At 42.7% G+C, this 144,179-nt stretch overlaps 1 protein-coding gene and 2 long non-coding RNA genes across 4 annotated transcripts in view; all 3 read right to left on the bottom strand.

The window, feature by feature from the left end:
• Nucleotides 1-159, bottom strand: part of LOC116660110 — a 3,362-nt gene extending 3,203 nt beyond the window's left edge. Inside the window, exon 1 of the long non-coding RNA XR_004315495.1 lies at nt 1-159. This exon is cut by the window's left edge and continues 594 nt beyond it. This is a non-coding gene — a long non-coding RNA (uncharacterized LOC116660110).
• A 66,642-nt stretch (nt 160-66,801) lies between these two features.
• PRAG1 (PEAK1 related, kinase-activating pseudokinase 1) lies at nt 66,802-111,791 on the bottom strand. Of its 2 annotated transcripts, none has more exons than XM_032468324.1 (6): nt 111,619-111,791; nt 107,051-107,541; nt 103,434-105,262; nt 83,629-83,786; nt 73,134-73,870; nt 66,802-68,180 (listed from the first exon to the last, which is right to left on the bottom strand). In XM_032468324.1, the coding sequence occupies exons 2-6, from the start codon at nt 107,378-107,380 to the stop codon at nt 67,023-67,025; spliced, it is 4,212 nt and encodes a 1,403-aa protein (XP_032324215.1). In that variant the 5' UTR covers nt 107,381-107,541; nt 111,619-111,791; the 3' UTR covers nt 66,802-67,022. The 2 variants fall into 2 exon arrangements, with proteins under 2 accessions (XP_032324215.1, XP_032324216.1); XM_032468325.1 differs by having other exon boundaries at nt 66,803-68,180; nt 107,051-107,470.
• Nucleotides 111,792-143,067: 31,276 nt separating this feature from the next.
• LOC116659980 overlaps nt 143,068-144,179 on the bottom strand; it is a 5,108-nt gene continuing 3,996 nt past the window's right edge. Inside the window, exon 3 of the long non-coding RNA XR_004315321.1 lies at nt 143,068-143,317. This is a non-coding gene — a long non-coding RNA (uncharacterized LOC116659980). The remainder of the gene's footprint in view (nt 143,318-144,179) is intronic.

Genomic DNA, 144,179 nt, shown 5'->3' with positions numbered 1-144,179 from the left:
TATCCCTATGACCTATTTTGTAGCAGGAAATTGGTAGCTTTTGAGACAGTTACTCATAGATCTTGATATGACTTATCTAGAATAGCAGATAGATGTCAAAATTGGTTATTTCATCTTTCTGAGAGGAACAGCTCAATACATGTATTATGATTTGGCTGAGTATCATTTGGCCAAGGAAATACCAGAACAGCCAGGAAGCTAGTGGAGGGGAAATATCTTCATCTGTAGAGTCAGGCAGACCTGGATTTGGACCTACCAGCTCTACCTCTTATTAGGTGTATGACTGTCGTAGCATCAACTGGTAAAATTAGGATTAAAAAGACTACAGAATAAAAGTAAAGGAGTTTAGCACAGTGCTGCACATGGAGCTTCATACATACTAGTATCTTGTGTGTTTTAGGCACTAGCAGGGTGACTATTAAAGAGCAAGATAAGATCTAAGCAGTAGGCAGTTGTTAAAGTAGAAACTCAGAAACCAGAAGCAAAGCAGAAACCAAATAACAAAAAATTGGAAGACTCAGAAAACTGAGGCTCTGAAACGACGCAAGAATTCTGGTTTAGGAACTCCCTGTGATACCTGTTAAGGGTTGAATTGTGTCCCCTTGCCCCAAATATATGTTGAAGTTCTAACTGCTGGAACCTCAGAACGTGACCTTATCTGGAAATAGGGTCAGTTGTGCATATGTAATTAGTTCTTCGAGGACATCCTGGAGCAGAGTGGGCCCTTAATCCATTGTACCTGGTGTCCTTTTAAGAAGAGTAGAGGACAGACGCGCAGAGACAAGGCCACATACAGACACAAAGACACGGAGAAGACAGCCTTTGATGATAGTGGCAGATTGGAGTGATGTGTCTACAAGCCAAGGAATGCCTGAAGTTGCCAGAAGATGCAAGAAGCACAGAAGAATCCTCCTCTAAGATTTTTGGAGAAGCATGACTTTGGTGACGTCTTGATTTTGGACTTTCAGCCTCCAGAAGTGGGAGAGAATAGATTTCTATTGTTGAAAGCCACCCAGCCTGTGATGCTGTGTTACGGCAGCCTCAGGACATTAGTGTGGCACTCCCTTCAGACTAACAAGGACTGTGATACAGGCCTTGTGGAAGTGGGTCTAAAACGGGTTGAAAACTTTTTTTTCAGATATAATTGCTTCTAGTAACTGTAGCTGGAAAATCTGGAGGTAAAGTTGCCAAAAATGAAGAAAGGAAGGGACTTAGAGACAAATCAACAGATGAGATTCAAAATAATCATGTTTTGGCTCCAGAAACATCAATTCACAGATCCATTCAGACTAGCTAGTAAATACAGGACACACGGACAAGAAAACCCATCCTCCCATCCCAAGTCAACATATCTGAATGATTCTGGCACCTCATACATACACTAGTCACTCAAATACCTCTGGAATGACTGCCTCTCTGGATATGCAAATATGAACAAATGATTTCATGTTACCACTAAATTGGTGTGATTTTCAAAATTAAAAGATCAGTGGGGTCTATGAGGAAGCAAATTTCATGAAGTCAATAAATTATTTCATTCTTAATTTTATAGATTCTTATGCTACATCTGCATCATATTTTTGATAATCTATGAAGGTTAAGAATGTCAAATGATTAGAAGATCTAGATTGCTTTGCTGCTTTAAGTGAGACAATACTATTTTCCCAGTTAGATCTTTGGTCCCAAAAGTATTTATCAGTATCTATCATGTGCCCAGCACTGTTACAGGTATTTGGGATACTTGTACCAACAACTTATAAATTTACAGTTTGGGAGGAAAAACAGATACGCCCACAAATGTGCTAAGTGCATGAGCAACGTTCCAGGATAAGCAGTGCTGGCTGGAGAGTAGATGGAAGCAGTGAAGAAAATGAAGAAAGGAAGCTAAGAGACTTGGAATAGACAAGGGTTGAACAGGTGAAAAAAGAGTGTGGGCAGTGGTCCAGGTAAAGTGATCAACATGGGATCATAGAACCACAGGGAGTTATATAATGTGGCCAGAAGGAAAGTGGGTGAGGGGCGAAGTAGGCCTAGACAAGGTTGAGGTGGTGGGTGGGTATCAAATTACAAAGGCACTAGAAAAAGCTAGGACTTTATCCTACGGAAAGCATCCCTTATCAAATACTCACTTCATCCCGGTTTGTTTCATACATGACAGACCACAATAGGCTACCTCACATTAGACCTACCCAATGATATTCCTGCACTCAAAAGTTTGTAAAAAATATCCATAGCTGGAAAAATATCAAAAATTGTTCGATATCTAAATAGCTTCAATTAGTAGATGAAATCACTCAACCAATCCATTGTTTATTGAGCTTTTACTATGTATAGAACATTTATGTAAATACTAAAAATCTTCCTATTGATTTAAAATACCTGGGTTGTTCATAAATAATTTACACATTTTTAACTTTTAAATTCAAAATAGAACATCCATATAGAAAAGTGGACAAACTGTAAATGTGCAACTTAATGAACTATCACAAGATGAAGATATCTGGGTGAAGAAACAGAACACAACCAGTACCCAGAGGCCCCTCTTGTTCTCACTCCAAGTTACTAACCTCACCTTGACTTCTAAAATCACTGATTAATTCTGCCTGTTTCTGAATTTACATAAATAGAATCACATGATATATTCTTTGTGTGTCTGGCTTATTTCAATCAATCATTATCATTTGTTCATCTTCCTTATTGTATAGTATTCCATTTTATGAATTTACCACAATTTATTTCTTCTACTGTTGCTAGACATGTGGATTATTTCCAGGTTATTTTTGCTATTATGAGTAATGCATTTGTGTGTCTTAATGAAGACACAGACACACTGAGGAGGTTACAAAAGGCCATGAGGCTAAGGGTGGTGGAATCATGCTAAACTACTGGGAAAACCTAGGAATTGGTTGGGCCTGGGTTTTGTACCATTTTGTGTTAAATTAATGGGATACTGTTTTGCAGTGTAACCCAAGGTTTTCTAGTTATCCTGTAGGGGAGGGCAAGTCTTAAGATCCATGTGACTTGTTACCTACACGGGGTCAACCTGTGATTTGGAGATGAATATGCATGAACTATGCAGATTCTGACTGTTTAACCTGATGTCTACAATCTTAACTATGAGTTTAGAATTTAGACATGGGGATCTTCAGACAAATCAGAGTGTCATCGTTTCTTAATTGAGGAAAAAACCAGAATTTTATGATCTGCTCATAAAAATGTGTCAAGAAATACCTATACTCCATTTCTCCATAGGTTCATCTGGTGATTTGTTAAATATACCAAATTTCTAAAAATTTCTGTCTAGATTAATGTTACTCAAATCTGTCTTTCCCTGTGGAGACACATGAGCATCACCTGGTGGCCAGCAAGATCAATGCAGCCTGCAATGCCAAGCTTTTAGAAGTCTCATTCTAGCCTTTCTGTTTTCCTGCCCTGTACTTGGTCCGGAGGGTGGGAGAGGGTGCGGTGGGTGGGAGGAGGAAGGAAAGAAGGGGACTTGCTTGTAACTATCAAGGCTCAGACCTCCTTTCCTGCCTTCCACTGATAACCAGAAAGACTTCCAAATGCAGCAAATATTGCCCAAACCTAGAAAGTGAGAGTTAGGCTGACTGCTCACCACACACTGATTTCGAGGATTGTTTTGGTGGCTTGTTTTTAATGTAATTACAAACATATTACACCTTTTTATAAGAAACTTAAATAATCCAGACATATAATAAGCACCAGACAAAATTTCCTCACCATTCCTCCTTACCATTCCAATTTTCCAACCCCATAAGGGCTCTTTTCACTGTTTGGACATGTTTTTAGACAGAAGAGGCTTGCTGGAGGTTTATTCATACTAAATTAGTAGAAAATTGGGGGGCGGGGCAGGGGGAGCCATGCAGCAGAAGCTCCATCTGCCACATTTCCTCAGTTGTAGAAATGTCTCAATTAAGAAATCAAAAAAGTCCTGCCATGAGCTTTCAGAGGCCCACAATTTTTAACGACTGATGCTAACATATGAATAAACTCCAAATCTCAAACTCTGCACTATTAAATCAATACCATTTGAAGACTAATATGTAGCATATTTTCACCCTTCCACGATCCCTTACTAGTTTATTTCCCATCTGGTTGAGTCTTTCTTGCCTCTAGTATTAAAGTATGAAAAGTCACAGTAAGTCAATTGTCAAATCAGACTTATTAACAGTTCTCTGGTCCTAAAGACATATGCATCTCTGCAAGCTAGTCTAACTGCACAGTTCTCTCGTTTTACTATGTTGATACTTTTGACTAGATCCTGGTTTTAGGCTGAGGAATACAACCAGAGGATACTCCCACAACAATCTGTTACCACATTATGGTTCTTTCTGTCTCTTAAAGATTGGGAGTGTGCGTCACTGTCGTTCCTGCGATCCACTTACATCTTACATTCAAGTCAGTTTTTGCCTCCATGATCTAAGTCACTGCGGCCCAGGAGAGCTCTGACTTTAAGGCCACCTATAAACGTTCTTTCAGGGCGGTTGTCATTTTTGTTTTCATTCATTCAATGAACATCTAGTATGTCCCCCAGATGCTTGGCAACTAAAATGAATAACGCCAACTCCCTGCCTTCAAGGAGCTCGCATTATAATGGGGAAGATGGAGAAACAGGTGATTAAAACCAGGATGAGAGCGATGATCAGCATGCACCTGGGGATCCTGTAAGCTCTAAAGGTGGTGACTTAATCTATAAGAGGGTCAGATGGTGATGCAGTGCTGTCAGGCTCCTGGAGTGGGGACTCTAGACTGTCTTAAAGATGAATGGCATTTAAGTATGGAGATTCGTCAAAAAACTAAAAATAGACTTACTCTATGATCCAGCAATCCCACTCCTGGGTACATATCAAGAGGGAACTCTAATTCAAAAAGGCACATGCACCCCAATGTTCAGAGCAGCACTATATACAATATCCAAGACATGGAAGCAACCTAAATGTCCATTAACAGATGACTGGATAAAAAAGGTATAGTACATATACACAATGGAATACTACTCAGCAATAAAAAATAAAATAATGCCATTTACAGCAACATGGATGGAACTGGAGATTGTCATTCTAAGCGACGTAAACCAGAAAGAGAAAGAAAAATACCATACAAGATCATTTAAATCTGGAATCTTAAAAAAAAGGGGGGGGGCAGAAATGAACTTATTTACAAAACAGACTCACAGATATAGAAAATAAACTCCTGGTTACCAGGGGGAAATGAGATTGGGAAGGGATAAGATGAGATTTCAATATTTGCAGATACTTCTATATATAAAATAGGTAAGTTTCTACTGTATAGCACACGGAACTATATTCAACATCTTGTCGTGACCTGTAATGAAAAAGAATAGGTGTATGTATATGTATGACTGAACTATTATGCTGTACACCAGAAACTGACAAAACATTGTAAACTGACTATACTTCAATTAAAAAAATAAATATTACCCCCTAAAAAGTAATATAAAAGAGATGAACAGCATTTAATCAGGTTAAGAGGACAGGCAGTGAACTCTAGATGGAGGAAGAATGAGCAAAAGCCCAAGATTCTCCACCAGCTACAGTGACTAGGCGGTCAGACAGGTAAGCTTCCTCTCAGGCACGAAAGCCCGTTGCTAGGCTGTGATGGTTCTGCCAGTCTCCTAGGTGACAAGTAACTCAACTATCAACTTCACTGCATCTGTAAGCACATGTTTGACTTATCCCATAAATGCAAAGAAATGCATAAATCCATCTCTACTTCAAACTTCATTATTGGGAAATAAAAGATTGCTTACTGACAAAAGAAACGTTAGGAGCTGACCGTGATGAGAAGAAAAAGAAACAATAGCTGAGCCTTGAACAGCAAGGTTTATCCACATCCTCAGATTCGACCAACCACAGACACCATAGCACTGTAGTGTTACTACTGAAACACATTCATCTAAGTGGACCTGTGTTGTTCAAGCATCAACTGCGGTTGTTAATTTGTCTTCTTTGTTCAATGTCTGGCATAAATATCTTTGATTTTTTGTCACCTAGGACAAACCTAGGTGGTCAGTCATGAAGATTTTACGTCTACTAGCCTAAGAGAACAACTTGTTTACCAACTTCCCATATTGAGTAAAACAGGCAAAACCATATGCTAGGGTGGCAAAAGGACTTTTACGGGTGGTAATATTTAATCCTGATGATTCACCGAGAGGTATTATCAGGTAATTGAAAAGACCCTTTTACAATGAAAGTTCAGCAAAGAGGCCAATGCAGCTTTAGCACAACAAGGCCAGGATTATCATTTTACAAGGAATCTGGTCAGTGTCAGGTTGACAGGAAGTATAGACATTCATTGGGTAGGCTGGGCTGTGTGGTATTTAGGGAAAAAAAGAGCAGATAAGACTTGTGATTCATTAAATGTGAAGGAGTCACAAAGTCTTGGCTCTGAACTCCCAATAAAGAACAGACTTCCTTCTTTTGTGATAATGTGTAGAATGCTAGTTTGATACATTACCACTGTATTTTTACCTATTCTTTCTCTTGTGCTGTGACTTTTCTTCTACTAGAGAGTAGCCCTACTGGAAGTAATGGCTCAGGAAATTATAGGAATAAAGGTCCAACTCTTGGCTTACTAGAAGGACAAGAGTGCATGGCAGGGAACAGACTAGAGTCATACACAAGCAGGTCCCTGAGATGGTACCCAGTGCCCACCCTCCCCTTTCCATCTACAACAATCCTAGAGAAAAGGGCAGAAGAGAATCAAACTGAAATGGTTTCCAACTCCCCATGGTAAAGGAATAAAAATATGAATTAGGTTAATTTATAAAACTTTTAAAAAAGAAAAGTGAGGAAGCATATTCCCAATCGGATATAAAAATATACCATAAAATCCTCACCAAAATATTAGCAAATAGAATCCAATAGCACATAAAAAAGATTATACATCATGACCAAGTGGGGTTCATCCCAGGGACACAAGGGTGGTTCAACATATGCAAATCAATCAACATCACATCAACAAGAGAAAGGACAAAAAACACATGATCATCTCAATAGATGCAGAAAAAGCATTTGATAAAATTCAACCCCAATTTATGATCAAAACTCTCACCAAAGTGGGTATAGAGGGAACATATCTCAACATAATAAAAGCTATATATGACAAACCTACAGCCAGCATAGTACTCAACGGTGAAAAACAAAAGCTTCCCACTAAAACCTGGGACAAGACAAGGATGCCCACTATCACCACTCCTATTCAACATAGTCTTGGAAGTCCTAGCCACAGCAATCAGGCAATGGAGAGAAATAAAAGGGATCCAAATTGGAAAAGAAGAGGTAAAAGTGTCACTATATGCCGATGACATGTTACTACATATAGAAGACCCTAAAAGGTCCACACAAAAACTACTAGAGCTGATCAAAGAATTCAGCAAGGTAGCAGGTTACAAGATTAACATTCAAAAATCAGTTGCATTTCTTTACACTAACAATTAATCAAGAAAAAGAAAGTAAAGAAATAATCCCCTTTGAAATAGCACCCAAAGTAATAAAATACCTAGGAATAAATCTAACCAAGAAGGTGAAAGAATTATACACAGAAAACTATAAACCACTGATGAAGGAAATTAAAGAAAACTTTAAAAAGTGGAAAGATATCCCATGCTCTTGGATTGGAAGAATCAATATTGTTAAAATGGTCACACTGCCCAAGGCAATCTACAGATTTAATGCTAAATCCCTATCAAATTACCCAGGATATATTTCACAGATCTAGAACAAATCATAATAAAATTTATATGGAACCACCAAAGACCTAGAATTGCCAAAGCATTACTGAAGAAAAAGAGAGGCTGGAGGAATAACTCTCCCAGACTTCAGACAATACTATAGAGCTACAGTCATCAAGACAGCATGGTATTGGTACAAAAACAGACATATAGACCAATGGAACAGAATAGAGAGCCCAGAAATGAACCCACAAACTTGTGGTCAACTCATCTTCGACAAAGGAGGCAAGAATATACAATGGAATAAAGACAGTCTCTTCAGCAAATGGTGTTGGGAAAACTGGACAGCAGCATGTAAGTCAATGAAGCTAGAACACTCCCTTACACCATACACAAAAATAAACTCAAAATGGATCAAAGACTTAAACATAAGACAAGATACAATAAACCTCCTAGAAGAAAATATAGGCAAAACATTATCTGACATACATCTCAAAAATGTTCTGCTAGGATAGTCTACCCAAGCAATAGAAATAAAAGCAAGAATAAACAAATGGGACCTAATGAAACTTACAAGCTTCTGCACAGCAAAGGAAACCGTAAGTAAAACAAAAAGACAACCTACGGAATGGGAGAAAATTTAGGCAAATGAAACTGACAAAGGCTTGATCTCCAGAATGTATATGCAGCTCATACGACTCAGTAAGAAAAAAACAACCCAATCCAAAAATGGGCCAAAGACCTAAACAAGCAATTCTCCAAGGAAGACATACAAATGATCAAAAGGCACATGAAAAAATGCTCAATATCACTAATTATCAGAGAAATGCAAATCAAAACTACAATGAGGTATCACCTCACACTAGTCAGAATGGCCATCATTCAAAAATCCACTAATGACAAAAGCTGGAGAGGCTGTGGAGAAAAGGGAACCCTCCTACACTTCTGATGGGAATGCAGTTTGGTGCAGCCACTGTGGAAAACAGTATGGAGATTCCTCAAAAGACTAGGAATAGACTTACCATATGACCCAGGAATCCCGCTCCTGGGCATATATCCAGAAGGAACCCTACTTCAGGATGACACCTGCACCCCAATGTTCATAGCAGCACTATTTACAATAGCCAAGACATGGAAAGAGCCTATATGTCCATCAACAGATGACTGGATAAAGAAGTGGTATATTTATATAATAGAATACTACTCAGCCATAAAAACTGACAACATAACATCATTTGCAGCAACATGGATGTTCCTGGAGAACGTCATTCTAAGTGAAGTAAGCCAGAAGGAGAAAGAAAAATACCATATGAGATCGCTCATATGTGGAATCTAAAAAAAACCATAAATACAAAACAGAAACAGGCTCAAAGACATAGAATACAAACTTGTGGTTGCCAAGGGGGTGGGAAGGGACAGACTGGGATTTCAAAATGTAGAATAGATAAACAAGATTATTCTGTATAGCACAGGGAAATATATACAAGATCTCTGGTAGCTCACAGAGAAAAAATGTGACAATGAATACATATATGTTCATGTATAACTGAAAAATTGTGCTCTACACTGGAATTTGACACAACACTGTAAAATGATTATAACTCAATAGAAAATGTTAAAAAATTAATTAATTTAAAAAACGTGAATTAGATTCATTTATAAAACTTTAAAAAAAGAAAAGGAAGCAAGCATATTCCCAATTGGATATAAAAATGTACCATAAAACTATAATGAATGATAAGAAAAGTGTGGTATTAAACTACAACAATTAGATCAGCGGAATGGACCAGACTACACACATAACACACACACACACACACACTCTCTCTCATTATAAATAGTTATTCTACCTCAATGAGAAAAGGTCAGGCAACTCAATAAACTGTGTTAGTGCCAGTGGATTCCTTTGGGAAAACATAATAAAGTTAGGCTGTTACTGCATCTATATGTAATTTCTGATAAATTGAAGTGCTACATATACTAAAGTAAAGTAAAAAAAAATTGCCAGATAACATAAAAAAGGATATATTTTAACCCTGGGGGTAAGGAAGAAACAAAACTCAGATAATTTTGACTACATAACAAACACTTCCATATAATCAAAGGTATCTTTAACAAAGTTAGAAAACAAAACCAATTAGAATATTGATAATGTATAAGATAGAAGTTTCTGTCCAGAATACATGAAGAGTGCCTATAAATCAGTAAGAAAAAGATGAATAATTCAGCAGAAATGTTAAGAGGATACAAGTAGCCAGTTCACAAAAGAATACAAAAATAGTTAGGAAAACGCAAATTAAGATAATAATGGGATGTTGTCTGAGGAATGGGGAGGCGGCACCCCAAGCTCAGCTGGTGACGGTGCAAACCGGTGTGTCATGAGGAAGGGGCAACCTCTGAATTTGAACTTAAAGATACTCATTCTGTGATCTAGAAATCTTTTCTTGAGGCATATTTCTAAGATTAAATACTCCAACATCTGCATGGAGAAGGATTACAGGGTGTTCATAGCAGCACTATTTGTAATGCCACGGCACAGAAAACATCTGAAAGCTCACCAGGGGAAGAATGGGTAGTTAAATATGCTGTTAGTTCTAGACAGTAGAATGTTATGAAGCATCTAAAAAGAACGAGCTCGGTTTCTGCTGACACGGACACTTCCTGGAATGGGATAACCTGCTGCTTTGTTGAAAGACCCATCAAGTAACCGTCATAATAAACAAATGGGAAGGGTCCCACCAAGGTCCGTCACTGTGGAATCACACAACGCCTGTTTTTTTTTTTTTTTTCTCTTCTCTTTCTGAAAACCCATTGGACCTATTTTCCCCACTTAGATTTGTTCTCAACTTCTAGTTTTCTTTTGTTTCCTATTTTCTATCTGAATAATTCAGCAGAATTGAACATTTTTAAAAATGTTCAACAGTCATGGAATTTCCTGACCTTTAGCCTCCAAAACTCATCACAAATTGTTACCTCAGTTACCATTTTTTTAGATTTCAAAGAATTCTTTTTTTTCTGTTTTTCTTTTTCTTCGTTTAACATTCTCTTCTGATACATTTTCTTCCCATACTTTTAAGTGTAGTTTTTGTCGCATTCCTGCATCTTCTGTTTCCATTCAGCCTTTTCCCCATTTGTTGGTTTTGGTCTTCATTTTTCATGTTGGTCCTTTTTCCTCGAATGAGTGATGACTCTTGGCCATCCATTCATATTTTAGAGAGACTCAAACAAGTAGGGCTGGGTTTGTTAAATGCTGGTGTAAAAAGATTAATGAACAGAAATCTCAATAAAATAGTCTGGAGACTAGAAGAGGGTGCTCTCAGGTCCTGTGACACTAGCAGAGCCCAACAGGCAGAAGATTCCTGTCTTTCCAGGTAAAGACTCAGCAGATGAAAAGCCATGGACCCTTTGTGCACTCTTTCTGCACTCTCCCAACTTCCTCTCCCCACTATAAAAGCGATCTCCTTCTACTGCCGTGTTGTGGGACTCACTTGTCCCTCGCCATGGCTACAGATCCCGAATTGCAGTTTTCTGCTGATCCTGAATAAACCCATCTTTGCTGGAGAAATAGCCGTGTATTTGTTTCAGATCGACATTGCCTTCACAGAAGGTACCTAGCACCCAGCCTTCTCCCCGAGGGACTTCTGTGGCTGCATTTTTCTCCAGGGCTCTTCCATGTCTCCAGGACAAAAGGTGGGCACCAAGGGTGGGAAAGAGGTTGACGACCCACCACTCAGGGTGCGTATTTTTCTCCCCTTCCCCTCTTTATCCTCCTGGTCTACAAAGTCCTAATGTCCTTGAGATCAGCACCTGGGGATCAAATCCTCCTGAGGGTGAACCTCCTGACTCCCATGGGTAGCCCGTGAACACTCTTCACTAGCCTGGTGTCCAGCCCTGGCCTCAAGCCTCCTTCAGAGATCAGACCGCCCCGAAGCTGGGGGCCCCTCAAGTGTGTTCAGAGTGAGTCTGCATACTTGCATCAGTAACCCCTTCACACAGGCCGAGTTTGTACTTTTAAGTCATCACCCTCTGTCCTCTTTCTCTATTCTTAGCGCTTGTTGAGAAATGTTTCCAGGTAAAGGAGATAAATGTATTTGGTCATTTTATTTTGAATTGGAAGCCCCAAAGTAATGTCACCCTAAAAAGTGGTGTTAGTTGTCCAATGAAGAAAATCACTCACTGGGGCTATGTCTGTCTTTACCACTAGATGGTGCTGCCACATCTGAAGATGAACCGGGGCCTGTTGCCTCCACTTCAGAGGGAAGTGGATCCCTGTTCTCAAGGATTTCTCTCTTGGTACAAAACACACCCTCTTATGTAAGCCCACAGTGTTTTTTAATTTTTTTCCCTATTTTATAAAAATATCCTCCATACTAGAAGGGGAATACATTTTACCCATAATCTTTGAAGCCTGAATGATAAATGAATATTTTCACTAGTATTTGCTAGATGTGAAATCTTTGACCAGTTACTTAACTTTTCCAAGACCCAGTTCTCTAATCTATAAAATAATGACAATAATAACTATATCTCATACCGTGTAGGAGCTAAATAATTATATATCTCACAGGGGAATAGGGTGGGTGCACAAAAGTGTGTTAAAAATGACAACACTGTTAGAATAAATATTAGGCTTTTAAAATGACCAAAGGTCAATATAATTTCTGGCATCATTAGTTTAAAAAATGAATTATTTATCCTCACTGTCATTCATTTCTCACTTGAATGGTGAAGAAGTTTTTTGTTTCTTTTTTGAGTAAAGCAATGACATGTTCTTTAAAAATCTGAAAATGTAAAAATAGTCTGTGGTTTGTGATGTGTCCTATCGTCAGCGACCCACTTGAACTATCATCTCTTTGAGGAAATGGACTCAGAAGGTCACTTTAGAAATGCTTCTGGGGGTGTCTGGCTAGCTCATGTGGATTTTCCCTGCAGGGGGAATTGTCTTTGATCCTCAGAGATTGTGTTTTTACTGTGAGACACTGTCCCCAGGCCCAGTTATTCTGTTCTTCTTTGAGTTCCATTAGAAACCACAGTATCCTTACAATAAATTTCTAAGCCTGCTTACCTTCGTTTCATTTGGATTCTGACTCATCATCAAGTGAGTCTTAACTAATACAGCAAGGTGAAGTAATTATTTTAACAGCATCAGAATTTCCCTTAAAGATGGAACTTTCTCTCCCCTTGCCTGAGAAAATTACCTTGAGAAGTGGCTTAGAATTTATGGTGAGATTCCTAAGGCCGAACTTGGCGGGAGAGCTGAATTGCTCCAAAAGGAAGCAGCAGGCCTGTGAGGGTGGAGGGCAGTGTGCGTTTGCTGCAGCTGAGATAAAGTGAGCACGTGCCGGGTGGATACCTGGAGCTCAACCGTTCAACAAAAATGGAGGCTGCTCCAGGGGTGACCCCCGAACACTGTAAAACCAGGCTCCTCTGCCCAAACCTGGTGGGAGCTGGAGGGAGTCAGAGCTCCCACTGCATGGAGAATAGATTTAAACCGGTTTCACTTTGATTTCAAAGGTTCGGCTACTTCTGACATTGGAATTACACTACTAAGACTGATGTTAATAAATGAATTTTCCGGTTTAAAACCATCCGTGGTTACTTTATCATCAGACCTTAATTTCACCTCATTCTTTTTTTTTTCCCCTAAATGTTCCACTCACATTTAAATCCTTCATAATGAATGATCTCAGTTATTCATCTAATGAACCAAGCCAAGTATATTCATTTGCAAGTTTACTGAGACTCATGTAGGCACTGAACTTCAAGGAGACTGTTGCCTAGATTTATAGATCATAAGGTCTTGCTGAAGAGAAAATATTTATGGCAGCATCAAGTAAGTAATTTAAAATTGTGACCAGAGCTATAAAAGAATCAAACAGGATGCAAGATATAAGAACAGGGCTGGGTGAGCTCCTGTAAATACAGTGGCCAAGGAAAGCACTTTTGATCAACAGGAGAAGCAGCCAGAACTGGGAGGAGAGCGGTTTGCTGAGGAGTTGGAAGAACTAAGCCATTTCCAGAAACGTGTCCATTCTGACTAGCAATTGGATCACTGCCTCAGGGATGGTGTAGACCCATTTCTTATCTTTCCTACAGCACGGGGCCAGGCAGGGAGAGCTGACTTCACACAGGATGTGATACCCAGTCTTGGACCACGTGGTGAAGCAGATAAGGCACAGTATACACAGATCCCATGGAGGCTACAAACGCCAATATCCTACGACCTACCTGTGTTCCCCTTTGCTCCCAGACCCAAACGTGAAAACTGACCCCACTGTGTTTAAGCCGCACCTCATGGAAGCATGAAACAGGAGAATCATCACTGCAGGGCAGGCCAGCTACCATGGGCATCCTTGTTTTCCATGAGAAAGGGAGAAATTACTAGGAGACAAAACCAAGCCAGCTAGAAGTGGAAGTTAAAAGGATCCTCTGGCTGTGATGATCACTTACAATGGAAAGGATGCTATTTGCCTTTTATAGTAAGTCCAGGACAGTTGGCTTGTAGAGAAGTCATTAAAATTCTCAAGTTACTAAAAGGAAACCTCATTCTTCACGGGGCAATGTTATCACCACTTCCTCAATGTCTCACTGGAATTTCTATTATCAAATAAGTGGTAGTGGTGAAAAGGCTTTCAGATGAGAGTCAAGAAATACGGGTCTTCTCCAAAGTATGTGATCTTGGGCAAATCTTCGTTTTAGCCGGCCTCATTTTTCCCCATCCATATAATTGAGCTCAGATTAAATGTTTTTTGATATCTCCTCCAGTTCTAAGTTTAATGACACTATGGGACAGCAGAGGGGAGAAGAAAATAGATGGGGAAGGCTGGATTCAGGAGAGCACGGCATGGGTTTTGGTTTTGTCACCTGATAGTTGTTTGACTTTGAGAAAAATTCCTAACCTTCCTAACCTCAGTTTCCTCATCTCTGAAAGGGAATCCTAAAAAAAATGCACAACTCAATTACATCCAGTTAAGATCAAATGAAGCGACAGATGTGAAAGCCTTGTAAACACTAAAGCTCAGCATACATTTGAGTTTTTCTACTATAATTATGATGTTGAAAATAAAAATAAACAGTACCAATCAACACTCACATATTATTTTAAAGGCTGTAAATATGTGGTCTCTTCATCTTCACAATAACTCTGTGGGATAGTGAAGTTATTGTCACCATTTCCCAGAGGGAGACACTGAGGCCAGGATATTAAATGACACACAGCTGACAAACAGGCCACACAATTGGCCGGTGGCAGAAGGCAGTTAAGCTCCAGACCACAGCATGGATCCTGATCAGTTCCAATCCTAGAAAATTGTTGAAGGAACAGCATAAACTTATTGTGACCGCAAATGATGGTTAGTTCTATCCTTAAAGCTTCTTCACTAATATCCTAAATTGAAAAACCTATGTATTTTTGGTAGAAGTATCCCAAATGATTCATGTATCCACAATCCTGCAGCAAAATAGTTTTAAATTTTTCCCTAAAAGTTACGTTAAAAGAAATCAGGATGACCACCAAACAGTACTCCTACTGAAGAGAGATTCCGGAAGGGAAATGTTGCAAGTTTAAACATTTAATTCCAAAAATCTCAAAAAAGCAAAAAACAAATACTAGGCTGTATAAGTTTTGGAATGTATATATCACCTCTGTGCAGCCATCTCAGGTCCCCACCCCTACCCGCAGCAAGGACGTAGGCACTAAGCAAGCCAAGTCCAACTCCATGGCCTCCCGCACAAAGGCTGCACTAACCACGAGCAGGTTTCTGTGGCAGAATTTCAAAAGCAGTAGGCAACAATTTAATTAGTTCTAAGTCAATAAATCTCCATAAACCCTAGCAAGGCAGTAAACCTTAAGCTTCACTGGCAACTATCAGCAAAAAATTATTCATGTAGAACCATGATGCCGGCAGTACCCAACATGGAATATTTATGATTTTCCGAGAATGATTAATGATACAAGAGTGGCATTAAAATGCATCAGAATTAATTCTGCTACAATCCTTGATTTAGAAAGAACTCACATAAAAGGATATAACACACAGGAAAACCCCGATTGATATATGGTCAAAGGAGAGACAATTCAGAGAATAATTTCACAGATACTTTGTGGAGTTTTTCTCAAAGTGACTGCATGAATATTTCATGTAGGAAAATGTTAATTTCGGTGGGAGTGGGTCACACTGTGTTACTCCTGTATATACTATATATAGCTACCCATCGTATAATCCCCTCACCTTACATTAAGCAGCCCTTGGAATCTGACCCCACATCTCATTTATGATGCTAAACACTGCTTTCGGTTAAGAAGTGATTTTTGACTGAGAATTTGTGAGTTTAGATCAAAGAAATCTAATGATATGAACCAGATGAGCTTTGTCCCAGGCTCCCAGCTTCAACCTCTTCAAAGTACACAGCCCCTCCCCCTGACACTAGACACAGTGCAATTCAAATCCAGCAAACGTACCCTAGTTCTTCAGGGCTGACCCTTCAACCACCTATAGAAAGCAGAATACAGAACTTCTCCCTCGTGAGCCATAAAAAGAACTTCAGATTTTCACGGGTGGTAGGTTAGTAAGATGTTATTTTTCCTGCGTTCTCACTGATTACTCTCACTACCTGATCTTTTTAGGGTTCTCACAGCCAATGCTTCTGTCCTTGCTAGCCAGTATGTATTAGGTTTGACCGTGAGTGATAGAAAACTCAAAACGACATTTTCTTCAACAAGACAGAAGTAAGATTCCAAGTAGGTAGTTAAGAGCTGTGTGATGGTTCACAATGAGGCAGACCCCCTCCGTCATGTTGCTCTGCCGGTCCTGACCTCAGCCTTGTGGCCCAGGACAGTAAAAGCCATATTCCAGGCAGCAGGATGGAGGGAAAGATGAGGAAGAGAAAAGGGGTGCAAGCACACACAGCCTTTGGAAGGAGGGTCTTTGTGATGCTTCTAAAACATCCACACTCCCATAAGAAGGTGGCATATATGTCCCCTCCCCTTAAACTTGGGCAGACCCTTAAAGTAGCAGAAGTGATGCTGTGTGATTTCCCGGACAGATGGAAACAGACATGAAAATTCTGCCAGTTTCTCTTGGGGTATTCATCCTGGGAGTCCTCAGCCATCATGTAAGAAGTCTGACTACCATGACGTCTCCACTGGGGGAGGGGTGGACTGGACAGTAGAGACACGGTGACGTCGCGGGGAGGAAAGGACAGAGGAAGTGAGGTAGAGAGAAGCTGGGAAAGACAGTTTTTCATTACTCCGTGCTGTTAAAAGTTCCACTGTTGTGCCATAAAGGGAGAACAAATATCTGGGGACAGTCTCCACTACAGTATGTACGCAACAGTGCAGCAGTTTTTACAAATGTTCAAATTTTCTTGCAGTTTAGGAACACACAAAGTTAGATTCCACAAGACGCATGATTACCAGGCTATACAGATATCTGCACAGATGTGGAACCACCCTTCCACTTACTTTGGGCACAATTTACTCCTGAAAGATTTCTTTTTTGCCCAATTCTTTCCAGGCCTCTTTTCTGGTGAAAAAGAATTTACTTATGAAGGTAATAATATAAACCACATAAAATCTTCAAATGGTATGGAACAAGACAAAACAAAAACATCTTTTTCCTCTACAACCCCAAAAAACTCAGATCTCTTGACCCAGAGAGAACAACTGTTGGTGGTATCTTGTGAATTCTCTCAAAACTCATTCAGTGACCAGACTCAACAAATAAAACCATACTAATAAATACTTCTATTTATAGATGCATACTACAAATACTTCCATAAGCCTTCCAATTTTGCCACATAAAAATGTATTCTGGAGATCTTTCTATGAGAGCAGGTATAATTTAACCTCTTTGTATTGATACACAGAACTTGCATATACTTAAATTGTACAATTTCATAAAATTTGACATACATATATATGAAACTGACATATTCATGAAGCCATCGTCACAATCAAGATAATGAACATGTTTATCACCTACAGATACATTCTCCCATCTGCCCTCCAGCTCCACCCCCCACACCAAGCAACTGCTGATCTGCTTTCGGTCACTAAAGGCTAATTTGCAGTTTCTAGCATTCTATGTATATGAGATCATATGCTCAGTATTCATTTTTGTCTAACTTCTTTCACTCAGCATACTTATTTTGGGACTCATTTATGTTATTGCATATCTCAATCATTCGTTTCAATTTTTGGCTCAGTAATAATCTATTACATGGACACGCCACAATTTGCTTATCTACTCACCAAGTGATGAACATCTGGCTTGTTTCCAGTTTCTTCTCATTACGTGTAAAGATGCAAAGTTCCTTTATGTCCAAATCTCTCTGTGGACATATGCTTCCGTTTCTCCTAAACAAGAAGAAATTAAATGGTTAGGTCATATAGCAGGTATATATTCAAAATTTCAAAGAAACTGTCAAAATGTTTTTCAAATTGACTGTAACATTTTACTTTCCCACCAGTGAATGACAGTCCCAGTTCCTTCATAGTCTCACCTACTCTTGGTATGTTCAGACCTTCAAATTTTAGACATTCTGATAGATGTGCACTGACTCACTGTAGCTTTAACTCGCATTTCCCTGATGCCTTACCGTGCTGAGTTTCACATGCTCATCTGCCCTTCCTGTACCTTCTTTGGTCAGGTGCCCATTCAAATCTTATACCCAATTTTAAACTGGGTTATTTTTCTCACAGTTGTGTTTTTGAGATTCTTTACATAACCTGGATGCTGTGGCTTATCTTTTCATTGTTTTAGTTTTCTTCAAAGAGCAGAAATTACTTTTGATGACGTACAGTTAGTCAATTTATTAGTTGTACATCTAAAAACCTTTGCCTAACCTGAGTTCACAAACATTTTGTTTTTTCTAGCTTTACAGTTTGTTTTACATTTACATCAATCATCCATTTTGAGTTTACATATATGTGTGTATCAATCAAGGTTACTTTTTTCCATACGGATATATACTTTTTCCAGCACCAGTGTTTGAAAAGGCTAACCTTTCTCCTAAATTGCCCCTTCAGCTTGAAAATTTAAAAAAACAAATGACCATGTGTCGGGGGCCTATTTCTGGATCCTATTCTTTTCCATTGTTCTATTTATTGTTATATACAGCACTGTTTTGATTGCTCTAGCTTTAGAGCATGCCTTGAAGTAAAATATTGTTAAGTCATCTAACTTTCTTTTTAAAATAAATTTTTTTTACTATTCTAGATGCTTTGTGTTTCCTTATAAAGCATATAACAAACTTGTAAATTTTTAATCAAAAAAAAACTGCTGGAACTGCACTGAATATACAGATCAATTTTGAGGTAACTGACATCCTACATTATTACTATACATTCAGCACTATCGATCCTAATAGACAATACCGCTGAGTCTCCTAACCCTTGAACACAGTATATATCCATTTGTTTAGAACTTTTGCTTTCAGCAACATTTTGATATTCAGCTTACTGATCTTGCACATCTTCTGAAAGAATTCTAAAGTTGTTTGTATTTTTGTTGCTATTGTAAATAAAATTTTAAAAAATACCAATCTCCAAATGTTTGTTGCTAGTATATAGAGATGTAACTGTTATGTATTGACAGTATATCCCGCAACCTTGTTTAATACACACATCAGTTCTAATCCCTTTTGTGGATTTCATGGGATTTTCAACACAATCATTCCATTATTGAACTGAAAGTTCCACTCCTTCCTTTCAAGTCTGAATGGCTTTTTCTTCTTTTTTTCCTTATTGCACTGGCTAGAATCTCCTACACAATGTTGAATGCAAGTGGTAAAAACATACATTTTTACTTTGTTCCTGTTCATTCAGTACGAGGTTAGACGTGGGTCTTTCACAGATACTCTCTTGATGAAGTGCCTTCTGAGACTGTTGCTAGTCTTTAACCAGAAACGGATGCTGGATTTGTCAGTGCTTTTTCTGCATCTATTGAGATGACATATGGTTTTTTTCCCTTCTTCAGATTTTATATTTGAAGAGGGACCCCAGTCAGGCCTTTGAAGTTCACATGCTTATAATCTAAAGTGAGAGGACCTAGTATTTTATGAATATTTAGTTTTAAAAACTCTTATCGAATACAAATTGCATGTTAACTTTATTTTTGAAGACAAAAAAAAAAAATCAGCAAGGAAGAGTGTTACCGAATACAAGTTTGTGTACCCAACGCATGGTGAAGGCAAAAAAACTACTGGAACATCGGAGTCTGGAGCAGAGAAAGGTTTATTGCTGGGCCCAGCAAAGAGAGTGGCTTATGCCCCAAAAGCCCTGCACTCCCCAAGGGTTTCAGCTGAGCATTTTTAAAGGCCCACTAAGAGAGGGGCACCCCAGGGTCTGTGATCAGCTGTGCACAATTCTGAGTGGTTGATGGTGATCAACCCTTAGACACCAGAAGGTCTGGGGGCCCAGTGCTCAAGATCATCAAGTACTTAATTTCTTTCATTTTGTGGTAGTTTTTTAGCATCTGAAAAACTCAGGAAACCTTCATGAGATACTATTATCTGGGTCCTTCAGAGAGGAGCCACAGCAGAGGGTATGGGGGAGGAGTCTGTCCCAGGGGGTCCCTTAGGGTCTGGCTCAGTTACAGTTCCCCCCTTTTCTTCAATACCCCTCAGTCCTGAGGAGAACAGGTTGGACAAGAAGTGGCAAAGTATTTGGACAGAGAGGTTCATCATAATCTCGGCAGAGGAACTGGGTTTTAATCTCCAAACCTGTTTTATCCTTCCCCAAATCTTTCAGGGAACAGGGTGATGACTGCTCTGGCTACTCCCTGCTGAAATGGGGCAGAGTCCTGCCTCAATTTGGGGAATGGACACCAGGCTGGAAATATTCCTGAGTTCCAAGTCCTAGATCCAAGTCTTATATAATTAAGATCTCATTCCCTGAGGAATTCAAGAGAATGAGCCTGAAAACCAGTCTGGACCTGGCACTTTTGGGGAGATGTGCAACCAGGTAGCCAGTTGTCTACTTTAATCTGAGTAGGCTTTAACTTTTGATGTGGTGCTAATATATACATAACAAGAGCTACTGGCCACTACACATCTCCTTTTTTCTGCTAACATCTGATCTAAGGCACTTTTATAGTCTAAAACTTTAATAGTTATAAGAGAAGACCTTGAGGTCCTAAGGTTGCAGCTGCCATCTGCCAGCAGACACTGCTTTGAGAATGGCTGGTGCTGTCCTGAGCATGACACAGCTCAGAAAATTCAAGTTCTCAATAACACAGGAACGTGCCTGAAATCATGTCCACAATGGCCACCTAGTTTTACCTTGGATGTCTGAACCACAGCTATCCCATTTTGACTTTCAAATGCATTCCCCTCCTCAGTGCCAAAGCAGATGTACAAAAGGCCAAAGAACAGGCCACTTTGGTCAGTAAAGTTTAAGTCAAACCATGTATAAGCCAGGACTTCCCCATACCTCAATATGTGCAGATTTTTTCCATCATTTCCCCTTTCGATGACAAATCTTTTAATAGAAAGCACTGATGATCAAAATATCTGTCCCTGGATGCTGGGGTGGTGGCTCTTACCCCAGGTTCAGAACATGTTCCTCGGTGCTAGTCCTCCTTTGTATTTGCCTAGTTATCCATGTTGTGGGAAAACTAAATCAGATACTGTGAACAGGCTCAGAGGCATGCTAATGGGCCATACATTTTGTTACACAAGCATTGTACAAGTGCTTTTAGCAACAGACTTAAAAGCAAGCAGTATTATACATTATGGTAGTTATACTCTGTGACAACTCCATTAGAGAATTATCTTTCTATCCTCAACATTGGAGGCAATATTGATAGGGAGACAAACATTTGGTAAACAGTTCCAACTAGAAAACATAGGTTAAAACAACAGATTTATACTGGATAACACAGGAACTATATTCAATATCTCATTGTAACTTACAGTGAAAAAGAATGCGACAACGAATATATGTATGTTCATGTATGACTAAAACATGCTGTACACCAGAAACTGACAACACTGTAAACTGACTATATTTCAATTAAATATATATATATAAAGAAAACATAGGTTAAGCCAGTAATATTTCAGACAAAACCAAAAAATTAAAACCATACTCATCAGTTCACTCAATCCCATATAATGAATCCCCCTTACCAACAGTTCCATGAAATCAGTTTCAGACTTTTCAAACATCTTACCTAACTCAGCAGTATGATTTAAAAGAAATCTGTACTTGTTAAAGTCCTTTTTACGAATCTTCTTGAAAATGAAGTAGTTTGGCCAAGCATCAGCTTAACTGTCTATGAATGACCAAAGACCCAAAAAGGCAAAGTAAAAGATCTGATTAGAGTGTTTTTGGCAAGGAAGCTTAATCAAGTTGCTGTGACACACAACAGTCCAAGATAGCAACCAGAATCATGACTGACAGCATTACACCAGGACATATCCAACTTTCAGAAACTCTACATAATTTCTAGGATATCTATGCTAACACTTACTATACCATGTCATCTGAGGAGGCTTATCACTCATCTGATGATGCTTCTTGTGTAATTCAACATACCAACCAACCCAGTTAAATTTTTCTGAGAAGTCTCAGGGGCCTTCTGAAGCATCCCAAAGCCAGGTAAGTCAAAAGAACTTTACTTAGAACTTGATAGAAAGTTTGTCAAAAATATCAAAGTTTCACACAATCTGTCATCAGAAGCATTCTAAGTAGACTTGTTCTCTTAGCAGAGGAACCAAATCCAGTCCTGTACCAGCCCACTTTTAATAACAAAATCCACTTACCTAGTTAATCTAATCTCAGCCCAACCATGAACAGAACTCTCTTTTTAGAACTCCCCTTCCACAAACCTTCCCCAACTTTCTATATTCATATTAGTTTGTCCCTTATTTTTCTCCCCATATAGAAACAACCAGCTATAGGACCAAATCTTTTTTCTTAACAAAATACAATTCCATTCCTCATACATTTATTCCTCAAAATATATCCTACTTTCCTACTGTATACTGAAATGTTTCCTTTATTATTTCTATTAGCCTTACAAGTTTAAATTAGAATTCTTAACTCTTAAAAATCTTAACTTTTAGCAAATATTTCAGCATCTTATTTCGTTTGGGAATGACCTAGCTATTCAACTATTCAATAAACTTTCATCATTTAACCCAATTCAGCACAACTCCAAAATCTCAAGTCACCAAATATCCAGAGAGATCACCTTTAAGTAGACATTCCCAAAACAATCATTTCCAAAGAGTTCACCCAAAAGCTCTTATTTCACCTACACTCTATTTCAGCCGTAAGAATTTCATCATACTAAGCTAGTTGTTTTCTTTCTGCTGACACACTCTGCAACAGAAACATGAATTTACTGACCCTCAGTAAACCTAGGTACGATAAAAGACATGTCTTTATTGATTACACCAACAAGCTTAAGCTTGTTTTAAATCAGATATCAATTCAATATTGAATATTTCCTAGATAACATTAGCTTGAAATTTGTTCTGTCTAGCTTCTTTTATACTTAGAAGTATTTAACTTGTAAGCACTTAAACATTTAAGTCAATTAAATAGAGCTCATTTATTGAAAAAAAAAGTTTTTAAGTAAAGACAATCAGAATCAGAGATCTAAATTTTTTGCCTGAGTTTAAAAAAATTTTTTTTTCTCCTAGAGCACCCAGGTAGATCATTTACATCTCAAAGGAATGCAAATTCCTCCTCTAACTGCTTTTATAAAACCCATCCATCTTGGCTATTTTTAGGGAATTTTTTTCAGTTCCCAAATATCTATTAGACAATTTGATATATTTATATAATATATTATATATTTATATAATATGTATTTTATATATATATAATTTACTCATTCACATGCCTCACTTTGAGCAAAACTAGGGCAGAGAGAACAGGATTTAGACTCAGGTGTGCGCGCGCGCACACACGATAAAGGCCAAATCACAAAAGGCCCACTTTTGATACAGTAGCAGAGCCATGAGGGGCCACTGTTCTCTAGATCTCTGGGAGCACTGAGACAACACAGGGTCATGATAAAAATTATTTTCTTTCATTTATAGGAGCTTAGCTGAAGATCTCCTAGTTTTGCAAAATATACCCTCAGGGGACTAAAAGATGGAACACAGGTCTGGTCATCCATACTTAAATTATTCACGGCTGATGTTATCAAATATCAAGCAAACAACAATTCAAAATGGTCTCTCAGGGCCACAGTTCCCTAGCCCTAAAAGAGATTCCCAACCAACGCCCCATTGGTCCAAAAGGGGAGAACCCCACACAATACCCCAACAGAGATGAAGCTGAGTGAGTGACCAAGGCTAATCAACCAACACTCCGCCACAGGTGAAGCCAATGCAACAGGTCAGGATACCTGGTGTCATCACATGTGAGCCCCATGACTCACCAAGGACATCTCAACCAGCCAGTGCAAGTACCGACACACACACATAGAACAAACATGGCCCCACAAGCATGAGATGTAGCCCTAAAATTCCATTTCACTCCTGGACAGGGGCTTCCAGAGCTGCCTGGCTCCCAGAAAAAAGAACGGACCCAGAACGGCTCCCGTTGAGCCGGGAATGGCTCAGGGAAGGGAAGGGAAGGAGCCCAGGTGGAGCGGGTGGAATTTCTCATCCTGCACCAGCCAAAGTGGCTCACCCCAAAACCACACACACAAAAACACAAGTAAGCAATGGTCGCACAGTCAGGGGAGGTGTCCTCTAAAACTTCCACTTCCACTCCCAGACGGAGGCCTCCTAACAGAGAGGCCCAGCTCTCAGAACAGAACGGACCCAGAGTGGCCACCAAGGAGCCCAGAGCGGCTCCCTTCCTGGCAGGAATGAGCCCAGATGGAGCGGAGAGAATTCCCAGCCTGCACGGGCTGGAGCCACTCACCCCAGGAGACACCAAGTGTGGACACAGCTCTCAATGGTTCTTGGCTCCAACGGCCTCGGGCTGGGGCAGCCGTGCCCGCCGGTCAGGGAGAGTCTCTCCCTGTTCCCTGGGGCTCACTTTGCTCCGGCAGCTGCTGGGACCCAGGGAAGGCGCTGCCCCTGCCGGGGTCAACCTGCCACAGGCACAGACTCCGGGCTGGCTTCACCCAAACTGTTACTGACCGTCGTGTGCCTGACGCACCGTGAGACCAAACCAACCAAAGCTCCAGAGCTTGGAGCAGAGAAAGGTTTACTGCTGGGCGGAGCAAGGAGAACGCGTGGCTCACGCTCAAAAAGCCCCAAACTCCCTGAATGGTTTCAGCTGAGCACTCTTAAAGGCCAGTTGAGGGAGGAGCCCAGGGTCTGTGATCAGCTGTGCACAATTCTCTAGTTGATGGTGATTAATCTTTAGTCGCCAAAAGTTCTGGGGGCTCGGTGCTTATGACCATTAAGTAGTTAATTTTTTCCATTTGGTGGTGGTTTTCAGCATTTGAAAACTCAGGAAACCTGCATGAGATACTATTTATCTGAGTCCTTCAGAGAGGGGCCACAGCAGAGGGTATGGAGAAGGGATCTGTCCCACGAAGGCCCCATAGTGTCCTGCTCGGCTACAAAAGTACAAACCTTCAAAAGAAAAAGCACTTAATGAATCACAGGTAAATATTCATACATATTTTAGGAGCCCTGATCTTACCTTTGGGTTTAAAATGTATTGATATTAAGGTGCTACCAGAAATAGGATTTATTTTGAAAACCACGGATTCAGTGCAATTTAAGGGCACTACTGGGAATACTTTTAGCAAAACTTTCTTTTACAGCTACCAGGCTAGGGACAGGGGTTACAGACATGTCCAAGACAGAGCTCCTTCCCTCAGGGGGCTCACGATGCATGTGGGAACAGACACATAAACTCATAGTTGCCATGAGAAGTGATTAGTGGCACTTACAAAAGACAATACACACCCTGCTCTGGAGCACGTAGGGAGGGCAGGACAATTGGCAAAGCAAAAGATTCCAAAAAACCTCCAAGATAACTGGACCTTTGACCCTTCCCAGAAGGACCCTTCAACAAGGAATCCCCTGGAGGTCATGGCGCCTGCAGCTGCCCTCTTCCATTTTCTTCATCTCTTTACCCATTTATTCTTCACCTACCTTAGCCTCCACAAGTGGCAGAGGAAGGGGAGAAAAACATGTCCATCAGTGGAGCCACTGTACATCACGGGGTACCGCATCTGCTGATGCAGATGGAACGGCCTCAGTAAAAATCGCTTAAGCTAAAAATGTCAAGTCAACTACAGTGACCCCAAAGCAATTCCATGTCCATACCTGTCTCCAGCAAAGACTGAAACCAAGCACAGCGTATGAAACCCACAGCCTCTATTTGTGTGTACTGGTGCCATCCTTCCACAAAGCAGAGCCTCCATAATCAGATGCTGTTTAGAATGAATAGTCAGCTGAGGTCAAACACAATCACTATTCAGCAATTGTGAACGCAAGAGACTACAAAGTAGGGCCACTGATTTATGCTTAATGCCTAAGCATCTGCAATTGAAATGAATAAAACTGAATTTAGATGAATAAAAATGAAATTGATAAGACAATCACTTTTGGAAGGTTTAACCCAACACAAAATGCAATTTGGGGGATAAAGTGGCAAAGATAACAAAACAGCTCTATTGGTTATATTAATAAAGCAAGAAGAGGAACAAGAAAGGAACAGGCAGGTTACAGAGGGACCCAGTGCTGATCTTGTGCCACGAAGTTGCCCTCCCTGGTGAGGAAGCAGGGTAGAGGCCAAGAGCTTCCTGTGCCTTCAGTAGGTAAAGGAGGCACGTGTTCCCTTCAGTGGCTCCAGAGCTAAGCAACTGAGTGAAGAGGCGCAGATTGGGACCAGTTCCAACTGGACGGACCTTCATCACTGCCAGCTGTCCTGGAAGAGGCCATTTCTGGAAAAAGGCCCCTGACTGGGAACTCCTTTGCCAAAACCTACTCCTCTTTCAAGCTCAGGAGGTGTTAATCAGGCGTGCCTACCAGGTCCTAAGTGTTCCGCTTTGCCTTGGGGCAAAGTCGCTGAACTTGAGTTCCTCTCAGCCTACTTTTTGCTTAACTGCGATTTTCTAGATACAGTGCATTCAAGACAAAATACAGAAGGAAGTTGATAATGAGAATATGAATATAACTGCCATGACACTTAGCTTGCTTTAATTTAAATGCACGGATGATCTTTTTCACAAGTACAAGTAATACTTTGAACTTTAAAATAATTTACTAAGAGAATACTATTTTATCAATTGCATATATTGGGGTTTAATTGCTAAAATAGGACTATTTTATTTATAATGTAGGAATCCCCTTTTAACTGCCTGAATCAGTGGCCATTTGTCTTGTCCCTCCTGTGACAAAGCCCATCTCATCTTCAGAAGTTCTAGAACTTTTTTCTTTTTTCCTTAGTTACTTCGCATTTGGGTTTTAGCTGGCCTGCCACTCACTCTGATTTCCATGGAATCTCCTAGAGGCATCTGTTTCGGTTTTGGTTTTGGTCTCACATACCTGTTATTACAGAAGCTCCTCTACTTTTCTAATCTGGCTGGTCAGGCTCTGCAAAAAGAATGACCCAAAACTCAGAGGCTTAAAACAAAAGTAATATGTTGTCTCACCTACTTCTGTGGCTTGACGGGGTGCTTTTCCTGATGGTCTGACCCAGGGTCATTTGTGTGTCTGCGTTCAGTTGACTGATGGGCTGGGGGCATCACCTGGGATGCTCTGGTTCTCCTGCGTGTCATCTTTGACATTGCTAGCTTGGGCTACTTCACAGCACGCTGATCTCAGTGTAGTTGGACTTTCTACATGGCAGCTGGCTTCCAAGAAGGAGAAAGCAGAAGCTGCCAGTCTCTTAAGTCCTGGGCTCACAAATCCTGGAATATCATTTCTGTTGCACTCAGATAAGGACAGAAGTTAAAGCAAGTTAACAGACCAGATTTAAGGGGAGAGGAAATAGATTTCACTTTTTAGTGGGAGAAGCAGCACGTGCAAGCACTGAAGGAGGGAACTGTTGGCCATATTTGCATACAACCAACCATATCCTGAAAATCAGTTAATAAGGCATTTTCCCTCCAATATGTTCTAATGGCTATGAGTGGTTATGATTATGGTCCACCAATGTGTTTTCGTCCAATAGGAGAGTGGCTTGTTCTTCTAAAACCTTGAAAATAAGATAGTCTTTTCTTTCTTGCTGATGTAGGGGAGGCAAAACTTTACTTCTGCCCTTCTGAGTTCTCCAGCTGGACCTGAGAATTAAATACATGTAAGATAGCTAAACAGGAGAAAAGCATCACATTTTACTTTTACTTGTACACAGAAGTATCCACCAGAAAATGAAAACTCCAAGTGGCAGAACATAAATGCTTTTATTCTAAGTTGAACAAAGAGAGGTGATTGTGGAAAAGTAACTAAAATAAATGAAAAGGCTAGAAGGAGATGAGAATTCTTTAACAAAGTCTGCCTGCACAGAATTCTCCAGGCCTTGACTCTGGGTCTCGGGGGATGAGAATGTTTCTTTCCTCCTGATGGAGAGAGTACATTTTTCCCATGGCCGTTTTAGCTCCTGCATTCAGCCAGAAAAGGTCAGGGCACCTTTCTTGCAACTGCTGCTCCTAAAGTGTCATTAGCTCCAAATAATCCATATGCCAAAGTGGCACATCTAGGGAGGGTATATTCTGCCACTTTTCACTAGTCTATTGGCCCCTATTTCTAAATCGGATCCGTCTCAACTATAAGGAAAATCTGCTGGGCAAGTAGCCCCCTTCCAGGATGACTGTCACATGTGTTGTGGGGGGTTATCTAGCAATCAGTTTGTTTATGCAGGTTGGTCCCTCAACTGAGTCTCCCTGCAGAAATTCTCCGCTGCTCCATCTGCACTGAACATGGCATCCCTGCCTTTGGCGTCATGCAGATCTGAAGAGGCCTGCCATCCACGGCTGGTCACTAAGCCAATGGCATCTTCCTACTTTTACTGTGCCGGAACTTCTGAATACCTCCCAGCCTTTTTCTTGAACTGGCCAAATCCATTTTTTTTTCCAATTCGATAATTATTCTTTCTAATCTTTTGTGAAATATTATTGATTGATTAGAGCACCTCTTTTTTCACATTGCTTTTGTAGAACTGAATGGTTCCTACGAGCCAATGAGGAATGTCTTCTGCGTGTATAATGTATAATTTTCTTACAATTTTTCTATTATTTCTACTGTTGTTTCCATTGTAATGTGTACTGCTTCAAACTAGCACTTTTAACAACTTGACTGTTTTTGCATTTATTGGAGATAATGGAAAAAAGGATGCTCATAAAATTAATACTAAATACATACTAGACTCATGGCTAACGCCATGGGCAAAACTATATTCAAATAAAAATGATGGTGCATAATTATTAAAGCCATCTGTTGGTAGCAGGCAGTTAATAGGTTTTTGCTCTGGAAAATAGTTTTGCTCCTCTTTGTGACAGCTTGTAAGTTACAAGTTTGTAAGTATAAAAGTCTCTATGTAAAACTATAAAGCTGTGGAGGATAGTCAGCTAGAGTATGATTCACTGTTTTGTAAGTACTAGTTGTCTGCATTTAGAGTGCTTAAGTAGTCATGCTTACAGTGAATTTTTAAAGTAATTGTGTTTTTGTAAAAATAGCACTTTATGAGTTGAATGAGACTTGAAACTTTAGTTAACATAGTTAAACCATCCCAGTGAGATGATAATCTGTTCTTTCCTTTTTCTTTTTTTTTTTTTTTTTTTTTTGAGAAAGAAGATTCCACATCATTTACAGCAAACAGTGTCTGGATTGACTTTCAATGTAAAGATATTTTTTCTAATTGTTATCAACCTCTTTGGATGCTACAGTGTAAGCTCATTCTCTCTCCTTATTTTGTGAATAACTAGGTCTGTATTCACTCTAAAAGATCCTCTCCTTGGCACTGCATACGTTGGGTTTAACAATTACCATTCTGAGCTTATATCCCTTGGGGCTCCCACTGGGTCTAGAACATATTTCCATCACACCAGTTAGTTGTGTTAGTGAATGTGTTCGTTGTGTGTCTATTTCCTTTTTCACTCGGAAAGTCCATTGAGATCCACCATTTTTAATCCCTGCAGCACCTACCTCAGTGTGCTAATAAGAGCTTAATATTCACTGAAGACAGGTCCCTGACTATTCCTCAGAGATTTCTATTCCACAGCTGATTCCTGTTTTCTGACTCTCTTTTAGGCCCTCTCTAAGCTCTCCAACAGCTCTTTAGAGTGGAGTAGGTCAAATTGTTTATTTTGATGTTAATTGCTACTTCTAATTTGATCAGTGTTGCTTCATAAATGAGGATTACTAGTGGCTGCTCCTTTGAAGAATACTTCCACTGACACTGCATGCTTTACACACTGTGTATAAATAACATCTTGTCTGGTTTGCCCAAGAAGCTTATGAGGTAGCCAAGTGTGGAGGACAGCATGTCAGATGCTCTCTCTGCCACCTTCTAGGGTGTGGCTCCAATTCCTTGTCATTAGATGAGAAGTTTGGATTGGATGATCTCTAAGCTTTCTCCCAAGTCTAAAGGTCTCCGATTCTACTGAGGTTTTATACTGAAGAGCTGGGACTTGAATCTCTCCCTTCAGACTCCTGGTCCAAGGATCATTCCACTGTGACAATTAGTTTCCCCTTTTTATAGAAGGAAAGTCCTTTTATAGAGCTTACAATTAGAAGCAAATTAGCTTTGAAAGTGTGGTTCTAAAGGCATTTCCCACTAGAAATTTTCCACTTTTTTCTTTGATGTTTGATAGCCATGCTTGCTTATAGCAAATTTTTTTCCTGCCATATGTGTCTCTCCTTTTTGCAATTCTCTGCTTTTCCTCTTATTTAATTTAATTATGTTTCTGTTATTTTTCTGATTCACTGTTTCCCTTCAGTTAAAGGCTTGTGAATATTTTTTGCAAACTTCATCCATATTGCACTGTTTCATCCTCCAAGTCATTAGTGGAAATGTAATACTTAAGATAACTGAATACGTGAAATAAAGCTTCCTGAAATACTTTCCTCATGTTATTCCCCTATGAAAAAGCCTACATTTCATCTTCCCCACAACACCTCGTCATGTTTGAACACAGCTCCCACTAGTGAAGAGGATAAGACTGCATTCAGGAGTTGCCAGTTGTTCAGAAATCTAGGGAAGAGAGTGAGACATAAAATTATGAAGGTACCTAGACAAGAGTTTTACAAAGGGACTGGCATCCAAAGTGAAGTGATGCAACTGAAGTGATGCAACTGAAGTGATGCACGAGGCTATCTGGGAGGTGGTGGTTCTGAGGGTGGAGAATTCTAGGCAGAAATCTTGGCAGGAGATGTACATTTTGGAGTCGTGAACATAAGGGCGGTAACTGATGCTGTCTTACCGGATGGCTGTGTAAGGAGAGAAAAATAAGGACTCAGGACAGAACCCTGAACAACTCTGGCTTTTACATCATGGGCCAGGTAGGAGAAGCCCCCAACAGAAACTTAGGTAGGAGAGACGTTCCAAATAGGAGAACATAAGAGGATAACTATATTTAACATTCCTTCCTTCATTCATTTACCCAACAGAAACAGATAAAGCACTATTTTAGGCCCTGGGAATTCAACAAGGATCAGAAAAACATGCTTGCTTTCCTCAAGTTTGAATTCTAGAGCGGAGACAAACATTAAACATCCAATTGCCTGTTTACTTAATCACTTTTTGGCTGTGCCCTTCTGAAGAGGCAGAGAGCTTAGATGAGAGAACATGGCAGGGCAACTGGACACCGTCTACATGATTCATCAAAGTCTTTTTGAACAAGTGAAGTCTGATCTGACCACTGAAGGACAGGGACAGGGAGAGGGAGGTCACTTCAGGGAGACAAAACCGTGTATAGGCAGGAGAATTAAGCATTCAAAAGATGAATAAGGCCAGTAGGGTTGAAGGGTGGAAAGTCAGTGGGGAAGGACTGAAGAAAAGCCTGGAGAATTAGGTAGAACATGCCGGCTGAAGGTTGTTCTCTTTATCTGAGGGACAATGGAATGTCTTCAAGCTGGAGAGTAACATGATCATATTCTGACTGTAAAGGTCGGTGTGATCATGGAGTTTCTTCCCCAGACTCCATGACACCTAGCTCAGTACTGAGTGTTGTGCTGACAGAGGCCCACGGGTGATAAAGGTGCTAAGCTGTCCGTGGGCACACAGCGTCCTTATACCTTCCCATTGCTTCTACAACCTTGAGGTTCCCTAAGCTATTTTCTTTCTTCTTCTTCAGCCAATATTGGCTGAAGGAGTCTCCATTTGCAGCAATAACCTTAGTAACACCCCATCCACTCTTTGTCATAATAAACTCATTTCTTTCTATTCATCTTCCACATAGAATTAGAGTACAATCAACAATCAGTTTCTTTCCTTAATTCAACAGTTATTGAGCACCTACTAGGTTCCATGCATTGCACTTGGTTTTAGAAGGAGCTAAAATCATTCATTCACTCACACACACACACACACACACACCCCACTTCAATATAAAGTGATAATTGTATTTTACCAAAAGTTTGTATGCAGTGCCTATTTTTGGGCCAAATGACAGTTAAGTTTTCAAACGAGTTCAGAACATCTTGTATAACTTCATGGGCCTCACGAAAGAACTAGCTCAAATCCTTTCTGCCTGTGTATGTGTGTGTGTGTGTGTGTGTGTGTGTGTGTCTGCTTGTCTGTCTGTCTTGCTGCTGAAGAGGCTGTCCAATGCTTCTTCTTTTCTACATATGGAATCTCCAGGAATCTCTCACAATTTTGAAATAGATGAGGTTTCTGTTTGCTTTCCCTCCATTTCCTTTCTGCACTCTGTCCTAACGGCACGCTCTCACGAGACCCCCGGGCACCCAGCCCCCTCCTGCAGCCCCACCTCGGAACCCACTGCCCTGCTTGCACCCGGTACTTTGCTCACGACTGTCCCATTCCCCACAGGTGTCCTGCCAGTTCTGACAGATGCTTTGTCACCTGGTATGAAAACCAAGTAAATGACTGGGGCGGAGGTGGGCTCAGAGGAAAGACAGCACAGAAGGGTAAGGAATTTATAGTCTGCAGGCGAGAAAGACATTAAACAATTATCTAATTATATTTGGGGTGAGTACAAGAGGTTGAGAACGTGATGAGAGCATATAATTCCGTGATCAACCGAGCCTGGGATGTAGGAGGAAGCCCTCCCTGAGACGATGGCACTGAAGGTGACTCATGAGGGATGAATAAGAGTCTTTATGTAACACAGAGAGAGTCCTATGAATGCCTCTTCCGTTCTCGCATGAATCCCTGGTTCTCCTTGTCCTGGGCCTTCAAAAGCACCATCCTCACCAGGCCGATCCCACATATACTGTCTAGATACGGGGTCAGCCACCCTGGACTGGGAGACCCAGGAGACTCAAAGCCCTCTGCGTCCATGTCCTGGCCTGCCACCTTCTGGGCAAGAGTCAGATTTGAAAAAACAATTTTTTTTAAACCATTTGACCCCCTTCACCAGTTTCTCCCACCTTCCACCCCTGCTTCTGGCAACTACCAATCTGTTCTCTGTTCTATTAAGAGTCAGATGAATTACGTCAGCCAGGAGCTGTGAACTGTGTGTGGTAAGGAAACAGGCCCAGGAGCTGGGCCATGCTGGGTTCAAATCCTAATGCTGCCTTAGCAGCTGTGTAACTTCAGAGGCACTGCCTAACCTCTCTAGCCTCTGTCGCCTCACCTGTAGAATAGGAAGGGAAAAAAAATGCCTGCCTTGTATGTTGTATCAGTTAGGATGATCTGACTGCAGCAAGCAAAAATCTCTGTTTAAACTGGCTTAAACAACACAGAGATTCATTATCTTATAGAAGCAGCAGTGTGCTCCCAGGTGCCTTTCTATGGTTGCATTTCTCTGTGATTCTCCTGTCCCACCCTCCACCTGTGCGGGCTTCAACCACAGGCAAGTAGCAAGATTTCAGGAGTTAAAGTTCAACAGGGAATAGAAAAGGAAAAAAAAAACCTCCTTCTCAAAGATCTCTCTTAGGAGCAAGGATACACAACCCAGGACTTTGGGCACAATCCCCAAACAAGTCTTGTTGGCCAAATGTGCATCCCTGGAGCAGAAACTGGAGAAGGAACGGGGGGACCCTCAGACAAATCAGGGCCACCGAGTGCTGAGCATGAGGTGACTTCTCCTGGGGTGCATGGCTGGGGTGGGGGTAGATAACTGGACAGACTTATTAAGGCTCTGGAAAAGAAAAAAAGGGTCCTGGATGCTGCGAAGAGCATGGGAAAGATTCAGTGAGAATCACATGTAAAGCACTTATTACTGTGCTGTGCTTAACTTATACAAATAATTCATCAATATTAACTTGGTGGAAGGGCAATGGAGGAAGCTTCTGCAGTTCTACAGAGACCAAAATAACCAGGGCATTCAACTCAACTCAGGGACATTTGCTATAAAAGTCCACTCCCCCAAGAATATCTCATTCTAGAACAGCCCTGGCTGATGACAAGTACCTGGGGTGGACGGCAGGAGGAGCTGTGTCACCTGAAAGACTTCTAGAAAATCCCATGGTGTGCTGAGGGTCAAAATAAGTCACAGACAGCTTTTCATCCTTAAAAGAGGACATCTCAATGGAAGATGCCTGGGTCTCCTTCAGAATCTTTTAGACCCAACGCGTCAGAAACCAGAGGTCCACGTGGGCCCTTCAAGCTGTCAGAAGCCATCATCCCTCTGATTTCCTGTCTTCAGCTTCTGCAAACATCCCCACCATGCTCCACAGATCCCTGCTACCCCCTGCCCAGTTCCAGCAATTGACCTTTGATCCCAGTAAGAGGTCCAGTAACTTGTCAATGGGAACTTCCTTCCACCTTAGAAATGCAAGCTCCAGACTTCTCCAGAGCCTTCTACTAGGCAAACGTAGGGAGACGCTGCAGGAGAAAGCCAGGTGCAGGTGTTAGTGTTAGATGTGAACAGTTTGAGTGCTTCTCAGTGCAGTCAACCTGACTTCAAAGGTTGCCTCACTGGGTCCTGCTTGATCTCTCATTCAGCTGTTCTCTTTTGTTTTTCTAACCCATTTGGCACTGTACCTAAGTTCCCACTCATTACTTGGCTCCTGTGGTTGCCGACCCAGTTTATAATGTTGGTTTTGGCTCCAATTTGCATTCCTTCAGGAACTTGACTTCCAGTGTTTACCTGTCTGTGACTGTACCACAACTTCCAGTGACAGAGAAGCCTCATTTCTCTGCCCCATCCCAACCCACGGACCGAGTGGGGCCCTTTGCCAGCCCCGCATGACCCAGGAAGGCAACTGAAGAAGATTCTGATGGAAAATCACACCTTCTTTCCTTCTAGCCCACGGACACCACTACTCCTTCAGGGTTCTGAAGAGGCAGGAGGAAAGTGATCTGATAGAACTGATTCCATTTCATGTGCAAATTAATAATACCTACTTAAACTCCTAAGCTGGTATGTTAAATGTATTTCTGGTTTTTAGAAGTAAATAAATGTAACAATACAAAGTGAAATATCCAAAATTTGGGGTACAAAGGGTCTCAAGCTGGTGTTAGCTGCTCCTTCCCGGGGGTTGAATCATGTCAAAAAAAACCCCCAAAAACCTAAGAACAAACCTTACCAAGGAGGTGAAAGACTTACATGCAGAGAACTATAAAACACTGATAAACGAAATTAAAGGTGATTTAAAGAAATAGAAAGATATCCCATGCCGTTAGATTGAAAGAATTCATATTGTTAAAATGGCCATATACCCAAACCAATCTACAGATTTAATGTGATCCCTATCAAATTACCCAGGCCATTTTTCACAAAACCAGAACAAATAATTCTAAAATTTATATGGAACCACAAAGGACCCAGAATTACCAAAGGAAAAAGGAAAAAGAACAAAGCTGGAGGCATAACCCTCTCAGACTTCAGACAATACTACAGAGCTACTGTAATTAAAACAGCGTGATACTGCCACCAAGACAGACACATGGCTCAATGGAACAGAATAGAGATCCCAGAAATATACCTACATACAGAAATATAAAGATCCCATATACCTAGTCAACTAATCTTCAACATAGGAGGCAAGAATATACAATGGAGAAAAGACAGCCTCTTTAGCAAGTGGTGCTGGGAAAGCTGGACAGACACATGTAAATCAATGAAGTTAGAACACTCCCTCACATCATACACAAAAACAAACTCAAAATGGCTTAAAGACTCAAACATAAGACAGGACATCATAAATCTTCTAGCAGAGAACATAGGCAAAACATTCTCTGACATAAATTGTAGCAATGTTTTCTTAGGTCAGTCTTCCAAGGCAAAAGAAATAAAAGCAAAAATAAACAAATGGGACTTAATCAAACTTATAAGCTTTTGCCCAGCAAAGAAAATGAAAAGACAACCTACAGACTGGGAGAAAATATTTGCAAATGATACAACCGACAAGGACTTAATTTCAAAATCATACAAACAGCTCGTACAACTTAGTAACAGAAAAACAACCCAATCCAAAAATTGGCAGAAGACCTCACTAGACATCTCTCCAAAGAAGATATCCAGATGGCCAACAGACTCATGAAAAGATGCTCAACATCACTAATTATTAGAGAAACGCAGATCAAAATTACAATGAGCTATGTCACCTCACATCATTTAGAATGGTCATCATTAAAAAGTCTACAAATAACAAATGTTGGACAAAGTGTGGAGAAAAAGGAACCCCTACTACACTGAATGTAAATTGGTGCAGCCACTATGGAAAACAGAATGGAGATTTCTTTAAAAAAAAAAAAACAAAACCTAAAAATAGAGTTAACATATAATCCAGCAATCCCACTCCTGGGCATACATCTGGAGGAAATTCTAAATTGAAAAGATACATGCACCCCAGTGTTCATAGCAGCACTATTTACAATAGCCAAGACATGGAAGCAACCTAAATGTCCACTGACAAATGACTGGGTAAAGAAGTTGTGGCATATATATGCAATGGAATATTACTCAGCCATAAAAAAGAATTAAAAATGCCATTTGCAGCAACATGGGTAGACCCTGAAAGTATCATAGTAAGTGAAGTCAGTCAGAGAAAGACAAATATCATTTGATATCACTTATATGTGGCATCTAAAATATGATACAAATGAACTTATTTACAAAACAAAAACAGACTCACAAACTAGAAAACCAGTTGTGGTTATTAAAGGAAAAAGGGGGGATGGATGAATTAGGAGTTGGGATTAGCAGATACTCACTACTATATATAAAACAGATAAACAACAAGGATCTACTGTATAGCACAGGGAACTATATTTAATATCTTGTAATAACCTAAAATGGAAAAGAATATTAAAAAGAATATATGGGTATAACTGAGTCACTTTGTTGTACATCAGAAGCTAACACACCACTGTAAATTGTGTATACTTCAATAAAAATAAATCAATTAATTTAAAAAAAAAAGAAAATTTCCATGAGCCAATGAACCATTTTCCAATAATAGCTCAGGACTAGTGATTTGTACATGAGGCCAGAGGTTTATGTCAATATCAGGTTGATATTAATATAAATTTGCAAGTTTGTTTTAATTAGATGAGCTTCTAGTGTGAGAACAGGCAGGGTTTGGTGCAGGATGTTTATCTTCCTTCCTAGAGTGATATTAATTTTGTTATCTCAAAAAAAAAAAGGATATTTTCTGGAACATTTATCTAATTACCATGGCAAAGCCAGGAAATGTCTCTATTGACATTCAAAATAAGAAATACACTTGTAGTTAAAAAATAGAAAAAACAGTTTCCAAAATTGAATACCTTTCAAATGTTTACAGATTCTTTGTTTAATTTGAACCACTGACATTAGCCAAACAGCATAGCACTTTTCATTTTCTGTTTGAGAAGCACAGACAGAAAGGAGCCAAAAGACTGAGAAAATGAAAACTACTATAAAACTGCCCTCATTTTTCCTAATTAAAGAGTAGGTTAGTGTGATTCAGAAATGAGCCTGAATCAGTGAGCACTACATAAGAAATGTAATTTATGGCAGCCCTGACAGGAATAGGAGAATCAAATTAAAAGCCTTTGAGATTTTTTTTAATTTTAATAAAATAAAGATTAATGATTTGTAGCTCATTGGTTTCTTTGTTTCTTTTTTAAATGCATTTGCTGTAGCACTTAATAGACTAAACACATCCCTTCTTTAATTATCACTGGCAATGTGGTCTGTCTGGAGTGACACAAAATTCCAGATTAATACAGCCCAAATCTATCTTGCCTTTGCCTTTATAATGTCAGTTAGAAATAGATCAGTTGCTCGCTTTTTTGGGGGGGGGTATGTTTTTTAACATTCCCAGAAAAAGAAATTATAGCTGTATGACAAAATGTACATTTCTACTAATAGCCACCAGGGGTCTACTCACCACTGCAAGTACTCCAGGCCTTGCTACTGAGATGTGGCCACAGACAAGCAGGGTGACCATCCCCACTGGTAAGAAATACAGACTCTCCAGCCCTCCCCCAGACCTTCTGAATGAGCACCTGCATCATAACCTCCCCAGGTGATTCATACATGCAGTGAAGTTTGACAACTATTCTAGGTTGCTGGAAGAAAACATTTTACATTCAATATAAGATCAGAATTAAGAGATTTGAAAGCTCAGGGGTTCTTGCCATCTGTTTCCAAGCTCAATCTCCTGTCTTCCAATTTGTTGGTTTTCCATAAAAGCATTACAGCCCCCCCCATTTTTTTTTCTTAAAAACAGTTGCCCTAAGGTGTTCCTTCTACAACACATTCTAATCCCACAAATTATCAAAGTCACGAATACTTCTTATCTAATCTGTGATTTATAGATTTTGAGAGCTAAAAAAGCCCTTCAATATGTTCTAACACTGGTCTAAATATTCTCATTTTACAGAAGAAGTTCCTGGCCAGGGGATTTTCAGAATGTGGTGATCTAAATGATGCCCTACCCCTCCACTCTCAAATCCAAGGGACTCGCCTTTCAAGAGCCAGGACCTCCAGCGGGTGTAAATGAGGGCTTGGGCTCTCCCTCCAGACTGCTTCCCTCCCCCATTCTTTGCAAAAAAAAGTGGTGCTGAGCTGAGTGAGCTTGGTCAAGAAGTGCATGCAGATCCCCGGGGTCTAAGGAGTTCACTCTGTCCTGCTTGAGTGTGCCAAGATTCCCCAAAGGGACAGAAAGGTTTGGACAAGCCCTCCCTGCCCAAGTGCTGGGAGAGCCCAGGATGATGTGAGATCAGGGACGCTTCCTCTAGATACCTTGGAGGGAGACAGTCAGCTTCTATCCTGGGACCCCAGGGAAGAGATCCAGAGGAATTGTGGATCTAAAGGTGTCCAGAAGCCCAAGAGGACACATGGAAACAATAATAAGATCATATACCCAATGGAACAGACACGCTGCAGACAAATGGGTTCCTAAAAAAAAATTAAAAAGAGCACTTAAGATCAAAACTACAGAACTAATAAAATAAAAAGACTTTGTAGAACTTAAAAAAAAAAAAAAAAAACCTCTTACCAATTCAGTGGCTGAATTAAGAGGGTGGATAGCAGCTAACAAGGAAGATACTCCCGGCCTAGAAGGTCGGGAACCATGAGCATCACACATCATAGAGCAAAACATGCAAAGAGATGGAAATTCCAAGGGAAAAGGAGAGAGATCTGAAAAATGGATGCAGGATATCATTTGAATAATACACATTTTAAAAGAAAAAGGAACAAATGAAGTAAAAGAAAGAACCTTAAATAACTTAGGAGAAAAATTTCCTAAGCCAAATAAAGACCTGAGCTTCAGAGTAAAAATGCTCAGAATTCTTGGCTGTGGATTGAGGAGACACACACACACTAGGGCGTGTACTGGTAAAACAAGTTTCCAGGATTTTCCTTTTTGACTATCACTGAACTTCTTATCTGCAACACAGGAAGCTAGAGGCCAGTGGATTTGTATCTTTAGGCCATTGAAAGAAAGTCTTGAGAATCCTAGATGGGGCATTTCAGTTGTTTATCAGTTAAGGTGAAAGAAAGATATTGCAGAACATGCACTAATTCAGAGAATAAATCGCTGAGTACCCCATCTTAGGTAAGTAATTGAGAAAAGGACCTTTCCAAACGTTGTATCCAACTATCAATCATCCATCTATACTTACACCTATGTTTATATAAATAAACATCTGGCATTTGTAGGCAAGTTATACTTAAAGGAGGTTTATCTGAATATTCTGTCTGCCGTATTACTAGAAATGGAACTGGGTGTGTGCGTGTGTGTGCTTGTTGGCTTGCTCGAGGAAATCTAACTCTTCACAGGGCCTTACCTTGCTGCATAAATGATTTCAGTATCTCAACTGGGCTGCCTCAACCTCTGAGCCCCTCTTTTTCCTTATCCTGATGCCCTGAAAGCATTCGTAGGCAGGTTTTTGCTTTGACTGGATTTTTGTCATGTCTGGTAGCAAGAATTCAGAGGCCATTTTCCAGGGGCAATGTAACATGAGAATCACATGCTTCAGTGGATTTCTGGGGTACCGAATAATTATTATGCTAACTAATGAATGACTGCCAAATACAGAAATAAAAGGACAAAAAGAAGAGGTAGGTACATGTCAGTAACCAGAAAAAAAAAAGAAAAGAAAAGAAATTTCTAGGTCTTGTGGGACACTGGGATACTGATCATTGATGACTAATTTGTGACTGGTATTATTACATAACTTCAAAATTACACTCAATGTAAGGACATTTGACATAAACTTGAAACAGTGGAAAATACCTCCTGTCTAGATTAAGGAAGCATCTTTCACCCTCTACAGACTCATACTCAATGGCAACTCAAGTGTAATATCTATAGTTTCTCTAATAAAGTAATTGAGTTACACTGACAGCTTCACTCTTTCTTCTTCATTTCTTATTTCATTTGTTCAACTGTCTGTTCTCAGTGTTGTCATGTTCACAGCCACTTCGTCTGAAGCCACCTGAGTCCTCTTTTTATCCGAAGTGAAATCTACCTAAAAATATATAATTCTATGTGTACAGGTCTGTCTTCATTTCAAGCAATAGTTGTTATTCTCCCCACTTTCTTGAACATGTCATAACGTGCTGGTCTCTGGAAGACGTTTCTCCCAAAGACACACACTGACCTTTCTCCAAGTGTTGTTCAGTATTGCTCTGCAGATTCATTTGTGTTGTGCATTCATCGGATACCTTCTATAATTAAGATTCAAATTTAGGAAATTAAGGAAAGAATTTCCAGGAATTAAATTGCCTCAAATCAAATGAAGAAATTATTGACGGTAGGTTTTGTTTCTTAACTGATGTATTGGATGCATGGCAGGGTCATTCCCTGAAACATTAAAAATGTGTTTCTCTTTTCTGTTTCACCCTGGTGTTCACAGTGGCTGGAATGCCAATTTTGCCTCGGGCACTCTGGGCGGAGCAGAGAACAGAAGCTATCAGAGGACAACATTGCGGCCTCTCCTTCACACAAGTTGCAGCTCACCTGGGACAACGTGTTTTGTGTCCAGGGAAGAAAGAAAGAGACGCTTTCTGTTGTCATTATTGCTGTTTTTCCCTTCCCTCCCTTCTTCCCACACTTCCTTCCCTGGCCTTCTGTTGTGAGATCATTCCAAGTGCACTGGGGACCCACACCACAGTCCGTGGCAGAAATCTGTGTGGTGTAACTAGACTCTGGGGCTTCGTGGCAAAGGAGGAAGGCGGTCTGCTTGGGCTGAGTGAGGAGCAGCTCACCTCTAGGGACCAGAGGTTGGAGAACTATGTGAGGGGGCAGTCGGGAGGCGATGAGCAGCACACGTGGATCCATCTCCCATCTGAGTACCATTCAGGCCTCCTGGGCTCTTTGTGTCTCAGAGTAGGGCAGGTGGGGGACAGGTATAATGGTAGAAATGGAACTTTCTGCTGGTCCCCTCAGAATGGGAATTCCAAATCAGAATTAAGCTGAAGTAAGAAAACAGTTATATTTCTTATACATATGGATGAAGGTTTGCAAACGTACATCTTCCACAAACATCTATCACAGAGCAGCAGCACCGCACTGGCTCCACTGCCATGAAGAAGTTCTGGTTCTTGAGACTAAGATACCTGCAGACTATGTTGATTCTACCCACCTTGGGAAAATGTATGTGAAAATCTGTGTAAAGTATAAACTGCTGGAAGTAATTATAACTAAGTTGAGTATGTCAGGCATTGCTTAAAGGACTTGGAGTGAGAATCCCTATGAAGCAGTACTCGAAAGATTACTTTAGAGAGCTACAAAAATGAATTTTAATACAAAACATCATAATAAATCTTTAGAATAATGTTATGATTGCTATAACAATGTACCCTGAATCTCAAATTTGGCCATTTCCCTGCACTTAATTTTCTTCATTTGTTTGAGTTTGGCTGAACTATGAAATCGCCTTTTTTTTGTTGGACAAAAATTGTCGATTATCAATGATTTCATGTAGTTTGTTTACTGAGATAAATGAGAGGACTTTCTGGTTTCTGGTTAGATACGTGAAGAGCTTGAAAGTCATCACAACAAGAAAAAAGCTGAACAAAGTGAAGATTCACAACTCTAAGATGCACCAGAGAACTGAGGTCACAGATTCAGGAAACTGGAAAGACAGGTGGAGACAGACAGTCACAGTTTTCTGGGAACAGAGGCTGCAGGCAGTTTCGGCGCAAACACTTGAAGGGGTAATTAACAAGTTGCTGGAGGCTCAGTGTGGGTGTCTAGAGGGTAAGAAACTCCTTAGGGAGACCCCCACACTTTCATGGATCTTAATTCCAGGAGCTCTGCCAGGTTTTCCTGTGAAATTGAAGAAAAACTCCCTTGTGTTTCTGGCAAACAAGCATTTTGAAATCTACCCAGAGTATTCTGTTCTCTTTAACAAGGACTGTCCTCAGGGGAATCTATTTCACCAAAGCCTCAACGACCAGGGGGAAGAGAAGTACCCAACTCCAGCCCCTTCTAGTCCTCAAATGGGAATGGTAAATACCCAAGGCAGGCTCAGTAAAAGACAGAGACCGAGTTATAGGACCATCAATGCCCCTCCCCAACATCCACATCTTTCCACCCCATGACAGGGCTCCTTATCAGGAGGATGCAGCTTATGAAGTGCCAGCCTCAAGGGCCTATTCAAGGAGTCTTTAGGGAAACCCCAAAACAAAAACGGGGACACAGGAGGAAATTTTAGCCTTAGACATCACAGCTATAGTGAACAGTAAACCTGGCCTAACTCCTAAGCCAGATAAACAGAAAACCGCACCCACAGCCTCTGGACTTCAGTCTCCTTTTAAGAGAAAAAGAAAGGCAGGGAGAGTCAGGAAGCACTCAGGGAATCTTAGAGGTGAGGGTGGGGACGCACTGAGTGCATCATTCCCACAGCGTTTATATACAATTCACCCCCAGGCTCCAGCAGCAGTCCTGCACAACACTGCGGAAGAGCCGCAGAGAAGCATGACCCATCTTGAAGGATTTATGGGAGCTCTAGACTCACAGGTTACCAGTGCCAAAAGGATTCCTCTAGAGCTGGTCCAACCCTGATTTCCCAGATGAGAAACTGAGTTCCAGAAAGGATGAGCACTGCCCTGTATAGTATAAATAATGGGAAAGTCACAACTGGAACCTGGCTTTCCTCCCTGAAGAAACAGATAAAAAATCAGCAAACACACTGAACAGACAGGACTCTTGGGATGTTATCTTAGAGATGAGTGTATTTTTTTTATCTCCCACTGTTCCAGTATATTTGCTCCACGGTGGAAGTTCTTTCCTTACCTCTGAAGCAAAAATACATCTACTTTCAATCAGCAGGTTGTCAGTGTAGTAATTTACAGTGTCCAGACCTACATAATGAGCAAAAATTCAATCTGACTCAGAGGAAACACCTCACACGAAATATCTATATTACTTTTCGAGGTTCCTGAAAGAGTTTGGTTTTTCTCCCCTTCTTCTCTGTTATTGTTGGTGGGGAAGGTTGGCACCAGTGGGCAGAATTACACTTCAAGACAGTCCAGCTATATTCAGGCTGTATTCCAGGTTGTTGGATAAATCCAAGTATTGCCACCTGATTTCAGTGCCCAGGTATGTCTTACAATCACAGGTCACCCTGACATAGGGTAACCGTGTGGCCCAATTAGCCAGAGCAGTCTCATTTCTGTTATTGCCTCTTGTCCCAGCATAACACCCTCTTTCCTCTGAAACATGTCCTGGTTTGTGTGATACACTGTATGGTCACTTTGAGTGACAGCTTTTAACTTTATTGCAGTGCTTCTCACTGCTTGTACTGCTGAAGATTAAAGTATGTTTTACACTACAAAGTAACAGAAGTCATTAATTATTTCAATTGACAAAGCAATCTGGGACCTAAAGAAAAAACAATGGTTCAGAGAGTCAGTCACCCATCTGCCCCTCACAGTTCCGGAAATAAGGAGTAATTTAGTTCGCTTCTGTTGCACTGGAAGCCACAACTGGGATTCTACCTGACAGTAGCCCAAGTGTCATTCTGGTTCCCCAGCCTGGCTGGATGTTAACATCGCTAATCCAGAGCATGTGTTCTGCTCACCTGCACACAGGCAGTTCCCTCCATGAAAACCTCCTCCAATCCAGCATACTTCTGGGACTTGCCATATAACCAGACTGTCCACATCAGAATCCCCAAGACATCTGCCAAATTCTTCCTTTCCTCTTCAGTCTCTCCCTTTTCCATGTCTGCTGCCTACAAAGGTACTTGAAGGAGCCATATTTTTGCTACAGCTGATTGAATCACAAATAAGACCCAGCGTCATGCAAAGGTGACCTTGCTCAATGAGCCCCAAGTTGCCCGACCTCAAGGGGTCACTGCAGAACCGGCTCCGTGGAGAGCTCGGGAAAACGCAGCCCACACAGTTGGTCCCGAGGTCCCAAGGTGGCATGCAGACCGAACCATTTCATTTTCTGGTCCTTAATCCTTATTTCCATTGGGGTTTCAACCAAGCCAGACAGGAAACTCTGTGTGGTCCTACGCCCTGTTTCCTCTTTCTACCTCCTCTTATTCAAAAGGAAGCCCCAATCACATCACTTGGGGCACACAGATACTAGGTAAGAGACGTGCAGACTTCTGTAGAAGTATCCTAAATCCAGTCCCATCCTATCATCTAAGGACTTTCTAATAAGTAAAACTGTTTGAAAGTAGAATGATATGTCTGGGTAGGCCACGATTTGCCCAGAATACTGGCAATATCCAAGGAGTAACTGGATCTGGGTCTTTCCTGGGCTTTTGTAGGAGTCCCTTCACTGGGTGAGAATTTAGATGTCAAGGCCACCAGGACACCTGCAACTCTGAGTCTGCTATTTGAAAATTAAGTTACTTTCTGTCCATCGACACACTTAGAGATGTGAAAAGACTTTTTTTCAATCATGTTACATTGAAAAAGAGAGTGGACAAAAGATGTACTTTCTAAGCAAATCTACCCTTTGGCTAACCTTTGGATTATCCTTCTCCCCTTTACCTAGTATTTTGGTTTTGAGACAAGACATTCATTTTGGATTCCTTAAACTCTTGGCTTATCTACTTAGACCTCAATGTCAAACCCTTTCATACCTACACTTTGTAACAGAGCAGAGGCTGTCTACAGCCGTCTGAGTGATGAATGGACCCAGCCCCCGCGCTGTGGTGTGTGTGGCAAGGTGCCTGGTGTGCAATCACTCAACGCCCCACCTTCCCCTTCAAGGAGATAGGGCTGGTAGATCTGTTAGCACTTCCTGGCTTCCCTTCCTGTACTATTCATCAGGGCTGGATAATTGACAGGATGTATACCAAGTTATGAGTAATATGCTTTCCCCAAGAGCACCTAATCTTTTATTTGGTTGCTGTTGCCCTATCATTAACATTTCTTACCAGGGCAAGAGGTCTCCCTAGAGGAAGAGCTGACTCATTTGTGAGAAAATAGAGTTGCAACAAAGGTTATTACTTTAATTCCATTTGCAGAAAATTTAGGAATTTGGGGAAGCAAAAAAAACCAAAGACAATCTAAATATTTTTGAATGCTTAGTTACACTCTCACATTTAAAAATACAATGCTACATAAGCTACGCATGTGCAAGCCATATGTGATATCTACATCCATTCCCTCCTGTTAATGAAGGGGTGTATACAACCTCCATACTCTCTCTCCAACCAATAATTTGATATGCACCCAAGCATTACGAACATGGAAATAATTAATTTTACGAAATGTAACTATCAATCCCCATCATTTAAATGTGCGTATGTGTACATATATTTGCATTTACCCTGCAAAAGCAATACAGTCAAACATTAAAGAAAACACTTCCCTTCACATGCAGCTAAACTGGGAGAGTGATTTTCCCTCTCTGCTGGTGCACCTTTCCAGCTGAGCCAGGTCTAGCCAACTGGCCTGCTATTGCCTGATGCTCCTCTGCCTTCCTGAACCTTCCCTGTTTCGGGCCCTGTTTCTAAACCTTCTTCAGTTTGTAACTCCACAGGGATACATTTTGGAATTCTGCAGTTCTTTGTATAGTTTTATGATTTCTTGGGAGAAAAGCTGCTCTAAAGAGACAGAAAGAAGAAGCCATACCCTGTAACTCACAAGGCCTGTTAGGTAGAAACAAAATGATTAACTGAGACCACGCTTGCCTCTGAGAGTACTAGAGAAACAATAGGAATGGAAACAACTTGCTAACTGCCCTTTCAACTGAGTAGGAGGCAGGCCCACTGAGGGACTAGAATAACCCATGGTGAACTCTGGATGTCACAGGCTGAAAATCCACCCCATGAAACACATGGAACACCCCCACCCCCAAAATTGCACATGCGACCCATGAAGAGGCATGAAGGAGTCACAGTCACGCCTGTGCAGAGAACTCTTGAAACTTACACTTTCCACTGGTCATTTCTGAGCCCCCTCCCCACCTTGGCCTCTACCTCCATGATAAATACCCTACTCAGAAGCCGACAGGGGAGACAGATCTGAGCCTTGCCTCCATCTCCTTGCTTGGCTGCCTTGCAGTAAAGCCTTCTCTCTCTGAAAAAGACCACTGCCTGGGTACCTGGTCTTTCCTTTGTGCAAGGGACAACGAGCCCACTTGCTCCTGCACAGACACAGAGAGATACTCCCCTTCATTCCCTGTATCTTTATCACCATAAATCTTTCTCCTTCCCTGTCTCTCTCCCCGTTGTCTCTTTAAAATGTTTAAAGCAATTTTATTATTTAACTTTAAAAATAATTTACTAAATGCATGAGAAAAATACCTACTATGGTTCACTACTTATGCAAAAAATATTTAATCATTAGCCAATTGGTGGGACTGAGGCAGAAGATTATTCTGTATTTTTTTTCTCCTCTGCCCTACTAATTTCTATCACCATTTGGGTACAACCCAGGGTACTGCAAAGAGCACTAGAATCGGTCTTAGAAGACCAACTTTTGAATTCCTGTTGTGCTCTTACTAGGTCTGACTTCCTCATTTCATCTGTGCTATGCAAATTTAAGATACATGCAAACATACACACACGTACATAGATATACACACAGAGTTTCATGTGGATCATGTTGTCACTACCACCTTTGTTCTCTTTTTTTCAGTATTAATTGAAAAAGACTTGCCTTGCCAAACTTTTACACAACAGAAGTTGATTTTTTTTTAGGGTACAGTAATACTATTTTTTAATTTGGCTTTGAAATAAACAATCATTAGGAAACAGAGGTGTATGATATGGATAAAGATGTGCTGTTTGCAGGGGATGCCAGAGTACGCTAACTCTGTTGTGTGAAGAGATCATCTCTAAATCCCTTGAGTGACTGTTTAGCTAAAGTTTAGAGTCTCTTAATCTTACATTTGATGCTAAACCAAATGGGCCCTTAGGGAAGAATTAAGAACAAGCCAGACAGTATAAAACTCTTATTTTGTTAAAGTTGAATAGTATTTGCTGCATTAGGTATAACCAGAGTGATTACTCCGAGGGTTAGTTAATACACTATGTGCACGTGTACCCTTTAAAATAAAGTGACCCAGGGATACAGGTGGACTAAAGAGGTTAAAGAGGTTAAATACTTTTATCTTATTTGCCATTCAGAAACCAGAATGCCATTCAGATTAATAGATGTCATGCCCCTGAGACCAAAGTGAATCAAAATCTGCAGTGGGGTGGGGGTGGGAGTGAGGAGCAAATCTTGACCTAAATGCCACAGACTTTCTTTTTGGATTCCTGAGTCTTGGATTTTGTCCACAGAAACACTAATATTATCCAAAGAATAGAAATAGATCTATACTTCAATTAAATAAAACAAAACATGAAGAATCTGGAAAACAAAAAACAAACAAAAAAAGAAATAGAAAAGATTCACCAGTAATTGGCAAAACTTGAAGATAAAAAAAATGAACATAAATTTCTAAGAAACCAATTTTTTTTACAGTACCCCTCCTTTGGGTTGATATGTTCTTTCATCTCAAAAAAATTATTATTCATGAGCATGTTTTTTTCAGTGAAAACACATTTTGCCTAAATTCTAAGTTAAAGCCACTCAAATGCTTATCCATAAGGCTAGTTGATTTTTTTTTTTAATTAGGATTTCCACGTTCAATAATCACTTCCATTTATTGCTCTTGTCAGTTCCCCCCCCCCCCCAGGGATTCTTTGGGGTTTTGTTCTTATATTTATTTGTGAATAGGATTATTTCTTTTTCCCAGTTCTTCTGTTTGGACATAGCTCTGCTGGATGCTTAAGTAACTGCCAGGTTCCCTCATCGCTTCTGGACACCACAGCAGGTTTTGTTTGATACCAGGGTTCTGATCAGGACCTACTGTCTCTCTAGGGTACCACGCGGTGTGCGCTGAGTGCTGGGCCCCACCCAGCTGAGCACTGCCAGGCTGCTGGCACCTCTGCTCCCCACTGTTCACTTTTACCCCCGACACCCAAAGTTGGATGTGTAGTAGACCTGCTGTATCTACAAATTCTGCATCAAGTCAAAAATATCTATTTTTTAAATTCCAGAAATTTCCAAATAGCAAAGCTTGCATTTGACTCATACCTCAGGGCAACTATTTACACAGCATTTACACTGTATCAGGAATTAGGTAATAGAGGTGGTTTAAAGTATCCAGGAGGATATGTGCAGTTATATGCAAATACTACATCACTTTATATAAGGGACTTGAACATCCATGGATTTTGGTATCCGAGGGGCATTATGGAACCAGTCCCCCAGGAGTACTGAGGATATTGAGGATGAACTGTACTTCAGGCTTAAGCCGGCCTGACACTTGGTACAATGCATATATAATGGTGTAATGGTATAATCTCTTCCCTGGTGAGAACAGAAGGAGAATGAGGGGAGAATTTTCCCAAACCCTTTAAAGTAAACTTATTCATTCTGAACTGGTGTTATAATATATGCAGACTGTTAACTCTTATCCACTGCACAGAGCCATTCTTTACTTCTTCACTCTCTTTACTTTTCCGTGCTTCAGTTTACCCATTTGTAAAGTGGGGACAACAACAGTGTTCAAACTCATAGGGTTTCCATGAGGCTTTAATGAGTTAATAAATGTTTCATGCTTAGAAAAGGGCTTACAGAGTGACTGCTATTTAAGGGCTGTCTGTGATTACTTTCCTAGCTTATTTTAATTCATTCTGTCATATCCCGTATTTCATTAGCTGAGTGGTTTTCACAGGTGACCTAAGTTTGTTTTTCCCTTTCTCCTTTTTTTATTTTAGTCTCCCTACTTCCTACGTGAGGATTTTCCTTTGAAACATCCTTCCTGCTTTTGTGTGGTGCTTTTGCTAGGGTTCCTGATAGGGGTGATTTCTCATTCATTCAGTCAAATCAAGGACAAGCTGTTGGTGACACAAGGATTGGTGACAAGTGAGGCAGGACTCAGGTGAGAGGGATGAACGAATAAATTATCCTGGGGGGGAGGGAGGGGGAGAGGAAGGTGTCTCACGCTTCCCAGAACCTCCTCCCAATTCAGGGACTGTGTGAGCCTTTCGTTCCTGATTGGGAGCCAGGAAATGAAGTCCCAGCCCTGCCCCTACTCACCCTGAAACCCTGCCACTTCAGCCACCTCTGGGCACCCTCAGCTGCAGCCACTTTCTAAAGGCAACTCAAATCCCAGGCCTTTGTGCGTCCATTCCTTCTTCCTGGAATGAGCACCACTTCTCTCTTTGGGAAAACCACCCTCAGCCTCTCAAAACCCTGCTCAAAGTCCTAAATAGCCTCTGAGATGTCTTCCCCCCACCATCGCCCTGACAGAGGCCTCCACTCGTCCTTCCTGTCGCCACCAGCACAGAACTTATGGGGTCTCTTTGATGAGCAGGGCCTACTTCTCTAATTCGAGTGCAAGCCCAAGGAAGGCTGGGCCGACGCTGCATCCCCAGGCGGACTAAAGGGTCTGGAACCCAATAACGAAACCAAACCCAAGGTGATGACATGACAGCCTGAATGTCAGAATTGGAAGGAGAGGAGAAAAGTTGGTAAGAGAGAGATCGTCCATGTGTAAAGAGTGAAGGGCTGTTGGAAACAAAACTCCCTCTGAGTCCAGGAGAGTAAGACATCACCACCTTGTAGGAAGAAAGGGAGAACAGTAGGGATGAGAAGTCGTCAGGCAGAACTCGATGCCCTCCCTCCTGTGAATGAGGCACTGGGTCGGGCCGTACCCTGAGCACCTCAATCTATCCGGCTGGTTCAGCGGGGGCGGCTCCACCTCACCCCTGTGGACATGGCTGAGGTCAAGTTCATGGCTCCCCATTCACCCCTTTCTGACTATGCAACTGGCCAGTTCCAGGAGGGTGAGGGATGCTGAGAATGGAGAAGGGACCAAGTATGTGAAGTGCTGTGAGCGTGAAGGGTCAGGGAAGCAGCTGTCCTCCCCACAGGCCAGGGGCACCCTCCCCATCTGTGGGCTCCAACCTTCATGCGCTACCTGCTGACAGCAGCAGCTAAAGCCCTTCAGAACCCGGGCCCCCAGCTCAGGGCTCCAAGTCGCCTACCTGCCCCAGCTCCAGGACTTGGGCCCCCCAGCCTCACCCTGGCCTGAGGCCTCAAGCCTCAGTCAGGCCTGTGGCACCTCTGTGGAAACCACTCTCTTTTAAGTCACAGGCCGTGTTCCACAATTAAGCCCTGTCGTCCCTGTCTCCCAGCTGCCAGATCCCATCTTTGGAAGCGCTGAGCCCATGGATACCATTTCCGAGTCAGCAAATTAATTGTCCTAAGTTCTAAATCCATTCTGCTGAGATACTGGGGCCCTGCAAGGGTTTGAGGGGAGAGACTTCTGTAAAGTGGTACAAGAGCAGACCCTCATTTCTCAGCCCAGGGAGTAAGCATCTCTGATGGCCTCCTGGGTGCCGAGGACAAGGCACAGCTCTGCCTGGTCCTCACCAGAACAAACTCTTCCTTCCTTGTGGAGGTGGCTGGTGGAAGCATGTGGTTTCCTACCACTCACTCACTCCCAAGGAGCTCAGAAGAGCAAACCCATTCAAGCAGCAATTGAATGTTCGATTTGTTCCAAGAAGAGAATGTGTGGGACTTGGTCGATGAGACCTGTGCTAAGTCCCCTCCCTGAGCCCTGGGTGAAGCAAAGGGACCTGGAGCGGGTGGAGGGCCCACCCCACTTGCCTCCTTTTCTTTGCCCTCAGGGTGCAGTTTTGCTCAAATCTAAGTCTCGAAGTCGGGATGTTGGCCTACCCTCTGACTCACCTCATCTCTCTGACTGGGAGGGTGTCACCGGAAGCATTCCATCGAGCTGACCTCACAGTCAGCCCTGCCCTCACACCGTTGCCAGGGCACCCAGGGTGCTGGTTTCTGAGCCCTTACTGTGAGGAGGCCACCTTCCTGGGAACTGGGCAGTTTCTGCCTTCCCGGAGGCCTCTGCCCTTCCACCCAGAGGGAGACTTTGTGGTGGACAGCAGGGCAGACCTTTTCTCAGAACCTCCATGGACCAGGAAGGGAGATCACCTGAGCAATGCCTTGGGGGTCTGCTCCACAGTAGGGATCATCTGTGGAACAAGAAGGCATCTTCTCGGTCACAGCATCGTGTGGAGCAGAGAGGCTGCAAAGGGACCCTTCCCTTCAGCTGGGCCGAGAAGAACACCAGGAAGACAGAGGGTGGTCGTGAAGAAGGGGTGGGTCTGGGGGTGCTTCTCCATTTTCGGGAGAATGGAAAATTTCAGTTCAGCCATGGAGCCCTCAGAGGGTCAATGGAAAAGGTCAAATTGGCCCAAAGGACATGAGACCTCCTGATTCAGATGAAATTTTAAAAGAAAGCTGAAGATTTAGGCCTTCCCTGGGGCTCTGAGCCCTTGTGTGACCAAATTTGTGGTCACTTTGATGTTCTCTAGCTTCCTTTTTTTTTTTTTTAATTTATTTTTTATGCTGTTTTTTTGGGGGGGAGTAATTAGGTTTTTAAATTTATTTTTATTTATTTACTCTTTTAATGGAGGTACTGGGGATTGAACACAGGACCTCATGTATGCTAAGCACATACTCTGCCACTGAGCTATATCCTCCCCCCAGCTTCCTTCTTTTTTAAAGTGGAGTTAATGGTATCTCCTGCCACTGCCCTTTAAAAGGACACAGAAGGAACATAAGCCCTTAGACAGTGGAGCATTATATTTAAAAAAATCACTGGAGTTCAGTTATCCCAAAGCAGGACTTGGAATGACTGGGAAAGACCAGGTATGGAGACCAGGTGGAGAAATTCTTTCCTGGGTTTTAGCTGCTGGGTTAGGGTTTCCTGTCAGAGCTCTGCCTGAGAAGGTGGGCAGACTTAGAAAGGAAATGAATCCTGTCTCTTGAGGGGAGCTGACCATCTAGACAGGGTGAGTGAGCGAGCCGGGAAATTCCTGTGGGAAGGGGAACTCTTAGGGCTGTATTTTAACAAGAGGAAATGTCTCCCCCCATGGAAGGTGGAAACTAAGGGAAAGCCAAAGAGGGTGAGAGAGAAAGATAATGTGAGAAGAGGAAAGAAGAACAAACCAATGTCTAGTGTAGAGGGACTCAGCATCAGGAGAAAATTGATGTTAAAATTCAGAAGACTCTCTCCTATAGCAAGCCAGTCATCTGGAGAAAGCCTTACCCTTTTGGAGAAATGCTTCAGCTAAACACAAAGACTGGGCAGATATTCCAAAGAAACGGTGGTGAAAGAGAAAAGGACAGAGGCTCTCCTTCAGTGATTGTAATTGCTAACAGTGGCTGTAGAGGATGTTAATCATTCACGTATTTTAATAACTTTCATTGTAAGTTAAAAGAGTGGTTGCATCCGGTCATTAACAGCTTATCATGGACCATCTCCTGTGCCCCTAGACAAGGCTCTCAGAGCTCCTACAAAGCACAGAAAAGGCCACTCAGATGTCCCCCCAGGACCACGGACCACACGAGGATTCCGGCCAAAACAAAGAAGCAGATTCTAACTCCAATTCTCATCAGTGTCCCTCTGATTAGAGTCCTGTGAGCCAGGAAGACATGTCCTTTGTACAGTCTTCAGCTGGGTCTGGCTTATATTTAACAATGAGTCATGTCCAGTGAGTCAGCTGTCCAAGGAGGCAAACCTCAACCTACTGACAGACTACCTAAACGAAGACTCGTGGGTAAACCTTGCCAGGAAAAATAAATCCCTGAATTCCCAGGCTAAACGTCCAGGTTTGGTGCTTGGACTGCATGAACCATACAGTTCCCAACATCAGTGAAAAGGCGGAAACCTTCGCTGCTAAAGAGACAGAAGCAGTCGTCCTATGTTTATTTAAGGGGAAAGAGCCTCTGGAGAACCACAGAACTGGAAGAGATGTTACAGATTCTCTTCTAATGTAACGTTTGGGCTAAATTTTCCCCCTAAAGATTTTAGATGGACCAATTATTTTAAAAATGAACATATTTATAAGTGATTACTAACAGTGAGGTGGCACTTGACAGACAGAAAACGAAAAGCTGTAATTTTCATCTGTCTTTAAGGGACTACAAGTAAGTCCTACACTTGGGCAGAAAACCAGCTCAAGGTCTGGAAATCAGCCCGGGATGCTCCTAACAGTACCTTCCCATTCTTTCCAGGGTCTGCGTTTCCTGGCTTGTCTCACCTTCTCCCTCTACCTGTGTGGTGGAGTTCTTACCTCTGGGGAGACCTCGGAAGAGCAGGGGCCACAGTGGAGGAAAACACTAATATCAAGAAGCTTCCAAAGACCCTTCTCCACATATTCTGCCCCAGTTCCTTTCCATAGAGGAATTCTGAAGGAAATGAAGCAGGATTCTAAGATGTGAAGGCCAATAAGATGGTATCTTTGTTAAGAGGATAAATGAAAGAAGAATTTTATGAAAAACAATTTGCAACATGAAACAAGAGATTTAAAGGGTTCACATCACTTCAGTGATTTCTCCCAAGGGAATCACCCTCAGACGTGCCTTCCCCTGACCCAACACACAAAAAACATGTAAAATTAAAAAGACTGGCCAGGCCAAGTCGTGTGGAGGAACTGAGAGTCCCACACAGGCCAGGTGAGTATGTATGACAGTATGACTGCTCTGGAAAACTATTGGGCGGGTTCTAATAAGTTAAACTAACATCTACCCTATGACTCAGTCATTCCGCTCCAGGTATTTACCCAAGAGAAAAGAAAGTGTGTGTCCATATGAACACTTGTACATGAGTGTTCTTAGCAGCAGTTTCATAAAACTAGAAACAACTCAAATATCCATCAAAAAGTGATGAATACCACATGGTAAATCCATACGGTGGAAATCTGCTCAACAAGAAAAAGGTAAACTCCTGGTATACATGACAGCATAGATTCCTCTCAAAGTGATTAACGCTGAATGGAAAAGGTACACATGCTATGATTCCATTTACATATAATTCTAGAAAAATGTAAATTAACGTATGGTGGGAAAAAGCGTGTGAATGGCTACCTGAGGGTCGGATGAAGGTGGGGCGAGTGGGGTGAGGCAGAAGGGAGGGGTACAGTGGGCCACAAGGAAACCTTTGGGAGTGATGAGTATGTTCATTATTTTGACGGTGGTGTGATTTCATGGGTGCATTCCTACAGCGAAACTTACCCAACTGCAGCTTAAATATGGGCACCTCATTATATATCTATCAGTTGTGCCTCAAAACAGCTGTTAAAAAACAAAATGTGCTTCTCATCCGTACCTATCCTGCATTCTTCTTACTATCCTTCAAAATTCACCTCCAATATCACTTCCTCTGTGATCTTTCCTGACTCCTCCCCTCCTCCACATCATAAGACAAAATTAGTTCTCTTCCTCTGGACTCTCCTGTACCTTAGCTCATGTCTCTGGAACAGTTCGTGTTTATGTTGATAGTTCATATTTATGCCACTCTAATAATGTATTTGGTGCCCTTTCTCCTTAGCTCTACTGGGAATCATCCCTGTTAACAGTCTTGTCAACATTACTAAGATGCTTGGAAATGTTTATGATAAAAACAACATCCTAACATGACAGGCCCAGTACCATGAGCTCTTAAGTGAAAAGTATTACAGAAATCTAATAAATAAATCATAAAGAAATGCATAAAGCTTTTGTTCAACTACAGACAAGCAACTCATCACAACATTAATCCATAATGCTTGACAAAAACATAAGGAACCAAGCAGCTGATTAGCCTAAATAAAATAGGAAAGCTGAGAAGAGTGAGCTCGTCTTGGACCTGGCATTTGAGTAATTATCCTTAAAAATGTCTCCCCTTCATTGCCCTATACAATGAAAACCCTGGTTAGAAATGAAAGTTATGAAACACTTTTTTTTTTAGTTGAGTCCAGTCTAAAAGCTAGACAAACTGCATCAGGCTCCCAGGTACTATCCAGGACTGGAGAAAGAAAATTAATCCATGTAAATCTTAGATCACAATCTTCCTTTAGTAAACTAAATCTTTTGGTTGATCTTGGAAAAACTAGTTCACCTACTCTCTTTCAATTATACCATTTACCAGTCTAATGCACTAAAAGTCAAAAGATAGAACTGGATAACTTTACTCCTCCACAGGCAAGACAACCTCTTGGCCTTCAGTTTCCTCCTCTTTTACAGATGGATCACATGAAAATACTTTAAAAACATAAAGTATGACCCAGCAATTCAAATCCCAGGTATAGACCCCAAAGAGATGAAAACCCATGTCCATACAAACACTTGTACACTAATGTTCACAGAAGCCTTATTCATGGCAGCCAAAGAGTGGAAAAAAGCCAGTGTCCATCAGCTGATAAACGGACAAATAAAATGTACTACATCCACTCCACACCATGGAATATTATTCAGCAATAAAAATAAATGAAGTACTGATACACACTATGACACGGATGAACCTTGAAAAATATGCCGTGTGAAAGAAGACAGTCAAAAAAGCAACTATACTGCATGGCTCCATTGATACAGAATGTCCAGAAGAGGCAAAACTATAAAGACAGAAAGTAGATTCAGAGTTGCCTGGGAGGCACGAGGGCTTGAGAAGTGATGGTTTACATGAGGGTTTCTTTATGGAATAATAAAAATGTTCTAAGATTGTGACGGTGAATGCAAAATTCTGAAGTTACTAAAAGCTACTGAACACTATAAATGAGCAAACTGATACGTGCATTATACCTCAAGTTTTTTTTAAAAGTAAAGCATTTGTATGATAATTGAGTATTTTGCTTGAAGACTGGGGATCTAGAGAGATACAAGGAATACAGCAGCACTTCCCAAACTATGTGCAAACAAATCACATGGGGATCTTGTTAAAATGCAGCTTCTGACTCAATAGGCCCTGGGTGGAGCCCGAGATTCTGCGTTTCCAGCAAGTTCCCAGGGGTGCAGAATGCTGCTGACTCATGGATCATATTTTGAAGGATGTAAAAGAAGAGGATAAAGTCATTCTCCTTGAAGAATTTAAACAAGAATTGGTGAGACAAGACATCCAGAAAACAGATTTAAAAAGGTATATTTGAAAGAGGTGTGTGAGCACGCAAACTTTAAGTGCTGTTATTCAAGTTTGTGAGGATTATTCAAGTTTCAGCACTTAGAAAATGACCATAACTTTTTTCAAGCCCTGACTCAGTGCTGACTTATTTTGGCCATCATTGCCTGACTATCCCTGTCTTAAACCCACAATCCTTTCTTCACCTCTATCAGTCTCACAGGTAAAAGTCACAGGGCCTGGTCATGTCTTTGATCTCTAGTTTTTTCCCACATGGCTACTCTGTTCCTTACAAGGATGCTGGACAGGTGGTTCACAAAAGAGTGAGGGTCTCACCTAGGTGCAAAAGTGACTTAGGGAAACTCTCTGAGAGTATTACAGATCTTAGAAGCTGAACAGTGCTACACATTTCTAGTAATCAAAAAAACAGTGACTTGAGGATGTTAGGGCTCAGGGCATCCAACAGTGATCACAGTACAGCTCAGTGATTGACAGAGAAAGCATGACTTCTCACTCCAGGATTGTGGCATGTCACATGTTTCATTGACTTTTGTTTTTAATGCAGACACATTTCCTGAGGAGGTCTTATGGATGCAAAAATGAGTTAAACAGGAAGATGTACATATTTCTATCGCTCATGTGTTCTTTAACAAAAAATCGAATTTTAGCATCCCTCAAGATCCCAGATTTTACCAAGAACTGGATGTTATCAACTCAGACAGAAGCTTGAAAGAGGTTTTATGATCTTCATGGCCCACCTGGCAGCCTCTGCCCACTTTGAAGATTTTCAGTACTTGTCAGGGCCCTCGTATTGTCTTAACTTCCTCTGACCTTTCTGGATGACAAGAGCTGGGGGGGAGGCGTGGCACCCACAAAAATGCACCCTGCTACAGCCAGAAAGGGTCCACTGCAGGCAGCCCCTGGCTCCGGATGCAGAGAATAGTCATTCTCAGCCAAAGCAAACACTTCCCCATCTGGGAAGCCCACTGAGTGACAAGCAGCTTTTGATGCAGACATCACTTCCCCAGAGAGCTATTTGTTTGGAGGCTCTGGAGGAGAGAGGAAAGAAGCTTGTCCGCCAAGATGCCATGCTATCATATTTTTGCTTCCTGCAACATGATCCTCATGAGTTTGGGTAGCAGTGGTTACCTTGGCACTTTAAAAGGAAAGTTGCCTCTGAAACCAGATTCTTCCTGGCAGAGCCCTGACATGCTTTTATGAAGGCTGATGAAATAATCTGCTGAGGCTTGAGCTTACTTTCACAGACCTCTCCAACAGAAACCAGGCAGAGATCAGAACTCCACCGACCGTAGCTGTGAGGGACGCAGGGATAGGTTCGTGAGGTCTGTGGATCCCTTATCCCAGAAAGACTGAGAAATTATTTTGGAAAACTGAATTCCTACTGTCAGAACATCACACTGAGAAGCAGCTCAAAAGGAAGGCACCATGGGGCCATTGCCAGGCAACAGAAGTGTGTCTTAAAGCTGATCTGAATTTGGGGAAACCCAGAGAACAGAGCACTACATAATGGAAATTTTTGCTCAACAGTATTCCTTAAAAATCACTGATAAACATTACAATGACTTGTAAACTTACGTACACTTATGAATTCAGGTGGTTCTTGTCAAATTTCATCCTACGTTTTACCTAAGCACTGAAGAAAAAGTGCACCTCCTGTCTAGGAAGTCACATGAAATTCTCTATTCCAAGTAACTCAATGAATGCACAGCGTGGAGTTCTGCTGAGACAACAGGGCGCCCAGCCTTTCAGCCCTGAGCCCCGAAAGGCTGAGCCCCACTGCAGGTGTCCAGTACTGGGGGGTACTGGGACAGCCTCACTACAAACCTCATGAGTGCCACCAAGCTGGCGTCTTAATGACACTCGGACTCAGTCTAAAGGTGAAAAATCTCCCACTAAAGAGTGAAAAATAAGCAGCTTGAGGAGTTTGAAAACTCCTGCTCCCTTTCTGTGCAGGGAGCCTCATTTTGGGGCAGGAAATGGTATTTGGTGTTTTAGAGCAGTCTGGCCAAGAAACCACACCGCTCTGTCCGGCTGTCCTGCCTGGGGCTGGACACTAGGCTGACAAGCCTGAGGGGAGGGAGACACCACAGGAAAGTGACTGTGGAGTCACAGTAGTGTCAAGTTGAGTTTGCTGCCTGGGACATGCCCCACATGCCCATCACAGGCCCCTCGAGGCCTCAGCGCAGGGGAGGCGGCAGCTTGGCAGAGCACTGATCAGGGCTGAGCAGATGGTCCAAGAGAGAATGCTCTCCCTCTGGGTACCAAGGGGGATACTGTCACTCTGGGAGTGCACGTAAGGTAATTCAATTGAAATGATGTCAATAAAACTTGGGTGCATCTGTTACTACCCACCTCATTCCCACACATCTCAGAGGGTCAGATGGTGTTTGCATGACATGCTTGAGAAATTGTAAAATGTTCCTTTAAATTTAACTTTTGACATTTGTGATGGAGCTCACTGTAGTCACTACTGCAGCGGAAAAACAAAGGACAGCTTAGGTGTAAAAGACAGAGGCTTTGGGGGTCCCTGCGTGAAGGCCAGTGCATCATTCCTCAGAAATGTGGAGAATGTTGGGTCTGACCACAGATGACATGGTTCCAGGCTGGGTCCTGTCACTCACCAGTCATTAGGACTCTCCAGCAAGTCACTCAGTTTCTCTGAGGCTCCCTGTCACGCTCTGTGCTTGGGGATGCTGTGTCACCTTAGAGGGCTGCTGTGAGATAAGGCATGTGGAAGTGCTTGGCTAACTGGAAGGCCCTGGGTGATGTGTGAGCCACCATTTTTCCTGAGCAGTGGTCACAGCCATCAACTGTAAACCACACATCTTCATAAATACCAGCAAAGCATTTATTAAGCACCCACTGTATACAAGATAAGGGGTTAGGGAATGGGGAAATGAAGTTGTCTCAGATGTGGTCAATGCCTGCAAGGGGCTCATGGTCAACTTAGAGAGGAACATACTACATCACCACTCTTGTTATAATGAGATACAAAACAAAGCCTACCTCTCCAAGCAGTGAGTCAGGAGGATGGGGTCGAGAGTGACCCAGAGTGAGGGAGTGCAGGGCTGAAACGGATGCTGCCTTACCTGGGCGAGGTGAAGCTTGAGCTGAATGTTGAAGGACAGCCAGGATGTCCATGGGTCCCCAGGAAACATTCAATCACACAGCAATGCTTAGCGGAGACTGGAAGGCATGCAGTATACATGCCAGTCCTGGTTTACACTTCACCTATCAGTTCACCTTTCCAGACCTCGATTTTCTCTTAAAATGTAGATTTTCTGTCTTGATTCCTAAATATATCAGAGAAGTATTGTAAGGAGGTAAAACGATATTTAGAATACCAAGACTCTAAGTTGTTTAGAAAAGTCAGGTAAACAAAGAGACTATTATTATGTCATTCATAGTTTTCCAATATTTTCATTTGACGCCAAACTAGAAATCTGTGTTTATGCAACCCAGGGAGCCCGGGAATGAAAGGTTGCTGGTGTGAAGGCATTCCTTTCTCGGTGCTCAGACCACAGGGGTGTGTGAGCAAAAGCCTGATAAAGAACTGGATTACATGGCTGGTTTCTGCTCACTACATGTCGTGGTGTCCGCTTACAGACACACAGACACCACACAGAGCCCAGCGGTAGCCACTGCCAGGGCTTGTGGCGTGCTCTTAACAACATCACTCTAGAAATATCAAGTCTCTCTCCTACGTCCCTTCCTTCCCTTCATGGTCATGTTAGAGGTACCACAGAGGAGAAATTCCAGACCTTCCAGGGCTTGTTCCCTGGAAGGTGATAATCCCAACTCTCCAGCAAACTGCTCCTGGAGAGCAGCTCCCAGAGGCCTACGTGCACCATGGTGAAAGCCCCTTCGTAGGTACCCTGGTGAGCTGGATGCTGCTCAGAAATAGTTATCCTCCCCCAAAGGGCAGCAAACCCCAGGGCACAATGCCCTTGGTTTTCTTCATTCCAGTGCTTTCTCCAATGGGCTGTTGCCTTTTCAGAGCTGAAACAAAGGGGGTTGCCCGGCGATAAACCAGGGCCCAGCAGCTGGCTCGGGGCCCGTCTGCAGGATGAGGGTTGCAATCAAATGTGTGATTCATAGCTGGGAGGAGGCTGCCAGCTCCAGCTGCAGGGGCAGAGGCAGCACTGGCTAGAAGGCTCTCCCTGGTGTGCCCTTGTGTGCCTTCTGTGTTGGAAATACAGCTCCCCCTGCCCCTCCACTTCTCTCCATCCCACCTTCCTTGTCTCCACGTGGAACCGTTCCACAGGGCAGAACAGCCAGTGAGCCCCTTCACTCTGTCCAGACCCAATCAGGTACTTGAAAGAGCACATGACTCACACTGAACTCAGCCAAGACCAACAGCTCAGGCTCCTTTTGTTGAAGAGTTAAGTCTAAGCTCCATAAACAATTTCAATGAGTGGAGTTCTTGCTGCTTACATGGCAGTGTCTACAGCCAGGGAAAGAAATGACCACACTGGAGCCACAGAAAAGCCAAGCGGCAGAGTAGCACAATCTTTTTCTTCCTTGAACGCTCTTTCTGGACAATCATCCTGAAAGTATTTTCCTCTGAGACCCAGCCATCATCAGCAGGTCGGGTTTGCTGTCAGGGATCAATGCCAAGCTTATCAAAGAAGTGCTGGGTTCCAAGTGCGAGAACCAGCAGTGCCACTCCAGGAGTGAGGGCCAAGGATGAATTTCATCACTGAACTTAGAGGTCTGCTGCCAATGCTGACTGCGGTTTGGGGTACACCTCAGGATTTCTATCTGGGAGGAAAAACAGTCCATCTCTCTCCATGGAAATTACATGGGTTGTCTAAGAACCAAGGAGCAGTTGCAGTAAGGTGTCAATTCACACTCTGGTGAATGATGCTCTTCGAGCTGCACAAATGATGCTTTTAACGCCTGAGTAGAGGGCGATGAAATCCCTGAATTCTCTGAATCCAGTGAGGGATCAAGTTGTTCCTCACTTTAAGAAAGCTTCTGCTGACACCCTGCTAAAAGAGAAAAGCAAAGTGCTCTTGCATCCCTGATCTACTAACTTTTGTGTGAGACAGAAGAAATATATATGCATCTGCTCTTTGGTGCACACGGAACACAGGAAAAAGAAAGAAGGAATTAGGGCATGGGTGAGTACAAGGGACGGGTGAGAGCAGGGTGGGAAGGATGGAAGGATGGTGACAGGGGATGAGGCGTAGTGATACTTTGCTGAGTATATCTTTTAGAATAGTTTGGGCTTTTAGTGCCATGTTATGGTTTATATACTCAAAATCAGTAAGACTGAGGGGTAGTGAGAGGCGAGCTCCGTTACTCCTTTAGGAAAACTGAAAATTAATTCCATCATCATGGTGATGGGAATGGTCAGTAAAGAAAGGACATAGATAAAATGTACATTTCTTAAAGCCTTTCTGACTTTTTAAGTAATCTATGAACTCAGAAATTGAAATCTACCCAATCTAGAGCTCTACATCTTCCATTATCACTGGAGCTCTTTGAGAACAGAATAGATGTAAAGGTGTATATATGATCCCAGCAAAGGTCTGACAAGAGTGATGCTGTAGACTGAATATTTGCGTCTCCCGCAAATCCATACATTGAAACTCAATTCCCAGTGTGATGGTATTAGGTGATGGAGCCTTTGAGAATTGATAAGGTCATGAGGGTAGGGCCCTTGTGAATGGGAACAGTGGTCTTATAAGGGACACCACAGCAAGCTCCCTTGCCCCTTCTGCAATGTGAAAACACACAGTGAAAATATGGCATCTATAAACCAGGAAATGGGCTCTCATCAGAACTGAATCTGCTGGCACCTTGTCTTGGACTTCCCAGCTTCCATAACTGTGAGAAATAAAATCTTGTTGTCATAAGCCACTCAGTGTATGGTATTTTGTTACAGCAGCCCAACTGGACTAAGACACAAGAATATCCTTTTGGGGGTTGTGGGAAGTCCTCAGGGCTGGATCCAGGCAAGTGGTAAAGGTGGTTTGCCTCTGAATCTTGCTTTCTCATTTCCTGCCTTCTCTTCTACCCTCAGAAAAAGAGTCCGGTTCCCATGCTCAGTTCCCTCAGTCTGTCTCTATGCCTGGTGATCCCTGATAAAGCACTAAGTCAGGAGTCTGAAGAATGACCTTTAGGTCCTAATATCATACACGAACTTTTTGATAGCTAAGGACATTTGGTGTTCAGGTCAGTGTTTTTGCAGGAAATAGCTGTTACTGCTTCTGGTAAAGGATCTGGGAAGATTTGAATCCAGTATTTAGATTTATGTGATAAACATATATGTTCAAGTCCCATTGGGATTTTCCAATAAGCTGGCTTGTTGGCATGCAGAAAAATCCTGAGTACACTTGACTTTGCTTCCCCTACTCCAGAAAGTTGGGAAGGATGTAATCAAGTCTCCAGAGGAAAGATGCAGATCAGAGAAGACCTGAATATCCAGGATCCAGTAAAGATCCAAATCGATCATGGAAGTTCTGGTCATCCAACCCCAGTTCCCCCCAATCAATGACATCATATCTCTTTGGGTTAATTTAGACTCCTTTCCTGAAGACCTCCTTTCCAGGACACAGATCCTCCAAAGGCATCTGTTGCCTGGAGTAGGTTTCCTTGACTATCCTTTAACAGCATTAATTAGCACTGGAAGAGGAGGAAAGAGTAACTTGTCAAGACATTAGCAATCATCCATAGAACTTGCCCCAAATGTTTTGTCTTTCATTTTTAGTAATGACAGCAGCTGGTTTAAATTTTAGTTTGCAATAAATCAATTCCATTTACTTCAGCCTCTATTAAATACGCCACGCAGATTTTACCTTATAAACCTACTATTCTAATAAGCCTATCCTTAGATCTTCAAAGATTTATAGACATTCATCAGAGCACGAAAGGGCTGCTTCCTTTATTGGTTGTATACTTAAAGAACACATTTTAGAGAAGTCATTAAAGTAACATGTGCCTTCCCTCTTCAGAATCTTCATAATTGTTTTGTGCACATGTGTACATCACAAAAGAGCTTTCTCCAGCCCCTAGCTTCTGAAAACCAGGACGTGACACGCAGAGCGGTAACTACAGTTCCCCAGAGCCCTGTCTTTTTAGATCTGAGCCATGTATTATGATAAACAAATAATCCCTGAAGTGCTTATCTTGCTTCTGGCAAAGATATAATAATTTCGATGATTGCTTCGAAACGCCTACAGGAAAGAATTTAGGAGAAGAAAAAGATTCCACAACTTGGCATGAAAAAGGAAAAGGCCCGTTAACAGCCAAAATTACAATGTGGAAAGGATGTGGGGGCGACTTGACTCAGAGTTGGAGGGGGAAAAACCTGGAGATGTAAATACCAGTAGCTGGGTCTAAAGCCAAGAAACATAGGAGATGAACTCACAGACAACAGGATTATTAAACAGCCAGATGTTACGAGACTGTCATCATACAAAGGTCCCCACTTACTCTGAACCTCAGTCTCGTGGAACATACTCTTGTTTTTGGACTTAATCTGTTTGGTGCTTGAGCTCTGTATGAGGCAGAGCCATGTATCCTTGGTATATTTTGAGGTAACAAAAAACCAGTGATCATGAGCCCCTGAATTCTGTGTGACTGAAGCTATTTGCCAAACTGAATATCTCTAGCCACGTGACTTACCATTCAGGGAAAGAGCTGATTCAGGGAGTTGAGTAGGTGGTGAATGCCCTGTATAACCACCTTGAAGAAACTAGGCCTGAACGCTTCTCACCGGAATTTCACCTACGGTGGATATAAGAAATTGCCCTATCTAGAAAAATGCCTTTTTATTTTTATGTGCTACTGGGAACATTATTTGATGCCTCTAAAACAGGAAATCCTTGACAAAGTCCCTTCAAAACCAAGCACTGGGAAAAGCTTTGTTCCTCCCATAAACTATTTCCTAAAATTACACAAAGAATTCTACAGTTGTTTTCCACTTTTCTAAGTTGGTGGACAGACAGCTCAGAAGTAAGTTTTCTGATTACCACCTTTCTTCTCATTTAGAACTTATTGCTAGAGTTCCTTCTCTTTCCACCTTTACTTTTGGGTTCATTTTAAAACCTTTCCACCATCTCAAGTTATTTTTTTCCTGAAGTGGGTGGCCTATAAAAAAAGGTGCAATTAATTCAGAGGTTTAAAATGTGCCTCTTGAGACATGTATTTCCAAGTACCGCTGCCTTCCCCTGAAAGAATATGTTTCCTCCCTTGCCATTGTTTATTTATTTGAAGTAAGAAAGGACAAGAAAGCAAAAGACAGTAAATCAAGGGCGGAGGAGGGTTTGCCTGGAAACTTTCCAGGAAGAAACTGATAAAATAATATCCCCTGAAAGAGATGAGTCCTATGGAGAATTACGATTCCCATGTCCAAAACTCTTTCTCTTGTACATAATTGGAAGTTTGTTTTAGCCAGTTCAAGCAACAAATGAAATGACAAATATGCTCTGTAGCCGTATGTTTCCCTGAGGATGCCTGGAAATGTGGGTTTGTTCTCCTGGAGTCCCCCACTGGAAGGCGGAGCTTGCAAAAGGAGTGAAATGAATATGCAGAAGGGGACTTGAGAGATTTCCCCATCCTGGCTGCTAGCCACATTCCTAGGTTTCTACAACATCCATTAAGATCTTTGCATTTGTTTTATAACTGCCCATAGTTGCTAACAGGTTTGAGAAATTAATTAGTTCTGAAGTCGGAAGATTGCCCTTTAGGTAGAAATACAAGGGTCTTGAGCTGTTTCCCTTCAAATGAGTAATGAGTGACTTTTTATGTGTCAAACTTTGAGGAGGAAAGACCTGGGGCTTCCTAATTTTCTTTGTTCATTTTTAAAGGCATGGTAACAAATAGTGACTACAGTTAGTAGTAGGTGCCAACAAGTCTATTAACTGAGTGAGCTTTTAAAAATGGAAACCCAAAGGAGCTCAGAAGAGCAGCGACTAGTATTCTAAAAGTGGGAACACCTGAGCTCTATACTTGCCTTTGCCTTTTCTTAGAACAGTAGTAGCAGTGGGCTGTTTTCCACCTGGCACCCCATCCTTTCCTCCCGACCCTGCACAGGGAGGCCGACTGCATCATCAAGGACCCCTTGCTGTATGACATCCCATTGGTTTTGGCCTAGAGATGACAGGCAGGAAACAGCTTGAGTTAATAGGTAATCCTCCCCAACACAGCCCTTGCTTTTGCCTCATCCTCCTTTGTTTTTCTCTTAACCCTGTCCATACCTCTATAAGTCGTCCCGTTAAGGTCTTGTTATTTGAACCACCTGGAGTGGCTTCTGTTTTCAGCCAGGCCTCTGATACCAACGATAACCAGCTTTGGCTGTTTGGAAATGGATTTTGAGCAGTTAGGATTGAATTCTGAAACTCTAGGATCACACCAGCTGTGTCTAGGTTCTTCCTAAGAGACTGTTAGGTGAAGAGAGAGAAACAGGGAAGATTACTTGGTCCTGACAGGCTTGGGGCCTTGCGGCCTGTTGCTCTATCCTATAAGAAGTGGAAGATCAAGGATACTTCAAGTGGTCTTGAAGCCAGTGCTTCAGAGGCTTATAAACACTTTTATCCACCAAAGATATTAACGCACTTGGAGATTAAAAAAAAAAAAAAAAAAAAGCTCTGCTCACTACTCAACCAAAAAGTTTAATTAAAAATGGAGGCTTTAAAAAAAAAAGGCATTTGACAAGAGGGTAAAGAGATTCCATAGTTAGGCCAGAGTCCAGGCTCCGTTCTGCTGGCCACATTATCCTAGGGACCTTGCAATGAGCTAGAGATATACAGAACTGCAGGGAAAAACAAGATTTGGTCACCAGCAAAGCCCATTAACAATTCCCGAGAAATAAAAACATAATAAAGTCTAACCTTTTTTCACCATTGTGCTGCTTGGTCTGGCTTCGCTCGCTCACGGGGTGCCTTGTGCTGAGGCCTTGCGCTGGACCCTTGAGAGCAGAGCTCCTGGTGGGAGACAGCTTCTCCTGAAACTGCAGCTCACCGGTCGCGCAGAAGCGCGGCGCCCGGCACTGCGATCTGGAGCCTTCAAGCTGGAGCCTGCGCACGCGCGGCCAAGCTTCAGCCACCCCTCGCGAGAACACTACCCCTCGCGAGAACACTGCCCCTTCCCCACTGCTGAGAACCTTAAAGCAGCCGCTTAAAGGGCCTTTGAGGGAGAGCGTGGGCTCTACAGAGCAAGCTCGCTTCCCGTTATTTGATTATTTGATCAAAAAATAACTTTCCTTGGCTTCTGAACAAGGGGAAAAAAAGATGAGGCCAGACCAGAGTGGGCAATGACATTGTCAGCATTTTGTATTCATATATTTTATATATATATATATATTACATCCAAGTACGACAGTCATTTGTACCATTTCCCAGGGAGATACAGATGTTTACAAGACAAGGCAGGGCACAAGGGTCAGGAAGAGGGTCAGGCATGGAGGTGGGCGGGGGCTGCCTCACAGAAGCTGCAGGAGCTTCAGGGATTGTAAAAGGGCTCCGGGCTCCGCTGATGCCAGATACTGGCAGCAAAGCCAGTCCTCCAGCTCCACCCCTCGCCGGCGGTCCACCGCCTTCTCCGCGAACTTCATCATCATCAGGGCCCGCTTCATGTCAATCCAATTGTTCAGTGTGGTGCACAGCACCTCCTGCGAGGTGCCTGGCTGCTCCACCAGCTCCCGCCGGGGCCCCCACAGCAGGCACTGCAGCACGCGCTTGGCCTCTCCGATGCGGATGCGCTTGATGGGGTCGGCCTCCAGCAGCAGATGAGCGAGCTGCTGCAGGCCGGGCGAGTAGAGGGACAGGGCGGGCAGGGGGGGCAAGTCTTCCTGCCGATAGTCCTGTTCCCGAAGCTGGGCCCGTACCTCGAATGGGTTGGGCTGGTGGAGCAGCTCATAGATGAGGATGCCCGTTTGGAACTCATCAAACTTGCGGTACTGGGAGGCAGACACGATCTCGGGGGCCAGCCGGGCCTGGCTCTTTTTCTGCTGCAGGTTGGTGGTGCCTCCAGGCTTCTGCTTGGCCTTCAGGAAGTTGCTGATGATGAGTCGGGGCAAGTGCTTCTCACTGGGCCCTCCCTGACAGGCGGGGGCAGCTGGAGGGGTGGGAGAGGGGCCAGAAGAGGGAGTAGCAGCAGGGGCAGGGGATGTGGTGGTGAGAGGGGCGCTGGAGGCGGCAGAGGAGACAGGAGGGGTGGGATGAGCAGGGGAGGCCTGGGGGGTGCAATGCACCAGCAGCAGGTTCTCCAGGCACAGGTCTCGGTGGATGATCCCGTGCTCCTTCAGATGCTCCAACCCATTGCAGAGCTGCAGGAGGAGGAAGCACACGCGGCGCTCGTACACCTCAGGCTCAGACTGATGGCTGGTGGCTGAGCCCCGCACAAAGTCCAAGGCGGTCTGGTGGGGCACCTCTCGGGTGATGACCACCACGCAGTCCTGCTCCTGGGCAGGGGGATGTGAGGGCAGGGCAGACAGAGGGTCCTTGGGTGCATCGGGAGAGCTGAGCATGCTGGAGGGCACCGAAGCTACAAAGTGGCCGCAGTCCTGCTGGATGTTGAAGTGCACAGGCACCGAAGGGCTGCAGTATGAGGCTGTTTTGGGCTCAGGGGTTTTGCAGATCTGTAGGGAAAAGGAGAAGTCAGGTCAAGAGCCATCACTGGCAAATGGTGTTAGGACATTTAGATATCCACATGCAAAAAGGTGAACTCAAACCCCAACCTCGCACTGTACACACAAATCAACTCAAAATGGATCACAGAGACTTAGGTGTGAGAGTCAAAACATACACATTTTCTGAAGAAAACATAGGAAAGAATCTTTGAGACCTTGGGTTGGGCAAAAATTTCTCAGATACCACACCAAAAGCATGGGCCATAAAACAAAAAAAGGATAAACTTGACTTTATTGAAATTCAAAATTTGTGTGCTTCATAAGATACTAACAAAATGGAAAGACAAGAAATAGAGTGTGAGGAAATATTTGCAAAATACATTATCTGATAAAATGATTCCTATCCACAATTTACCTAAAATTCCTGCAATGCAGTAATAAGATAAATTACCCAGTCAAAAAGTAGGCATAAGATATTTATAGGCATTTCACCAAAGAAATATGTAAATGGTCATGAGCACACGAGATGTTCAATATCATGAGTCATGAGGGAAATGAAAATCAAAACCACAAGATACCAGCTGACACCCACCAGAATGGCTATAATAAAATGTCAGTGTCTATTAGGCTATGGAGAAATGGGAACTCTCATATTTTGCTGGTGGAATGTAAAATGGTATCATCACTTTGGAACACAGTTTGGCAATTTCTTAAAAAGTTAAACCTAAAATTATCATTCAACCCAGCAAGAGTGAGTTCCCTGCAGAACAGTGTGCAGTGTGGCCCATTGGAACTGGGAGGAAGATACCCTTCTGCACAGTGTGTGGGGCAACAGATTCTCAGGAAGCCAGGTAAGCACTTACACATGCAGTCAGCCTCACAGGGGAATCAGCAGCTACCTGACAGCAGGTGTGTCTAACCGCTGGGATGCTCCCTTCTTAGGGAACTTTAGAGCTGACCCAGGTCCTAAACCTCTAGGACTTGGCCAAATTCTCTTAGGATGCCCGAGTTTCTAGAGCCAGGGAAATATGCCCTGCCTACTGGCTGGCATGACCAGCTGATTTTAGTGAGCCGCTAAGTGGAAGCCACACACTTTTCCTCTAAGAGTGAGTCATAGCAGCTGAAGAAGAAAAAAAAAGAAAACCAGAAAGCTCTCCAGGGAATAGGAAATCCAAAGGGCCCAAAGGCTCCCTCTGAACTGAAGGTGGGAATAAACACGTGAATGATCTCAAACTCTTCTGGGGAATTCCCATAGTCTCTTTCTTGACTCTTCTATATCTTCCACTTGCACTACTGACAGCGCCAGCTGCCTGAGGATGCTGAGCAATGTGAATCTGCATCTGATGGCCACACAACTTGAGTCTTGAGCTAGACATAATGGCCTGTTAGGCCTCGATTTCCCTCTAATTACTGAAAGGGACTGACGGTGGTCCGTGGGCACCCCCTCTCAAAAGATGATGCAACCCCAGCCGTGCTTTATAGAAAGGTAAGGATCAGTGTGTAATCCTGAGAAGAAAGGCATCTCGCCTTCACCTATATAATATCATCCCGCAAACAACCTCAAAATAACCCTTCGGGCTGCTGCGTGGCTGCATTCAAATGCTTAGAGCAGTGTTTACAAAGTGCCACAATGCTTACAGGTGATGTTTTTAGAAGTTCTATTGCAAGCACCTTTTCAAAGAGATTTATTTACACTGCAGCTTTACAAACCTTCTCAGCCTGAAACCTGGCATAAAAGAGTTCAGCCTCTGAGGAAACTTTTTAAAAGATAATTGGTGGGCTGGGAGGGTTGCACATTAATTTAGTGACCGCTCTACTAGAGAAGTAGAACAGAAATAAAAGGGAAGTACATTTTCTCCCGGACCTTGCTTTCTATGACACTAACAAAAACGATTTCAGGATACACATGTAAAGAGTATTGCTAGAGGCTCTTTCTTATCTTAGTCCATCCAGCTGTATTCGGTTTTTAAATGACAGTCTTTTGGAACACTAGGAAATTTGGAGGGGTCCTCAAAAATGGTCTTGCATGTGAATACTGACCACTGTGTGTGGACCTGTCTGATGTGCCATCCCATAGAAACTGACATTGTCACTCGCCTCCAGTGAAGACGTCTCACCCTCCTGATCTCTTCCGCCATACCTACTCAAAAATTTTTGTGTTGTAAATCTCACTGAACAACCTCATGAGATACATGTTACTACAGAGGAGGAAACTGAGGCTTCAAGACATTAAATTATTTGCCCAAGATTATACAACTGAGAAGTGTTCTGGAGGTGAAAAGTATGGGCTTTGGAGTGAAAGGGCCTGACTTTAAACATGAACTAGCAAACATTGGCAAGTTACCATTAATTCATTATTTGCGGTGGTTATGTTCTATTAAGTAGCCACTAACACTAAATGCGTGAAGACTGAACCATTGCTCCTGGAGAAATACCGTGTGAAGTACTTACAAGCCTCTGGTCACAAGATGCTCACCAACTGGACAATATATTACTTTGTTTTATGTGTGTTTCTGTTTAAAGACGCATTATTCACGGATATTGTTGATTCACTAACAATGACTCACGGCCAAGAGTGTTCTAACTCAAGCCTAAACAAAGCTTATCTAACACCCTCTCAAAGGTGCTTCACAGCCTTCCTGACTTTAGGAATACGAGACAGGACGTCAGCGTGGACATTTTAAACCGTGAAATCACCAACAAAAAGCACAAAAATGTGAAGATGAGGCACTAAATAGACACAAAAAGGACACTGGCTTACAGCATGAGAGCTGACACAAGGCAGAAGGCCCCCTTGTTCTACCTCAGCTGGGGGTTTGTATGTTGGGTGACTCAGACCCCCCAACTCTGTGCAAGTCCAGGAGTGAACACAAAAGCACCCTAGTAATGATGTGGGGTTATTAATAAATTTCAGCATCGAATTCACAAATTCAGAATCCATGATTACTGAGGATCAGCTGTATTTATAATCAAAGTCTGTTTTCTCCTCTGTATATTAGAGGCAGTGTTGCTCCTCACAGGGTCTTTGGGAGCATTAAAGGACACAATGCCTGGCCCCATTGAGCACTTGGTGGGAAAGGTTGCTATGGTGACTACCCTTCCTGATCTGTCTGTAGCCAGGCTGTAGTGCCCAGCAATCCAGAGCGGACTGGCAGGTGACTACACAAACCTAGAGGATGCATCTGCAGGGGTCGGGGGTTGGGGGGCCTGGGCCCAGCAAACACTCCTCCCTCTGAGTTCCAGACAGTTTGCACAGAGATGTAAAGGAAGGAACAGAGTAAAGGATGCATTTCAGAATCAGTGAGCTGGTCCTCCAGCAAGACCTGCAGCTTCCTCACTGCCCCAAACCAGAGACAGAGCGCATGTGAAGCAGGGAAGCCCTGAAACAACCCCCCCACCCCCGCAGGATCATTCTACAGTGTTAAATTGGGGGTGGGGGTGGGGAATAAGGAGACTTCTCTTCCATCCCATCTCCTCTAACCCGCCTCAAGTTCATTTTCAGGGGGTTCTGTGCTGGGGTTTTGGGTCAGGACCTTCATACAAACCTTTGGTTCAGCTCAAATTTCAAACGTTTCGCAGAGCCAAGTCTCACTTTAAACCTTGGTGCCATGGCCTGATTCGTGGTTGAAAATCTGGGCTAAGTCACATCTGTTAAATAAAAAAGGCCCAGCTGGCTTAACATAGGTGCCTAATTACCGAGCTGGAGTTCTGGCTGACTGAGGCATGAAACAGCTTCGAAAACACGCACAGCAATGGATTTTTTTTCCACTCCATACTCGTGGAGTAGGGCTACATGAGCTGGCTTCTTGCCTCGCTGCTCCAGGGCGCTGAGCCCACAAACGGAGGGACTGCGTCAGCCAGAGCAGGTGTGAGCCTGCTTTTGTTAAAGGGGACCCGCACCCAAGCCTCCTGCTTCCCAGGCACGGATGAAATGACTCAGCGACAGACAGGCCGCACGGGAAGGTGCCCCACTCCCCCTCCTGCGGATTCAGCAGATTCAGACAACTGTATTCCGTCTAGAACCATCACTAATGAAGTGGAACAGCTGCTCGTGCAGAAGGATGCTCCACGCCCAGCCTCCCCATCAGGAGGACAGGCACATTTGCAAATTGATATTATTGTTCCCTAGACTCTGAATACTTGAAGCTCTTCTCCAAATATTCTTCTCACACATTACAGAGATAGTCCCTGAGATGCCAAGGTTCCAGCAAAATCAAACAGGAGACCCCTGGGACTCTTTTCTTTATAGCACCAAGGTCTATCCACTGGTTTCCTTTTTCTTAACTGACAGGACGGTAACACAGGCTTTGGAGACAAGATAAAGCAGAGTTCAAGTCCATCTCAGGCACCAGCTGGCTGTGGGCAGATTACTTAATCATTCTGAGCCTCAGATTCCTCACCTGTAAAACCTACCTACCCTGTGAGGACTCAAGGTCATGCAGCTGATACACCCATTCAAGAGTCGAGTTGTATAGTAACTGCTCAATCAATGCTATTACCTTATTGTTCAAGGTGATGCCTGGGTCTAACTCTCCTTCCAACTCTGTTTTAAGAATAGTATCTTAATTCTCTATTTCTCTTATTAGATTATAAGCTCCATAGCAACCACATGTTCACCTCTAGATACTCAGATCTATACAAAATACCCAGCTCATAGTAGGTACTCAGGAGAAACCTGCTGAATAAACGAATGACTTCTCTGTTACATTAAAAGGCCATTGTCTTCTTAATCCAACTCAATCACATGGGTTCATTCCTGAAAGCACAGAATGATCTTCTATTTATAGTACGAATCACACTGTACCATGTCCTGGGTCAGGTAGGGAGTGAAATCACTGAGCATCCTAGGAAACTAGCCTCCTTCTGGAACTGGCAGAGGGGAAATGGCTTCTCAAGCCACATTAATGCCCCAGCCAGGACCGGCTGGTCACGCTGTGGAATGGAAGTGGGGGTGGTACCTACTTTCACAGCGTAGGTGCTGCCGGGGTCCTCGGAGCAGGTGGCACAGTAATAAATGGCGTCCCCCGAGTCACAGCAGGGCTTGTTACAGGTCAGCTTGAAAAGGGACCAGTTATTCTCGCTGAAGTGCAGCTCCTTTTTCTGGCCGCCCATGAAGAGGTCCTCACACTTGGCCACAAGGCGGACCAGGGACTGGGCATAGAGCCCTCCCAGCTTGGCGTAGGTGCCCTCCTTGCTGCTGATGCTGCCTAGGAGGCTGTGCAGCTGGAGCTGGGTGCTGCCCGTGGAGGCCTGGCTGGACACACTCAGCTGGGATGATGAGGCAGAGGAGACCCCTTTGCCCTGGAGGCTTTTGCTGCCAGCCAGCCCTGGTGCCAGGCCCCAGTGGCCATTGCCTTTGAAAGTTTTCTCCAGAGGCTCAGAAGTGGAGATGTGATGGTGGCGGTTGCCGGGGCCCGAGGAGTGGCTGAAGTGGGACTCTTCGTGGACACAGACGTTAGTTTCCGAGTGGCTGAGGTTCAGCTTGGGACTTGCTGTTCCTGGCTGGGGGGAACCTTGGGTCCAGAAGAAGCCATCTGGCGAAGAGGCTGCCCGGCTCACTAACTTCTTCTGGGGGAGAGGTGGGGGCTGCAGGGGGCCGCTGGGGGACACATCCTCTGTAGAGCCCGAAGGGAATGGAACAGGGGCAAAGAGCTTCTTCCCGCTGTTGGTGGGCGAGTGAGTCGGCTCAGACGACGGGCCTGAAGAAGAGAAACAGAAACCATCAGGCTAGAGGCCCATGCTGCTCAGTTCCAGGGTCCTGTGGACTTTTACTTTTTTTTTTTTTTGTCAAAGCAATTTATTTTATTTTGTTTTTATCTATTTCTTGAATAGACAATATATCCATAATGAATAAAATTAAAAATGCAAAAAATGTATACAGTGCCAATGAAGTCTCCCTCCTACTCTGTCCCTGAGCACCCAGTCCCTCTTATCAGAGGAAACCCCTGCTGGCAATTTCTCATGCATCCTTCTGGAGAGCTGCCGAACAAGCAACACAGATTTCCACAACGGAAAGCAAACAGTGCCCACTGTTGGGAATATTCCTTTTCTTCACTTGCCACCATGGCTTGCAGACATTCCACTTCAAATGATGTACAGATTGATCTAATCCTTTTTAACAGCTATCCCATAATATATGCTCATAGGCACGTTATCATAATTTATTTAACAAGCTCCCTCTGGATGGACACTTAGGTTGCTTATACTATGTTGCAAACAGTGCTGTAATAACAACAACAAACTTGAACGTGTGTGGCTTGGTTGGGTGTTTTTCAAAAAGTCAGGTTTACAGAAGGTACAATTTCATTACAGTAAAATTCCCCTCTTTTAGTGAGTTTTGACAAACACCCTGGAGGTGTGGGGGGCAGGGCAGACCCACAGACATAGAAAACAGAGGAACATGATTTTATAAAAGAAGAAACAGATCTCAGGGGAAAGGGCATCCTTCCCAGGCCCCACAGTCCCAGGACTGGTGTACGTGGATACTGATGTGATTCTGGGAAAGTGCCATCACCACTTCAGGTCTCCGCAGAGCACAAAGATGTTCAGAAAAGTCACAGACAGTGAGACATAGAGCCGGTCCAGACAGTGCAAAGACTGGACTTTACTCGTTGTATCAACATATGAGATGGAGAGTTCACAATGAAACAAGATTTCAGGTAAAAAATAGGTAAGAAAAGGTAAATGAAATTGGAGACAGGAAAGGGCCAACTGAAATAATATTCATTTCCTTCATTCTAAGAACTGACTCAAAGATGCACCTACTATTTTAATAACAGCTTTTAGGAGGATTAAAAAAAATTAGCTGTACCTGTAGATTGTAAAATACATCCTATTATCCTGAAGGTTAAAATGTGAAAGAAACTCGGGTCTCAGATTCAAGGAAATAGGCAGTTGTGCACCTCATCCGGTTGACTGGGTGTCACCTAAGGGCAGGGCAAACAAGCACAGAGGCCCAGGAGCAAGTGGAGAAGGGCCCTAAAGGAAGTGAACCGTCTGTTAGCTTTGCATCACTTCACTCAGAGGCACGTGGCCTTTGTAGGGCTGCTTCTGAATAGGTAATAACCTTCTATGCCTGAGTCCCTCTCTGCTTTCTCCTGTCCCCTGAGCCAAAGAGGGGACACGATGGGCTGGCACCAAGCCTCTCACATCAACTTGGGGTCTCCGTACTTGGGACGCTCCACGGGCAGGAGAAAGTGAGGTGGATGACCACATGCTCAGGCACTGACATCCGTGCCCAGCCCTACTGATTGGGGGCAGCATCAACGAATGACAGGAGGAGCCTCCCGCCCAGTACCAGCCCCAGTGCAAAGCCCCCAAGAGGACGGAGTTGGTACACACAGTTCATTGAATATAGGATCTGGGTGCAAAGAGATGCCTGGTGCCACAGAGCAGGGCCATGGGGCCACCATCTCAGCAGACCCCGAAGGAGGCCCGATGTTTCTCCTGGTCCTGGTCTCCAGGAGGCGATCACTCTGGCTTCCCAGTGGTTTATCAAGATCATAACAAGTTTTCCTTCCCAACTACCCACACTGCTAGTGACAGGCGGACTGCCCGCCAGCAGGGCTGAATGAGTGATTTCTATCCTTTCCAGGAGGCCCAGGTTAATTATAAGCCAAGCAGCGGTGGCACAGTCGGGACCAGTCAGCTTTACACGCCTGTGTCTCTCCCCTCGATTGTAGGAATGGAGACATGAAAGAAACAGCCAGCGGAGGAGGGGAGATCTGGACTGCAGCTGAACTCAGCAGGCTCTGAAACCCTGGAGTCCATGGGTGCCCCCAGCCCAAGCTCCCCAGGGCTCAGTTAGCAATGTGGACAGATGAAGCCTAGGGCAGCTGGGACAGTTCCTCTCCCATTCCCTCTAGCAGCAGAGGCTGAGAGAGGACGAGGAGGATCACCCCCTAGCTCTGAGGCTAGCAAAGAGAGAAGAGAGACCCCTTGTGTATGGGGCCCTCGAAGAACACAGCCTCAGCCACCAAACACCCAGGTGAGGAGCAAGAGGGCAGTGGGATGGAAACATGTCAAGTTCCTGGACTTTCTGCATTCTGGACCGCAGAAGCCCACCACCATCGTGGTGTCAGATTCTTTATTTGTTATCAACACACAGAAGATAAGGATGGGGGAGGGAGGGAGTGTGATCAGAATCCTGGCCAAGGCTTTCATCGGCGCCTCCAGCGACAGGGACAGCCTATGGTCAGGACTCCTGGTCCCCCCACCAACCGGCCAGGGGGGTTTGTGACAAATCAGTGTCTTGGCTGGCCCCCTCTTTAAGCCTCGTGCTTATTCCCACCCCTTGACTGGCTGGCCTTCCTGCACGGCTCTCTTTGACACTTCTGACGTGACCCTTTCCGCTCCTACTCTGATCTGAGGGTGTACAGCGGGATGAAACCTGAACATAAGCTGTCAGTCTTACCTGGCAGAGTTTCCTCAAGTGGAAACTGATTGGTCTGCAGCCCCACGCAGGCCCCTTCCAGCACTAATAGTCTATCATTTCAGCCTCTCTCTCCATTGTCTCCTTATGTGCATGTGGTCTCAAAGCTGCCCCTGAAATAAAATACCTCTAGGCTGATGGTTATCTTGCTGCCACCATTCCTTTATCTCTAGTTCCCACAAGCTGCCGCTGGAAAACTTTTCAATCTATAAGGAGCAGGAATCCTTACAAAAAAAAAAAAATAATCAGTAACACTTCTTATTCCCTGGATTACCAAAGGGAGCCAAGAGGTTCTGCTTTAGCACAAAAAAACTACTTTTTGTGTTCAGGCAGTTGGAAGGAAGTGATTTTCTCCCTTGCCCTGTGTGTGTTCTAGTCCTTTCTTGTGGGAACTGTGTGAGTCAGTGGCTTTGATGAGCTCTGTATCCCATAACCACTTAGGTAAGTCAGGCCAGGAGCACTGCGTATTAGAAGGAAGGGTGGTTTCAAGGACAAGCGTGTGGGCAGGTCCATTTTTCTTTATTTCTTAGATGCTGTGTGTTTGTCACTCAATGGTCACTGCCTAAAGCACATAGTAATCAGAGGATGGCAGTAAGGACACTCCCAGCCACGCACTTCCCCAGCAGGTATAAAGGACTTTAGTTACACAGACATCATCCTGAAAGTGAGGCTCACTTGAAATGTGCACTGTCCCATGTAACTGGACATTACAAATGCATATTGTGATTTTTGCATTTCAAAAAGTTGCCTAGTTTGGTAACAGGCACACCACCTTCTGACCTGAGGCATTCTTAAATCCACAGCTGGTGAGACGACCATAATTCACTCTGATCACCCACAGGCACCCCAAGACTGCATAGCATCTCAGCTGTTAATGGTCTTAGGGCTACTCAAAAATAGGTGTCTACATGTGGCCCTTCTCAATGAAACTGATTTCTCCAGCAAGAGATAAGCAGTAGCTGTCTTCTGTGGGATCAGAGAACACCCCTGAAGCCCGTACTGGTTGCATCATTTTCCTGACTCTTGTGTGGGGCACCTCCTTACCAGCAGCTAGATTCTTACTGTTTGCAGCAGCTGCTACCTTCTGCATTTAGAAGAGCCAGAAAGAGGAGGGAACAAATATGTCTTGACACCTAAAATACTTTCAAATTTCACAGGCAAACCACTGGTTCAGAAAAACACGCCTAAAAAAATCCTGAAAAACTCTGGCCAACAGCCCAAATTCTCAAGGCTCAGATCCAATGGCACATGGAATATATCAAATATATTCTGGTTTTATGCTGGTGTTAGATCACCCTGTTTCCAAATTCTGGGTTACAATTAAAGGTATAAAAAGGGTGAGAATGGAAAACACTTTTCTGGGAAGTCTGCCTACATCATAGTTACAGCATTGGTAGGTTTTTAAATGACATAGCGTACTAACTGGGCCAGAGAGCTACGAAATCCATTTCCTAAATTTTCCTTTCAATTTCCAATTCTGCACATAGATCCCGCAGCTGGCAATGGAGTAGAACATCTCTGCATCTCTTTGGTGTCTGTACTTCGGAGAAGAGAAAATGTTTCTAAAGGGAAACTACTCATCACAAATGGTGCACTGGGTGGGGGATCTTAAAACAACCAAGGGGAAGGGATCCTAGTTTGGTGCCATTATATTTAGAAAGCACAGAAAGAGGAATCAGGATTTCAGCAGTCAGGAAAAAGGGCTATGCAGATCTGCAGGCCAAAAGTTCAAACCTAGCAATGTGAGGTTTTCTTTATTATAGAGTCCTTTCTTCTGGCTGGGCTTTAATAGGTACTTTCATTGTTCCTTACAGCCAAAATGAGAGCTGGGCTTCAGCAGGAAGTGGTCAGTTCAGTTTTGAACTGTATAAAAGAGCCATGTGGCTCCCTCAGTGCCTGGCTCTGCCTTCTAACAGCAGTTGGTGTGGAGCAAGTGTGGAGACAAAGGGCAAGGTCCCAGTTAAGAGTCCCTCAGCTCCAAACTTCAGTTTTGGTGTCTGACTGTTCTCCAACTTAAAGCAAGGGAAAGCAAATGGAAGTTTCTTTTGTTCGAAACAGTTAGTGTTCTATGGATTGTTTTCTAAAATGAGGACAAGTGATTGTCTGGCTGGAAATGGCTGTATAGATTCATCCACTCATTCACTCAGTATTTCCTGAGCATCCACTAAATGCAAAGTATAGGGAACAAAGCAGATGGAGAAAACCTCGCTCACACCCCGTGGCCTGGTTCTACCCCTTCATGTTAAAGGTCAGAAGACTAAAGCCGTCTGTGGAGGCACCTTGCTAGCGTCACACAGGAAGTGGCAGTCTTTCAGGTTTCGGCCAAACCCCACTTCCCACCTCCAGGAGACGTGAAGGGTGGGGATGGAGGGGATGTTCTAGCCTCAGAGAGTAATTTTTTCCTCCAAAGGAAAACTGCGCAGCTTCTTCTTAGGTCCCACAAGCAAAACAGGTTTAACTCTAGATGTTTAAAAAGAAAAGAAACAGGAAAGCAGCAAAGCATTCCTTCAAAAGGAACTCTTGCTTTTTCAAGAAGGTAAACGTGGTCTGCAAATGGAAGTGTACTATTAACATTTTACAACTGAATGGAAAATGTGGCATTTCTAAGGAGTCTCTCAGGACCACTTAATCATCCCAAGAAACAGCGATCAAGATGGGAAGGTGATTTACATGCAAAAAAGGAGAAGCACTGTCTCAGTCTGGAAAACAGGCTCATGGAAAATATTCTCTATCGACAGTCCACGTGTGACTCCAGAATCATGATCTTTTCCCTGTTATAACACAATCATGAAGGGGATTCTTCCAAGTTAACAGTAAAATTAAGTTAGTTCAAAGTACTTTCACATGCTATTGATGGAAGTATAAATTGACATTTTTAGAGGTCAATTTGGTAACCTCTACTTAAAATGCATATACATTTTGACATACTGATTCCAATTCTAAGAATTTATCTTACATATATATTCACCAAATTATTTTGATGTATGTCACAGGATCTTACTGAAGACTTGTAATGAAAGTAACCTAAATGTGCATTGACAAGAGAGAGATTTAACCAAATTTTCACACAATGAAAAAATATGCAGCATTAAAAAAAAATGAAGTAGATCTAGAGGTTCTGATTTGAAAGACTTCAAGATATAGTAAATACAAAAACGTGTAGAATTGGAGTTTTTGATATTTAAAATATGGGAAAAAATTTCTGGAATGATATAGAAAAAAAAAATGTTCCAAGTGGGGATGGGAGCTTATATGAGGATATCTGAAGACTCTGACTCTTCATATCTTTCTCCATTGTTTGGATTTTTGTCATTGACTTTATCAAAGTAATAATATATACTTTAAATTCAGTTTAAAGGGAATAGTTTAAACTAAGATGAAGCTTCATTAGTGATACTGTAAGGGCTTGGACCACAGACAATCTGAAAAACGAGTATTTCTTCCTTTGGGATAAATCCTCCATCCTTCAGTAATAGACCTTCCAGAACAGAAGCACCAGCACTTGGCTTATATTCAACAAGTATCTATCAAACCGATGACTGAATGAATGTCTAGGTTTTAAGTATTTTCTTGGCATTATTATTGAGAAACACAAGCTGACTACTGTCAGGATATTTAATTAACTTTCTGTGTCTCTTGTTTGCCAGCTACAGAAACCAGAAAGCCAACACTGCCTTGGTACCTATCTTCATAGGAGTTTATAATTATATTGACTACTTAGTGAATATAGTTATTTAGACCTCTTATCTATCACTTGTGCCCACATTTTCAGCTCAACACAGCACTCATCTCCTGTACTGCAGGAACCTGGCCTCCATGATGGAACTGAATTTTAATGTTATCCTAAATCAAAAGGGCAAATGATTTTAATGCAACTATGAGGTTTGCATATTTTAAAGTAACCATTTAAAGCCCAAGAGTCTTCTAATGACCATTTGTAACGATCATTCCCCAACCCCCATCCATCCATTCAGGACAGATAACCTTTCCCTTAGCAGCATTCATGGATTTGTTGAAACACACACACTGTGTCCCTCCCCAACCAAGCATAAACCCAACAACTGCTTACATGGATTTTTCTTTTCACTAAGCTCAATGGAACTGATGTCCCCCCTGGACAAATGGAATAACAGATGTGCTGTGGGGAGTATGAAATCTGATATAAGCACAAAGAACTGGCATTAATATTGATACAAAAATATTTTGTAAACATAAAATTTAGACAAACTCATTTTTTAAATCCCACAAGGTTGTAGCTTTTAATACATTTGTTTTTCTTATAAAGTTAAAAACTTTTTTTTTATCACAAACCTGAATAGTAGACACTAATTTTCACTATTAACCCTGACGAACTTCCAAGAAGTTTACACAAACTACTATATGATATGACCTGGAATGACTCAGTCCCCAACTCACTCAGGCCAGCCTAACCCACAGATCCAAAAAGTCAGTGAAATGCATCGTTTTCATTAGTGAATTCTTACCAACAAAAATCAATGGATAGTCTAATGGTATCTTTTGATTTAATATATGAGAGAGGGGTACACTACATGCTTGAACTAACTCTACCTCTCCTATTCTGATTCTCTCTCTTAGCTTCAGCACTAAATAGTAGAAACAACAACAAAACTAAACAAAACTAAACAGTAACAAAGGCATGACAGGTAAATACTTCAGCTACCAGGTAAAAGTGAGGAAGGTTTCCCAGGATGGAAAGCCAATTGTTCAATAACAGATTGAAAGCCAGCTGCCTTGGCTAATGAGGAGAAGCTGGATGCGGGGTTTGTCACATTTCATGACCAATGGTTCCAGATATTTTCCAGATTAAGAGACATTAAAAACGAAAAAGAGAGAGAGACATAATGCCTTTGGTTTCTTGCCAGTTTCAAAGCATGGTTCTCGGTACAGAGCCATTCATAGCAGCAGCAGATAAACTGGTTTGCTATGAGGAGCCAGAGTCTGGTAAGAAGGTATAGACCTTTTTGTTGACCTAGGAATCTAAATGTTGAAGTGCATTTCCATTGAATAACTGGCTCATGATATAGAAATAACCATGAAAATGAATTCTTTAAAATTAAAGTGCAGTGGATTTATAATGTTATCTCAGTTTCAGGTGTACAAGAATCATGTATTCATTTTAATTTGAAAATGTCCTAGTTAGGTGTCACCATTCTACTCATAACCCCCTTGAGTGGCTCTATTTCCAAACTCCACAGATTGCTTTGGAGAGCTTTGTACAATCCAGCTTCCAGCCTCCCACCAACCTCATGTCCCGCTGCCCCCTCATTTGCTTCCACTGAAGTGTGTCAGGATGGTCTCACCCTTTCCCCATGTGCACTGCTAACTCTGTGCCTTTTCTCCTCTTGAACTGTTTCCCTAAACCTGCAAAGCCTTCTTCTCCCCTCTCTACCTCCTCATTTCTAACCATTCTTGAGATATGAGCTGAAGTCCCATCTCCTTGAAAAGCCTTCCCTGAACTCTCCATCAGCCTTCGCTGATTCCTCTCTCTCTGGAAGCTTTTATAGGCCCTCTTGTTTTGCACAGATCAATTTCCCAGCTTAGCCCATCCACCCATGTGTCATGCATTTTAATCTTACCCTTCTGGCTAGAACTTAAGAGCCCTGAGAGCTCTTATTTGCTGGTCTGAGAAGCAAAGTGCTGGGGCAATGAAGCTGAGTTCTCACCAACAGCAGCTGGCCTGTGGCGGATGGAAGACCCCTCCCCCAGAACTGGTCACAATCGCAAAAGAGCAGGTCAGGGCTCACCAGCACAGAGACTAATTGGTTCTCTAATTGCCCGGCTCAGCCCTCCATGGAATAATCTACCTTGCAGATTTTTTGCACAATAGAATGGGAAAAGGAAAAAGACAGGAGCCCAGGAAAATCTACAGAGAAAGTCCTCTTTTGCCATATCCCACTCAGTCAAGGCTAAGATATTTCCTGTTTTTAAGTCAGATCCATCAGAAGTTTCCCATCAGAACAAACCACAGGCTGACTTATAACATATGCTTTTGTCTTAGGGGAACTAATCTTTTAGATAGAAAAATGTTGGTGACAGTAAATTCACAATGGAAACTTCTACTCCAAAAATGCCTACTGAGAAGAAATACTTCCTAAGGACTGAGAAAGGTTGTCATGCCAGCACACGTCCAAACCTAACACGCTAAAGCAAGTCGATGAGAAACGCAGGAGAGGACACACACACAAAGAATGTTAAAGGGTGCAGGTTTACACATCGTGACTACAGAAAAACAAGAGCTTCTTTTGGGAAATACAGTCGCCCCTCTTATCTGAGGGGGACTGGTTCCAGGACCCTCCTCGGATATCAAAATCTGAGGATGGTCAGGCCTGATATAAAATGGAGAACAGTCGGCCTTTGGTATCTGGGGGTTCTGCATCCGCGGATTTAACTGACAGTGGTTGGAAATTTTTTTGAATCTGCGAATGTGGAACCCGCGGATGTGGAGGGCCAACTGTACACGCAATCAGAACATACCCACATTTGATACCTTAGACCTTAATCCAGAAAGTGGGATCGATAGTAGTCTAATGAGGCCTCCGTGCTTGAATTTAACAAACATTTATGTAAACAACTGCTGTGTGTCCTCACGCATGAACACATGGGAAAGAATGAGAGAGATGGAGGAGGGGGAAGGGGAACTTGTGGTTGGCATGCACCCAATCCCCTGTGAACTAATCCCGAGGGCAGAAATGGAAAGCAGACCTTTACATAGATGGCTCATTGCTCAAGGAATCAGGAGTCTTTCAACTTCAGCCTCCTCCCACCTTGTTGCCATGTGGATGCACATGTGTGTGACTGGACAGGGCCATACCGGGATGAGGCACCTTGTCATAAACCCAACAGGGAATAAATGTCAACTGCTCCTCAGAGGAGCCTATTTCATGGGGAAACTGGGACCAAGACAGTAGGCCTAGCTCAGCCCTTCTAAATCTAGGCAGTTAACCCGGGCCTGACCTTCCTGACTCTGGAGACTCTAAGCCTCTCTGTCATGGTCAAGTCTATTACCTCCATCACTGCAGGTCCTGGAGTCGGAGGCCAGGCTGTCTGTGGAGCCTGTGGTGAAGCCGACGTGGACACCCCGGAAGGAGGGGCTGAGGCTCTCGGCGGAGCCCTGGCTCACCTTCTCCAAATCAGAGCTGCTCTTGTTCATTTTTAAAAGGTGCCTGGAAAAATGCAGAAACAAATAATAAAAGTAATTAATCTGGTTTCTATTCAAAAAATGGATTATGACCCTACCATGCTCTTAAAGCCTGACCAGTGCCGACAAGTTTTGAAAAAATGATTTGGGAAAGAGAGAAGAATATGGGCTCTTCTGAAACCTTATGCACAAGAATGGCAGGCAATTTCTCCAGTGAGGTTAAGGAGAAGTGAGTCTATAAAATTTAGAAAAGCATTGAAATCATGATGTAGACGGAACTGCCTTCATATTCTGGCCGACCTGCCAAAACATTTACATCATCTATTATATCCTGTGTAACATCTCTACGAAGAAAAATTGAACAGTATTGTACAAGCCAATGTATAGAACTATACAGAGATTGGATAGGCTTTGCCAAGATCACAGGACAAGGGAACTGCACAATTAGACCAAAACCATGGAATTTCTCTTGTGCCTAGTACTGTCTTGATATAGCTTCAGAGGGTCCACCTTGTTCCTTGGAATTAAGGAAAATTTTATTTCAATTTTAACCAGACTCCCAGTGCAATGCTGAGATGAACCATGTTAACATAACCCTTATTCCAGAGCCATAGAATGAAGCTGCCCTCAGGCTGTCTATGAAATCTTTGGTTCTATCTCTAAGAAAGCTGGACCGGCGCATCAGGGACAGGAATACCAAGTTCAAGAAAAAAGAACTCGTCTTGGAGAAAACAGTTTCATTATTAAGTAGAGGGTTTAGCTTATTGATTTCTCTTTCCCTCTTTCTAAGGAGTACATGAATATTCACTCTGACCTGACATTTTCCCTACACAGTGGGACAGACCATAATCAATCCAGCCCCTTCCCTGTTGGTGGTAACCCAGATTTGTCTGAACTTATATTTCCTGATGACATTCCTGCTCCCACCACCGCAGATCTATATCTCAATATTTGCTGTAGGAAATACACAATACAGTATTGATTTAGCATCAGAACTGCTTTATTTAATGCATATGACCTTACAGCCAAGAATGTATCGATTATTCTTTGTGTTCAACATTGCTCAGCCCAGTTTTGCTCCTCACGGTCATTGGAATCCCTTGTTCACCAATAAAAAAGTTTAGAGAAAGTTTGTCTGCTCTCATGAAAAGTGCTGTTTAGAAACAGGTCTCTCTCCCCACCTCCAGCCCTTAGAATCACATTAAAACATGTTATAAGCTGTTACAACTAAGTGTGACAGTGATGACAATATTACAACTAATAGTATTCTTTATATTTCAACGTCACTGCAGGGACCTTGGGAATATCAAATGTTCAGGAAGTGTTACGGCAGTAGATTATCTTTATTCTCTGGCAAAATATAATCATATAAAGTTTCATAACATATTTTTATCCTCATCAGATCCATCAATAATGGCTTTCTCAGATGAAGCCAAGGTATGAAGTTGTGAAGAACAAGTCCTCAGTCTAGAAGAAAAAAGTCAAATCTAAGGCAGTCCAACTAATCTGCTCTCTCCAAAGTGGTCTCGGGAGTCTCCTGGTGTTCAGGCTCAGAAGCTTCTCCCAGGCTCTGCAATGGGAGAAAGTCCAGCACCATAGCTGCTGATCGGCACAGAAAAACACTGGATGAAATTTATGTAAACAGATTAAACTAAGAAATACATTAAGTGTGTGTATGTGTGAGTATATACAGACACACATACAGACACACACGTAGTTCTTTAGTATAACAGTGAAGCATTAAAAGAAAGAGAAATTCTCAAGTGTCAGCTGCAAAGAGGGAACCGTGATATTCAAATGACTCCTAGTGAATGAACGGCTAGGTCAATTTAGTGAGTCAAGGTAGTTTACTGACTAGCAGTTTATTTTAACAGTACAGAACAGACCAGGAAAAAAATGAAAATAAGAGTAATGATTTCTGAAACTTTGTCATGTGAAACTTTTATTTCAGGTGTGTCTATGTGTGTGTGTGTTGATTACAATGTCAAATATATTTCTTTTGTGGGTCCTGGTTTAAAAAAAGGGTTAAAAATCATTACTCTAGAATAGGGATAGACAAGCCTCTCCTTGAAGGGCCAGATCACAAATATTTTAGGTTCATGGATCACGTAGTCCCTATTGCAACTATTAACTCTGCTGTTGTAGCAGGAAAGCAGTCACAGACTGTATGTAAACGAACGGGCATGTCTTCCAATAAATCTTTATTTACCAACACAGATGGCTGGCCTGTGAGTGGTAGATTACTGACTCCTGAACTAACAGCCTTGTCCAATAGAAACAGAATGTGAGTTATACATAATTTTAAAAGTCTTAGGAGCCAAATTATAGGTGAAATTAATTCTAGTAATATATTTTATTTAACAAAATATATAAAAACATTTTCATTTCAGCATGCAATGAATATAGATTATTGAGATATTTTACTTTTTTTTTTCATTCCAAGTCTTCAAAATTTGGTGTATATTTTACATTTATATCACACTGCAATTTGAGCTCACCACATTTTTGCTAGTGGCTAATGTACTGTACAGTGCAGATGTAGAGAAACTCGTACATGGACAAGGCTGTTCACTGTGTTATTAACAGCAAAAACAAAATCATCAACAGTTCAAAGTCCATCAATAAAGGAATAGATATCCTGGAGTACAGTCTTATAATGGAATACTATATAGCATTCAAAAATAAATGAACTTGATTCTACTGTACCAGTATAAAAATGATTCTTAAAATGTTGAATATTAAAAGCTCACAAAAGGCTGAAGTAAAGTGTGATACCACTTATATACAACTGTAAAACATAATAATGCTATGCATTTTTAATGTATTACATAGATGTGGTAAAATGGAAATAATAGACAGGGATGAGTCTGTGTACCAATGGGAAATTGAAATTGAAATTGGATGGGCAGGGATCTTCCACTGTACCTGTAATATTTTATTTTTAAAAAATCTAGAACACATAACAAAATATTGCTGTTTGAAAAATCTTAGGGGAGGGGACACATGAGTGATTTAAGTTATTCTTTGAAATTCATACTTCATAAATTGAGAACGAACATTTCCAGAAGGAAAGGAAATCACTAGTGCCTGAACGAGTCCAGGGATGGCCACTCCCATGGACCTGTGGCTGAGCCTCTGAAAGGCGAGGAACACGGGGCTGACCCAGTGAGACAGACTCAGTGAGGGTTGGTTCCACCACAGAATTGCCTCATGGATGGAAAAAGAGATTTCTCAGCCCTAACAACTTTTCTGGGACTTTGGCGGTTCACTCTTCTGCATCCAGTCACTATGAGAAGTCATAGCTTTGAAGCCCACTAAGTGAGTGTAGACAAAAATCAGACGATTCCTGCCGCTGTAAGATAAATTTTCTACAGTATGTGTATGTGTGTGTGGGTAGGGGGAGGGAAGCGTCCAAATGCAGACCTTGGTAAATCTTAGTAGCCCAGCCACAAGTAAAATTTTCCTGTTTTCATGGCTTGTGGCAATATTAACACTGTTCCTCTACCAAAAAAAGCTTAAGAAGCCCAGGTTCCCACCCAGACACTAAAATCCAACAGGCAGTTGGAATGATCAGATGTAATTAAGGAGGAAAGGGGTGTCCCTTTCTCTTAAATCTTTCATACAAACTGCATCAATATCTACCACCTTGGGAACCTGTGTGATTTGCACTCTTAGAGAACTGCTACCTTAATTAGCAAATGAACAAAAACCATATTGTGTTTGAAAATGAAAGGGGAAGCTGGCCATTAAAGCGGAGACTGACAGCCACGTTGTATTTGTGTCTCCAGACTGTGTGTGCAATAGATTTCTTAAGAATCCCTGCAAAAGGTTTAATATTCCAAAGGTGACTTTTCTGAGCCCTAATGGATTGTTCTGTCAGATGCAAAGCCAAATGACAATCCGAATGCACTCAGTAATGCATAACAAGACTATATTTATTTTTTTTAAAGGCACTTTTCCCTCATTAATGATAGTTTGATTTGCCTTTCATAAAACCGGTGCAAACCATTAAGATGAAATCTGATGTCATGTGATTTAAGGAAGTAGCTTCACGGGGCCAAAACCACATACTCTAGTCTTTCCTCTCTGGGTGGTGACTAACACTCTTATCAGCAGCAGGAGAGCACGGCCCGCACAGATGTCTTTGCTCTGCACTGTGATAAATAGCTTGTTCTTGCTCAAACTTCCTTCCCTGCCTCCCTGCGTTGATTAGACACAGTCACAGGAGAGCAGTGTGAAATACACAGCCAGTGGCACAGCATCCTTAGAGATCAGAGCCCTGCAGCTGCTGCCCAGTGTTTGCAGAATGGCTTTTCCCCTCATTGTCCTTAGAGAAAGAAGCCTTGCCAGAGTTTTCTCCATACTGTACTGGTAGAAAGCTGAAGAAAAAAAAAGTAATAATAATCCAGCCGGAAGAACTATCTGCCAGACTTCCTCATTCGTAGGAAAGAGCCGAGTCTAAAAATACCCCGAGTTTTCAGAATGTCCAAAATTCTAATGGATGCAGGACCCCACTGTGGGGCAGAGACTGTATCTCAAACTTCACACGACTGCTAGAATCCTCATACGGCAGCACAGTCTCAAGTGTGACTGAGGCAAATTTTCATTCTCACGGCCCTGAACTTGGTTTACTTCATTTCCATTTGGTTAAGAATTTTTTGCCCCTGGAGCAGAAAATATGAAAAATCACATAACGCCAGTGTGCAATATTAGACTAGCTGTCCAGACCCTGGTACATGATCACAACACCCTGTCTTTGGATTGGTCAAGTTCACTGCTAAATTTAGTTTTTTGGAGCAGACCTTTGAGGTAGCTCTGAAAGCATGAACACATTACAAAACCCTATATACCTTGTTTAAATTACCAAGAAGTGAAAACAGATTAGTTTAGTTGCAAATAAATTAAATTGTGTCTAAATCAAAGAATGCGAGCCTCTTACCATCCCAGACTCCAGCCCGTGGTGCCGCGATCATCTGTATGGCCTCCGAGAGCCCAGGGACAGGCTGGGCCAGGGACAGGGGGCGTCCCGTGGAGCAGCACGGAGAATGAAGGGCCAGCTTCAGAGGCGGCCGGGAGTGCCTTGTCAGCCTGCTGTGAATTCGCCAGCTCAGAGCTCTCCGTTTCCCCTCAGTTCCTCTCTGACTTTTCTATAAAATGCACTTCCTGCAAAAGCACAGGAAAATAAGGACGGCTCTGCCTCTGTGACCTGCAGCTTTCAATCTCCAATTGTCCTGTTGGGTTTCATCATTAGAAGCAATTCCAATACCCTCTCAAATACACCAGGTTTCACCCCATTCATTCTCTACTATTTAGCCACATCCTAAAGTCAAAATCACTCAGGATCAAGCTGAAACATGGGGTTTGGTTGGAGAAAAAGGGCACTCCGTTTTCTTTTATCTTATGCCTGTATTACCTGTCATGCACCCCGCATCCTATCTCTTCTGAAGACCATTCTCAGGTTTTTCAACAACTAAATACTGACTGCCTGCTGGACAGTGTCAGGTGTTGTGGATACAACAGTGAGTAGAGATGACACTATTCCTGCTTCAACAAACGTACACCCTGGTAAACAGATATTTATCAAGCTTCTCTAAAAAAGTATACACGGATTCAATCCACATCTTCAGAAAAGATCTGCAGCCTTGGGGCAGAGCATCCTGACTCAAAATCTTTCCAAAACTCTGCTCTCGTAATGATGATCAAGCCCTACAAAGAGCTCTTCTTAAGTCTTGACCTCAGCCACCACCTTGGTCCTCCATGGTGACAGAAATACACACCCCAGATTTTTTTTTGACACTTTCAATTTCAAATATTTCCTCTCACTGTCTACACATTAGAACACATGCCTAGATTTTTTTTTGTCTCAAAAAATTACCATTTTGCTTAATTAATACCTACTACTTCCCCTCATAAATCCTTTGCTCCAATTGGGCTACTCTCCCATTGTCACCAAAGCAGCCTGCATTCCTGTCCCCTCCCCTCCTTGGCACATGGCACAGAGGAAAAAATTCTCTCTTCCCTTCAAACCTTTTCCATCCCAAAGATCCAGCACTAGGACCATTTACCTACAAACTCTCCCCAAGCCATTTCAGTCTCCTCCGACTGATCTGTCCCCTCTGGAACTCATACCAAACTGAGTCTGATTCACATCACTGAGCATTTGGTTATAATCCTGGTTAGATTATTCTAACTGTTTCATGTGAAATGGGCTTGTTACCACCACAATTATAAACTGTTTGAGGAGCTGTGTCATAGTCAGGACATGCTGGAACACAGAGTAATTATTAAATACTTCTTGATTAAGTTTATCTGCCTCTGTTTCAATAACTTGGTGGCATCTGGGAGGATAAATGTTTCCTTTAAGAAAAGAATTACACTTGCCCAGCAAAACTTGCAAAAGGCAGGAACAGTGAGCAAACAACAGCCCTCAGAAAAGCTAGAACCGTTCTCATATCTAAAAAATACAACAGTTCCAAAATATCCTGAATTTACACAATCTTGTAGTTAAAATTTTTATTTTTCAAGAAAGGGGATAAGAAATGCAGATAACTAAGCTGGAAAGGTTTTTATTGTTTTTATCATTAGTGCTTTCTGATGAAGATGCTTTGGGGGTTATTTTGCAAGTGTCTGTCTAAGTGCCAAATGAAGGAACTAATGGATCCAGTCTGCTCTGGGGGCATGTTTCCCCACTGATTTATTAGCACTTATAAAAATAGGAAATCAGTTTCATTTTGGGTCAGATGACCTCTGTGGTCCCCACGGTGCAGGCTTGTTAATTTGCATTTGCAGTTAATGCACTAGTGACTACTGGGGCTCTACAAACTGAAAAGGCCTTTGGTTCAACCTGAAAACGAACCTACTTTGCATTCAGTGGAAATAATTTTAAAACAGGAATAAAGCCATACTTATTTTTAAAGGTAGTGGCATGTGTATACACACACACACACACACACACACACACACACACACACACACACACACACACACATTTAGGTTGCTAGTAACTTAATTAGTAACTAGTAACTTAATTGATTAAAATGGCAAATGGCAATTTGCAGGCATTTGCCCTGACTATATACTATATGTGTACTTTGGCATTGAGAGATACAAATAGTTTTAAAAGATGAACTTTCACATCTCGGAAAATCAGTCTCTTATTTGTGGCCCCAAGTCTGCATGCTCCTGTACTTTCCTAAAGAAGTTCTAGTGCAGCAGTGAGGAGGGCAGATGCTTGTAACTACCTAGCGTGGAGAGGTTTCAGCTAAGGCTGAGGACAGGGAGACCAGCTATGGAGAAGCAGGTAAGGCTGTGCAGAAGAACTCAGAGGCTAGACCCTATCACCTGGTCCACTGCACCTGCATCTCCAATCCCATCACCTGAGAACAATGAGTCTCCAACTTCCTGGAAAGTCAAGGAAGAAACTCTTACATATGTTCACACAAGCAGCAGAAGGGAAGAGAAGATGAAAAGAAGGCAATGATGGTCAATAGGCACATGAAAAGATGCTCAACATTGCTAATTATTAGAGAAATGCAAATCAAAACTACAATGAGGTATCACCTCACACTGGTCAGAATGGCCATGATTAAAAGGTCTACAAACAATAAATGTTGGAGAGGGTGTGGAGAAAAGGAAACCCTCCTACACTGTTGGTGGGAATGTAGATTGGTGCAGCCACTACAGAAAACAGTATGGAGGTTTCTCAAAAAACTAAAAATAGAGTTACCATATGATCCAACAATCCCACTCCTGGGCATATATCCAGAAAGATACATGCACCCCAATGTTCACAGAAGCATTATTTACAATAGCCAAGACATGGAAACAACCTAAATGCCCATCGACAGATGACTGGATAAAGAAGATGTAGTATATATACACAATGGAATAATACTCAGCCATAAGAAGAATGAAATGATGCCATCTGCAGCAACATGGGTGGACCTAGAGATTATTATATTACATGAAGTCAGACAGAGAATGCTAAATATCATATTACTTATATGTGTAATCTAAAAAAATGATACAAATGAACTTATTTACAAATGGGAAACAGACTCTCAGACATAGAAAACAAACTATTACCAAAGGAGGAAGGGGAGGAGGGATAAATTAGGAATTTGGGATTAACATATACACCCTACTATACATAAAATAGATTAAAAAAAAAAAACAAGGTCTCACTGTATAGCACAGAGAACTATATTTAATATCTTGTAATAACCTATAATGGAAAAGAAAATGAAAAAGAATGTGTGTGTGTGTGTGTGTGTGTAACGGAATCATTTTGCTGCACACCTGAAACTAACACATTGTAAATCAACTATACTTCAATTTAAAAAACTAAGAAATAAAAAAAGAAGGCAACGAATAACCAATGGAAGCAAAGACTGAACAACTGCAATCCACAGAGGGGCCCCTCCCACCAGCTGCTCTGCCACAGGCCAGCTCAGTGTGGAAGGACCCTCTGGAGCCTTTGGGAACAACAGTGATGTCAGCATTTGAACAGCTTCCCAGACGGATTTCGGAGTCATCCAGGAAGGCCACTGATGTGGTGAAGAGCACGAATATGAGGGCTCCATTGCCTGGGTTTGGGGTCCTGGTTCCACTGCTTATTGGCTGGATGCCTTGGAAAAGGCACTTAATCTCTCTGTGCTTCACCTTCCCATCTATAAAATGGAGATAACACTACATATCTCCTGGGGTAGTTAAGAAGATTCAACGGATTAATTAACAAGTGCTAAAACAGCACCAGGTACATAGAAAGTGCTAGTTATACAGAAAGATGGATGGATGGATGGATGGGTGGGGAGAGAGAGACAGAGAGAAAACTTCAGCAGCCTCCAGCAAACCCAGTAATTCTCTTTGCTACCTGGATGGAAGCAGAAAATAGATGGGCTAGAGATTTTGACATCTCTTCTTTTACTATGATACTTTGAAGAGACCCAGAGAAGAAAGTACATCAGGGTGATTCTTCGAGGAATACACTGTTCTAAAATAACTAGGAAGAGTTCATTTGTCCACCCACCAGACCTCAGTTTGAATCTACACATTCAAGAGCTTGATAATCTGTAGTGTAGCCCCATGCTCAGGGGCTGACCTACTCCTCAGAAAACCAGGTAGTTTAGCTCCATTATACAAAAATTTAGAAACAAAAGAACTTCTTTTATTACATCAGCCCATCTCCCCGGTATAGAGTAAGAACCCTCCATGATTCCTTCGCCCTTCACACCACCGCCCCACGCTCTAGCACACGGAGGACTCTGATGATTGACTAAACCAGAACAATAGTGAGTTGTTACTCACCAACCTGGGAATCACTGCTGTTCAAGTCCTGACCTATTCCTGTTGGAATTCATCCACCACGATGATCTGTGCCTGGCCAGAATCCTTTTGTTTCTAGACTATTGGTTTTGGCAACGCGGCTTTCAGAATTATCTCTCCCTTTTTCTCTTGACTCAGCAAATGCTTCAAGTCCACGTCGTTGACCCAGCTTCTGAGTCCAGCTATTTGGTGTAATCCGTGTGTATTTATGTTAGACTTCATTCCTACCCTCCTGACTTGGGAGATTCAGGCTATCTGTAACTAAAGTCCTGGGATGACCTACTGCTCTACTCCCACTCCGGTCCAGCCTGTTGCCTAGTAAGGCTAAGGTGCCCTTCCCGCTCCCAGGTCAGTTCTTCAGCAACCCCCTAACCTCCTCCCCGACAGCTACATCTGTCCTCAGACTTAGCCCTACCCTACATAAGGGATCTGGTCACCCAATTCCAACATGGGGTGGTGTGTTCCCCTACCATCAATCCTCGGAACAAGCTGGGTGTTCTACTATTCAACTCAATTCTGAGACTACCTACCCAGAGATAGCATCAGATTTCACAGGTTAGTAAGAGCTCAGTTCCACAAGCCCTCTGTTGTTGGAGGTTCCAAAGATCCCCTCTTTAGGTTGAATTAATTTGCTGGAGAGCTTACAGAACTCAGAGAAACACTGTACTTAAAAGGATATAACTCAGCAACAGCCAGATGGAAGAGATGCATAGGGCAAGGTATGGGGAAAGGCCAGGAGATTCCATGCCCTCTCCCAGTGCCCCACTCTAACCTGGAAGCTCTCCAAACACTGACCTTTTGGGTTTTTAATGGAGGCTTCATTACAAGCGCATGACTGATTAAATCATTTAAATCATTGCCCTTTGGAGACTGATTCAACCATCAGCCCCTCTCCCCTACCTGGAGGTGAAGGGGGGGTAAGACTGAAATATCAACCCTCTAATCACATAGTTGGTTCCCCTGGCAATGGCTCTGTTCTCAGGTGGGGGTCCAAAAGTCATCTCATTAACATAACAAAAGACACCTTTATGGCTCTCGGCACTTAGGAAATTCCAAGGGTTTTAGGTGCTCTGTGCCAGAAATGGGGATGAAGACGAAATATATTTATTATAAATCACAATATCACACTAGGTAACTCCAAACATTGTCCATCCTCACTTTTGCACTAGGCAGCCCAGGGCTTCTCTAGTAAAGTACACAACCATGCAGACTGGGACCATGATGAACACTTCCTCCCTGACTTCAGCCAGCTCTTGGAGCTACCTGGCCAACCTTTCACTTGACCTCTCATTTTCCAAAGCAGCTATCCCAAACATTCATCACTTTGCTTATATTTTTAATCGGCATCCTTAACCTCTCTCAAGTAAGTCCTCCCTTTATCACTGCATGATGCAGCCTGTCTTCATGTTTGTCTGTACTTGAGGTGCAGAGAGGTGAGAAGGTCACATGCCTCAATTAATGATACACTTTCCTACTGATTTGCATTATTTTCATTTTTCCCTTCACCCTCATCTCTAATTCTCTAATGTCCCAGTTTCTCACTTCCAGGTACTTACACTATATTGTGCCACTTTGTGTTATAAATTTATATTAATTGCACTGTGACAGATCTGTTTCTGAGTTATTTCACTGAAGACCACTTTAAGGTTCATCCATGTTTCTGTCTATACATTTAACTCATAGCTTCTGACTGCTATTAAGTATTTAATTTCATACTCATGACATCTTACTTTGCTGTCTCTCTAAAGATGACTACCTGTGTTTGCTCCAACTCCCTGCTAACTATGAACAATGCTGTAATGATCTTCATTGTATATGTCCCCTGTGTATGGCTCTCGAAGGCATCACTCAGGAATGAAGACCGTTCGTGCACAGTGTATTCTTACACTTAGTTTTCCTGGGTAATTCATTTTAGCTCACTTACACCAAGTCCTCAATACTTAGTGATTAAATGACTATCAAGATCAAGAAAGTCTCAGACTCTGAACTGTTAGAAGAGTCTCTTTCACTATCTTTCTCTGATTTTATAGGAAGCGTGGACAAGCATTGAAGGTAGGATAAGAAGCAAGATCAAGAGTCTGGATTTAGGATTCACTATACAGACAATTTCCTGTTTCAAGTTTTAGAGAGAATGTGAATATAGAGAAGGCATTCTGAGAGATTTGAAGGAGGGGGGGAGGTTGCCAAGTAAATGTAACAGATCAGCAAATACTCCTGTCCTGGTTTTCTTCTATTTTCTCCTAGGGAGATGCGTCTTGTCCTCAGTGAACGTTTCTATAAAAAAGATGGCCTATCACCAGTCAAAAAGACTCAGAAAAATTGTATGTATTATGTATTATGAAAACAATAGTTTGTTTTCAATTTTTCAAATTTAAATTTACATTATAATATTTAATTTCCAGCTTCAAACTATTCCTCTGAAAGATTCTGACATATCTCTGGCCCCTACCCCCTTATCTCATTATCTGGGGCATAAAAAGTCAGTGCTACAAGCTAACGAGGGTGAGGCTAAGTGAACATACATTATTTAATAAGATTTAAGGACTGAAAAAGTAAATTTAATGTCTATAAAGAGAAATAATACTTTAAATAATGGATAATAGACTTAATGGTAACTGTCATTACTAAAATACAAAGTTCCAAAAATTCATGGAATATCCATAAGCACTCATTAACAGGAAACAAAACATTTTGGTATAGCAGCCTGAAATTGGAGGCTATCATCAAAGAGGAAGACCACTGCAAACACTTTGCTTAGGGCCATCTGGGCTAGACAGACCACAGACGCCCTCCCGGGTAGGGAATTTTTAAATTAGTATGGGAAACGGTTATTGACCACCAATGACTTTGCATTACGGATGGTAAATTTTAGATTCTTAAACTGGATTGGTAAATAACTGGCACTTGTGTCTGCACTCCCCCCTGCGTCACCTGCAGACAGTACCAAATGATGAGGTCAAGCTTTCCTGAAGGGGGTGCACGTGGCCTCACCATCTCCTGTGTGGACCCCAGACTGCTACTCCAATTGACTGCAACTGGTGTGGAGGATATGACCTAACTGCCCTGGTGGTTCAAGAACATGCAGTCACAACATCTTCCTTTTGATCTGCACATATTTATAAGAATTATTTTAACTTACCTCCCTGCTATGACTGATTTTAAAATTCCAAAGACTTTCCCCCTTCTTTTCTGATCTTTAAGGTCTTGTTACTAATTAACATGACAATTTAGTCAACTATTTTTGTCTTTATCCAAGTGTAACTGAGCAGGACCCTATTGTCATATGTGACCATAGGGTATTTGTAACTGCTTAACTGTATACTAATTTAAAGGGTTTTTCTCCGGATTTTGCTGACCAGAATTGGGTAGGGAGGGAGGGAGGAGCTTGGGTGATCTGCCCATCCCCCTCATTTTGCTCTCAACACCTCAGAGAGAGCAGCTGGGTGTTTTGTGCATCTTCTTGTTCATAACTCACCTCAACTACTCAGGCCTGCAGTTATTTTTAGCCCCTTATGGTTTCTTTGTATTCAGTTGTCCTAGCCTGTACAAACTCTGCAGCAAGAGATCTCAGGCCTTATTCTGCCTAAAATGCCAGAAGCATATATCAACCAACTTTAAATTGCACAAGTTTTTCTCTAGACCTCTTTTCCACAGACCCCTTTCCTAAGCACCTTTGTTGTAGGCACAAGAATCTAATAAGACTTCCAAAGTGCGAGGTGAACTTCAGACTCAGCAGAATAAAGGGGACTGCTGCTTCTACAAAAACAAAGACAACTTTGCAACAAGTTGCTACTTGTATGTGATCTCTGTGGAAACCAGTGCTGCCCCCTGAACTCTTACTATAAAACCCCTACCTTCTCTCCCTGACAGGCTCACACTCTTGAAGGCATCGGCCAGCCCACTGTGACCTCCTTTGCCAGACAAAGAAATAAAGCTGTCTTTTCTATTTCATCCAAAACTGTCCTCGAGTTTCAGTTTAAGTTGGGTAGAGAGGTCTTGTATTCGGCAACACAAGGTGGTTGTATTTTCATTCATTTAACTGCCTACAGAGCACCTGAGAGACGGGAGCAATTCTAGGGGGCTTCTACAACTCAGGAACATACAGTGGTCACACTGCCAATTGCTTGCCTAAAAGACAGGTTTTAGACTTAAGGAAAAAAAATTTTAAGAACATGCATAATGGGCATGAAACGGCTAAAATCTAAACTGCCAGGAAGGCAGCACGATCATTTGATAGTGACAGATACTAAAATAAACTGGAGAATAAAACATCTAAGTTAAAAGGGAAGGATTTTTTTTTAAGTGGTCTTTAATCTGGAAGTTCCCCTTCTTTTCCAGTGAAGAACACTTGTTTGTATGAGTTGGCTGGTTAGAAAAGCAGAGAGAATAAACTGTCCAGAGCATTAGACAAAAGCTAATAAAGCAGATGATTTTACAGAGCTGTGTGGGAACAAGAACACCCTTAACACCCAACGTTTTTAGGAATCTGCCCAAAAGTCAACGGAAAGAAATAACGAGCAATTTTAGCCCAGAGGATGACAGCTCTGATCTTAAACTCTGAAAATTATTAGCTGCAGAAGTGGTTGCAGAGGAGTCTTTGTAGTTGGTCTATCTAACCTGATACAGGAAAATACAAGTCTTTTTATGAGCACATCAACGATCACCAAACAACAACAAATTTCTTGCACCACGAATAGAGAAAATTTCTCACCAGTTGGCTCCACACCCCAAAGGTAGGCTGGCTATTCTAGGAACAAAGTGCTTCTGATCACCTTATGGGCAGAGGGGGCTTGATCCTACAGCCCATGCTTGTGTTTCCTGACCCACCTGGGAAAGCATGGAAAAATCTATTCTCAGAGAAATGAAACCACACCCTAGAATTCCTTGCAATTCATGGGTGGGGAAAAAAAAGTCCTTAGGTGATTACTGCCTGAAAGGTACATTCTTGTGGCAAGAGAGGGCTGGGCTCCACACACCTGCACAGCTAAAAAAGGAAAAAAAAAAAAAAAGCAAATGTACAATCGTTGGAGAGTAATTAATCCATGAAAGGATGCATTGTGCCCTCATGGTGTTTGCCCACCTTGAAGCACTAATAATTATTAACCTCAGTTTCTTTAACTCAAGGTGACAATGTTTATTGAGCAAGACTGGCCACAGAATTATAATGGGGTGTCCAGTGAGAAAATAAGGCCAAGATCTGTAGCTCCCTCTGGCCTTTTTTTGTTTTTGGTTTTGTTCTTTTTTTCTAACTCAATAATCTGTTATTGAATACCTACTATATCCCAAAGTATCCTATGGGAAAGCCAAAGAAAAATGTATAAAACATGCTTCCTGTACTCCCAAAAGTTTATAAGCTCTCAAGGAGTTACAAACGTGAATCTGATTTAATGTTAACCACCAAAACAGAGTTAAGAACATAGTACTGGAGCAATCAGAAACCTGGGAATCAGAAAGATACTCTGATACAAATATTTAATGCTACCTGATCCTTTCTCCATATTTTTTCACGTGCAAAGCATAGAGTTAGGTGCTTTTGGAGAAACTGAAATAAACAGGGCATAACCAAGTATTTCCTGAGCATCTATATGTGCCAGGCACCAAACAGGATATTTTGGAATTCCAGATGGCTATGCATGCTTTTTACCTTCAAGGAGTATCTGGCTTTTTTTTTTTTTTTTTATGGTTATCTATATGCCTGTACCAAGTGTGATCTTGTATCAGGTCAAAGGACCTTAAAGGAAGGGCTATTTTATCACTACTCTTGGATACCAAGCTGAGCTTACCTTGGCCTTACTGCACAGAACAGGGAATTTGGTGAGAATCTAGATGCTATGATAAGCAGTCTCATCAAAGGCAATCAAAGCAGGAGTTAGCCTTTGGGGGTCATACTGCCCACTGCTGGCTTTAATTCATACCGACTCAACTCTCAGTGGATTTAAGGGGCAGAACCCCAGTCACTGGCTTTTTTAACATCTTGCACAGAGCGTAACAGAAAGTAGGAAGTTAGTAGATATCTGATAAATTAAGGAATCTCTAACCCCTAGCTCTAGCCATTGATGCCTGCTCAAAAATGGAGAAAATGTCGTAAATATTTTATATATACTACTGTTCCACTCAGTGTTTTGTTTTTTAATTACAGAATAGGAAGATAGGAATCAATTTTAATTCTCCCTGCTTTGGCATCACTAGATGTCCAGTGTCAAATTCTATCCACAAACACATGGGAAGGGGCCAACTATTAATTTGCCCCTGGCATGGAGCAGAATATAAACTTGCATTGTTGATACCTGCGCTCTGCCAAACTTTGTGTATGTGTGGAGCAGGGGGCAATTTCTCTGCCTGACATATGCCCAGGATTCAGTTTCCCCTGGGCCAACTCGACCTTCAGCCAATTTATTTCATTTTTGCCAAAAAGTCAGAGAATATTCTTGAAGCACAGATAGTGCTTTCTGATACAAACTGTGATTTTCAAAGTGCCACCCAGAAAAGCCTGTTATGTGCAGATTGGGATTTCCTAATAAATTGTTGCCATTCCATTGTGATCAACTCCAGTCAAAAGTGCCTCAAGAATAAAGCATTTGGAGGCTTCATCAGATTGGATATGGGGTCTGCAGACAATGACCCATCACATTCATCCTGCTCCCACCTGCAAAGTCCTGCTAAGAGACCCCATTATTGAGAGACCACACAATGAAGACACTTTGATTCCTCTGGTTAGCGAAGTGGCCACTTCTCTGGACAGAGGAGACCTCTATCTCTGACACTGTCACCACCTGTCAGCTGAGAAGCAGCATGGGAGGGAGGGGAATTAAGAACGAACGGAAGCCCCAGGACAGACTCAGTCTTTACTCCCCAGAATCCCTGTAGAGAATCTCTTAGTTAAGTAACGGGTTAAACTTATAATCAGCACGAGCGATAACTTTAAAACAAAGTAATCCCTCACTTTCCTGGGGATACCATTCTTTCTTTTGGTTAGTCTCACCTGGGGCCAGACCATTTGGAAACCAAAACCATATAAATCTGTCTTATTTCTCATTCACCTGCTGTCCTCTAATCCCACCTCTGAGTTCAGGTCTATCAGCCTAATCTGGTGTTTCTTTGTGAAATGTTTGTCTGCACTAATCAGATGAGTTTTCCCTCAACTGAAGTCACTTGTCACTCAGAAGTCGTAAGTCATTTAAAACCAGGTTTGCATCTGTAAGGAAATAAAAGGCATAAATAAATTTGATTTTTTCCCATCTTAATTATTCCCCCAGGCACTGTATGCTTTCATTAAACTGCCTTACGTCTTGAAGGTGACATTTAAACTAAGAAGTCCACACTTCTTTCCTTCAGGTTCCCATTTCCTAACCAGCAGTATGTGTTGATCACATAGTGCCCTATATTAGAGCAAGGGTGACCCAGAGACTCAGTGGGGCTAGTTAGTCTAAGTAGGTGAGAGCTTGTGTGGGTAGGAGGCTGCCTTGGCAGCAGCAGATGAAGAGGGACCCAGACTGACTTACCTGCCCGGGAGGAGGGTTAGACAGGTACTCAAACACTTCTAAATGGTTTTCAGAGCATTAAATGAGTATTGAGAACCTTTGTCTTACACGGCATTATAGCAAGAATTTTCTCAGGAACCCTAATGGGACTTTACAGAGGACAATGTCTCAGACCAACAGATAAGCTACAGTGAAACATTCAAAGCAAGACCACAGGAAAGCCAAGTCGCTCTCAACACCTATCTTTCCTTCCCTTCAAGTCAGTCAGTTTTGCAAAACAGGACCACAGGCAAACCAGAAATTGATTCTTTGTTCTTCTATAATGGCCCGAGAAAGCAGATGGATCTGTTTAAATGAGTGTAAGTAAAAGTAACACTACCCTGCATGGAACAGTCCCTTCCTCTAGAGTCGTGAGTGCACATAACACATGTCGTGAGAACCATTATCTTTGTTCACAGGTGGGGCTGATCATTAGAAATAGGGCCCATTTGACAGAAGGCCCACGTGAAGAAATTAAGTTAACTTTGGATGTTGCTCAAAGAGGTTCCAACATTTTTCCATCTTGGAAAACTGACATCAGCCTGCCAGTTACCAGCATGGTACTGGTATAGGTACTGGATCAGCTATGGGCTGCATCCTCATCAATACTCTGATCTGCCATCACCCTGAACGGCTAGGTTTGAAAGCTGTGGGTTCCTGGCACCCTCCTCAGAAGCATTCAATAAGGACATCACAGAGTTACCAAATTAAAAATCAGCTTGTGGTCCTAAGCCTGCCCTCTTACCTCCTCATGGGAGAGATGATTCAAAAGATAATGTTGGCTATGCTTGAAAAATCTCCCCCAAATGAATAGATACAGTTTGACTTATTTGAAATATTATCAGATGCTCTTTTCTTTCCCTGTGTTCCCTTAAGCTAATTATATTTCCTAGATTTTTCTCCCCAAAGCCCTGAAAATAAAAACTTTTTTTTAAAGAGCTGGAACCCAGAATCTCTGAGATTCCCACCTGGTTTGAGTTGTATATAATCTAATGGTTTTGTCATAAACTCTGATTTCAAACCAGATGCTAATGAAAATTCTACACGAGCCACACTGCTTCGGTGACTGCGGTATCTCCAAGCCCTATGACTCTTACACAAGGAGGTTTCAGTTCCTTCTCCAAGGTTCAGGTGGTGTTTCTGGGATTGGGCCAGGACCATTCCTATAGGGTGTGGTGTCCCCATTACCATTAAGGTGGCTTTTTGCCTACAAAACTCATCTCTGTGTTGGCTTCTATTCTTCTCATTTGAGCCTTTCAACAACAGAGAGTTATAAATGTACTGTTATTATTATCTGATTTTGGAGAGTCTCTTGGAGGCTCAGTCACAGTGAGTGGCTTACTCAAGATCACTCAACCTATAGGTGAGACAGAGGCAGCATGAACTTGATTTTCTGACTCTAAAGCCTATACTTCCTACCAACCTTCTCAAGCCTAAGGCAGACAGATAAAATGCCCACGCTTTACTTGTGTGCCCTGCCCAGTCTTGAGGCCTGCTGATGTGCCCTATGTGTTTGGAAGCACAGACTTTGGAGGCACACTGCCAGGTGTGGCCATGTGACCTAGGTAAGTTACTTCAGCTCTATCTTTGTTTTGTCATCTGTAAATTGGGGATGGTAATTCCTACCTCCTAGGGTTGTTCTGAGCATCAAATGAGCTAATATGTCTAAGTCCCTTGGCTCCATGGCTGGCCCACAGTAAGTGCCATATAGATGGGGGCTCTCCTGAGCTGTGGGACCCCTTATTCATTCAGGGTGTGAACACTGTAGCCAATGAGTCCGCGACCACCTAAGGATCCAGAGGATGGATGTCTACTCCTCATGGCAGGTGGCCAACTCAATACTAGAACAAAGTAGTGGTCCCAGAAAAAGTCCATGCTGAAATACATCACAGCCTGAGACGCCTTGATGTTCAAAGTCAAGTGTCATTGCTGCTTCTCCCTGTGGTCAGTTGCCTGCTTCTGACATCAACCTGGAGGCACACAAGCCAAAACAGAGCCACTGGAGATGACACAGCTAAAGAAAGTCTGTCATCTTTTGAAAAACAGCAGGTTGATCCTTTCCCTGATAGAAATCCTTTTTGCTCTAATAGAGGGACTTTTTTTTTCCCCCCAGAATTTAAATTCCATGGACAACATAATGCCGTAAAAAAGGCATTTATTTTTCTTGGGCCTTTGAGAAGGACTTTAAACTGGCAGGAGAGAGCAGTGAAGTGGTGGAGAAAGCTGTGAGTTTCAGCACGCTAACATGAAACTAGATTTTTTTTCTTTAAAAACCCACACCTGAGGGTTTCAAACTACATGCAGCACCTCCTACTATTCTGCTTTTGGCTCCAAGGCCTAATCACCATTAGGGTCACAATTTATGAAGCACACTGGCGTGGCTCCTTTGCCTCCCCATCTCTTTGCCTCTAGAGATTCTGTAGCATAGCCTCCTCCTGCCTTCTTTTGCATGTTTAAATAAATGGAGAATTGCAGGAGCTGAGGGGAAAGGCCGCTACAGATACTTCAGAGGGATGGGGAGAAAAAGAGCACCTGATTACAGGATGATGGGCACCAGGAAAGAGCGACAGCTTGGCAGTGCTTCTTGGAAAGATGCCTTCGAATAGCCATTCCCAAGCAGAGCACTGCTCCTAGGCTTGTGTGCTAAGCACCAAGTCGCAGAAATTTACATAAAGCCACAAAATCTCTGGGCCAACACTGGTGCCTGGACTCAGGACTCCAAGCCTGTGTGGGATGACTTCTGTAGAGACAGCAAAGACCAAGGTTTCTGGAAGAGCCCTCTGTCCTTTGGGACAAAACCTGAGCCGCACACACACAATTGTACTCACCGCGACTTTGGAGGCGGTGGGGGAGGTGAGAATGCCTCAATCCCACTTCTGTCCTTGGGGAACTCAAAGGCAAAGGATGCCGATTTGCTCATCCCGGTCCCGATTTTGCTGTTCTGCCCAGAGGAGCTGTCTGTAGGGCGGAGACGGTGCCAGGTAGAGGAGTTCGAGGGGTCCATGGGGCCATTTTCCACCTCTCTTCCCCAGCTTTGACTTAACAAGTCCTGCTCCACCTCCTCCTCTTCCTCTATCCGGCACTGGCGACTCCAGGCCCCAGTCTGGTACCAGGGCCGCCTCTGGTCCAAGGCTGATGTGGTGGTGGCGGCGGGCGGGGGGCCCTTGACAGAGTCACTGGTAGGGACTCCCTTGGCTCGGCAGGAGGAAGCAGGGTCAGCGAGGCTCCTGGATGGAGGCTGGAGCCCAGTGCCACCACCTGAGTTCCCTTCACTGAGGTCAGACAGTGGGGAGGCAGAGGAGGACACTGGGGACCCTCCAGGGCTGCTCTTGGACAGCTTGGGGGGGATGGCAGGCCTCCCCTTGGGCATATTCTCACTGGCAGCTTGATGGTGGCTCTCCCTCGAGCTCAGCCCCTGCCCAGATAAAGGCTCCCCTTCGGCTGCCTGAGGGATCTGGCTCAGGGGCCCACGTGGCCACTGCACCCCCACCGAGGAGTCAGGGCTGCTTAGGTAGATTGTGCGGTGGTCCTCCTCTGGGTGGGCCGCCATGACCGTGATAGTGGCTGCCACCTGGGGGGCTACCTCTGGGCCTTCCCTGTCCTGGCCCCAGCCAGATACTGTCTTCTGAGCCCAGGTGTTAGCCGTCCGCACCTGGCCCTGGGCAGCTACCATCTGTTCCACCTTGGCCTGTGGCTTGGAAGGCACTGGAACAGCTTTCTTCCTCTTGGTGCTCTCAGCATAGATGGGTTCAGGCTGTGCAGCCTCCCCAGGGTGGGCTGGGGGTTGGGACCCCCCTGTTGGCCCAAGGCACCTGCTGGAGGCCACCCCACGGCAGCCAGAGTCCTGCTGCTTCCCTGGCCCAGGTTCCCTCAGGAGGGAACAGTAGTCGCTCTCAAAGTGGGGGGCCGAGGGGCTGCTGGCGCGGCTGTTGGCACTCCCGCAGGAGAGGCCATCTGAGGAGCTGGCAGCCTCCGACGTGAGGGACTGCTTCTTGGGGCCCAGGCGGGGTGGGTTCTCTGTTGGGCCCTGGCTGCAGCACTCCCTGGGGAAGCTCAAAGCCTGCTTCCCCTCTTCGATGGTCCCTGAAAACATCCTGGGTTCCCAGCATGCTGGCAAGCAGTCCCCACCACCATGTCCGTGTCGGGAGCCATTGGCCTGTGAGGCATTCCCGGTGCCTGGGCTCCCGGGGCAACAGTCCAGGATGGAGCAATATTCTCCCCCTTCGCTGTCCCCCGAGGGCGAGCACCTTTGATCACTGTCATCCTCGGAGGGCAGGGATTCCCGTAGGGGCTGTGCAGAGGGGTGGGGCCCAGGGCCCTTGTGGCAGCCAGATGTCATCCCAGCAAAGGTGGCCAGTTTCTGGCGGAAGCTCTCCTGAGCGGAGGTCAGCTCTTGGTAAGGAATTGTGGTTTTAGCTTCTCGTCCAAGTTTGTCATCGAGGAAGCTCACGGGGTGGAGGGCGGCGTTTCGCTCCCCCCGGGGCTCTGGGCTCTGCAGGCTGACCATGGCACAGGCAGGCGGGCAGCGAGGGTGGCCGTCTGCAGGGGCCGAGGGCCCAACAGGCTTCTGGATGCCACGGAAGCTGCCCAGGTAAACTACTGGCACATCTTCCTGCTTCGGGAGGGGAAGCTTGCCGGGGGCTCGTCTCCAGATGACCTACACAACCCCAAGGTTCAAAGACTTACATTAGACCTTGTCAGAGAAAAAAGGAAGAGAGAGAAAGTGAGAGGGTAGGGCCGCGACATTGTAAACCGTCTTTCTTGCTGCCTGCTGTGGAGCAGCCGGGCAGCACGCCTCCCCTCTGATCTCTCCCCACAGCCTTCTCATCATCGCCAGGGCCCCTGTGGAGTCATTGGCCTTCCCAGGCTCTGCACTTCCCACCCACGTCAGTAACTCTTCTGCTTAAGTCTGTGAGGTAGGGGAAAAACACGCTAACGAAGAACATTTTGCCTTATCCCTCGAAACTGCTGGATGAGGTAAGTTCTCCTATGGGCTTTGAAATAGAGTTTGAGGTTTTGTTTAATTTTTGCTTTGTGTTTGTTAGTCTTTTGATAACCTTGTCACAGTAGGAAGAAACCAAAGTCATGAGGCTTTTAAAACACCTTGGGTGGGTGGTGGGGTCAGAGGACAGGAGGGTGGGGGTGGTTTCTGAGCTGGGCCCCAGCTCCCTTGCTTCACTCTGAGCCATGATCTTTCTCCCAGTTATAGGCAGTGACCTCGGCCCAGGCCTGCACAAGTGGCTGGACTAGTTGAGCTAGAGACAGAGATGTGGGCTGGTCATTCCCATCACTGAAGTCACCGACTCCTCCTCCTTCCCTTCTAAAGTGTTCCCTACCCCGACTTGTAAAGCAGCCTCAAAGTAGGACCTGCATGTGGCTCTTTTCCAAGAAGATTCTGAACAGGAGTCCCTGGTTTATGTCTATGAAGGTCGAAGGTATGGAGAAAGGCCTGGGGAATAGGTGTGGCCAGCTTCCAGAAAATGAAGCAACTCGGAAGGGGCCATGAGCCTGAGTGTAACCCCAGAAGATGGGTCACTTCAATCAAGCCTCCCCTGATTTAAAACTGAAGTTCACACACCCTTCCGGACCCACTCACCACAACAGTTTAGGAAAACCTGAACAGGCAAAGAGTTCAAAACAGGTCACAAGCAGTTCTTAGAATATGCCCTAGACATACAGCTTCCTAGGAGATGTCTCTAGAGGTGGCAGGCTCTATGCCCCTTCTAAATAATTAGACCTTTGGGTCACCTGGGGGATGAGCAGAATGGTCTAATCTCTACGGATATAATTGTTTTTAGTGATCTTCCACCAAAGCTGGAAAAATCCAAGCTTCCAAATTGGAAATATGAACACTGGCTAGGAATTGGATGATATTAAGGAATCACTGCTGATATTTTTAAGTGGGGTAATGATTTTTTTAAATAAAGACTTAATTTTAACAGGTACCAAAATGATGTGATGTCTGGAGTTTGCTTTAAAATCATGGGGCAGGGAGGGTGGGGGCAGGGGTAGAGATGAAACAAGATTGGTCATGAGTTGATGGTTGTTTACACTGATGCCTCAAGATGGTGGACACATGGGCTTCATTAAGCAGTTCTTGCTACTTTTGTATATATTTTAAATGATCGATTAAAAATTTTTTAACCTTTTATGAAAAGTTTCATTTTGGTATGCTTTGATACAGTCTTCAAAAACATCATTCATACAGTCGCCAAATAAACTTGGAGGGATGGGATGAATGGTTCTTAGCCTAAAGGGACTGAGAGAAAGGAGGGCAGAGAGAAAAGAGGGCAGCAGTCAGGAAGGAGAAGTCTTGGGGCGAGCTGACGGGAAGCCATCCTGCAGGCATCTTGCTGGAACAGCCCTCCCTGGCTGCCCGCCAGTCACCAACTGTTACAACAGGAGCAGCCCCTGTAAAAATACCACAGGGCTGAGTCAGCCTCACCTGCGAGCCGTCGGCACTCACACCGGCCTCTGTCCATCCATCGGAGGCATCGGAGCTCATCATGGTGGGCTTCACGGCGATGGTGGGTTTGGAGTAGGGCGAGCTGCTCACGCCGTCATCTTCGGGGCGGCAGCTCTCAGGCCTGGGGGGCAGGCGAGGTGGAGGGGGCAGGCTGCCAGATCTGGGCTGGGGGCGGCTGGGCACCAGCTGGTGGTCGCTGCGCAGGCAGAAGCAGTTTTTGCAGGACCCGGGCTTCCAGATGTGCTCCACAAAGTCACTGCACGCAGACATTTTTGGGTTCTCGGGGTTCAGTGGGAGGGTCTGGTGCATCTTGAGCGGTGGACAGGGTGCTGGTTCATCTTGTGCCTGGCTTCCTGGCGTGGTCTTTGGGGAGGCAGATGTGGCTTACAGGGCAGCTTCCTGGAAAGGCAGAACACTTGCCTGGTCAGAGATCTTCCCTGCCAGAGGATGGGTGCATGATCAATTAGAGTCTGATGATGTGGATGGGGAACAGAAGTCAGAGGGAGGAGGAAAGGAGAAGAAAAAAGGTAAAGATTAGTATTCTATTTAATCTGAGGTCTTCACCCATTTGTCATGAGGCTTTCAGTCCCTCTCTAGTGTTGTGGCCTTATAAAAGCTGTAAAAACTAAACACAGCTCTGTTGCATGTACAGCATAAAAGACACTTCAGCCCCCTAAAATCCTGAGCGCTTGGAGGTTTGGGGACAGTTAACAGGAAGAAATCCCACAGGGCTGTTGACGAGAAGTGTGTATCTCATCCATGTATCCTCTGCTGCTGGGGGTCTGGAGTCTAGGACTCTGCCACACAGAAACAAGAACCACCAAGTAGGACAGTAGATAAAAATCATGGCTTCCAGAAGATAAGCCACAATTTTTCACCAAGAACTACGTGAGTGGGGAGGCAAGCCTGGGCTCTGAAATCAGCACTGTAATCCGTACTTGTTGAGGAGGCAGAGACACAATAGGTGAGAGAGGTGTGCTGGCCTGCCCTCCGAGGGATCCTTTTGGGGACGTCTGGCATCTTGGGATTTCACGCCCCCTTCCCCTTGCTTAATATGTGATATTTGACCCAGGGCTCAGTGAGATCAATACAGCCAAAGCTGCAGACCAAGGAGGGAAACAGAAAGAGAGATTCATAGTCAGGACAGTCCTGTGGTCTCAAGTTGGGTAGAATATAACAGAAGGAAGAGATGACCACAGTTATTTTTCCCTAGGAAAACCCTGGAGGTGAGGCTGGGTTTGCTGCCTCTGAGAGTTGGTCCGAAAGCAGAGAGTTTACACAATAGAATTCGCCTGGTAATTCACTATTGAGAGGGAACTTGTAGGGTTGCTGATTTTAACCAGTGAACCTGAATAACACTCATTAGGTAGCTGTCATCCCCATTTTACAGATGGGAAAACAAAGGCAACGACATGAATTAAGACCTGTCCATAGGCACAGAGACTTTGGGGCTTCTAGAGAGAGAAGCCAACTTTGCCAGCAGCCCCTCACATCACTTCCCCACACATTATACCCAGTCGATTGCCATTTCCTCATTTCAGTGAACTGATTTCCTCCTAAGGAGCATGTTTAGGAGAAAATCATCCTGAAGAATCTATGGTGAACAGAGTCTCATTAGACAGGGAGGGTTTGGTGCCGGGGTCTGCTTTCCACCCTCCTCCCGTGAGAACTGGCTCTGAGGCTGATACTCTCTAAACCATCAACAAGACTAACCAGGTGGAATGAGCCAGGAACCCCAAAGATCATTCTTCAATCTCTGTGGGAAGAGCTCTCTTTCTGGTCTCCCACACTCTCAGACAGGGGTGCTTATTCAACAAGGGCTGAAGCTAAATTTGCCTCTTTTCTCTCCAAAGTTAACCAGGAAAATCAGTGCATCTTTAAGCTCAATGAATACTCAGCAATAAAAGACACGCATTTGTCTTGCGCAACTCTGTTATTAGGATTGTATGCATCAAGATGATTGCGAATTGAGTTCTCCTGTGAAAACACCTAAGTAGCAGGTTCATTCCTTGACAAGTTCACCAGAAGAGGTCACTAAGCTTCAAAAAGCAGAGGAAGAGAGCAAGGATTTTTCTTCTACAAGGCCAGGCCACCAAGTGATTTAGGCTGTGCTGCTGAAATTTGAAAGGAGGGAAAAGTGGAGGAAGCATTTTGGTGTTCAGCAGAGCAAGTCTCCACACTCTTGCCCCAAGGTGGGGAGAAGGTCCTTTCCTGGGGATCCTGGCCACAGAAAAGACAGCCCCCTACCTCCCCGCTCTGCTGTAGGCAGAGGCTCCCGCACCCCTGGGTGGGATGGAGAGACAGAGCTTGGAAATCAGTTCTGGGTGAGCTCATCTTGATCCTGCAGCTCCTCAAAGGGCTGGGCTCTCTGAGGAGGTGGGCATCCACAGACAGGCAAAGAAGCCATTTCCTTCTTAGCAGGCAACTGACACAAACTTGTCGTGGTTGCCTGGTGCCAGAGGTCCTCCTCCTCTGTAGCTCACTCCAGCCCTGGGACTTCTGGGAGGCTCTGGATTACCAACACTCAGGAAGCTGCCTTCAGAACCCCTCAGCAGTTCATGAGCACTGTCCTTGCTCCCACCCTCAGCTCTGGAATTCTCTGGCGGTGGGCACAACTTTAACCACATAGCTCTCAGAGACTGGAAAGGTTTTCCAGGCAAAGTCTTTGAAGACCTGAACAGAAGGAAGCCCTGGGCTCCTCACCATAATTGACTCACTATACATCCTGCTACAACTGGTTTCTCAGTCACAGCAAACAGAATTTATCACCACATCAAGCCAGAAAGGATTCTCTTCCAGTTCCATCTGTCTAGAGAGGTTTTGTGCTTGGAATTCTCTATTTGTTTTAAGTTAAAAGATGGTGAAAATTCAAGTGGCACTCACAAAACAGGAGCTGTGCCTGCCTCCCAGGGCCAGTTCTCCACAGCCTGGAAAGGCACCTTCCCAGCCCACATTCCTTACCTCTGAGGGCGAGGCAGCCCCCAGAATTATGCAAATTCCCCCATTTCAGTGGGAGGCAGCAGTGCAAGATTAGAAAAAGATCTCAGCATTCGTTCTGATCCAAGTCATGATAAAATATCTTTGCCTCTGCAAACTTCTGCAACAGATTTGTGGCTACAGTTTGCAAGACTGAAGCTGTCAGATACACACCCACCCCATCAGAAAAAGAATCTGAAGAGTGGTGGCCAGATCCATAAAATGAAATCTTTGGGCTCCAAATGCCCCTCATACTTGCATCAAAGGTTGCTCACACCTTACCCTGAAGTGACAAAAAACACTTACCTAACAATGTATATAATATATTACAATTAAATTAATGCAACACCAGCAAAGAGACATATGCATGAAAGTGTTTGTGTGATTTCAACAGTCCGTTGACAGGGGCTGCCCAGGCAGAAAGGAGAAAGTGATGGCCTTACTTCTCTCTCCCTACCCACCACACACACACACAGGGTAAATCATGATATTCGCCCAACTTTTTTTCTTTTTTCCTTCTCCAGTGCTATGTAATCTAATCTCAGCAGTCGGAATGTGGTTTTTGTGGGTTAGAATCATTACGGTCTAAAGCAGTGAGGATACCCGCGTTCCACAAGATCCCACCATAGAGAAATAACCGCAGAAATCCTTAGTGCTTCCTGTCGAATTTATGGCTCAAAAAGGGAAGGGGTTGTTACGGATAGTTCAGGCCAGTGATCAATAAGGTCTTCCCAACCTGACTTGGGCTGAACGCCTGGAAAAATTCCTCCCTGCAAGACCTTTGGGCTTTCCTATCGCTCTGCAAAGCCATGTGCTTGCTGGCGGAGCTTTACCTGAGAGAAATATACACAGCAATTTGGCCCTGCCTCCATTCTCATCCAGGACCGGAAAGTGGAGAGGTGGTATTTTCGAAGTGTGTGTGTGTGTGTGTGTGTCCCGCTGGGGAGGGGGCAGCACAATCAAAGGTTAAGAACGCGCTCACAGTGCACCTTTTGGAGGGCTCTGCCACAGCTCAGGAAAAAGGCATCATCTCATTCCCTCTGGAGACTCCCAGGCTGGCATCCAACCGGGGCTGCCTAAGAGGCAGGTACTAACCTGGAGCCCCAAAGCATCACCCCCGGGGACCTGGTCCGAGCTGCCCCGCAGTCTCTCCCTCTCTGCCTCTGTGACAATCCTGCAGCCGCGGAAAGGCAGTCTCCACAATAGCAATCCCTAAAGCGCTCCACTCTCCTGCCCCAAACAGAGCAGCCAGACCAGCGAGACCAGCAGAACAGTCGGTTCCCCTCCCGGAACTCGGAGGAAAGTTTCCCCATTCGAAAGAGCGCGATTCTCGAATTAATCGAATAACCTCCGGCTCCCCTGTCCTCGGGGCTCAGCGCTTCCACCTCGGGCGCAACCCGGGGCGCACGCGGTCCGGACGCTCCACCCTCCCCCAGGGGTCGCCTGTCACCCCGGGGACGCTGACGGAGGTCGCAAGCTCGGCGATCGCCGCGCTCCCCCGGAGCTCCCCTCTGCGGCCACGTTTGCCAGACAAAAAGAGGCCGACTTTGGAGAAGGCGCCGCGGGCTCACCTCGGGGCCGCTCTCCCCCGGCCTCGCCGCCTGTCGCCCAGCCGCCAGCAGCCTAGCCGGGTGCCTCGGAGCATTGTTTGGAGAGTGTGTGCGCGCGGTGCGTGCCCGGCCGCGGGCGGTGTCGTCTGCCCCGCCCGGCGGCCGGGTGGCAGCTGCGAGCGCGGCTCCGCCCCCTCCGCCTTCGTTGGCGCCGCCCGCCCGACTCTCGCCGCACCTCCGCTGTCCCTGCCGCCACCCCGCGCCCCCTCCCCCGGGCGGGCTGGCTCCCTGGCCCGGGATTCCACCCCGCGATCTACGCCCCGCCCCCCTCCCTCTCCAGACCCGGAGGCTCCGCCTCCAGCCCGAGACTTGGCGCCGTCTGACCCCCAGCTAGCGCCCTTTTGCACCCCTCTCCAAGGATGGCCCCGCCCGGTTTTACAGGCGCGAGTTTCGGGTGTCTGCAGCTTTCCTTTGACCACAATGTGCGCACAGGTATTATAGATGTCCTACATCCCTTCATCCAGCCGGCTCTGAGACACCCTGGGAGGAAGACGGGTACAGCCCCAGGGCTGGAGGGGGGAACCAGAAAGCGAGGGGTCGGGAGGCGGTCAAGATGAGGTCAAGATCCGAGACGGGTTCAGAAAGCTGCACCAAGATTGTCAGTGACTGTTGCCGGTAGGAGGCTGACTGGCGACCGGCCAGGCTGGGAATCCCGACAACGGGTTCTAGGTCTTGCTCCATCCCTCGACTGATTCGAGGCCTCAGGCAAATGGCTCAACCTCTTGAACTTTAGTTTTCTGAAAGTGGAATCCTAGGGTTGGAGTGGAAAGAGCTAGTCTTCCACCACTCTGGGACCTCCAGGGCTTCCGCAGGCCAGTATTACACCTGTGTTTACATCGTTTCCAGTAAGTGACTCATTCACTGAGATAGAAGGAGTTCGAGATAGTCCTCGGGCTAAAAATCTTTTAACAGAGACTATGACAGCCTACGACCTAGTCAGTCCCCTCCCTTCCTGCTGCTGCCTACAACAGGCTCACACCTTGACCTGGGTATCAGGGAGCCAGGCCAAGGTCACCACCTTGCGCCCGCCTGGGTGCGGGGAATGCGGCGAAATGAAACAGGAAAAAGGCCCCAGAAAAATGCCTGTGGCCTTCTCTCTACTTCTTTCTCCTCCCCAGAGAGGCAGCGTATAGAATTCCAATGTGGGTTCTCCACCAGGCAGCCCACCTGGATGAGCTTGTGAGCCTCTGCCCAGCTCAGAGGAGGAAGGCAGGCTCTCCCTGGGATTCCTGCTCTCTCCACTCTCCATGTGATCTGGCAGTGACATACCAGGACTGAGAGGGCAAAGAGATGAGTGGGGGTGGGGGGCAGTGAGAGGGAGAAGACTTCTATTTGAGGTTGTCTTCTGTGTGAGCAAAGGAGAAAGATAGAAGGGATATGCTGATTTCTCCTGAGTATGAATAGATTTGCAGGGAAGGTATAGAGGGATGAAAGTAGAACTGACATTTGTTAAATACCTACCCTGTGCCAATCAACCCCATGAGAGGGACATCATCCTCATTTCATAGAGAAGACTAAGGCACAGAGGGCCACATAATTTGCCATCAGCTGAAAAGTGGTGGTACTGGGTTTGGAACCAAAAGCTGTCTGGCTCCACTAATTGGCAATTCCACTCTGCCACACTGCCCTCCCTAAAGTACTGGCTGTCCAGTTCTAGTTTTCTTTCTTCTCAAAGTGAAGGGGAAACCATTTGAACAAACATGGAAGGAAAACTCTGTTTAGGCTCCATCAGCATTAAACAAAACTGAATGGTCAATCCTGCTCATTTACCAAGTATCCAGGAGGAGAAGGTGTTGATAAGCAGGTAGGTACAAAGTGACATAGTGATCTCTGCTGGGGAACAAAAATGACATCAGGAGGTGCATGCAATTCAGTTACAATGGAAGAGGGCCAGCCCGGGTATTTGAGAAATTCCTGGTTCCCATGATTCAGGCTGGATATTTCAGTTCTTCCTCTGTAAGCTCAGTGGGGACACTCACCCTACAGAATGGAGCATATAGGAGGCACTCACGTTCCCACTTGATTTTCTTCTCTTTACTTAATTTAGCTTAACTACAGTAACAGGCTAAAGAACATAATTATAAGAAGCAAAGGCTATAGTATAACAAGATTGGCATGGGACAGCAATTGAAGGGTTAATTCAGTCTTTCTGCAAAATAAACTGTTTTCAAGTGTTTTGCTGCTCTCACACAATATACATGCATTATACTGTAGTTGCTAACATATAATGTGCATCTTTTTATGCCAGTAACATGGCCTTAAAGCCGGCTTCATCTTGCCTAATGAAAAGAATCAAAAAACAGTTTAAAAGAGTCGCTTAGATCTGCACAAAATACCCATTCTCTTATGTAGTGATCCACTAGTGACTGTTAAGTACGTTATCTCCTCGATGAAGCTACAGTAAGCTCATGCATTTTAATAAACAATTCTTGCTGGAACTTCCAAACTGTACCCTGCAATGCAGTGCAATTTGTGTATACACAGCATCCTGCTTCTAGTTACTTATCAGTTCATTTTCATGACATTTTTAATTGCAGGGCTTGGGTTCCCTGCTACAGATCAGACCTCGAAGAAGAGCGATTTCTCTCAGGGTTTTAGTCCTCGAGCACCATTCTGTACGAGGGAGCAGTTAAATTGGGGGAAATTAGGACAAAGGCTGGGACAAGTGGTGCTTTGGGGTGGGTAAAGTAAAGCAGTTTGGAATTAGAAAAGCAAAAAGGTAGATGAGAAGCCACATGACATTAAATCACACAGAGAAAAGGCTAGCTGGGGTATCTTAGGGGTTAGTGTGAAGATGGGACCAAAGTAATCCAAGCATGATATCTCCCAGCTGGAGAAGAAATCTCAAGTAATAGGTGTTCAATTTCAGTCAAAAACCACGTACTGAGAGACTTCTACTTATGAAGCACTGGGCGAAGGACCATAGGGGGAAAAAGAGAGGTGGATAAGAGACAAAATGTAAGCTCTATGAGAAGATGATAAGCCGGGGCAGTGAGGATTCAAAATAGGAAAAGACAAAAACACAAAAAGTGGTTTCATGGAGGGAGGGGGCTTTGGAAGATGAGAAGGATTCCAATTCATAGACAATGGGGACTTTCCAGACTAAGAGAATGGTATCCACAAAGGAATGGACGTGGGAGAGGCAGAAGACTTTTTTAGAGATTTCTTATCCAGTCTGGCTGGAGTATGATTACTGGAGACAAGCCTGGAGATGGCGTGGGGCACTGGACAGGAAAGGCTTCCTGTCCAAGTGAGCCAACAGGAGAGGATGAACATTTCTGAGCAGCAGAATGACATCATCCAAGTTAGTTTTTCATAGGCTCTATCTGGATTTCATGTCTCAGATGGATTAGGAGATGCGAGTAGAGATTGGAGACAAAGAGACTGGCTTAAAATTTCTAACGCTGGTCCAGGTGGGAGGTCAGGGCTTGATAAGGGACATGGCAAGGGGAATGCAAAGGGTGGATGTTGGATGGATGGTTTTGAAACATCGAGAGGGAGATATGGGGATTGGCTGCTTCCTGATGAGTATGAGCAATCTGATATTAACTAATCATAGCTTACATGATGGGGTGCTTTCTCTGTGCCAGGCCTGGTGTGCTAAATGATTCACGTGCCTTCTCTCATTGACATTTCATGGAAATGCTGAGGTCAGTGCTGCTGCTGAGAGAGAGGCAGGAATCAAAGATAACCAACAGAACTTCAGCCTCAAGAGACTGGTAGAAAGGTGGTGTCATTAGTATGAATAGGGAAGTCAGAGGATTTCGTTTGTGACCTCTAGAATCTGAAGTGTATGGTAGCCATCTGGTGAATGAAGATATCCTGCTGGAGGGGTGTTTGAAGCCACTAGAAGAATGAAAGAACTTGGGAGAGTCTGGTGAGGAAGTAGCAAGGATGAGATGGGGAGGGGGAAGGTGGGGGACACAGTATCTAGGAGCTGTCTTCCAGACCTTTTGTAATCCCAGGCAGTGTGAAAAGATGTCTCTGGGAGAGAGTGAGGAAGCCTTATCAAGAGAATTCCAGGTTTCAGTTAAGTGCATGAGGTGGGGCATGTTCGAGACCAGCTTTAATTCTCAGTTACTTTGCTTAAGGCAGAAGGAATTTCCCAAAGAACCCCATGGAAGAAGTAAATCAGATGGAGCACAAATGGGATGGGAAAGGTAGTCTTGACAGGGATGCAAGTAGGGAAAAAGTGCATTTAACAAAGGGAGGAGGGTAATGGCAGGTGAGAGAGGATGAAACTCCTGGAAGCCGTAGGCATGTGCTAGGCTTGCCTTGGTGGCATTTGAATCCCAAAAACATCATGGCGGGGATCAGGAGGGTCAAGAGAGAAGGAAAAACTGAAAATTTGCTGTGAGAAGTCCTTCTGGGTTCCCTCTGTCCTGCTAGAAAATGATACAGCTCCATTTCCCTCTCTCTTTCCTCTCAATTAATAGTCAACTCTTTCTGTTGCCAACCCAAAGTTCTCTCTCTTCTTGGAGGTGTGGAAATTCAAGTAATCTGATCCATTAGTCCCTGTCTCATGATTATGGCATCACACCCTTGGGTCCCAACTTTTTAAAAAACCTTTCTCTACATCCTATTCTTCCCTGTCTTTAGTCCTAGGCAGTACTACACAGGAGAAACTGTTCTAAATAATTTACAGTATCATATTCTAAGCACTGAGTAGATGCCTCCCTTTGAAAGCTGTTATTCAAATAGCTGCAGATGTCAGAAATCTCAACCCACATGGGACTGAGAGCCAAGGGTTCAATATTGTTATGATCTTTCTTTGTGCCCAAGTGCCATAGAACTCAGATGTCAGGTGTTGAAGATGGAAAACACTTTCCTCCCCAGCTTTCATAGTATAATTGCAGTTAGATGTGTACACTGTGACAGATACCTTATGGCAAACCTCATTTTTTTTCAGAATGTTACTGTCATGGGTTGAATTGTGTTCCTCATCTCCTCCTCAAAATATACTGAAGTCCTAACCCCGAGTTCCTCAGAATGTGACCTTATTTGGAAGTAGGGTCTTTATAGATGTAACCAAGTTAAAATAAGTTCATTAGGGTGGGTCCAATATGACAGATATCCTTATAAAAAGGGGGAAATTTGGACCCAGAGACAGACCCACACAGAGGGAAGCCAGTGTGAAGACATAATAGGAGAAGGACCACATGACTGAAGTGATTCATCTGCCAAGCCAAGGAAGACCAAGGATTGCCAGTGTACTCTGGGAGCTAGAGAAGACACGGATTCTTCCCTGGAGCTGTCAGAGCTTGGCCCCTGCCGACACCTTGATTTGAACTTCTGGCCTCCAGCACTGTGAGACAATAAATTTCTGTTGTCTTAAGCCACCCAGTTTTTGGTACAGTGGGCTCTCTGTTTCCTGGGGTTTCAATTCACAGTTGGTTGAATCCAAGGATGTGAAACTTGTGGATACAGAGAGTTGACTGTATTCATTGAACTATGTCATTTTATAGAAGGAACTTGAGCAACCTCAGATTTGGGTATGCGGGGCTCCTGGAATCAAGCCCCCAAGGATACCGAGGGACGACTGTACTTTGTTAGAGTGGCCCTAGGAAACTAATGTAGTTACTAAAATTAAAATGTTCCAGTGAATGATATGCAATACCGCTTCCAGACAGATGATAAAGATTTTTCAAAACTTAACTCAAAAGAACATGACATACAGAGTTACATTAATAGCCGCCATGAATGTAATGCCAGACAGCTCACTGGAATAAGGTCTGAGTGTCCTTTTATTCAACCTGCCCTGGGACAAGAATGGTCCTTCTTGCGTCCACAGCTCCCTCCTCCTCCAGCTTTCAGGTTCACAGTTAGGGGAAAGTCCCAGTTAGCTGAGTTTGCATTTGCATGGTTGAGAAACTTTACTTCCACGCCCAGGCCATGTGAATTAAGCATCTCAAAGCTCATAAGAAGATTGTTCTTGGTCCACAGTCACTTCCAAAAATGCCGTTAATGGACATAATGAGTCTTCTTGGTCTAATCCTTCACTGGCAAATGGGGACCCTGAGGCCCTAAATGACCTATGTGACTTGCTCAAGGTCTCATAGAACATTTCGTAACACTTCTTCTGAGCTTTCAAGGTTGTTTGGTTTTAATGCAAACCCAGCTGTGAGTTGAGGATGTGAAAATGAGAACTATTTGAAGAATTAATCCATCACACCCACTGCTTGACTTTCTGACTGAGCTAGGGTCAGAGTTGAAAAGAAGCAGAATATTTTACATAGGGAAGGGTCACAGAGAAAAAACAAATCCATTTGAAAGATCTGTTTAGTTACCGTAAAGAAAACTTCCTAATGGCTCAGCTACTTGGGAAGACATTTGGACAGTTTCTTAAAAAGTTAACTGTAAATCTGTCATATGGCCCAGCAGTTCCACTACTGGATATCTACCTAAGAGGAAAGAAAGTACATCCACACAAAAACATGCACACAAATGTTTGTATAATACTATTCCCAATAGTCAAAAAGTGGAAACAACTGTCCATCAACTGCTCAATGAGTGAACAATATGGGATACATCCATACAATAGAATACTATTCAGTAATAAAAAAGAATAAAATACTGATACATGTGGCAACATGGTTGGACCTCAAAAACATCATGCTAAGTGCTAAGTGAAAGAAGCCAGACACAAAACACTACTTAATATATGATATCATTTATATGAAACATCCAGTAAAGGCAACTTTTCAGAGGCAGAAAGTAGATCAGTGGTTGCCTAGGGCTGGAGGTGGGAAAGGGATTTGGGAGTGTGGATGAACTGGAAATGGGCATGGGGGTGGATCTTACTGAGATAATGAAAATGTTCTAAAACCGGATTGTGATGATGATTGAATAAACTGACAAATTTACTAAAAATTACTGAATTGCATGCTAAACCTGCTTGAACTTTATGGTATGTAAATTTCATACCTCAGTAAAGTTGTTTACAAAAAGAGAAAGATGGCATAGTATTCAGCCTTAAAAAGGAAGGAAATTCTGACACATTCTGAAATGTAACTGAGTAGGACCTTATGGGGCCTCCCTGGACAGACCCTGCCCCCATATCCTCTGCTGTAGCTCCTCTCTGATAACAGTATCTCATGCATATTTCCTGAGTTTTTCAGATGCTAAAAACCACCACCAAATGGAAGAAATTAACTACTTGATGATTGTGAGCATGGAGCCCCCAGAACTTCTGGTGCCTAAAGATTGATGTTAACTGCCCTGTTACCTCAATATCAACCAATCAGAGAATTGTGCACAGCTGATCACATACCCTGGGATGCCCCTCCCTCATCTGGCCTTTAAAAATGCTTTGCTGAAACCCTTTGGGGAGTTCAGGGATTTTGGGGGGCATGAGCCACCCGTCCACCTTGCTCAGCCCTTTTTCCACTCCAAACTCTGATGTTTCAGTTTGTTTTGGCCTTATGGTGCAGCGGGCACAGGAATTTGCGTTGAGTAACAACATGGAGAAAACTTGAGGGCATTATGCCAAGTGAAATAAGGCGGATTGTTGTTTGATTCCACCTATATGAGGTACTTATAGTAGTCAAATTCATGGGGACAAAAAGTAGAAGGGTGGTTGCCAGGGCCTGGGGGAGGGAGGAGGGAGGATTGTTTAAAGGATACAGTTTAGGTTTGGGAAGATGAAATTCTGGACATGGGTGGTGGTGATGGCTGTACAACAGTGTGAATGTGCTTAATGCCACAGGACTGTACACTCAAACATGGTTAAAGTGGTAAACTTTATGTTATAGATATTTTATCAGAATTAGAGAGAGAAAGGGATCACCTATGTCTCTGTGAGTGAACAGCCTGTTTTTGAAAGATGAAGCAGGTCTGAGAAATCTCAAGTATCTTTAGGTCAATGAGCATTATGCCATTCAAAAGGTCATGGTTTTAAACTCCTATAGGAGAGGGATGGATCCATAATCCTATAAACATCACAGAAACTCCAGGCTGATTGCTGCCTGATAAATCATGGTTGAGAAAATATCACATGCTTTACTGTGGTTCAACAGCCCCATTACTGTCGCTGTCCACTCGTCTTCCCCAAGGCAGCTTCATTTTCAGTTTTACTAGGTCAATAGGTTTCCACATGTCCTGACCTTGGTGTTGTCTTTGTTCACTTTTGCAGGAAGCCTTCTGTGTAATGTTACCTTTAAGACCTAGTTAGCATTTGCCAAAACCTAGCCATAAGGTTGTTATTACATGGACCTATATCTTAAAGGGTTTTACTCACATACAGGTAAGCAAGCCGGTGCTCCAAGTTTTCCTGAAGATTTTTCAATGGTAGAAAAAAACAGGTTTCTATTTATCTAAAAAGAACATGTCATTTGCCACCTATTGTAAAGTTTTATAAACCTGTTGAAAGAGTGTTTCCTTTGCCTATTTACCCTTGAAGTGAGGTGGTGTGTTTTCTCTCTCTTTTTTTTCTTTCCTTTCTTTTTTTTTTCTCTTAGATTCTCATAGGAAATATACCACAAAAGGAGGCTAAGATAATTTTTTGGACATTTACAGCATTTGACTAAAAACCAGCCTTGGCCCTTTCCAGGAGTAAAATCCCATTCTGATACAGCACAAGGGACTCTTGGAGAAAGGTCTTCTTTCTGTGGTACACCACATGCTGAAACCAGAAAAAAAAAAAAAAGACTTTAACCTGTTTCCTCCTTTTAAGTTTGAGTACATGAACTCAGTCATACTCATGAGACAGATATTGCCTGATTTCTGCATGGGGTGGGGTGGGGTGTTGTGGGGGAGCAAATAAACCTCCCATCTAGGACCTGCAGATGCATGCTGCCTCCTTCAATTTCAGGTCCACAGCACACAATAGACAGATTATTTATCGATGCCAACCCCTGCGCCTTCTAAACTGACTCTTATTAGTAAAATTATTTCTTCCCAAGTCATGTCAGAGAATTAACATCCTCATTTTGCATCTCAGTAAAGTGGTGGGGGTAGGGGGCCAGAGGACTTGCATAAGCAGACCAGTTAATGATCAAAGATAGACGATTGGAGGAAAAAACCATGATTGATTTGTCTTCCAGATCCTCTGTATAAAACCCCCAGCTGGCTTCGCAAACAATGTCACCATTGCTGCACTTTGTGGAGCCAGGATGATCTGCCTGTGGATTTACATTCCTAACTGGTGCTGGCATATAATAATGGTAGCCGAGAGGCTCCTGGAGGGACACTTGGTAGAATGTCTGGTGGCCACAGAATGTAGCAGAGTCAACAAGCTTTGCAGTCACCAGTGAATGGGGGACGGGGTCGGGGGGCACCATGGCTAGGAGACAGAGGAGAGCAAAAGCTTGAACTAATTTACTGGAAAGCCCCAGGCCTTGTTAAGGAGTCTTTAAGATAATAGCTCTTTTGACTGGCTGTTCAGTTTTTTCCCTTTTAGAAGTAGCAGTGGTGGTTGGCTGGGAAAGATGTGGCGAGAGCAGGGTAGGAAGGGGGTCAGAAGACACGTGATGGGGCTGATTAACAAGAAGGCTTTGTGAGCAGTGGCAGAGGGGACACCTGCAGCTCTTCCAGACATGCTTTGCCCAGTGGGGGTTGTTTGAATGAGAAAACAGCTTCCAAAAAGATGTAACACAAGAGCATAAAAGGAAAAGAAAACTGTGCATTTGTGAGATGAGGGAATGGTAGAGTTTTATCTCTGATTCCCCTTTAAATAAACCTTTTATTATCTAATATTCTCACCCATAGGTCAGGGCTCACCAGATGACGAGAGAGAGGACTCATTACCAGGGCTCCAAGCTGGTGTTTTGCTCAAAAAGGAATTTGCTTTCAAACAGACGTGTATTCACTAATCTCTTTTCTTTAAAAAAAATAAATAAACACAAAATCTCTTCCAACTCAGCTGACTAAATCTGAGTGGAGATGACAGCAGCATTCTCTGCATGATTCCACAGAGTGAGTGTCCAGAATGAAAATAAATGTGACTTTTCATATCAGAGCATAGTGTTGCTTTGTTTGTAATTCAGTTAAAGAACAGGCATCACAATGCTCTTGTATCACAGAGGAGAGAGTAAAGAGAGCCACTTCTTTGGGGCTGAAATTACAGCTAAACCTGTGCCTGACAGATTGGAATCAGTATCTTAAGAGAGCCAGAAGGGGACAGTTCTTGGTTTCCAAGGGGCTATCCTTGGGGTGAGGAGGTGGGGAGAAGCAAAAGAAAAAATCCCCATACCTTTCGTGATCAACCAGCTTAGCCAAGATCTATTCCAGATGGTTCTTTCTCATATTTATTGGCATTTTCCAAAGCTAATAGAGCTTTGATAAGTATCAACTGTGTGCTCATATACATGAGATATCAATCCATCTCTCAATCTATCCATCTCTCCTTATTGAAATGCTAAGTTGCCAAATAAAGTCATCCACTTATATTTGGTTTTAGCAGGACTTGGAAGGAATTAAGTGAGGTGTCATCCTTGTCAACTTTGGAAAACATTCCCTGACTCTGGAAGCTGAGCTGGATGTCTCTTCTTGGTGCTTTCACTGGCTTCAATTTCCTTGTCTGTAAAATACAGTTAGTGATACATTCCTCAGGAGGTTGTTTTTAAAATTAAGTCAGCAAAGATATGTAAAATGCCTAGTCTGGAACCTGGTGTTTTAGTCCATTCAGGCTGCTATAATGAAGGACCATCAACTGGTGATTTATAAACAGAAAACAGCATCACAGTTCTGGAGGCTGGGAAGTCCAAGATCAAGATACGAGCAGATGCAGGGTCTGGTGAGAGCCCACCTCCTGGGTCACAGAAGGCTGTCTTTTTGCTGTGTCCTCACACAGTGTAAGGGTCACTGAGGGAGCTCTCTGGGGTCTCTTTTACAAAGGCATCAATCCCACACATGAGGGCTCCACCTTCATGACCTAATCATCCCCCCAAATACCATCTCCTAATACTATCACCTTTGCTGGCATCAGTCCATGAATTTTAGAGGGATCCAATCAATCTATAGCACTTGGCATACACTATACTTTCAATAACTGATAAGGGTTGTTAAGAGCATTCATCAGAAAGTTAAATCCATTCATGTACTCATTCAATACATTTTTTATTGAGGACACACCCTGTGCCTGGCTCTAAGCAAGCCACCGATGATACAGTGATGAGCCAAACAGATGTGCTTCCTGATTTTCTGAATCGGACACTATAATGGAGGGGAGAGTAAGGGAGTACACAGTGAGAGATCCAAACAGGACCATGCACTTTTGATGGCAAATGGTCACAGGAGCTCTGAAGGGACAAAGCTCTATAAGGTCATAAAGCAGGGGAACTCAATCACCTAGGGAGTCAAAAAAATCTTTCCTCTGAATGAACATCATTGCTGAGTTTGTGAGGATGAAGAGTGACCACTTGGAGGATGGGACACGAGACAAAAGTGGGCTCTGGGAAAGGGTGTCTGTTCTGTTGTGGTTTAATTTCATACTCTTGGAGGATTAGATTTATTGCTATTAACTTGGAAGAACTGAAGTCCAGTACTTTTTCTGGCATGAGTTACTATCCTCTGGTGTCACAGGGATGGGTATGGAGGGAAAATAAATATAATACAAGGAGGAGGTTTGGGGGTCAATGAGGAAGACACCTGGGGGAGGGTTATGGAGGCAAGTAAGAAGGCACCAGTAGGGTTCTGGAGCTAACACAGAGAACACTGACCGGGCTGTCAGGAAAGCTGAATCCTGTCCCTCGCTGGGGGACAGATGAGAAAACTGGGCTGCAAGGGACAGAGTATTTACCCAGGATATACACTTAGTAGGTGGTGAAACTTAGACTAAAATCCACGCCTTTGTATTCCAGGTCTCTTGACTACACCACAAATAGAAGGTCCAGAGGAAACAATTGCTGAGGTCCCTTCCAGGTCTAATGTTCAATATTATGAAAGAGCCCAATGGTGCTTCTTCAATAGTAGAAAGGAAAAAGAAAAGAAAAGAAAAGAGAAAAAAAGAAAGAAGGAAAGAAAAAAGAAAAGAAAGAAAGAAAGAAAAAAAGAAAGAAAGGGAAAAGAAGGAAAGGGAAGGGAAGAAAGGAAAGAAGGAAGGAAGGAGAGAGACGAAGAAAGAGAATAGAAGACAGAGATAGACAAAGAAAAAAGAAAGAGAAATGATAAGAGAAAAGAGAAGAAAAAAACTTAAATTCTATTATGACTTTTCTATTTTGGAATATGTCCAATTTAATCATTTATAGAACCATGAAAATCCACATCAGAGCAAACATCAATTGAGTGTTCTGTCTCCAGCCCACCTTAAGGGCAATCACTAGGAGAGATGCGAGACTTCCCTGCCATATTATCATAATGGTTATTCCAGCCAATGCTTGATTATCTGTGCCAAACGCAGGGCAAGCCAGGGAGACGTGAACCCCTGAGAGAGTTCAACACTGTTCTGAGTCATTAGCTCCAATATCCTCGCAGCTCCAAGAGCAGCCAAGCTGGAGGTTTCTGCGGAGCTTCATTCCCTTAACCACTTCCACGCTATTGTGTTGAGCCTATAGGTTTGGAAAGGAGAAATAACACACAGCAAAGAAACAATTTATTTTACTTTGCCCTCAAGGCAGACAGCAAGTTCATCACCCACTTGAGAAAGAAAAAGGGTCTTGAGTGTAGACAACGCGTTATCCTTTTATTTCTTGCACCAAACCTCCTTTTGGAGGTTTGGCTACTCCAGGTATAAGGCAAATGTGCTTCTCCTCAAGGCCTTACTGGTATTTCCTTTTTCCCTAAGCCACAGCTACCAGACACTGATTTTCATGCCAATGTCTGCCTCACTGCCCTCCTCTGCCACACACACACACAATTTTTCTGTTTACACTTTTGTAAGAAAATTAAATATGCTGCCAGTTAAACACAGTATCAAAGGCCCTCAGTTACTTATTTTTGTTTCTCTATTAGAAGAAAGGAATCATGATAAAAATTGTGCTTTGCAGTTTGAATGGAATTTAAATATTTTTAGAATAAAATATTGGTAAGTGATGGATATCTTCTCCTCACCGAAAAACCCTTATTTTATAAAACAAATGTTTAAAAAGTTGAATCTTTTTTTTTTTTCTGTGGAATAGAGACTCAGGAATGACACTGAAACTTGTTGTCAGTAATACACAGCAACAGCTCCTGGGCTCTCTGTGGTGTAGAAAGAGAAAATGAATAACTAAAATGGAGATATTCTGATGTGATACTATATACAAAAATATATCATCTATAAAAACAGCATATTAATAGCACCCTTATTTTTAACCAAAGTCACAGTAATATAGAAGGATCTTTTCAACACTTATCCCAAATTCCATTATTGAAGTATTTCCAAGTGCCAGAGGAATATCTAGAAATGTACAAATCAGACAGTATAGTGGATTTACAAAAGGGTTAAGAGAGAAAATAAGGTTGGTTTTTATTAGCACACAAACTACTTCAAAGAAAACTAGATACCTTTTAAGGAGCAAAGGGCCCTATTTGGGGGACTAGGCCATTAGAAAATGTTTGTGTTCAGAAATGTCATCTGTGAGTCACAGAATCCCCAGTCTAAGGTTTATACCTTAGACTCAAGATTAGCTGGCTATACTGGGTCTTGTCATTGGAGAGTAACCTCATTTACTTTAGAGAAGACATTGTGTTTTAAGAAAAGACATTATTGCCCTTTGTGATACTATCATCTGTTCAGGTTACAGATACATCCCTAGTTCCTCTTAATAACCTATGATGTGTATAAATTATGAGTTTATATTCACATTTTTGAATATATATATTTTGTCTGTATCTCTCAAGGTTAACAAGTTCTATAAGGTTTCCAACTGCTTTGCAAAGTAACACTTTATTTTACTTTCTGCAAATGCTGTCATTTTTTATCTCCAAAGGGTAAGCGCCCCTCCACTCTGGGCTCCTGAGAAGCAGTTTATATTCTCTTACTACTTCTGCAGGTTTCCCTTAAATCTCTCTTAAACTTCCCCTAAGCTTCAGTACACAAGTTCATCCTAGACATGCCTCCTTAAATCTGTCATCACTGACAGAGTGCCTTTACCCTACCAGTGAGTTTTTCCTTCCATATTTTGTATTTTAATCAATTCTAATCAGTTCTACCTGTAAAGCTCTTTCTTACTGCCCCCCCCCCCTTATAAATTCTATTCAGTTTCCAAAGTTCATCTATAGGCCATTCCCCCCCCCCCACTCCCCCTACCTTGTCCTTTTCCTTCTTAATCCAATCCATTTGGAACTTCTATACCATTTCTGCTGGTCCCCTTTCATGCTACTTCCAAGCCTCCTTTCACTATTCTTAACCATTTCTCAGTTTTCTCTCTTGATCTTGCCTCAACAGTAACAGATCAAAGGTCAGATACCACCATTTACACTTGTTTTGTACCCCCTCTTAACTTGTAGGAGTGAGCTTTGCATTTAAGATGAGCTATATATGTATTTTGGTCTTTGATGGTTTCCCTGTCAACCTTTGTCAAGAAAATATTTAGTCTGTCTGCCCTGTTGCCAAGTTTATTCCCCACCTGGGTCACTTTTGTTGTGTCTGTATACACAAGAACACCTGAAATAACCATGGATGCTGGTTATCTCAAAATGGAGAGGCAGGAAGGGGATTCAGTGAATTACCATGCTGGCAGATGAAGATCATGCAGTGTGTAGAGCATCTATAGACTTCACAGAGGCAAGTGACTAAGAACTTTATGGTATCTTTGGGTGAAAGGAGAAGTAGATTGCATTGAATCTGAGTCATATCTGGATCCTGAAGCAGTTATTATTACTCATTCCAAATTAATTCACTGGCCTTCTGGATTTTATATACTGTTCAATCTCACAGGCTCATCTTGCTATAGGCAGCATGACTGATCTTCAGGGTGCTCATAGGGTCTGGGTTCTCTGCCCTGGTCAAACCCACATCTGGTTCTCATTGCCACTTTTTTGAGCCAGGAACCTCATCTTTTCCTTATGCAATATCTATCATTATAAGCTTAGGGCTAAGCCAACAACAAGGTGATGTGTTCCCCCCCCCCCCCAAAAAAAGCCAATACAATCTTAGTCTTATTGCATTGTTGGGTGATGAAGTCCTGGGCAGAAATGAAGGTCTAGCAGAGCCAAGAGTCTGGATACTGTTGATAAGACACAGTTTAAAGTCTGGAAGCTGTTATCACCTGGAAAAGAGGATGTGATACAGAGAGGGAGCAACAGAATCCTACTTCCATCCCTACATGTCAGGAGGTAATGTGGAAGAGGGACTTTGTTTGTATGAAATGTATTACTAGTGAGGTCAAATTGTAGGGAGGCCCACTAAGTTCAAAAATGGAAAGAATTGGATTGTAACTGGTAAGCATGCATGCTCCTAACACTGGTAAGATGTAAGGACTTGTATTCAGATGATTAATCAAGATAGTATGGAAGAGATGCCTGCCTTACATGGAACTAAAAAGACACAATTCAACTCTAACTCCAGGCTTCTTGGAATCTATGATAGCTTCTAATTCACTTATGTCTTTCAAGAGATGTAGCACCTGTAAATAAATATGATTCCAGTTTCAGACATAGAGATGAGAAGATTTTATGCAAGGGCAGGATCTGGGGGGGATGGGAAGGGGGAAGGTATGTCCGGTATTAATCTTGATGGTTTTGTTCTAGTAGGTCTATCTTGAAAATGATGATAGTCATTCACACAGCAATACTAATTTTGTTCTCTCCTTCACATCCAGTACACAACTCAATATAGTCATCTCTCGGTACCATGAGGGATTGGTTCCAGGACCCCCATGGATATCAAAATCCACGGATTCTCAAGTCCCTTACATAAAACAGGGTAGTACAGTCACCCCTCTGCATCTGTGGGTTCTGCATCCATGAATTTAACCAACTGCAGATAGAATTTTGACTATAGCTACACCAGGATTTCAGCCATCTAAAACCTTTAAATGTTTGAAGAATAATGTTTGGTTGCTTTTTAATGTTAACTTACAATGATTAGGAGTAGAAAATAATTAGTCTTTGGGGGAATTATACTTCAGAGAAAAAGTACCATTTACTGAGTTGCTTTCAATATATATCACATTCAATCTCTAAAATAATTCTACAAGGTAAGCATTATTATTCCAATTTTACAGTTGATGGAGTGAGGGCGAGCAAGTGACTTAACTCAAGTTCACATGACCATTACATTGCTGAGCTTGTATTTGAATCTGGGCCTATCTGATGCCACAGTCCTTTCACAGAATTCCATGGCCAGCCCCTACTCATATGTCTTGTATATTTTTGAAGGATAGAAGACAATGTTTAGGGATGCCTATTACTTCTTCCTTTTTTTTTTTTTTACATTTTTTAATTGAGTTATACTCATTTTACAATGTTGTGTCAAATTCCAGTGTAGAGCACAATTTTTCAGTTATACATGAACATACATATATTCATTGTCACATTTTTTTTTTTTTTTTTTTTTGGCTATGAACTACCACAAGATCTTGTATATATTACTTCTGAAAAAAATGGCCTGGCTTTACAGGGATGAAGCAGTCTTTGCTTAGCAGGGGGCAACTCCACTGTGGCAATGTACTAGCCTGGGTTTGAATATCAGCTCTTCCCTCTGAATAGCTGAATGCCCTTCGGCAAGTTCATTAACTTCTGTAAGTCTCCGTATCCTTATTTGAAAAATAGGAGTGCTAACAGTACCTTCCTCATAGGGCCTCACAGGACTGTTTTTAATAGTGAATGAAATAATACACAGAAAGCCCCTAACACAGCGTAAACATGGTAAGTTTTAGCCATTGCAAGGAATATACAGTTGACCCTTGAACAACATGAATTGGAACAGCACTGGTCCACTTATACGTGGATTTTTTCAATAAATATATTGGGAATTTCTTTGGAGATTTGCAACAATTTGAAAAAAAATTACAGATGAACCTTACAGCCTAGAAATACTGATAAATACAGTATAGTATTATAAATGTATTTTCTCTGCCTTATGATTTTCTTAAAATTTTCTTTTCTCTAGATTACTTTATTACACAGTATATAATACATATAACATACAAAATATGTGTTAATCAAATCAATTGCTTATGTTATGAGTTAAGGCTTCCAGTTAACAGTAGGCTATTAGTAGTTAAGTTTCAGGGGAGTCAAAAGTCATAGGCAGATTTAGATTGCACAGGGGGTGGCACTCCTCGTCCAGCAGAATTAATCCTACCGTGTCTTCACACACCAGGAAGGTTTACACTGACTTGAATGTTTTCACCCTTCAAGTAGCTAGTGTTTGATAAATACACAAAAGCACCAGCAAAGAAGTATTGAGTATTGGATGGAGAAGAGTTTGCACTCTGCTGCCTCCCTTCCAAACTAAACCTCTTGCTCAGCGTTCTTACTTCACTGCTGAATTGAATTCTGGCAGAGCATGAAGATTTCATCAGTGTCATTCTTTTCCCTCTGCCATTTTCCAGGAATCATTGTTTGTTTGTTTGTTTTCTCTCTCCAGACATTTGCATTTTCATACATCTTTTTTCTAGAAGTCACCTTTATTGAGGCATAATTTATATACAGTAAATTTACCCTTTTTAGGTATTGCAGTTCTACAAATTTTGACAAATGTAGAAAGCCATGTAACCACCACTACAATCAAGCTATAGAATAGTTCCATTACCCCCAAAAGTTCCCCCATTTCCCTTTATGGTCAACTCCTTCCTGCTCCCGGCAATCACTGATCTGATTCCTGTCCCCATAGTTTTGCCTTTTCCAGGAAGTCATATTAGTAGAATCATACAGTATGTGGCATTTTGAATTTGGCTTCTTTCACTTAGCACAATGCTTCTGATATTCATTCATGCTATTTACTACATATAGTAGTAATTTGTTCTTTTTATTGCTAAGTAGTATTCCATTATATGGATGTACCACATGTTTACCCACTTATCAATTGATGGGCATTTGATTTATCTCTGGGTTTGGGTGATTTTGAATAAAAGTTTATTTCAAAAGAGTGTTTTTTGTTTTCTGTTTTTGCAAGCTGTCAAATCTTTTTTTTTTTTAAGCAACTTACTGTAACTTATAACAATTAGCAATCGTACTTTTGGTTTGATTTGATATTAAGGAATTATCTTTTGCCTTTTCAACTGAAGCACTCACTCTGAAATCTGATAACTTGGGCAGGCTGGTCATGGGAACTTAATCATAGATGCTCCAATTGGTAGCCTTCTTCCTGCACTTGTCATTCCAAGCCTGTGACTTTCTACTTAAAGAATAGAACACCACTTCTTATCTGTATCTGAACGGGCAAAATGTCCTGCCAGCTGAAGGGACTCAGAAGGTTGTGGCTGTAGCTGCCTGAGAGCCAACAGTCCCTTTGCAATAAGGCTATGATGTAAATAATCACATGTGCATCAGTTTTCAGCTTTACCCATGGAAAATTAGGAGCCAAACTTTAATTCTTCAAACTGTTCTGTTTTGAAAATTACCTTTAAGAGAAGTAAGAAGAAAAGTACATATAAAGGCATCAAAGTTCTAAGATAGTTGAGTTTGATTTATTATATACTGTATGCACTTAAAATGGAATTTGTCTTTTAGATTCATTTGCCTCAGGCATCACAGTGTTGCAACATGCTGTGATATCATACTGCAAAACTATGGCTGTTGAAACTTCTCTCTCTCTCTAACCTTCTTTTCCCAGAGAAAGGGACGGGGGCACAAGATGAAGGAGGGAATGGGGGTAGGGAGTGGAGAAGAAGGAAACAGAAACCTAGGGCAATTATTCAGCACCTTTTATCTTAGAATCTCAAAAGTTGTTTTCAAAATCAACTCACTTGATAATACCTGACTGTCAGGACAGGGGAAACCAGGGAGGAACTTGAGTGGGGAAGGGAGTGGGAGAACCACAATGTAATGGTTCATTTATATGTGTCAACTTGGCTAGGCCACAGGGTACCCAGATATTTGGCCCAACCTTATTCTGCATGCATCTGTGAAAGTGGTTTTTTTGGATGAGATGAACATTTAAATTGGTGAACTTTGAGTAAAGCAGACTGCTTCCATAATGGGGGTGGGTCTCATCCAGTCTGATGAAGGCCTGAACAGAACTAAGACTTGACTTCTGGAACAAGAGGGAATTCTGCCAGCCTTTGGACAGCCTTTGGACTTGAACCGCAATTCTTCATTAGGTCTCCAGCCTGCTGGCCTATCCTGCAGATTTTGGATTTATCAAGATTCCACAATTACATAAGCCAAATTCTTAAAATAAATATATATTAATAAATAGAGAAGGATACAACTATAGATACACACATATATCCTCTTGGTTCTGTTTCTTCAGAGAATCTCGACTAATTCACACTGCAAGTCAGTGGGAGAATAGCCACCTGGCCGTAGGCAGGAGAGTGCACTGGTTAATGGTAGAGGCCCTGGAGCCAATGAACTGATTTCAAATTAAGGATCTGCCAATCATTAGCCATTTGCTGAGTCTCCTTATCTTGAGGGTGGGGACAATTCTCCCTACCTTATGGAAATGGGCAGGAGTAAGGGCTCTGGAAACCCAGCTGCAACTATCATTATAATTTATATCTGAGTCCTAGTGACCTCTCCCTAAGAACTGCCCCACACTGTCAAACAAATGTGGCATTTCCAGAAACCTGGAAAATGACAGTTTTAAAAAGCTTTGGGAAAACTGAATAGTTACATCTAGGTAAGCATTTCTATCAAGATTTATTTACTTGTTAGTGAGTACTTTCAATGCATCTATCACCCTGCCAAGTGTTTTACCTAATTTAATCTTCCAAACAAACACACCGGCTAAGCATTCTTATCTCAATTTTATAGGCAAGGTAACAGGCCAGGGAGGTCAAGAACCTCATCTGAAGTCACACAACAAGGTAATAACACTAGATCTTGAGGGACTTGTCACCGTAGTATCAAACCGAAAGCAAGAGACACACACACACAACGTCCTGAAGAATCGCAGAAATTTTACATTTGAAAAACTATTAAAGACAATTTATTCCAACCCTCCCCAAGCCAAAAATCTCTTCTCTAGCATCTGCCTAACAAACCACTGAGTCTTAGCTGAATATTCTCTGTCCACGAACCCACTGGCCGCTGAAGCAGCTACCTTTCATTTTGAATAGCTCGTATTGCTTCAAGTCCATTGTGTTCCTTATAGCAAGTCTAATTTATTTCCCAGTGACTTCTGTTTTTTGGCTCAAAGAAAATTCAGAGCACTGGGAGAAGTGCAGGCTATTTGCACACGGAGGGTATACATCCTCCTTGTCCAATTCATCTTAATTTTAATGGGTCTACATGGTAGAATAATTTTGAAATATTAAGTAGGTTTGTTGATGTGTTTGTTTCCACCATACCTCTGTGTACCTCTTTGTCCTTCCTTCACAGTTCACCACGGTTATTCTTGCCTTCTGCCACAGAGAGGGAAAGATAGCAAAACAGAGTCCTGTGTGCCTGGAAGGAGCAGGGACAGAGCAAAAAGAGCACTGCTTGGGAAAGAACTGTTTGAATTATAATTGAGGGATGAGACACTGATCTGTGTGCCTGATGACTGGGGCCAGGCAGGAAAATGGACCCCTTGGGGATGCCAGTTTGGATAGGTGATGTCAAGAACTGGATGAATTCCAGAACTCGCAATGCCTTAGTAAGATGGAGTAAGAGAGGGGAACTGGAATTTATTGAGTTTAAGTCTCTACCACTAAGTAAAGGCATGAAACAAAATTTTGGTTGGGTTACAGAAAAATCTTGTCACATTTCTGGCCCAACTGACTGTATAGAATATGGGACCTACATTGGCTTTTATTCATCACTGAAAAGAAGCTAGAAAAAATGATTCTCTGCTTTGAGAACAGTCTGAATATAAGGGTGGGAAATCACAGTCCCCAAGGAAATACTGAGAATACTAAGAGTCGTATGCTAGGCACTATACTAATAATCATTGGAAAATCAAAGACAAAAGAGCCTTGTTCCCAGGAGAACACTAAAATGTGAGCAAGTACAATTAAACGACAATGTTAAATTGGTTTACAAACATGTAAAAAGGTCTCAGTTTTCTTTCCTAGGCAGACCTGCTTAAAGACAGTTACCTGAATTTTTATCTTTAAAAGTGATCATTAGGTAACCAAAGTGTCATTAAATCTACTTCCTGAAGCTTGTGGACCTGTAAGGAGACGGTCAGGGTATAAAAATTCTAGGGAGCTGAACTTCATATTTGGGGCCACCCTGTTGAGTATAAATTGACTCATACTGCACAGGCAGGTCGATGAATGCTTGCCTTTCTTGGTAATGATTGTGGCATTTTCTAAGACAGTGGAAATGCATGAGAGAGAGAACATTATTGAGCAGTTATCCTCTGTGCTTTACACGTATTATTTTATTTAATCTTCACAACAATTAATGAATTAAGTACCATTATTAACCTCTATTATTGATAAGGAAATGAAAGCTTAGAAAGTTAAGTATTATGCATGGTGTCACACAGGTAATTAGGGGCACAGGAAAAATTCAAATCCAAGTCTGATCCACAATAAAATCCTTTACCCACAATATACTAGTGTGCCCTAAAAAATGCATAACAGGCATTTTAAAACCCAAAGAGTTATAAACCTTTTTCTTAGTCTTCTGTTGTTATTATCAATTATAATAGGGATTAGTGAACCCTCTGCTTGTTTTTGTAAATAAAGTTTTATTGAAATACAGTCACGGGCATGAAAACAAGCCCATCTGCTTACATATTTTCTAGGTCTGCTTTCACACTACAGTGGCAGAGTTGAGTAGTTGTGACAGATACCTTATGGTGTGCAAAGCTGAAAATATTATCTGGCCTACTGTAGAAAAAGTTTGCTGACCTCTGAACTGTGACATGGAAAAATTTGACAGTAATACTTCACAAGTAATTTGACCAGATCATGTTCTTTCTAACCAAGAACCACAGTCTTGTGAATCTACCTTGAAGTTAGTCTCCTTGTATTTGATTTAAAAAATGTTTAGAGTATCAGACAATCTTGCTAGGTCTCTGTGATGTAGTTTATCATGTCTGAGCAGAAATTAGTCATCCTTTTTTTCTTGAGTAGGCTCCTTCTGAATCTATTAAAAAGTGCCAATATCATGAGTAACAGACTTCTCAAAGATCTCGCTTTTGATTAGTTTGGGAATTAGTAATTTGGCCTAATCACCTTTGAGAAAAGGACAGAAATAATTACTTTAAAACTTGGAACATTATCTGGGTTTGGGAGTGACAAGGTAAGGGATTCTGTTGGGATTATCTCATTTGAATTAGTGCCAGTCAAGGCATGCTAAGAAAATTTCTCTTAAGAGCCAAAGGAAGTATGTCTAGGGTAGCTAGTACACTCGTTTACGAAACAATGTATATGTCTCATGCATAGACATGCATCCACACATATGTCACAAAGACACACATGCACACATTTCTGGCATACAACTCTTCTTCCTGCTGAGATTTATTTTAATTTTTCTATTGCTTCCAAGAGACAGATGTAGCTGTCTTCACTCTGTGACTCATCTCTTCCAGTCCAAGACTGACTACATTGGTGGACAACACTGGTGATTTCAGAATAGGTTGCATTTGTCTTACAAATCCTTCTTCTCACCGATAATTTCCCATCACCCTTGTTATCTCCATTTTGACTTCTCTTTAAATTTGTTTCCTGAAAGAATGTTCAAGCAGTGACTAACTGGGAGAGTCACCTACTGCTAGTGGAATGACATCATAAGGAAGAGGGTGGTGCCTGCTACAAGTTGTGATTGGGAACACGGTGATGGGGACAGGGAAGACTAGTTATCCTGACTCAAGGGATATTTCCAGGCAGAGGAGTTATCTGATTAGAATCTTAATGGATGAGTAATGGTTATTCCCAAGAAAGTGAAGAGGAGTAGCAGGGAAGGGAAGAGTCTGAGCAGAAGGGTGTAAATGATCAGGAGTCCCTGCCCAGCACTGGTCATTGGTTCTACACAGCCTTCCCCCCGTTTAAATTCCTGCCTCCCCTAGTGCCCACTGCCGCACCAGATGCTACCAGGGGAAGATGAATGAAGTCAACCCTATGATTGAGGAAGTATCTTCTGACCTCTGATTTCTGTTAAACCCTAACTTTTGTCTGTTTCTTCCTCTGGTAACAGTGCCTATCAGTAGGAAGCACACACCGTCAGTTTATTTCTCCACAAGCCTTGCAGGACCAGCTCGCCGCAGGTGGTACCAGTTATAGGTCCTGCACAGAACTCTTTATCTGGGTTAGATTAGAGGCATGATTTACCAGTGGTGCCGTTTAATCAAAGAACTGCCTTCAGGACTTTATTTATGAAAACTGTTGTTGACAAACCACAAATGCATGCAGACTCACACCCACAGTTTATTCAAGCCAGGTAATATGCCAAACGTATTGTGTAAGAAACAGCTTCTTTCTTGTCAGAAATTGTGCACTCAGATGTCAGTCTGGTGGTTTCATAAATGTCTTCCATTAAGATTCAGTGTTAGCAAAGTCTCTGCAGGATCTGATTTAAATCTGCGGTAAACACAGTGGGGCATGTGTTATTTACATGTACATGCAATTTACATGTATAATTTACATGTTTCTTTTCTGAACTTTTTTCTTCTAATGTTCACAAACTTAGACATATCTCTTTTGTGAATTAAATAGTAAGAATTTTAATAAAGCACTCCCTGAATAAAAACTTTAGAGTCTACTGCTAAATTTGATGGCTGGAAGATGGAGTTTACATGTTGCTGTTAAATACTGGCTGGTGGCCCTCTAGCCTATATAATATGGTTTTTTTGTAGTGACGTGGGCTTTTTCTTACACAGAAATGTGACATGAGTCCATGATATCCAGCACATTTTGGAACAAAAGCACAACAGTAAGACCCTCCTAATAGGCTCCCATTTTGCCCTGTGCAGTGTTACAATGGGGACATTCTTTTTCTAAGACAGTCTTTGAGACCAGCACTATCAGATTATGGCTAGATAGCTATTTATCACTTTGAGTTGATGTAAAAACCAGGCATCCCTAATCACTCACAACTTAAAAAAGCCACAATGTTATCAAAGAATAAAGTTTTAAAGAAATATTTCGAACATTATTTCACAAACTTTCTAAACCTGCAAAGAAACCTGGCTTTCCACACGCAAATACTTGACTAAATAATACATGAAGCAATTAAATTTGATCACTTAAATCTTCTGTTTTATGTATTTAATATGGAGAGGGCCAAAGGACAGAAAGAATGTTACTGCTCCTACCAGGATTTATTACAAACACCTTGTTTTTTACTTCTAGGAGGTATTATAAAAGGAAGTTGGGACATGATAAGAAAGAAGCCTTGGCTGATTCCATTATATCTGATACATTTGTCAGTTGAGTGAAGTGATCAGATTTCAGAATTACCTAGCAAAGAGGAAGCAATCTCCTGAAAGTGATACCCCAGTGCTGGGTGAGGGAGGGGATTACACAAAGAGGATGTCCCGTACCCCATCTGAGTAACAGCCTTCCATGTTCCCATGACAAGCATCCTTTGCATATCCCCAGTCTAATATTTATATAATGAGGTTTAATCATCTGCTTCTACTAGACTGTGAGCTCCTTGATACCATTCATGTTATTTACATTGCTTTCCTAAATCCCGGCCAGAGTAGATGCTCAATAAGCATATTGGAAGGAAGAAGGGGAGGGAGGGAAGGAGGAAGAGGCAAAAGTTCACCTACAATGTTTATAAAGATATTAAACAAAGGAGAACATGTACTTAGTTAATAAAATTACTTTGATGAGTCATTTTATTAACAACACAGTATGATTTATTTAAGATTCAAATACAAGTTATAATTTAACAGGTACTATAGGCCTGATATAATGAAAAATAAATACAATACATCTTAGAAGGCTTTCAAGTACTAAATATAAACTAAACCAATGAGACTTTTTATCCTCAAGAGTTACCTGGGGTATTAGCTTTGCAAGTATAAAAGTCAGTAAGAGGAAGATTGCTGAAATGAAGTCAGGTGGATTATTTGCATAAACATATACAGTGACTATAAACTTCCAAAGGATTTAAAAAACACATAAGGAAATAATGTGAAAATAAAGCAAATTTATTTATTGTCTTTATGTATTAAAACAAATTATTTTAGTATGTCTTACTGATAAGAGGTTGATTTAATTATTTATAAATGAAAATCTTTCTTTGTTTAACCTGGATAATATAAATATGTTAATCATTGGAGGGCTCCTAGTCTCCTTGTTTATTCTACTTCTTAAACAACCAGAAGATTGTAAATCCTTCAAGCTTCCTTGAGTTATCTTAGGTAAAGTCTAAAGTTTAAGGTAGTGTTCATAAACCATAAACCTCACCACCAAAGTCTCCTAACAGCAGAGAAGGGTCAAAAGACATCCAGCATTCTGGGTTAGTCCTTACTCAGCCTGCCTTCAACCTGTTTCTGTAAAGATGCATCCTACTTGGCCTTTTACCCAATGGCCTATCCAGATTTTCTTTAATATAAAATTTTTTTTTAGATTTATAGAAAAATTACAATACAGAGTTCCCATACACACCTGTACCCAATTTCCCCAATTATTAGCATCTTACATTAGTAAGGTACATCTGTCACCATTATTGAACCAATATTGTTACATGCTTATTCACTAAAGCTATAGTTTACTCAGATTTCCTTAGTTTTAACCTAATATTCTTTTTCTGTTCCAGGATCCTGTCCTGGATGCCACCCTTATATTTTGACATCAAATTTTCTTAGGCTCCCCTTTGCTTTAACAGTTATTCAGACTTGCCTTGTCTTTGATGAACTTGACAGTTTTGAGGACTAGTGGTCAGGTATTTTGTAAAATGTGCCTCAATTAGGATGTTTTCCTTATGATTAGACTGGGGTTACAGGTTTTTAGGAGGAAGACCCCAGATAAAGGACACCTCTCATTACATCGTATCAAGAGAACATACTATCAATGTGACTTCTGACTGTGATGTTGACCTTGAGCTCCTGGCTGAGGTAGCATCTGTCAGCTTTCTCCACTGCAAAGCTATGTTTCTTTCCCCTGCACCGCCCCCCACCCCAGTTGCTCTTTGGAAGGAAGACACCAGGAACAACTCTTCTTCTTCATTTATTTATTCAATCATTTATTTATATACACACAGACTTGAGGATATTTATTTTTATTTTTGGTTATAATCCAATTCTACTTTATTTGGTTGCTCACATTGTTCCAGTTTTGGTCATTAGGAGTTCTTTTAGTTGGCTCCTGTGTCCCTTTGACATACCTCTATCATTGTAGGGTTTTCTTTTTCTAATTAATTTTTTTTTTAACTTTTTCACACTATAAGATACTCCAGACTCATCTTGGGTGTTCCCTGCCCCAGTCCTCGAATCAGCCATTTTTCTAAGGAGTCCTGGTTCCTTTACTGGAGGATGCTATAAGAAACCAAGATTTGAGGTCTAGGTGTGCTTGGAGTCCTTGCTTCTAGGTCCTCTCAGCAGACAGATCAAGGAAATACATGTGTGTTTACTAGCCTGTATTTATACACATGTCTATAAATATTTGTATAGGTAACCAAAGTACACACAGACACATCTACACCTATATTTACCTAAACATACAATGTTTCTGATGTGGCTCCATTAACATGCAGATGATTCTAGCCTTCTCCCTTTATCTGTAAACTTTCATTCCAACAGTAAGAAAAAATAACTCCCACCATTGGTCATCCATTTACTCACTAATTTCCAGCACACAGGTATAGCAAATTTCAATTGTTAATCTGATTCCCCTATAGGAAACAACTTTTATCAACCAGAGCACAAAGCTTGCCTACAGTTTCTTTTGCCTTTGGTCTTACAGACGCCTGTCATTTCCAAAGTTACTAAGGCCAACCACAATTTCCCCCAATTCCCCAAACCCCTGGATGGCTTGTTTCATACATTTACAATACAGTTAACTTGTTTTATTACATTCTGTACTCCATCCCTGAGATCCCCAATCTCCAAGATGATTTTTTTGAGTCTGCAAAAGGTTCATGCTTAGTTTCAATTTGCTTTAATATTAAAATAAAACTTTAAATTACTCAACATCTAGCAAAACTGATAACCCATGGCCTACCTTGTGGCAAGCCCTATAACAGTGTCATTGTGTGGGGCTTTATCTTGTCATTTCCTTGAACATCCCTGGTATGTCCCTGCATACTCAAGACGAAGGCATCCCATTTTAAGAAGCACTGACTATAGAAACTGGATTGTGGTATTTATGGCCCTATCTCTAAAATTCTAAGATTCTTTAGATTTTTGTCACCCCCTCTCTTAGTGGTTTCAGAATCTGCAAAATCTGATCTATTTGAAGAACTGCATTTACATAAGGTTAGCTTTTTTTTTTTTTTTCTTACTGCTCTTTTGCTCTTAGGGGAAAAAAGTAATTTAAAATGCAGGGGAGAATAACAACTACTAAAGCCAATACTTGCTTTTGTCTAAAACAAATGCCAACAGCACAATTTAAATTATAATCCCCTTTGTCAATCTGGGTTTGCTGAAAACAACAATTAAGTTGCTCTACACTTGCAAGTGATCTGCTATATTGTTTTTTTATGGGCTTTATTTGTTGCACCAACCACATAATCTAAACAGCTAATGAAATTGCACGTGCAAAATTATGCCCATAAAGAAAGGAAAGGCAATGGTTGTTGCTCTTATTATTGAGGGTAGGGGTGGGGGAAAGAACTGGTTGGAATTAGTAAATTAACAAATTGTCTTAAGGATGTTCATGCTTTATAAATCTTTCCAACTTCATCTGACTTAACCCCCAGGTGATCATCCACCCCAGGGTGGTATGAGGTTGTTCCCCAGTAGGGAATATTTATTTCTACTGCTGCCATAGCAGGTTGAGGACTTGGCAGGAATAATGCTCTGGAGTTGTATGACTAAGTTGAAAAACTTAAGAAAAATCTACTTAAAATCATAACATTTATGTAATGACATTAGACTATCTTTTGATGTGCAGAACACTGCCACACTGAAGGACAAAAGCATCTCTTGGGGTGGAGTCTTCCCTGTAGTAGGAGGGACTGTTGTGGTGGGACTTTTCAGCATGTTAGTTTTAGAGCAAATGACAGTCCCATGTGCAAAGGGAAATTTGGGACCAGAGAAGGAATCCAGGAGCAGATGCTTCGAGTTGACATGTTAGGTGCTCAACAATGTTGACTAGATATGATAACAGAACTCCATGTCTGAGGAGGTAGAACATGGTTTTCCCCTAAACTTTCCAGAACCATTCATGGGAGGCAGGCATACTTTGTCATCCAAGTATTTGCTTTTGAACCGCTGGGAGCAAGAACTGGCTTAGTCAGGAAGGACAAGCTTACCTGAACTTCTCTTCCCTTCAGGCTAGGGGAAGGAAGAAGAAAGGGAATGGCTGGGCTGGGTCATGCAACCTGGACTGTTGTCCCTGCCCATGTGAGTGGTGATTTCAGGTGAAATGTGCCTGACATTGGGAGGGTTCTCAGGACCCCCGTGATCACCATGCCGGAGCTCCAAGGGTCAGACTGTATCTGCTTATGAGAAGGGTGGGATTTCACCCAAAGGGAAGAAATAATGATCACGTATCCCAGGAGAGGAAAGGGCTGGGATTAGACTAGGATGGGAAGGTTCTCCTTTTTTCTGGGAACTGAGTTGGGCTTGGACTCTGAATTGGGGAGGCCAGTGGAACCTAGACCAGGGTGCAGAGGTTGGGTCTGAACCTGAAATTCTAAAAGAATCTAACTTGAGAAGCACTTTTGAATTTTACTTAGCTTATAACCAAGCCGTCTGTGAAGCTGTATGAAAAGCCTGATCTCATACGTACTATGTACTATGTATGTACTATGCATAGATGTACTGCCAGGGGTTGGGGAGAATCAGGCCCCTCCTGGAGTCTGGAGAAAAGGAGGCTTATGAAGACAGAGATGCCTGGCCCAGAAGAGCTGCATTCTTACATAAGCAGCAGCAGCAAAGGCTGCAGGCCATGAGACAAGAAAAAAGCAAATCCTCAAAACTTGCCCCTGAGAACATATGTGGTGGCACCTGGAGAAATCTCAGATTAGCTGGGAGGCACAGTATGAGGGTGGATATGGGTGTTGGGAAGTAGGGGCCACATTTGAGTAACTAAGCCAGGAGGGGCTCGTGCATAATGTCTTGGGAGGGCGAATTTCAGTTCAAGGTCACAGTTTGGGAATGCTAGGGAGACAGAGGTTACATTTAGCTTTCTTCAGATCCTTAGCACTTTTCTATGAATTTTCTACAATGAAAAGAATACACATCAGAAACAAATTCAGTGGCTAACTTGAAAAAACAGACATTTAAAAATAGAACAATATTTCAAACATTTTAAGCTTATAGGAGTCACACTGCCCCCTTTCTCTTCGTCCCATAACCCTGAAGGTACATGCGTTCCTGTGCGCACGTTTACTCTTCCCTCTCAGACATCCTTAGTGCAGGTGGAGGACTTATGCTCTTATAAGCCCTAAAACCTTCAATTATAAACCCACGCTTACATAACAAAGGTAATAAAATGTGTAGGTGGAAGCTTGCCAACATCTGTAGAGTACCATGCCATTCAAAAAGCACTTTAAAAATATTTGATGTTACTGGAATCACATTCCATTGTCAGTGTAGCTGTGTAGGTTTCTTTTTGTTTTACTTTTATTTATAAGCAATAATTTTTAAATATTTATTTATTTATTTACTTATTCATTTTGATGGAGGTACTAGGGATTGAACCCAGGACCTTATGCATGCTAAACATGTGCTCTGCCACCGAGCTATGCCCTTCCCTCTCTCCAACAGCTCATTTTTAAGGACTGGACAGACATTAGTTCCTACTTTCTAGATTCAGCACAAAGGACAACAATGTTCAATTTCCTTTTTTGGTATCACTGGCCTTGATCTCTAAACAAATACATGACCTGAGTCTCTAAACTCAGAGTGGAAGTAAGCTAGTCACTGACATTGAGACACTTTGCTACTTGACACAAACAAGAAATTCTCAGCCACTCTGCAAAGTAAGTTTCTGCTGTGGTGAAGAATTATCCCTTTAAGGGACCCACCCAGCTCTGCTGAGATGTCTGGTAGACTGTGACCTGTCTGCTTTTTTGGTGGCATCCCTCAGACTGCCCAGAGACTGGCACAAAAGGAGTGGGTACCATGTACCTGTTGAGCAGTGTAAAATAAGGTAATTGCCACCAAAGGAACACTCTTTCAGTCCTAAGCATTAGGTAGCAAGTGACAGATTGAATCCTCTTAATTACCATATGATGTATTGATTATAGTCCTATTTCACAGGGGAAGAAACTGAGGTTGTGATATTGTGATTTAGTAAGAAATATACATTTGGTCTTTGTCTCCAGTTCCTGGCACAGAGCTCCTACTATCCTTGTAATTTCCTGAATAATAGTGGTGATAAAGAGCATCTTTTGTTATCATATTTGTTCTTAGTCCCTGGTTCCTGACTCAAGAGCTTCTAGGCTTTTGGGATCTCTGGAGTGATAAGAATGTCTTTCTGTATGTTAATGAGGTGACTGGTGGCTGTGGTCCCCTAGAGAGCTTCAGGATGGGGGCTGGTCACCAGAAAGACCAAAGCATGATTACAGGATTGGAATTTTCATCCCCACCACTTGACTTCCGGGAACAGGGAAGGGGCTGGAGACAGGTAATCACCAATGGTCATGATTTAATCAATCATGCCTGTGTAATGAAACCTCCATAAAAATTCCTAAGCTCCAGGGGACTAGGAGGGGCATATCAGAGCTTTCCAGTTGGTAAACACAGAGATGCAGGGAGGGTGGTGAGCCCACATCCTTGCCTTACGTATCTCTTCTATTTGGTTGTTCCTGAGTTGTATTCTTTATAATAAGCTGTAATACTAAGTAAAGCTTCTCCTGAGTTCTGTGAGCTGATCTAGTGAATGACCAAACCCGAGGTGAGGATCATGGGAATCCCCAATTTATAGCCAGTGGGTCAGAAGTATGGGAGGTATGTAACTTTCCCTTGGTGTTCAAAGTGAGGACAGTTCTGTGGGACTGAACCCTCAACTTGTGGGATCTGATGCTAACTCTGGATAGCTAGTGTCATAACTGAGCTAAATTGTAGGACACTCAGTTGGTGTCCAGAGAGTTGGAGAATTGCTTGGTGTGGAAAATCCACACTTGGTATCACAACTGTTATGAGTAAAAATGGTTTATAGAGGCTCAGAGAGATTAACTTGTCTAACTTCACACCACCTGAGAATGTGAGAGCTTGGATTTGAACCGAATTCCCCAGATTTTAATTCTGTAATACCATGTTGTCTACTATTTTATCTGTGTAACTTCTAGAACATTCTTATTAATCCTGGTGCTGATAAAAAAAATGTATTTCATGAGAAACCCACAGTGACACTTCAAAATGAACATTTTTATAATCTTTGAGTGAAAAACAAAGCATAAACACACCACTGAATATCACAGTGAGTTTATATGGCTGAAGTGCTTTATCTGGAAGTTAAGTCTCTGGTCCCAGGGTCACTATGGACTAAAAATATTAATTCTGATAAGATTGATGGTCTCTCACTTTGGCTTGTTTTCTTCTGCTCTTCCAACACATAAACAACTCATTACCTGTGGTTTTGCTTCTGAGAAAATACGAAACTTCAGGAAACCATATTGTTCACTTCAGTGCAACTAACTGGGGAAAAGGTGTAATAAAAAATTAGAAGGATCACTCCCACTAACCATCATTCCACCACCACCAGCAAAACCAGTAGCATAAATATCACCACCACCACCACCACCATTACTATCACCATCATTACCATCACCAGGTTTTCTTCAGACTGGACCAAAGTAGTTGTTTTCTCTTCCTCATGTGAATGTCACATTTATGATTTTCCTTTCACTAAAAAGTTATATCCCATAACTGTCTAAGCCTGTTCAAAATTCAAACATTCAAACATGTCTTTGACAGGATACAGGCTTTTAGTACGTAAAAACAAATATCCAAGCAGCATTAATAGCAGAGGTAGCTTACAAACTTCTCTCTTTGATCAAATTCTTCTCATTGTTTATTTGGAAGTGGTCAGCCTTCAAAAATGTCTTTGAAGTAAATATGAACATACGCTTTTCCCGATTCATCCCCCTGACACCTCCCAAAGCATATACACATGCACACACACACTTGATTCTATAACATTTAGCTCTTATGAGTTTATGTTATACAAATGTGAATGTTTCTCTCCTTGCCTGTCTTTCAAGGTCCCAGATGAACGCATCATATGACCAATAAACTGAGGGTCAGACTTTGCTCCCTACATCGTAGCTTCTAATCTATAGTGACCTATGGTACATACACAATCCCTGTGTTTAAAAACTGTAACCAGTAGACATGACTAATTAATTTTCTTAATCAACCAATTAAATTTTGAGCACACAGATACTGCCTTTTTCTGAATATCAACATAAAGTCTTTTAAGAATCCACCCAAAACCGTTCTCAAAGTCTGTGGCATCTCTTGTTTTACGATGGCAAACTCCCCCTATTGAAAATGGAAT

Source organism: Camelus ferus, chromosome 26, assembly GCF_009834535.1.
Source record: "Camelus ferus isolate YT-003-E chromosome 26, BCGSAC_Cfer_1.0, whole genome shotgun sequence".
In the NCBI taxonomy this organism is placed as follows: domain Eukaryota; kingdom Metazoa; phylum Chordata; class Mammalia; order Artiodactyla; family Camelidae; genus Camelus; species Camelus ferus.
The sequence above is the reverse complement of the archived record's forward strand: the minus strand, read 5'-3'. Positions and strand labels throughout refer to the sequence as shown.

Excerpts from the sequence above, each read along its gene's own strand:
- PRAG1 (XM_032468324.1), bottom strand. The coding sequence starts at position 107,380 with ATGCACCAGACCCTCCCACTGAACCCCGAGAACCCAAAAATGTCTGCG. Across the intron at positions 105,263-107,050 it reads TGAGTGCCGACGGCTCGCAG|GTCATCTGGAGACGAGCCCC; the intron begins GTGAGGCTGACT and ends GGGGTTGTGTAG. Across the intron at positions 68,181-73,133 it reads GCAGCACCTACGCTGTGAAA|ATCTGCAAAACCCCTGAGCC; the intron begins GTAGGTACCACC and ends TTTTCCCTACAG.